The 144,179-nt window shown below is 46.8% G+C and overlaps 1 protein-coding gene and 1 long non-coding RNA gene across 2 annotated transcripts; one reads left to right on the top strand and one right to left on the bottom strand.

Annotated features, from left to right (window-relative positions):
• Positions 1–40,778: 40,778 nt before the first annotated feature.
• On the bottom strand, positions 40,779–89,367 carry IGBP1 (immunoglobulin binding protein 1). Its single transcript, XM_063937099.1, has 6 exons — positions 89,075–89,367; positions 69,514–69,819; positions 69,206–69,398; positions 41,691–41,773; positions 41,449–41,561; positions 40,779–41,214 (listed from the first exon to the last, which is right to left on the bottom strand). The coding sequence occupies exons 1-6, from the start codon at positions 89,362–89,364 to the stop codon at positions 41,078–41,080; spliced, it is 1,122 nt and encodes a 373-aa protein (XP_063793169.1). The 5' UTR covers positions 89,365–89,367; the 3' UTR covers positions 40,779–41,077.
• Positions 89,368–89,441: 74 nt separating this feature from the next.
• On the top strand, positions 89,442–99,917 carry LOC134947647 (uncharacterized). Its single transcript, XR_010182679.1, has 3 exons — positions 89,442–89,568; positions 89,855–89,936; positions 99,649–99,917. It is a non-coding gene; the product is annotated as an uncharacterized LOC134947647 (long non-coding RNA).
• The last annotated feature ends 44,262 nt before the right edge of the window (positions 99,918–144,179 follow it).

Here is a 144,179-nt window from a genome sequence, read left to right as displayed (position 1 = left end):
TCAAGAATTGCTTTTGTGTCATCTGCAACAGACAATAGAGTGTCGGCAGAAGCACTGTTGGCTCATAAATTGGGCAAAAGCATCTCTGGTCCCGTCACAAAGGATGACTCATTTGAGGGCAGTATTGGATTCGAGCCTGCAGAGAGTAACTTTACCTCTGAACAAAATATCCAAAGTTCAGTTAAGGATTCAGGAGCTGCTACACAGTCGAAAGGTATCCATTCACGCAGCAATACGTGTGATGGGATTGATGATGTCAACATTCAACATGGTAGAGTATGCTCAGTTCCATTCAAGGCCTCTGCAACATCAGATCCTTACCAAATGGAATGGTTTTCATCAGACAATAAAAACGCAGACTATGGTCCTTACTCTGGAAGTAAGGAGGTCATTAGCCTGGTGGCTACAGACATCCCATCTGGACAAAGGGAGACCCTTTTGGATATCAGATTGGGAATTTCTGAAACGGATGCCAGCCTTCAGGGATGGGGAGCAGTGTCAGGAAGGAATTGCTTCCAGGGGCAGTGGACCAAGGAAGAAAGTTGCCTGCCAATAAATATATTGGAACTGCGAGCCATATACATGGCACAAAATCAGGCGAAGGACATCCTTCAGGGAAAACCAGTTCAGATCCGCTCGTTCAATGCGACGGCAGTAGCGTACCTCAAGCATCAGGGAGGAACTCGCAGCCAGAAAGCAATGAAAGCGGTAAGTCACACGTTAAAGTGGGCAGAACTTCATCTTCCAGCCTTGTCTGCAGGGTTAGTTCCAGGAGTCCTAAACTGGGAAGCAGATTTTCTCAGTCGGCACACCATTCATGCAAACGAATGGGCTCTACACCCGGAAGTCTTCCAGATCCAGGTCGACAGATGGGGGTTGCCAGAGATAGATCTCATGGTGTCCCGTCAGAACAACAAGGTTCCCGTATACGGATCAAGAACAAAGGATCCCAAAGTGATCTTTGTGGTTGCCCTGTCGGTAAAATGGGTCTTTCATCTGGCATATGGGTTTCCTCCATTCGCCCTGTTACCCAGGGTGGTGAGAAAGGTAAAACAAGGAAAGGGTGCCGTGATACTAATAGCTCCAGCTTGGCCCAGAAGACATTGCTACACAGATCTGCAGAGAATGTCGATGGATGCTCCATTCCTACTCCCTCAATGTCCAGATCTACTGAATCAAGGGCCTTGTCATCACAGACATCTGGATCAACTGTCTTTGACGGCGTGGCTCTTGAAAACTCTATTCTGAAGTCAAGAGGATTCTCACAACAGGTAATTCAAACAATGCTCAGAGCAAGGAAACATTCCTCAGCTCGTATTTATCACCGAATATGGTAAGCCTATATTCAATGGTGCAGTGAACGGACATTTGTCCCTAGGTCTTTCAGAGTTTCCAGAATCCTAGCATTCCTTCAGGTAGGAACGGATAAAGGTCTAAGGGTGGCTCCCTTAAGAGTGCTAGTGTCAGCACTGACTGTATGGTTCCAAAAGAAAATTGCCAACCTACAGGATGTGCAAACTTTTTTCCAGGGAATGCTACGCATTCAACCTCTTTTTGTTCCTCCTATAGTGCCTTGGGACTTATGTTTAGTTCTAAAGCCCCTTCAACTTGCCCCATTTGAACCACTTAAGAGAGTGGATCTTAAATGGTTGACAGCTAAAGTTCTCTTTCTGCTGGCCATTGCTTCAGCTAGAAGAGTTTCAGATTTTAAGGCATTGTTATGTTGTCCTCCATTTCTGATTTTTCATCCAGATAGAGCAGTTCTCAGAACTAAATCTGGGTATCCTCCTAAGCTGGTGTCTAAATTCCACCTTAATAAAGAAATTGTAGTCCTGGCTTTCCAAGGGCCGGACCCTTCTGCGGGAGATGCATCCTTGGATGCAGAACATGCCTTAAGGATCTACTTAGATCATACCAGTGCTATCAGAAAGACAGATACTCACTTTGGGGGTCATTCCGAGTTGATCGCTCGCTAGCTAGTTTTAGCAGCCGTGCAAACGCTATGCCGCCGCCCACTGGGAAGTGTATTTTAGCTTAGCAGAAGTGCAAACGCATGTGCAGCCGAGCTCTGCAAAAACTCTTTGTGCAGTTTCTGAGTAGCTCTGAACCTACTCAGCTCTTGCGATCACTACAGCTTATTCGTGTCCAGATTTGACGTCATACACCCGCCCAGCAAACGCCCAGCCACGCCTGCGTTTTTTCAGACACGCCTGCCTTTTTGCAAACACTCCCTGAAAACGGTCAGTTGACACCCATAAACGCCCCCTTGCTGTCAATCTTCTTGCGGCCGTCAGTGTGACTGAAAACTTCGGTAGTACCTGTGCACAACCACAACGGGCTTTGTACCCGTACGCATTGTGGGGCATGCGCAGAAATGCCATTTTTTAGCCTGAACGCTGCGCTGCGAACAACAGCATCCAGCGATCAACTCAGAATGACACCCCTTGTTCTCTACGGATTTCACAAGAGAGGATGGCCTGCTGATAAGAAGACACTGGCGAGGTGGCTTCGGATTAACGATTTCAGAAGCATATTCTCAGGCTGATCTCCCTTTTCTGGATAATGTCTCTGCTCACTCTACTCGTAAGGTAGGTCCATCATGGGTAGCACAACCTGGTGCTTCAGCAGAACAGATATGTAAGACAGCCACATGGTCTTCCATTAACACATTCATTAGACATTATGCCGTTGATACCTTTGCTTCTCAGGACGCTGAATTCGGGCGAAGGATTCTCCTGTCCAAATAGGAGAATCCCCACCACTTAATTGCTTTGGGACATCCCAATGTATCCTGTGGACCCTGCAGGAGAAATATACGCTATGGTAAGAACTTACCATTGATAACGGTATTTCTCCTAAGTCCACAGGTTCCACAGGGATCCCACCCTGATGCACCTGATTTGAGGATCCTTTTGCTCACTAACCTCTTCCCTCTTGTACGGAAGGGTGTACATGTGTGTTCTTATCACCTGATTAGGGCTCTATGTGATGCTCCTGCCTTGAGCTTTGGAAAACAACTGATTTGCCTGAGCCAGGAGGTGGGGATATATGGTTGGGACTGTTGCATGCTGGGAGGCCGAAAAGCTTTGACCGATTGGTGCAAATACGCTATCACTTCATCATATCCCAATGTTATCCTGTGGACTTAGGAGAAATACCGTTATCAACGGTAAGTTCTTACCATAACGTATATATTTTATTTTAATATTCTAGTGCATGATTTACCCACCATAACCCTGTATATCCTTATCCATTAGGAATTTATCAAGCCATTCTTAAAAGCAATGAGTAAGTCCGTCATTACTACTCTCTCAGGCATGGAATTCCAACTACTTATTGTCCTTACTGTGAAGAAACCATTTCATCTCTGTGTGTGAAATCTCCTCTAACCTAAGTGGGTGTCTGTGTCCTTTGTGATGATCTTACTATAAACAATTCCCCCGCTAGCTCTGTGTATATTTGTAACTGTTTATCATGTCCCCTCCTTTTTTTCCAGTGTAAACATGCCAAGCCTAGCAAGTCTTTCCTCGTATTCAAGAGAATGGCTCTAGAATACTGGCTCTGCCAGTGTTTTACAGCGTTGGTGGTGAATGGTGGTGCGCACCTCCATTCACCACCAACGCTGTAAAACACTGGCAGAGCCAGCAGAGTGGACGAGGAGGATTAATACGTGGACACAGGTACACTGTGTATGAGATTCAGACTACACAGTTGTTTAAATTAAGAATTGGCCAAAGGAAACAGTTTTCTATACTGTATAATATAAATGACTTAACAGTGGAAATCCCCAAGGTGTATATTGCTACTTACTAGCTATAAATTCCCAAATCCGGGACACTAAATCAATAATTGGGAAACCATAAAGGGTGCCGGCACCTCATTGAGAGACTATTGTGATTTTTTATTTTTTGAGAGGAATATTCCTTTTATAGTATTTTCCAAGTTTATTGCGGATGGCCTATTAAGATTATGGGATCAGTTATAGGTATGATTTAGGTATATATGGTGTACATCATGTTTTTCTATATTTTATATTTGATTTTATCAGTGGAATAAAAATCTTTTATGAATTTACAATTTATGCTGCTTATTGTAAGTATTGATATCTAATCCACAGTTCTAAAATTCCCAGCCACACCACCATTTGTTCTATTGTATTGTCTTGTTTCATTGCAGGAGGCTTGTGCAAATACCTCCTTTTGGAGGCAGCGGCAGGGCATTTAGAAAAGTGGAATTACCACATATGGAAGTAGAATAAAGTTTTATTAGTAATATCATCAGCAGGTCAGCGCAAAACCTTATCTTTGTGTATTTTGGAGTATAACACACTCATCCCTTGCATGAATTCCCTGATTTATGCATGCTAATACCTTATTTGCTGCACTCCTACTTTGGTTACTACTGCTCAGTTTGTTATCTATGTGAACACCTAAATCTTTATTCAGTACAGAATCCCCTAGTTTTTCCCCTTTAGTATGTAGGTAGTATTTTTGTTCTTGCTACCAAAGTGAATTACCTTACATTTGTCTATATTGAACCTCATTCTCCATTTTGCCGCCCTTGTTTTCAGTTTAAATAAGTCGTTCTGAAGAGACTCAGCATCCCCCTCTGAATTTATGGGCCTAATTCAGACCTGATCGTAGCCCTGCAAAATTTTGCAGGGATACAATCAGGCACACTGACATGCGGGGGGACGCCCAGCACAGGGCTAGTCCGCACCGCATGTCAAGCCCGCCTCCCCCTGCAGAAGTACAGAAGCATCGCACAGTGGCGATGCTTTTGTACTTCAGCAGTAACTCCCAGCCAGCGTAGCTTTTGCGTGCTGGACGGGAGCTGCTTGTCGCTGACCGGGTTGCAGCCGCTGTGGCCCGCCCCCCCCCACGGTCCGGCCACGCCTACGTTGGTTGGACCGTGCCCACAAAATGGCAGCCACACGCCGCCATGCCACTCCTCCCGCCCAGCGACCGCCTCTGCCTGTCAATCAGGCAGAGACAAGCGCTAGGCAACGACAACCGTCGGCTGACAGCCATGCGCCGGCACACTTCTGACCTGATTGCTGCGATGAACGGCAGGTCAGAATGACCCCCTATGACATTACACAGTTTGGTGTCGTCTGCAAAAATTGACACTGGACCTACTACCTACACTAGACCTACTACCAGGTCATTTATGAAAATGGTGAATAATAGTGGTCCAAGTACAGACCCTTATGGCACACCACCTAGTACTTCAGTCCAATTTGTTCCATTTACCTCCACTCGCTGCTCCCTTTTATTCAACCAGTTTCTAACACAAGTGCATATTGTGCTCCCTAACCCAAGTTCTCTTAATTTGTAGATAAGTCTCATGTGAGGTACTGTATAGAAAGTTTTAGCAAAGTTTAAAAAGATTACGTCCATCTCTTTACCTGATCTAGGTTCGCAATAACTGTTTCATAAGATCCTTAAACTTCCTCAGAACCTGGAACTTCGAGTCAGGCTTCAGCCAGGCTTCTGTAAACACCTCCCAAAATATGAGAAGTCTGGGAATACAGAGACCAGTTTCTTCTTGTGCTTGAAAAAATAGGTTGAACTGGTCTCGGGAACAGCAGAATCCTGCAATTGCAAAGTCTAACTGCTTCAATTAGAAGAAACACTCCTGAACAGTGGGAAGCCCCCTCCTTAACAGAATTACCTTCCCAATCAGCGTCTATTTCCTCTTCCTCCTGAGAGGAGGCGGCAAGTTCATGGGACACTTTGCCTTGAAGACCCATTTTGCGGGGTCGAAACATGTGGGCTTGCTGTGGGAAAACAGAGGTGACCACTCTGGAGGACCTAGCTAACGACTACTAAAACATGCTGCTTGCCCAGGTGTAACATCTCACATGCTTCTAAGAACTGCCCGTAGACCGTTCTCACCTTTAGCTGGTAATTCTTGCAGTTGGAACACTTAAGGATTCCCACATTGTGGATGTCCATTTGTCGATATATTTTGTGCTATATATGTTTGTTTATTAAAACTGTGCTTCACTATATGCAAATTTCCTTCCTTTTTTTGGGATCAATACTTGAATTGAAACATAGAAGATATGGTGAACTGATATGTTGCCTTGTATTATAGGGCACTCACTCGTGTATTTTGTCACAAATTCTTTTGACATATGTAAGTACAAAGTGTAATAATCCTAGCACTGCTTATCTGTGCTTCTGCAGAGGTCAGCAGCGGTCCCCCAGTGAGTGATGCCGAGAGTACAGTGATGACTGCGTTCAGAACCCCCAAATAGTGTTGTGGTGGAGCCTAAATCAGCGCCAAACGCTGAAGCTTTAGCACAGCAGTCGAGCTCAGAGTGTTGGGGGCGTAATTTAACTAGAAGCACCAGCCAATTTGATGGACAGCTCTGCTGTTCACACCGCCCCCACACATCCTGCTCCATGTGTACCACCACTGCCGCTGACATGCCCATCCATCCTGTTGCTGGCTAAGTCTTATTGCTTTATGCAGACAACGACGCCCACCGGCACTGGAACCATAATTCGCACAGAGATAAAGAAACCCAGCCGCGGCTAAGGTAAGCATAAAAGTGTTCTTACCCCTATCCTCGGAGGAGGCAGAACCCCTGGGACCGCTCATGGAATGGTGACTCTGCAGAGGCAATGGAGAGTGGGGTTTCAGGCTCCAGCAAGTCTCTAACTGTCCCCACTCTGTTAGTGCTTACCACCTGTAAACAAGGGCTAAGCACCCAAATACAAAAGAAAAACAAACCAAAAAAACAAACAATGAACAGTGGCTGCACTGCCATGCAGTCATTTTTTTTTATCGGAGTGGCTGTGTGTGACGTCACACAGCCACCCCAAAAATAGTCCTCATCCGCCCCGCCCATGCCACACCAAAAATGCCTGCCGCTGTTAATCATATTGCGGTCGCATCCATCAGGGATGCGACCGCAAGGTGTGTATCCATGCAATCGCTCTGCATGCGCAGTTTGCCATCACCGCAAACAGCTGTGCGCTACACCAGGGTTGGGGTCTGAATGACCCCCTCAGTACAGTGCTAAAGCGTAATGTTAAGATATTGCTGGTCACTTTCATAGGAATGAATGTGGGTGGGTGGGCTGATAAACATATTATCAGCCAACCTGCAGAGAAAGCATATTTTCTTTCAAAGTAAGCTAGCTTTCTGAGCTTATAGGACCGGGTATGAGTATGTATAAATTTCTTCAATTGCAGAAACTAAAATTGTAGAGACGAGCAGATGTGATATTTTACACATAAATCAAAACAGTCATTAAACCCAGAAGGGAAGAGGGGCGTGGCCTGGACAAGCATGGGCTAAGACGCGTGTCTTAAGCTGGGTACACACTAGACAATATGTTGTCTGATTTGGCAGATCGGACAGACATATCTGACACATCATCTAGTATGTACTAGGGATGTGCACTTGAAATTTTTGGGGTTTTGTGTTTTGGTTTTGGGTTCGGTTCCGCGGCCGTGTTTTGGATTCGAACGCGTTTTGGCAAAACCTCACCAAATTTTTTTTGTCGGATTCGGGTGTTTTTTTTCAAAAAACCCTAAAAAACAGCTTAAATCATAGAATTTGGGGGTCATTTTGATCCCAAAGTATTATTAACCTCAAAAACCATAATTTCCACTCATTTTCAGTCTATTCTGAACACCTCACACCTCACAATATTATTTTTAGTCCTAAAATTTGCACCGAGGTCGCTGGATGACTAAGCTAAGCGACCCAAGTGGCCGACACAAACACCTGGCCCATCTAGGAGTGGCACTGCAGTGTCACGCAGGATGGCCCTTCCAAAAAACACTCCCCAAACAGCACATGACGCAAAGAAAAAAAGAGGCGCAATGAGGTAGCTGTGTGACTAAGCTCAACGACCCAAGTGGCCGACACAAACACCTGGCCCATCTAGGAGTGTCACTGCAGTGTCACGCAGGATGGCCCTTCCAAAAAACACTCCCCAAACAGCACATGACGCAAAGAAAAAAAGAGGCGCAATGAGGTAGCTGTGTGACTAAGCTCAACGACCCAAGTGGCCGACACAAACACCTGGCCCATCTAGGAGTGGCACTGCAGTGTCACGCAGGATGGCCCTTCCAAAAAACACCCCCCAAACAGCACATGACGCAAAGAAAAAAAGAGGCGCAATGAGGTAGCTGTGTGACTAAGCTCAACGACCCAAGTGGCCGACACAAACACCTGGCCCATCTAGGAGTGGCACTGCAGTGTCACGCAGGATGGCCCTTCCAAAAAACACTCCCCAAACAGCACATGACGCAAAGAAAAAAAGAGGCGCAATGAGGTAGCTGTGTGACTAAGCTCAGCAACCCAAGTGGCCGACACAAACACCTGGCCCATCTAGGAGTGGCACTGCAGTGTCACACAGGATGGCCCTTCCAAAAAACACTCCCCAAACAGCACATGACGCAAAGAAAAAAAGAGGCGCAATGAGGTAGCTGTGTGACTAAGCTCAACGACCCAAGTGGCCGACACAAACACCTGGCCCATCTAGGAGTGGCACTGCAGTGTCACGCAGGCTGGCCCTTCAAAAAGCTACTCCCCAAACAGCACATGACGCAAAGAAAAAAAGAGGCGCAATGAGGTAGCTGTGTGAGTAAGCTAAGCGACCCTAGTGGCCGACACAAACACCTGGCCCATCTAGGAGTGGCACTGCAGTGTCACGCAGGATGGCCCTTCAAAAAACACTCCCCAAACAGCACATGACGCAAAGAAGAAAAAAAAGAGGCGCAATGAGGTAGCTGTGTGAGTAAGCTAAGCGACCCTAGTGGCCGACACAAACACCTGGCCCATCTAGGAGTGGCACTGCAGTGTCACGTAGGATGGCCCTTCCAAAAAACACTCCCCAAACAGCACATGACGCAAAGAAAAAAAGAGGCGCAATGAGGTAGCTGTGTGACTAAGCTCAGCGACCCAAGTGGCCGACACAAACACCTGGCCCATCTAGGAGTGGCACTGCAGTGTCACGCAGGATGGCCCTTCCAAAAAACACTCCCCAAACAGCACATGATGCAAAGAAAAAAAGAGGCGCAATGAGGTAGCTGTGTGACTAAGCTCAACGACCCAAGTGGCCGACACAAACACCTGGCCCATCTAGGAGTGGCACTGCAGTGTCACGCAGGCTGGCCCTTCAAAAAACTACTCCCCAAACAGCACATGACGCAAAGAAAAAAAGAGGCGCAATGAGGTAGCTGTGTGAGTAAGCTAAGCAACCCTAGTGGCCGACACAAACACCTGGCCCATCTAGGAGTGGCACTGCAGTGTCACGCAGGATGGCCCTTTAAAAAACACTCCCCAAACAGCACATGACGCAAAGAAGAAAAAAAAGAGGCGCAATGAGGTAGCTGTGTGAGTAAGCTAAGCGACCCTAGTGGCCGACACAAACACCTGGCCCATCTAGGAGTGGCCCTTCAAAAAAATACTCCCCAAACAGCACATGACGCAAAGAAAAATTAAAGAAAAAAGAGGTGCAAGATGGAATTGTCCTTGGGCCCTCCCACCCACCCTTATGTTGTATAAACAGGACATGCACACTTTAACCAACCCATCATTTCAGTGACAGGGTCTGCCACACGACTGTGACTGAAATGACGGGTTGGTTTGGACCCCCACCAAAAAAGAAGCAATTAATCTCTCCTTGCACAAACTGGCTCTACAGAGGCAAGATGTCCACCTCATCATCATCCTCCGATATATCACCGTGTACATCCCCCTCCTCACAGATTATCAATTCGTCCCCACTGGAATCCACCATCTCAGCTCCCTGTGTACTTTGTGGAGGCAATTGCTGCTGGTCAATGTCTCCACGGAGGAATTGATTATAATTCATTTTAATGAACATCATCTTCTCCACATTTTCTGGAAGTAACCTCGTACGCCGATTGCTGACAAGGTGAGCGGCGGCACTAAACACTCTTTCGGAGTACACACTTGTGGGAGGGCAACTTAGGTAGAATAAAGCCAGTTTGTGCAAGGGCCTCCAAATTGCCTCTTTTTCCTGCCAGTATAAGTACGGACTGTCTGACGTGCCTACTTGGATGCGGTCACTCATATAATCCTCCACCATTCTTTCAATGGGGAGAGAATCATATGCAGTGCCAGTAGACGACATGTCCGTAATCGTTGGCAGGTCCTTCAGTCCGGACCAGATGTCAGCATCAGCAGTCGCTCCAGACTGCCCTGCATCACCGCCAGCGGGTGGGCTCGGAATTCTGAGCCTTTTCCTCGCACCCCCAGTTGCGGGAGAATGTGAAGGAGGAGATGTTGACAGGTCGCGTTCCGCTTGACTTGACAATTTTCTCACCAGCAGGTCTTTGAACCCCAGCAGACTTGTGTCTGCCGGAAAGAGAGATCCAAGGTAGGTTTTAAATCTAGGATCGAGCACGGTGGCCAAAATGTAGTGCTCTGATTTCAACAGATTGACCACCCGTGAATCCTTGTTAAGCGAATTAAGGGCTCCATCCACAAGTCCCACATGCCTAGCGGAATCGCTCTGTGTTAGCTCCTCCTTCAATGTCTCCAGCTTCTTCTGCAAAAGACTGATGAGGGGAATGACCTGACTCAGGCTGGCAGTGTCTGAACTGACTTCACGTGTGGCAAGTTCAAAAGGTTGCAGAACCTTGCACAACGTTGAAATCATTCTCCACTGCGCTTGAGACAGGTGCATTCCACCTCCTATATCGTGCTCAGTTGTATAGGCTTGAATGGCCTTTTGCTGCTCCTCCAACCTCTGAAGCATATAGAGGGTTGAATTCCACCTCGTTACCACTTCTTGCTTCAGATGATGGCAGGGCAGGTTCAGGCGTTTTTGGTGTTGCTCCAGTCTTCTGTACGTGGTGCCTGTACGCCGAAAGTGTCCCGCAATTCTTCTGGCCATCGACAGCATCTCTTGCACGCCCCTCTCGTTTTTTAAATAATTCTGCACCACCAAATTCAAGGTATGTGCAAAACATGGGACGTGCTGGAATTTGCCCAGATTTAATGCACACACAATATTGCTGGCGTTGTCCGATGCCACAAATCCACAGGAGAGTCCAATTGGGGTAAGCCATTCCGCGATGATCTTCCTCAGTTGCCGTAAGAGGTTTTCAGCTGTGTGCGTATTCTGGAAAGCGGTGATACAAAGCGTAGCCTGCCTAGGAAAGAGTTGGCGTTTGCGAGATGCTGCTACTGGTGCCGCCGCTGCTGTTCTTGCGGCGGGAGTCCATACATCTACCCAGTGGGCTGTCACAGTCATATAGTCCTGACCCTGCCCTGCTCCACTTGTCCACATGTCCGTGGTTAAGTGGACATTGGGTACAGCTGCATTTTTTAGGACACTGGTGACTCTTTTTCTGAGGTCTGTGTACATTTTCGGTATCGCCTGCCTAGAGAAATGGAACCTAGATGGTATTTGGTACCGGGGACACAGTACCTCCAACAAGTCTCTAGTTGCCTCTGCAGTAATGATGGATACCGGAACCACGTTTCTCACCACCCAGGATGCCAAGGCCTCAGTTATCCGCTTTGCAGCAGGATGACTGCTGTGATATTTCATCTTCCTCGCAAAGGACTGTTGGACAGTCAATTGCTTGGTGGAAGTAGTAAAAGTGGTCTTACGACTTCCCCTCTGGGATGACCATCGACTCCCAGCAGCAACAACAGCAGCGCCAGCAGCAGTAGGCGTTACACACAAGGATGCATCGGAGGAATCCCAGGCAGGAGAGGACTCGTCAGAATTGCCAGTGACATGGCCTGCAGGACTATTGGCATTCCTGGGGAAGGAGGAAATTGACACTGAGGGAGTTGGTGGGGTGGTTTGCGTGAGCTTGGTTACAAGAGGAAGGGATTTACTGGTCAGTGGACTGCTTTCGCTGTCGCCCAAAGTTTTTGAACTTGTCACTGACTTATTATGAATGCGCTGCAGGTGACGTATAAGGGAGGATGTTCCGAGGTGGTTAACGTCCTTACCCCTACTTATTACAGCTTGACAAAGGCAACACACGGCTTGACAATTGTTGTCCGCATTTCTGTTGAAATACGTCCACACCGAAGAGCTGATTTTTTTGGTATTTTCACCAGGCATGTCAATGGCCATATTCCTCCCACGGACAACAGGTGTCTCCCCGGGTGCCTGACTTAAACAAACCACCTCACCATCAGAATCCTCCTTGTCAATTTCCTCCCCAGCGCCAGCAACACCCATATCCTCCTCATCCTGGTGTACTTCAACACTGACATCTTCAATCTGACTATCAGGAACTGGACTGCGGGTGCTCCTTCCAGCACTTGCAGGGGGCGTGCAAATGGTGGAAGGCGCATGCTCTTCACGTCCAGTGTTGGGAAGGTCAGGCATCGCAACCGACACAATTGGACTCTCCTTGTGGATTTGGGATTTCGAAGAACGCACAGTTCTTTGCTGTGCTTTTGCCAGCTTGAGTCTTTTCATTTTTCTAGCGAGAGGCTGAGTGCTTCCATCCTCATGTGAAGCTGAACCACTAGCCATGAACATAGGCCAGGGCCTCAGCCGTTCCTTGCCACTCCGTGTGGTAAATGGCATATTGGCAAGTTTACGCTTCTCCGACGACAATTTTATTTTAGATTTTTGAGTCCTTTTTTTACTGATATTTGGTGTTTTGGATTTTACATGCTCTGTACTATGACATTGGGCATCGGCCTTGGCAGACGACGTTGATGGAATTTCATCGTCTCGGCCATGACTAGTGGTAGCAGCTTCAGCACGAGGTGGAAGTGGATCTTGATCTTTCCCTATTTTTGGAATCTCAACATTTTTGTTCTCCATATTTTAATAGGCACAACTAAAAGGCACCTCAGGTAAACAATGGAGATGGATGGATACTAGTATACTTATGGATGACGAGCGACTGCCGACACAGAGGTAGCTACAGCCGTGGACTACCGTACTGTGTCTGCTGCTAATATAGACTGGATGATAATGAGATAAAATTAAAATATATATATATATCACACTAGTACTGCAGCCGGACAGGTATATATTATGTAATGACGGACCTGCTGGACACTGTCTGTCAGCACTGCAGACTCCTAAAGTAAGCTACTAGTATCAAGAAGATAGAAAAAAAAAAAACCACGGGTAGGTGGTATACAATTATGGATGGACGAGCGACTGCCGACACAGAGGTAGCTACAGCCGTGGACTACCGTACTGTGTCTGCTGCTAATATAGACTGGATGATAATGAGATAAAATTAAAAAATATATATATATCACACTAGTACTGCAGCCGGACAGGTATATATTATGTAATGACGGACCTGCTGGACACTGTCTGTCAGCACTGCAGACTCCTAAAGTAAGCTACTAGTATCAAGAAGATAGAAAAAAAAAAAAAACACGGGTAGGTGGTATACAATTATGGATGGACGAGCGACTGCCGACACAGAGGTAGCTACAGCCGTGGACTACCGTACTGTGTCTGCTGCTAATATAGACTGGATGATAATGAGATAAAATTAAAATATATATATATATCACACTAGTACTGCAGCCGGACAGGTATATATTATGTAATGACGGACCTGCTGGACACTGTCTGTCAGCACTGCAGACTCCTAAAGTAAGCTACTAGTATCAAGAAGATAGAAAAAAAAAAAAACCACGGGTAGGTGGTATACAATTATGGATGGACGAGCGACTGCCGACACAGAGGTAGCTACAGCCGTGGACTACCGTACTGTGTCTGCTGCTAATATAGACTGGATGATAATGAGATAAAATTAAAATATATATATATATATATCACACTAGTACTGCAGCCGGACAGGTATATATTATGTAATGACGGACCTGCTGGACACTGTCTGTCAGCACTGCAGACTCCTAAAGTAAGCTACTAGTATCAAGAAGATAGAAAAAAAAAAAAACCACGGGTAGGTGGTATACAATTATGGATGGACGAGCGACTGCCGACACAGAGGTAGCTACAGCCGTGGACTACCATACTGTGTCTGCTGCTAATATAGACTGGATAATAATGAGATAAAATTAAAATATATATATATATATCACACTAGTACTGCAGCCGGACAGGTATATATTATGTAATGACGGACCTGCTGGACACTGTCTGCAGAATGCGTTTATAAAAACACCACACGACGAGTGTTTAACTTTTTCAGGCAGACAATCACAATATACTGGTGGTCAGCAGACAATCACAATATACTGGTGGTCAGTGGTCACTGGTCAGTCACACTGGCAGTGGCACTCTGGCAGCAAAAGTGTGCACTGTACTTAAAATATGTACTCCTGCTATAACTGCTCCCCAGTCTCCCCCACAATTAAGCTGTGTGAGCAGTGAGCACTCAGCACAGTCAGATAATGATATACAGTATTACATATGATGCAGCACACTGGGCTGAGCACAGATATGGTATGTGACTGTGTCACACTGTGTATCGGTTTTTTTCAGGCAGAGAACGGATTAATTAAACTGGTGGTGGTCACTGGTCACTGGTCACACTATCAGCAAGTAGTACTCCGTCCTAAGCAGACAATCACAATATACTGGTGGTCAGTGTGGGCACTGGTCAGTCACACTGGCAGTGTGGCACTCTGGCAGCAAAAGTGTGCACTGTACTTAAAATATATTATTTATGTACTCCTGCTCTAACTGCTCCCCAGTCTCCACCACAATTAAGCTGTGTGAGCAGTGAGCACTCAGCACAGTCAGATATACAGTATTACATATGATGATGCAGCACACTGAGGCTGAGCACAGATATGGTATGTGACTGTGTCACACTGTGTATCGTTTTTTTTTCAGGCAGAGAACGGATTAATTAAACTGGTGGTCAATGGTCACTGGTCACACTATCAGCAAGTAGTAGTACTCCAGTCCTAATATGCTCCCCAAAATTAGTAAATAGTGTCTCTAACTCTCTACTCTCTTCTCTATAAACGGAGAGGACGCCAGCCACGTCCTCTCCCTATCAATCTCAATGCACGTGTGAAAATGGCGGCGACGCGCGGCTCCTTATATAGAATCCGAGTCTCGCGATAGAATCCGAGCCTCGCGAGAATCCGACAGCGGGATGATGACGTTCGGGCGCGCTCGGGTTAACCGAGCAAGGCGGGAGGATCCGAGCCTGCTCGGCCCCGTGTAAAAAAAGCTGAAGTTCGGCGGGTTCGGATTCCGAGAAACCGAACCCGCTCATCACTAGTATGTACCAACTAGTTGCGGATGACACATGCTCCCACGGGTCGTCAGCATCATCCTGTTGGCCCTACATGCAGGACCGATGGGCGATGTTGTTAGGGAGGGCCATTCTGCAGGCTATTGCATGGCCCCCGCTGTGTGTGTAAGCACTTGCCAATGCAGACTCCCATTCTGGGTCCAGTCGTGTGTGATATTGCTGGGTACACACATCACATAGTGTGCACCAATCATTAGAGCTCTCCAGCTCTAATGCTATGACAGAGGTTCTAGCCTATGGCAGAAGTTCTCAAATGCAGTACTCTAAGCTTTTACGTTTACCCATGCTTGGCCATAGGTGACTTAATTAGCACATCAGTCAGTTTGATTTAACTATCTGTGCTGAGCCATGGGTATATCTATAACCTGGACCATTGGGGTACCTTAAGGACCGTGTTTGAGAACCTCTGCCCCATGGCCTATATTGGATTCCTTTTATCTCCTTTCTTTACCAGCATCCCTGGTGGTGTACTAGTCATTCTCTGGACTTTGATTCCAACTCCCTACTGCTCTGTGATGTTCTGGGAGCCTTCTCTACTTCTGGCCACTGGGCCGGATCCTGCCTGCTAATGCTCCCTAATGCCTGCTGTCTTCGGGTGGCTGCTCCTTCCTTGGGAGTCAGTGGTGCTGGTTTCCCACTGTGACCTCCTCCTTACCACCATCTTGGGGAATAGCAGTTATTGATAGTGTGACTCCTGCTGTTGTTAGAGACTGTTGCTGACTATACTGATCTGTTTGGAGCTTGCATACTTTTTTTATCTGGCACCCATTTATCCAGTTTCCCATTCAGTGCTGCCCGAGAAATGTTGCTATTGTTAGCCTGGTGACCTTTCCATTGGACTCCTGAGCTGTACTGTAGCTGTCCTGCTTTGCTTCCACACAAGATCTCAGCTGTGATGGAGAGCTGGTTGGCCAGTTTCAGAGCAGTCCTTTCATGCCTAGGCTACATCCTCTTGGTGGGTCTGAGCACCATTTATCTATGAGGATTGTGGCGTTTCTGACTGGCCAATGTCCTTGGGAGTCTCAATTGACAGTCCCTGTAATCCTAGTTGACGACTGTCTTCAGTCAAGCCTCCTTTGATCATTAGTTTGCTGCTGTACAATGTCACCCTCTCTGCTGAGAGTCCCCTTGTGGATATTTCCTTCTAAAACTCTGCATTATAAGTATCAGGAGGTCTTTACTGCTGTTATGTCTTGTGCATGTCTCGCAGCATGATTTACCTTGCAGGTCCCGGGGAAAGATGATCCTCCTTGACGGATTTCAGTGTACTTGTCCTTATTTTTCTCTGTTCTGTCTTGTTTTTGGTCCTTTTGAATGTTCTGTTTCAAAGTTGAATACTGTTAAATACTGTACATTTAATTTTCCTATTTGAGATTTGTTTTGGTTTTAAAGTCAGTTAGGCCACTTCATTTATTACTTTTGGGAGTCTTTTTGTTGCCCCATTGATCTTAGGACCAAGGGTACACGGGAGCAGTTGCCCTCATTTATCTGTTTGGTTTTCTGTGTAGTTGTCCATGCTTTATACATGATGGTTGATGTGTCTATTTTATTTTCATTTGACGCATGTTTATTTTAATACTGCTGGATAGTGGCAAGTTGATGGCAGAACAGACTGGTTTAGTGTTGTGTTGTATTCCCTATTCAGTATCTATATTTTCTACAGAGAACTTTACTACTACTTCTCTCTCCTGACTGGAGCTTCTTCTTGTACCTGTACTATTAACACTTGGCCCTGTTCTACTTCTTTTTGTTGTGCATGGGCCCAGATAGCAAATTTGGGTTCCTGTTTCACTGTAATTTTGCTAAATGGGCTGTGTGTGCCTGATGGCTTTATGTAAAGCAATAGCTATTATTTGCTAGATTTTTAATGTTTAAGGTGTAGAAAATATGGTCTACACGTTTTACTGACAACTGAGAGATATTGTTTCTCATATAAGCTGTCATATTTTCAGCTATTCTTCTGTCTTCATACATACCACATTTTTCATTTGCTACCTGCACATTTCCATCTCTGCCATGTTTCATGCATACTGTATATTTATGGGGGTATATTTCAAAACATATATAAACACAATTTAAAAAAAAAAAAAACTCTGAAGGGAAAAGTGGGTGCCTCCAGCTAGGGATCAATGAGGAGGGGTGTGGAGAGAGTATGCGTCCTGTTTTGTCAGTAGTGAATGCTCTGAAGCCAGGGCAAGAGACTTCTGAACAAAGGTGTACTCGATATCCACCCATTTCTCAATACCCAGAGTGACATGGCATGCAAGTTTCTCCGGCTGGGTCCACAGGTAATCCACAGGATATCAAAACACAAAATATCACCAGGTTCTCTTCAGGCGCTTGATTAAAGTCTCTGAGGATATTTCTGAGTATTCTTTATTCAACACCAGTTCTTGCCCTCAGAAAGAAATAAAGTGCACAATAGTGTAGTACTTTCAACTTTTAAACCCAAATATTCTATAAATGAGGTATAATCCGTACCAGATGGTAGTGTCTAAATAATAGACAATATGCGTAATATGAGAGAGAGGATATGGGTTATCCTTGAGTAGTCCTCAGTAATTCATCCGTCCATCACTCCATATGAAGGATTCTCATAAAAAAGGGGATAAGGGCAGATATAGTGTAATACTGCTTTCACGGATATATAAAACCAAATGAAATAATTGGACTCTCACCATAATATAGGTGTCACAAGGCAATGTACGTGGTACAAGAGGGAGGATATGAATTTTCCTCAACTGGTCCCCAATATTTCATCCACACATCACTCCATAGACAAGATTCTCATTAAAACAGAATAGGAACAAATATAGTGTAATACTGCTTTAATAAATATAAAAAAGCCAAATGGGATGGCTGGACTCTCACCATAAGATAGAAATCACAAGGCAGATAGAAAAATAAACCAGGCGTCCCCGGCCCCTCGCAAGTCCTCCTATGGGTCCTATCCAGACTCCCACTTGGTCACCAGCCAACGCGTTTCAATACTTTGAAGTATCTTTTTCAAGGCATGTATTGTTCCTATTCCAGAGGATATCCTATTTATACCCCCATACTGATGACATCATCTCCCATGAGCAAATACCTATTTCCAGACATGGATACACCTATCCTCTAAGCATCCTATACTTAACACTATTAGACATCCCATCCCCTTATCCTTTCCAGACATAGTGTGTTTCCCTCCTTGGCGGCAAATGTTCTGGTCTCACAAGATCTGTTTTTCAAGTTCCCGGTTTTTAAGTGACGTCACATCCGCCGGGTGACCCGCATGTGCATCCTACTGTTCTTTCTGATAGTGACGTACTTCCGTTTCCGTCACTTCCGGTCACGGCAGATTTCGCGTCTACGTCACTTCCGGTCCCAGCGGATTTTGCGTTCCACCATTAGTTCCGGGATTTTCTTTGCATTCTGCCGCTCACCGCATAATAAAACGTCCTTTGTTGTTAGGGTAATTATTTGAAAAGGCAATAGTCATTCATTCTTCCCCCAAAGATAAAATCCGGCACCATATGTAAATAAAAAATAAATAAATTAAATTAAATTTACAAAGTCATAATTCATAAGTTAATACAATGTTCTTATAAAAACCATTTCAATTCGAAATCTTTATTGATGCCATTAGGGATTAGAGTATTGTAATTGTATATTAGGGTCATCTCATTTTTAGCTAATTTGACCGCAATATCTCCACCTCGGGCATCAGGAAGGACTTTCTTTAATACATAAAAATTCTTAATATGTCTAATATCACTGTCATGAATTTCTTTAAAATGTTTCGAAAGTGCATGTGTGTCTATACCTTTCCTAATGTTTCCCAAATGTTCCCCCAGTCTTACTTTAAAAGCCCTACCCGTCCTACCTATATAAAATTTGCCACATGTGCATTCGATGGCATATACGACATTAAAAGAATGACACGTTAAAAATTGATTGATCTTGAACTTCTTTTTATTAATATCAACCTCAACCATTTTTTTGCCAAATGTGTTGGGTATTTGTCTGCATCCTACACAACTTCCACATCTAAAAAAACCTTTGGTTAAAATATTACCCTGTTTGGGGGAGGGTGGGCACAACTTTTTACTAATTTAGTCTTCAGATTGGGCGCTCTTTTGAAAATGCAGTTTGGGTTCTCAGGTAATTCCTTCCCTATAATCGGATCTTTTTTAAGTATCTTCCAATGTTTTTTTATAACCCTTTTAACCTGCTGATGTTGGGAACTATAATTGGTGATGAAAGACCACTTAAAAGCATCATTATTTTTATCATTACATCCTCTTTCTGCTTTTTTCAAAAGACCTTCCCTATCCGTAACTTCCACTTTTTTAAGGGATTCTAAAATGTCCTGATCACTATATCCACTATCCTTAAAATTAAGAGACATTTCATTCGCTTGGGATAAAAATACATCTTTGTCTGTGCAATTTCTTCTTAATCTCTTAAATTGACTAATGGGTATCGTATCCAGCCACCTTTTGTGGTGGCAACTTTCTATATCAATATATGTTCTAGAATCCGTTGGTTTAACATAATTTTTTGTCTTTATGACTCCTTGTTCAATATAAATGGTTAAATCTAAAAAATTTACCAGGGAATTACTTTTTTCAAAAGTCAATACGATATTCGAGTCATTATTATTTAAATATGTACAAAAATTATCCAACTCTTCTATGTTACCACCCCATATAAAAATGATGTCATCTATATATCTCCGCCATGTCACCAGGTTCGCCCCAAATGGGTTGTTGTTCCATACTTTCTCTTCTTCCCATGCACCCATAAAAATATTTGCGTAACTAGGGGCGAACCTGGTGCCCATGGCGGTACCCCGTTTTTGAATAAAAAAATCCCCTTTAAAAGTGAAATAATTATTATATAAGATGAACTCAATAACTTCTATTAAAAACTCTTGTAGTCCAGGATCTAAGGTTGAAAGTGTCAGTGCTCGTTTAGCTGCCTCAATGCCTTGACTATGTTCAATTATAGTGTACAGCGAACTGACGTCCGCTGTCACAATGACATAATCCTCTTTCCACATAATAGTATCTAAAAATTGGAGGGTTTCTAATGTGTCCCTCAAATGTGACCGATTTTTAATGACCAGGGGCTGCAGATGAAAATCAATGAACTGGGATAAATTAGCAGACAATGATTCTACCCCCGAGACGATCGGCCTCCCTGGAGGCTTCTCAGGGTTTTTGTGTACCTTAGGGAGAATGTACATCGTGGGAATCTTTGGATCCTCTACACATATAAAATCAGACTCTTTATCTGTAAGTATTCCCTTCTTCTTGTACGACTCCACAATACCTTTGAGACATAAGGTCATCTTCTTAGTAGGATCTCCTCTGGCCTTTCTGTAAGTATCCTTATCTTCTAAAAGTAAATGTACTATATTTTCATAATCGGGTTTATCAAATAAAACAATCCCTCCCCCCTTATCTGCTGGCTTGATTATTAAGTCCTCCTTGGCAGTTAGATTTCTCAATGCTTTCTTCTCCTTAAAAGTAAGGTTGTTTTTAATGTTCCCTGTTTCTAGTTTCTGTAGGTCCTCCAGGACCAGGGAACCAAAAGATTCTATAAAACACCCTTTTAGGTGTGATGGGAGGAAAGTAGATTTAGGTCTAAAGGGGGTGGTGTCCAATTGGTCTTGAACTGTTTGTTCCCCAGCCATCAAACTAAAATTTTTTTTCAAGGTGAGTTTCCTGAGGAATCTCTGTACGTCTACAAAGATATCAAATTGATTAATCCTTGTGGAGGGACAGAATTTTAGTCCTTTCTCCAACAGGGACCTTTCTTCCTCTAATAAAACATGTGTACTTAAATTAAAAATTCTAGTGCCCTTTTTCTCACTATTGGGTTTTGGATCCATCTGTTTCCGTTTTTTACACAATTTCCTCTTTCTTCTTTGTTTACACTTCGTACCCCCTCTTTTTCCTCTTTTCCTGTATCCTATCTCCACCTCAGATTCCTCCCACCTCTTTCTAAAAAAGGTGTATAAAGTTCCTCTCTACCTAATTCAGTATATCTATTCGAGGTCCTAATCGGGGTTCTTGGTCTATACTTTGAGTAATTGTCCCTCCCTTCATGTTCCCATCGTCTACGGTGATCCCAATCCCTATTATGTTGTGTAACATCCCTGGAATAATCTCGACTCCTTGATTCCCTTACGGGTTTATTCTTGGAGTCAATGTTATTCCAACGTGGACGCCTGCGTACAGTATTCCAAGTCTCTGATCTATCTTTATCCTGTGCTCCATCTTTTCTACTAGAAAAGTTATAATTTCCAGCTGGAGTTAAAATGGCCTCTCCACCTTTCTCTAACATTAATTTATCCCTCCGAAACTTCTTAATTTTTCGTTCCATGATAACCCGTTCTGCTCTCTCTATTCTATTACTAATGATTTCTTCCCGTTCCTTATACTCTGGTAAATTGTTGAAGGGTTGTAACGTAAGCTTGGATTCGTTAATTTCCACATCCAGGGTCAGTAGTTCTTTACGTCTTTCCTCAATAATTAAGGACATTAATTCTAATGAGCAGTTAGACAATATTGCCTCCCAGCGTTTATTAAAGGAATCCGTAACTGTCAGGAAGCTAACTTTCTTACTGATCTGCAGACCCTTTGGTATTATTTTGGATGCCAGATATCTTTCCAAAGTGGCTACCTCCCACCAAATACGATTTTCCTTTAATAAATTCTTTTCAAGTTTGGACATCGATTCTTCCAAACGTATATCCTGTGTGTTAACATCCTCGGGAGGATTGTTAAAAAGGGAATCTAACCTTTTAAGTCTATCTTCCCTTGATTTAAACATCGTTTAACTAAGCTGCAACCAAAGTGTCTCCAGTGGGTGAAAGACAAGATCTATTAACAAAAAAATGAAGACGTATGGTGCGCTAAAAGTCCTCAGAGACTTTAATCAAGCGCCTGAAGAGAACCTGGTGATATTTTGTGTTTTGATATTTGTTGTGGTGTGAGGTGACACCTTTTTCACTTGGTATTCATTGGGCAGCTTTTAGCGCACCATACGTCTTCATTTTTTTGTTAATAAATCCACAGGATAACATTGGGATATGCCGGAGCAACAGCGGAAATGGCACCAAATAGTCACAAGCTTTCTGGCCTCCCAGGATGCATCGGGCTCATCCATATAATCCCGCCCACCGACTTAGTCAAATCAGTTTTTTATTTGGTGCGGCAGGAGCCGTACCATGGTCATAGGGCTGCTGTTATGGCAGCCCTAAGCTTTATTATTTTCTTTTTATAGTCTTACTATGTTTTGAGTGATCTTAAACGCATGCTAGAAAGAGTCGCTCCAACAACTCTCCACCGGGTCGCAACAATGCTTACCTCCGGGTACTAGTGCTGTCTCGGCGGGCATCTGTGTCGGATGTTCTAGCAGGTCCAGCAGACGTTACCAGGCTGTGGCCGGAGCATGGGGAGAAGGTAAGGCATCGGTTCCACTTACTAGGGTAATTCGGACACAGCCGCACTGTATTGGTGGAGACTACAAACAGTGGTTGATGCGCCGCCACCCTTAGGTGCTCCAGCACTATGCTTTAGGGATCATAGGCGCCAGGACTAGGTTGAAGCCGCAATCCCTGGAGTTTATGTCAGCAGGGGGAGTCAGACGCTCTACTGGTCGCTTCTCCCCCCAGTTCATGACCAGTTTCCGTGCATCTCCCATCCATGTACTGATTGCCTCACTTCCGGCTCAGATGCTACCACGAGGGAACTCTGTCGCAGCTTAGGCTGCTGCGACCGTGTACACTGGAAGTTTACCGCCAGTACCGGGTTGCGGACAGGAGCGTCTGCATACACTAATCATTCACTGAGCGTCTGTGTCCTTTATCAGTTACCGGAGCGGCAGCGTACACTAGTAGCGTCTGGATCCACTCAGCGTCTTTCGAGCGTATTGATCGATCCTGGAAGTGGGGTGAGTCTCCCTGTATCCCACTCTGAGTAAGGGTTATACAGTACAAAAATTATATCTACTGTGTAGTATGAATAGTAAATTTTGGTACACAATGCATATGAGACTTGTACAGTACTGTTGTTTTCTGCATAATATGACTGAAAAACTTATTGAAATAGCGGTTTAAAAACAGAAACGGTAAATTGTACTCCTACATACGGGACAAGTATTTTTGTGGTAGATTATATACTCATATGACAATGGATAATATTTAACATGTGACTGACTGCTAGTGTGATTGCTGACTTTTATATGTTTGTTGGTATTGTTTCTGAACCTCAATTCGGGTGCTCAGGTTGTGGTCAGATTGATATCACTTCTATATTTATATAAGTGATCTCAGTCACAGAGAGTGTAGTATATTTTATAAACAGATTATTTACCATGTCTGTGAGCGGCAAAAGTGACGAGGATACTTTATCAGGGACTCCTACACCCTTAACATGTCTATCTTGTAAAGTAGGGGTGTTAGCACAGTATCTAACTTATGATGGGTTATGTGCAAACTGTTGTGCGTATCAGCAAAATAAAAGACAGGTTCTGGTTCAGCAAGCAGTAGATCCACCATGGGGTGTGTTTGCACAGACTTTATCTACAATAGTTGACAGATTAGCACCTGCAGTGCCACACCCGGGAGTAGAATACACCATTAAACCTTACATGCAGCTCCCTTCTTGTGGGTTAATTCCAGCAGCTTCAACAAGTAAGCAGGCTAGTGAAACCAGGGTAGATACATCTATGTTATAGACTACACAAGACGATACAACAGATGAGGATACAGTGTATTCAAATACCCCATATGACGACCAGTCGGAGAGTTTCAGCTCAGAGGATATAGCTCAGCTTATTGATGCCATGAAGGCTATTCTGTCTCTGGAAGAATCAGCCAAAGCAATAACAAATATAAAGCACCTGTGTTTAAACGTCCAAAAACAGTTAGGATTGAGTTTCCAGGGTCAGAAGATCTGACGGAAATTATGGAAGAACCTTGGGCTACACCCAATAAGAAATATAAGAATTCCAAAAAAGTGGGATTCTTACTATCCTTTTCCGGCTGAGGACTGTTGTACAAGAGAAGTTCCTCCTAAAGTAGATGCACACTTCGTGCGACTTGTGCGAAAATCTATTTTACCGTTGCCCGCTACCTCATTGAATGATGTCACAGATAAAAGAGTAGATGGTTTCTTGAAAAACATTTTTTCTCTGTCAGGGGCTGTTGTAAGGCCAGCTATGGCTTCGGCCTGGATGGCAAAAGCAATGGTAGAATGGGCGGAGGAACTAGAGAGTGGCCTCTCCGCACCTACCAGGGAGCAGGAGTCTCATATAGGCCATATAAAACAAGCTGCACAATATTTGGAAGAAGCAGCAATTGATATGGGTACGATTTCTTCTAAAGCATCAGACTTAACAGTAGCCACTCGTAGAGCAATTTGGCTACGTACATGGAAAGCGGATGCAGAATCCAAGAAAGCTCTGGAAACGTTGCCTTTCGCTGGTAATATTCTGTTTGGGAAAACAATTGAGATATTCTGGAATCGGAAGCAGAATCCAAAAAGGTCAGTTTTCCGGCTAGTTATAACCCTAAACCGAGGGGTTAAAAATTTTGGCCATTTCGATGGCAAGGTAAAGCAAAAGGAAAGGATGATTCTAACCAACCCCAGTAAAATAAATCAGCTAGGGGTAGGAAGCAATGGGCCAATAGACGGTCCGCTTCCAAGCCAGAACAGAAGCCATCAGTCTGAGGGTGCGGGCCTCCGCCTGGAGGATTCCAGGGTTGGGGGCAGACTCCTTCACTTTGCACACATATGGCAGCAGTCGACGACAGATGCTTGGGTGCAGAAGGTGGTATCTCTCGGTTATGGTTTCCCTTTCAAGAAGCAGCCTCCTCAAAGGATTTTTTGCACTAGCCCATCTCGTATAGAGTCGAAGGCCAGAGCTCTGCAAGAAGCAGTTCAGGAATTGCTTCAGTCTGGGGTAATTATCCCAGTACCCCTGACACAAAGGGGACGGGGGTTTTACTCCAACCTATTTTTGATTCAGAAGCCAAATGGATCATTCCGACCAATTCTCAATCTCAAGAGGTTAAACAAATACATTTGGGTTCCAAAGTTTCACATGGAGACGTTATGCTCCATAGTTTTGGCCATGGAACCAGGAGATTACATGGTATCTCTGGCAGTACAGGATGCTTACCTGCATGTGCCCATAGCACGGTCCCATCAGTGTTACCTCAGGTTTGCCATCCTCCAGCAACATTTTCAGTTCCAGGCTTTGCCCTTTGGGCTAGCGACAGCCCCCAGGGTATTTACCAAAATGATGGTGGTTATGGCAGATTATCTCCGCAAGCAGGGGATAAGAATTTTTCCATACCTTGATGATCTTTTAATCCTGGCTCAATCCCAGGAATTACTCTTGGGCCAACTCCAACAGACAATAGCTTGTCTACAAAGACACGGATGGCTCATAAACTGGGAAAAGTCGTCTCTGAGTCCATCACAACGGATGGTTCACTTGGGGGCCATATTGGATTCAAGTCTACAAAGAATAATCTTACCTGGGAAAAAGATATCCAAGGTGCAGGTAATGACTCAGGAATTGTTGCACAGTCAGACAGTATCAGTCCATGCAGCAATGCGAGTGCTGGGTCTGATGGTGTCAACATTCGACATGGTGGAATATGCACAATAACACTCCAGACCCCTACAGCACCTCATTCTAACCAGATGGAATGGAAAACATCAGACAATAAAAAGACAGATGATAAAGCTTCCAGTAAACGTAAAAAGGTCACTAGCCTGGTGGCTACAGACGGACCATCTAGACAAGGGGAGATCCTTTTGGATAGCAGATTGGCAAGTACTGACAACGGATGCCAGTCTTCAAGGCTGGAGAGCAGTGTTCGAAAATTTCTGGTTCAAGGGAAAATGGACCACAAGGGAAAGTTGCCTGTCAATAAATCTGTTGGAAATAAGAGCCTTATATATGGCTCTGGTTCAGGCAAAGGACATTCTGCAAGGAAGACCAGTCCAGATCCGTTCAGACAATGCAACAGCAGTAGCGTACCTCAACTATCAGGGAGGAACTCACAGCAAAAGATTGATGGAGGCAGTAACTCACATACTAAGATGGGCAGAACTCCCATCTTCCGGCATTGTCCGCAGTGTTTGTGCCAGGAGTGCTGAAATGGGAAGCGGACTTTCTCAGTCGACACACCATTCAGGAGACCGAATGGGCATTACACCCGGAAGTATTTCAGACTCTAGTAAACAGATGGGATCTGCCAGAGATAGATCTCATGGCGTCCCGTCTCAACAACAAAGTTCCGGCATACGGGTCAAGAACAAAGGATCCCGGGGTGATCCTTGTAGACGCGCTGTCAGTGAGATGGGAATTTCATCTGGCATATCTGTTTCCCCCAATCTCCCTGTTACCCAGGGTGGTGAGGAAAATAAAACAAGCAAAGGGAGCCATAATTCTAATAGCTCCAGCTTGGCCCAGAAGGCATTGGTACATAGATCTACTAAGGATGTCCGTGGAAGCTCCAATTCTGCTTCCTCAACGTCCAGATCTACTAATACAGGGGCCTTGTTATCACAGCCATCTGGAATGTCTGTCTTTTGGCTGTTGAAACCTCTATCCTAGAATCAAGAGGATTTTCACAACAGGTAATTCAAACCATACTTAGAGCAAGAAAGCCTTCTTCAGCTCGTATTTATCATCAAATATGGCAGGCCTATATTCATTGGTGTAGAGAAAGAGGTATGGATCCAAGATCTTTTAGAGTATCCAGGATTTTGGATTTCCTCCAAGCAGGAATGGATAAGGGTTTAAAGGTGGCTTCCTTGAGAGTTCAAGTATCAGCATTAACTGTATGGTTTCAGAAAAAGATTGCTAACCTATAGGATGTGCATACTTTTTTATTCAGGGAATGTTGCACATTCAACCACCGTTTGTTCCTCCTGCAGTACCCTGGGATTTAAATCTGGTTCTTAAAATCCTTCAGGGGGCTCCGTTTGAACCACTTGAGAGCAGATCTTAAATGGTTGACGGCTAAAGTTCTCTTTCTACTCAGATTTAGGAGTGCTGTCGTGTAAGTCTCCTTTTCTGATCTTTTATCCAGATAAAGCAGTTCTCAGAACTAGATCTGGTTATCTTCCGAAGGTGGTCTCAAAGTTTCACCTGAACGAAGAATCGGGAGGTATCGGGACTTTCTGCGGGAGAAACGTTGCTGGACGTAGTCCGTGCGTTAAGAATTTACGTAGATCATGCTAGTGCCATTAGACAGATTCTCTCTTCATTCTCTACGGATTTCACAAAAGAGGATGGCCTGCTACTAAACAGACGCTAGCAAGATGGCTTCGAATGACGATTTCAGAAGCATATTCTCGTGCTGATCTCCCTGCTCCGGCTAATGTCTCTGCACACTCTACACGTAAGGTAGGTCCTTCATGGGCAACACAACATGGTGCTTCAGCAGAACAGATATGTAAGGCAGCCACATGGTCTTCTATTAACACATTCATTAGACATTATGCCTTGGATACTTTTGCCTCTCATGACGTGGAATTCGGGCGAAAGGTTCTCCTGTCTAATCAGGAGCATCCCCACCACTAATAATGGCTTTGGGAATCCCAATGTTATCCTGTGGATAACCTGTGGACCCAGCTGGAGAAATATGCCGTTATGGTAAGAACTTACCATTGATAACGGAATTTCTCCTATGTCCACAGGTATCCCACCCTGATGCACCTGATTTGAGGATCTTTACAATCACTAAACCTCTTCCCTCTTGTATGGAAGGGTGTGCATGTGTGTTCTTATCACCTGAATAGGGTTCTACATGATGCTTCTGCCTAATTGCTGTGAAAACAACTGATTTGACTGAGTCGGTGGGCGGGATTATATGGACAAGCCCGATGCATCCTGGGAGGCAAGAAAGCTCGTGACTATTTGGTGCCATTTCCGCTGTCGCTCCAGCATATCCCAATGTTATCCTGTGGATACCTGTGGACATAGGATAAATTCCGTTATTAACGGTAAATTCTTACCATAACGGTATATATTTGGGTTAATTAACCACCTAAGTCTGAAGATTTTGAAAGGTAGCTGCAGCTAATTCTATTTTTCTTACTCTACCAGATAAAATTACTTAACAGAGTTTAGAATATGGAGAGGAATTACCTCGGGCAGATATAGTCAAAGTCTGAAAAAGATAAAGAAACCTAGGTAACACATTCATTTTCATTACATTAATGTAAAGAAATGTGAGAGTTCCAGGTGATAAGGTCTTGTTTAATGGAGACCAGAAGGGAAGAGTAGTTTGGACCCCCAAGTAGCAGAATGGGCGAAGGTCTCCACTTGAACTTAAGTTTCAAAGATTTTGAGCTGTTTATTTTATAGCTAGAAACAACCATAAGAGTCCAAAATTCTTAAATTTGTAGAGACTAAAAGGATGGTTAGAGACAGTAGTATGTGGTCAGCAAAAAGTAAGACCTTCTAGTGGGATGGACTTACCTGGATGCCCATTGACATCTGAGCAGACATGGGAATATATTTACTAAAGTACAGGTTTACAGAAGTGGAGATGTTGCCTACCAATCAATGGTAGAGTTAAAGCACATGTAAAGTAAAATAGAAAGATGCATATGTAAAACATATACAAGAGCGAGAGTTATTAACAGGGACACAGTGGTTATTCTGCTAAATGCACAGAACAATTCAAGTTTATATTGCTTACTACATACACAAGAAAATAGGATTTTGATACCTACCGGTAAATCCTTTTCTCCTAGTCCGTAGAGGATGCTGGGGTCCACTTCATGACTATGGGGCATTGACGGTTCTGCAGGAGCCATGGGCACTCTTAAGACTTTTCAATGGGTGTGAACGGGCTCCTCCCTCTATGCCCTCCTCCAGACCTCAGTTATAGGAACTGTGCCAAGGGAGATGGACATTTCGAGGACAGGATTTACTTTAATACTAGTGGTGAGATACATACCAGCTCACACCTCAACCATGCTGCACAACATGGCATTCAACATAACACACGTCAACAGGCATGAACCAATTACAGCAACATGCTGAAACTAATATAACACGTGTAATTCTAATGAACAAAAAAAACTGCAGGTAAAGTACGCACGGGGACGGGCACCAAGCATCCTCTACGGACTAGGAGAAAAGGATTTACCGGTAGGTATCAAAATCCTATTTTCTCATACATCCTAGAGGATGCTGGGGTCCACTTAATGACCATGGGGTTTATACCAAAGCTCCAGTACAGGCGGGAGAGTGCGGATGACCCTGCAGCACCGATTGACCGAACTTGAGGTCTTCATCAGCCAAGGTGTCAAACTTGTAGAACTTAGCAAATGTGTTTGACCCTGACCAAGTAGCTGCTTGGCAAAGTTGTAATGCCGAGACCCCCGGGCAGCCGCCCAGGATGAGCCCACCTTCCTAGTAGAATGGGCCTTTACCGACGTAGGTAACGGCAATCCAGCCGTAAAATGTGTATGCTGAATCGTACCTCTGATCCTGCGCGCAATAGTCTGCTTGGAAGCAGGACACCCAATCCTGTTGGGAGCATATAGGACAAACAGAGACTCTGTTTTCCGTATCCTAGCTGTTCTAGTGACATAAATATTCAAAGCTCTAACCACATCTAGAGACTTTAACTCAGTGAACGTGTCAGTAACTATTGGCACCACAATAGGTTGGTTTATGTGGAAAGATGAAACCACCTTTGGAAGAAAATGTTGGCGAGTTCTCAACTCTGCCCTATCCTCATGGAAGACCAGGTAAGGGCTCTTGTGAGACAAGGCCCCCAATTCAGACACCCGCCTTGCGGATGCCAATGCCAAAAGCATCACCACTTTCCAAGTGAGAAACTTCAACTATCTCTTGTAGAGGCTCAAACCAATCCGATTGAAGGAACTGCAACACCACATTAAGGTCCCATGGTGCCAATGGAGGCACAAATGGAGGCTGGATGCGCAGAACCCCTTTTACGAAGGTCTGAACCTCCGGAAGAGTGGCAAATTGTTTTTGGAAGAAAAATGACAAGGCCGAAATCTGGACCTTGATTGACCCCAATCGAAGGCCCGCCTCCACACCATGTTCTATTTTTGTCACATCTAATTTCTCCCTTTTTTGGGGGGGATTTTAATATTTTGCTCTATTATTAATAAAGGACATTTCTTAGTCCCATAAAAAACAATAATTTTCAGTATTAACCTAGGTAATGGGCATTTGAGCCTTTATTTGATACTACAGTGTGGATATACATCCTTGAGAATAAATACATTGAAATTTGTTAGTTGGGTTGAGTGCACCTTAAATTGTACCTGGTTTCTCCTTCCTTTCCCCTCTCTATGGGGATTTGATTCTATATCCCTGTTCAAACCAGTTGGTAGCACCTTGTGAGCCTTAATCCCCCTGTCTCACATATACGAGACCCCAAAACAAGAGTGAAATTGATATTATGGAAAGCACCCCAACATTGTAAATTAAATTATTCTATCTTGGTGTGGGTTACTCTTCTGTTTTGGTGGAAGCTTTATGCTTGACCAATATCGTAAAATTTTTTGATCAGCCTCCACACCAGCCTGCAGAAAATGGAGAAAACGTCCCATCTGCAACTCTTCCGTAGGAGCCTTCTTGGATTCACACCAAGACACATATTTTCTCCAAATACGGTGGTAATGTTTCGACGTTACTCCTTTCCTGGCCTGAATAAGTGTGGGAATGACTTCCAAAATACCCTTTCGGGCTAGGATCCGGCGCTCAACAGCCATGCCGTCAAACGTAGCCGTAAGTCTTGATACACGCACAGCCCCTGCTGCAGCAGGTCCTCGCGAAGAGGAAGAGGCCGAGGATCTTTCATGAGCAACTCCTGAAGATCTGGGTACCAAGCCCTCCTTGGCCAGTCTGGGGCAATGAAGATTGCTCGAACCCTTGTTGTTCTTATGATCCTGAGAACTTTTGGGATCAGCGGAAGTGGAGGAAAGACATACACTGACCGGAATACCCGCTGGGTCACTAGAGCATCCACTGCTATTGCTTGAGGGTCTCTCGACCTGGAACAATATTTCTGAAGCTTCTTGTTGAGACGAGATGCCATCATGTCTACTTGAGGAACTCCCCAAAGACTTGTCACCTCTGCGAAGACTTCTTGGTGGAGGCCCCACTCTCCTGGATGGAGATCGTGTCTGCTGAGGAAGTCTGCTTCCCAGTTGTCTACTCCCGGAATGAAAATTGCCGACAGAGCCTTTACATGTCTTTCTGCCCAGAGGAGGCTCTTCGTCACCTCTGCCATTGCCGCTCTGCTTTTCGTTCCGCCCTGCCTGTTTATGTACGCGACTGCTGTTACATTGTCCGACTGGATCTGCACGGGATGATCTTGAAGAAGATGTACCGCTTGTTGAAGGCCGTTGTAAATGGCTCTCAATTCCAGCACGTTTATGTGAAGGCAGGCTTCCTGACTTGACCATTTTCCTTGGAAGCTTTCCCCGAGGGACAACTCCCAAGCCTCGGAGACTTGCGTCCGTGGTTATCAGGACCCAGTCCTGAATCCCGAATCTGCGTCCCTCTAGTTGGTGCGTACTGTGTAGCCACCACAGGAGCGAAATCCTGGCTTTTGACAACAGGACTATCTTCCGGTGCATGTGTAGGTGGGATCCCGACCACTTGTCCAACAGGTCCCACTGGAATACTCTGGCATGGAACCTGCCAAACTGTATGGCCTCGTAGGTCACCACCATTTTCCCCAACCACCAAATGCACTGATGGATCAACACACTTGATGGTTTCAATATCTGTTTTACCTTTTCTGGATTTCTAGAGCCTTTTCCACCGGAAGAAATACTCTCTGAACTTCTGTGTCCAGAATCATCAAGAGAAAAGACAATCTTGTCGTCGGTTCCAACTGTGACTTTGGAAAATTTATGATCCAACCGTGTTGTTGGAGTATGGACAGGGAGAGTGTGATGTTCTGTAGCTACTGCTCCCTGGATCTCGCCTTTATCAGGAGATCGTCCAGATAAGGAATTATATTGACTCCTTTTTGACGAAGGAGGACCATCATCTCCGCCATCACCTTGGTGAATACCCTCGGCACCATGGATAGACCGAAAGGCAACGTCTGGAACTGGTAATGGCAATCTTGATCCGCGAATCTCAGATAAGCCTGGTGAAGAGGATAAATGGGAACATGCAGGTAAGCATCCTTTATGTCTACTGACACCATGTAATCCCCCTTCTCCAGACTGGAAATCACTGCCCTGACTGATTCCATCTTGAAGTTGAACCGTTTCAAGTAAAGATTCAGATTTTTTAAGTTTAGGATCGGTCTGACCGAGCCGTCCAGCTTCGGAACTACAAAGAGGCTTGAATAAAACCCCTCCCCTTGTTGTGGCAAAGGTACCAGGACTACGACCTGATCCCGACATAATTTTTGAATTGCCGCTGTTACTGCCTCTCGTTCTGGAAGAGAAGCTGGCAAGGTCGATTTAAAAAATCGGCATGGGGGAACGTCTTGAAACTTCAGCTTGTACCCCTGGGATACTATCTGCAAAACCCAGGGGTCCAGGCCTGACTGAATCCAACCTTGGCTGAACAGTTTGAGATGTGCCCCCACCCGAGCGGTCTCCCGCAGGGAGCCCCGCGTCATGCTGCAGATTTGGCAGAAGTAGGGGTTGACTTCTGCTCCTGGGATCCTGAAGCCGCTGTGGACTTCTTTTCCTTTCCCCTTCCCCTACCTGCAAAGAAGGGGGAACCTTTTGCCTTTTTGTATTTATTGGGCCGAAAGGACTACATGTGAGAGTGATGGGTCTTTTTTGCCGGTGCAGGAGCCACCGAGACTAACGCATCTAGTGCATCACCAAATAAGGCCTCACCTTTATATGGGAGAGCCTCCATATTCCGTTTGGAATCTGCATCCGCGTTCCACTGGTGAATCCACAATGCCCGCCGAGCCGATACTGCCATGGTAGCGGCTGTTGAACCCAAGAGTCCAATATCTTTCATCGCCTCTAGCATGTATGCGGCAGCATCTTTGATATTCCCTAACTTAAGGAGTATCTCATCTTTATCAATCGTGTCAATTTCCGATGACAGGCTTTCTGACCATTTTTCAATAGCGCAACTCACCCACGCGCAAGCAATTGTGGGCCTGAGTAGCGTACCATTGGCAACATAAATGGATTTCAATGTAGTCTCCATTTTGCGTTCTGCCGGCTCCTTTAGTGAAGCTGTACCAGGTGTAGGGAGAATTACCTTCTTTGTCAACCTGGACAGTGCACTGTCTAACACAGGGGGTGACTCCCATTTTTTCTGTCCTCCACAAGGAAAGGATAAACTATCTGAATCCTCTTGGGAATATGAAATTTCTTTTCGGGATTCACCCACAGCCCTTCAAAGAGAATATTCAGCTCGTGGGAAGGAGGGAAAGTGACCTTAGATTTCTTTTCTTTATAGAAATAGGCCTTCTCCTGAGGTACAGGAGTGACTTCCGTGACTTCCAGAACCTCCCTTATAGCCACAATCATATATTGTATATTTTTTGCCAATTTATGATCTATTTCCCTGGAGTCACTATCGTCGACACAAGAATCAGTGTCCGTGTCGGTATCAGTATTCACAATATTTGCAAACGGTCTCTTATGTGACCCAGAGGGGTTGCCTGCGGATGGAAGAACAGAACCCTGAAATATCACATCTTCCACAGATTTTCTCCAGCATTCTGCATGAGATTCAGACTTATCTAATCTCCTATTGATATGATGCATACTATCACGTATTTCTTTCACCCATGCAGGCTCATGGAGTGTCGGCAGCGGCACCACATTACAAGACTGTGTCCCTAAAATGGCTTCCTCCTGGGAAGAACTCCCTGCCTCAGACATGTCTTACACACGTGCACAACACACACACACACAGACACATTGGGACTTATAGGGGACAGACCACAGTAAAATCTGTGAGAGGGACACAGTTTAGGAGCAGCCAGTTCACAACCCCAGCGCCAGTATTTAATGCCTGTGAACACAAAATGCCCACTGACATGCAGCGCTGTTTTACACAGTAAACACACTTGTAAAGCACCAAATTCGCTTGTGCCCCCCCTGTTTTGTACCCTGATACTTGTAGTCAGAAGTGGAGGTGGACCAGCAATGTCTCTGCAGCATGAGAGAGAGGAAATGGCGCTGAGCAGTGTGCTGGCTGCCTGAGGAAGAAGCTCTGCCCCCGCAATGGCACATTTTTACCTCAGAGATTTTACAAAATGTATTTACACTGGTGTGCCTGGGCATCTTATGCCCCCTTCTAGCCAGTTTATTTAGGTATTTTGCTGCCCAGGGCCCCCCCCCCCCCCCCCCTTGCCCTGCACTCTGCAGTGCCTGTGTGTGTGGGCAGCAATGGCGCGCTGCGCTCCCGCCAGCCTCGCGGTACCTCAGCAGTCACTTTACTTGATTGAAGATCTAGCTTCTTACACTCACCTGTCTTCTGACTTCTGGCTCTGTGAGGGGGGTGACGGCGCGTGTGGGAGTGAGCATCTAGACACGGCTAGCGTTCAGTACCCTTCAGGAACTAATGGCGTCCTGTCAGCCAGAAGCAGAGCCATGAAACTCTTCAGGAAGTTGGTTCCTACTTCTGCCCCCTCAGTCCCACGAAGCAGGGAGACTGTTGCCAGCAGTTCTCCCTGAAAATAAAAAACCTAACATAAGTCTTTTCAGAGAAACTCAGTAGAGTTCCTCTGGAGTGCATCCAGTCTGCCTGGGCACATTTCTAAAACTGAGGTCTGGAGGAGGGGCATAGAGGGAGGAGCCAGTTCACACCCATTGAAAAGTCTTAAGAGTGCCCATGGCTCCTGCGGAACCGTCTATACATCATGGTCATGAAGTGGGCCCCAGCATCCTCTAGGACAGGGCTGGCCAAACCGGTCCTCGAGAACAGTTCATGTTTTCCAGGCCTCCTGAAGACCTGTAGAATTGTCAGTTGGGAATGAATGCAGCACATCTTAATTAGTAATGACTACACCTGTGCACCAGCTAGGTGATCTGGAAAATGTGTACTGTTGGTAGATCTCGAGGACTGGTTTGGCCAGCCCTGCTCTAGGACGTATGAGAAATGCTTCTATATCATATCTACTAATTTATATTTGTTCCTCAACAGATGATATAACGTACCCATATTAAATTTGTTCCAAGTGGCTGTTCTATGTCAGAGAATGATATCAGCCAAACTGTGTGCGTGTATCTATCTCTCAATAATTATACATTCACATGTACACACAGATATATGTAATGGCCCCCATACATCAGCCACAGATTGTCACAAATATCCCAATCCCCCATGACCGGATTCGAGAATTGGGAATAGTAAACATGTTTAAAAATCTCGATTTCCCGAATCCCAACCAAAAACAGGTGGGATTGGCAGATCTAGGATTTTTAAAAATAAGAGTTTTCCAGATTCCCCTGACGGATAGCCACCTTTTGGCAAATTTAGGAAATGGGGCTCTGATATACGAGGGCCTTCAGAAACATTTTATAATCCAACATTCCAAAATGTCTGAAGTGGCCGATATAAAACTGTACTTGTATGTAACCAATGTGTTTATATAGCACTCCTTCTCCAACAGAACTCAAGGCGCTTTACAGACAGCAAAAACAATGCACATACTGCCGCCTGTATGGCCTCCAAAACAATCACAATGTCCAGCACTAACATGTTCACACTCCAACGCATCAGTAGCAGGCATGTTAGTACAAGTGGTAGATAGGCTTTTTTTGGTGTGTGCGATCATCTTCCAAAAGTACTAACAGACCCTAGCTGTGATACATCTTGTTCAATTTGGGACTTGCATGTGTGTCCAAACTGGATATTGACTACGTGCCTAATTCAGTAAGGAACGCTTATGCAATCCTTACTGCATTTCCCCAATGGTCGGGAACTGCGCACGCGCAGGACCCATTCTGCACATGTGCAGAATGGGTCCTGAGATCGCTTTGCAGGGATGCGAACGCCTGTTTGATTGACAGACAGAGGTGTTCGCAGGGAGGGACGAGGGCTGCTGGTGTTTTTGGAAAATGGGGGTGTGTCACTCCAGTTTTACAGGAGTGGTGAGGTCAAGGACTACGTCATGTACACCGTTTCCTTGGCCCTGCAAGCCGCATTGTGATGGCAAGCCTAAGTGATGGGTGCACTATTCATCTCAGATGCGATTGCATTGCAAATGCAGGAAGGAGGTGGTATGCATCTACTCCTGCATTTGCATTGCAAAGGATTGCTTTTGCCCTATGTTAGGAAGTACTCAGCTAAAGTTACTAAGTAGAATAATAGCCAAGTTTGCAGCAAAGCAAGTACACAGGATAGTTAGATATGTGTTTGTTTCATCACTTGAATTAATTGCTTTGAGCCTGTTGGTCACTTTAACTCTACTCCATGTATTATGAATCTTGAGAACACGCAAGAGCCCATTATATGATTGCATGAAGGTGCATACATCTGGTGCTCTATAAAAGATGAACAGATTGAGCTTTGGTCTTCCTTAATTGTAATACTCCAGATTTGTGAATCCCACCCCACAGGGCTTTTACTAGCTGGGAAAAGAGGAGGATTTAGCCAAACATTTTACTCTTGGTTAGATGAGAAGGAAAGATTTATTTTTTAGACATTTATTCTTTAACTAGGTGATTCATCGTGCCCTACAGGCGCTCTTCACACCGTCGTAATGGGCTACGCCCCCTTAACCCTTGCGGCATGCAATATTTTTATTATATGGAGTATTACATCCAATCATAATTGTGTGAGTGGTTAAATATTGCACGGAAAAAGGGTGTGCAATGGTTAAGGGGTGGAAGGCCCTTGCAACGGCGTGAACAGTGCACGCAGGGCCTGGTGAATCACCTAGTAGGTGCTTTGGTTGGGGGAGTAGGGGGTGCGGGGAAGAGGCGGATGGGATCCTGGGGTGCCACGGAAGGGGCGGCTGCAGTGGTGCCGCAGGTGGGGGAGGGTGCGTAGGTGGCGGTCCGGAGCCGCTGCAGGTAGGGGAGGAGCAGTTGCGGGGGTTCCTCCGGGTGGGGGAGTGGCAGATGCAGTGGTGCAGCGGGAGGGGCGGGTGCTGCAGGTGGGGGAGGGGGTCCGGAGCTACCGCAGGTGGTGGAGGGGGCATGAGGGGGTGCCGCGGATGGGGACCGGAGGTACTGTGAGTTGGGGAGGGGCGGGTAATGCTTATCCTGCTTTTCCTCCTGTCAGCAGCTAAGCTGCTGTCCTCCCTTTGGCAGTGGCTCTCCCAGAGACTCACACAGCAGACAGTCACTATCGTTTGCGCCGGTGTCCCAATGCGCCGCATTACAGGGAAGAAGATGTACGCAATAAACTACAGCTCCCAGCAGCCCTAAGGGCCAGAATGCTTTGGTGCTAAGGGCTGCTAGGAGCTGTAGTTTATGTAGTGCGTCTACTTCCCTATAATGCGGCGCGTTGGGACACTGGTGCTAACAATAGTGACTGGCTGGCAGAACTGTGTGACTGGCTGAATCAATGTAAAAGGTGAGAGTGCTGTGCAGTGTCAGTGACACTGCACACAGGGCTGGTGCTAGCCGCTCAGCAAAGGGATGCAGTGCAGGGATGCACCAGGAAGGAGAGGCGTTCTCCCTGCTCTGCATCCCTGTGCTGAGCTGCTGCTGCTAGCCCTGCTGCTGCCGGCTGCTGGCACACATGCAGCGGCGCCGGAAGCACAAAACCTTTTCTCCCCCTCGGCGCCATCAGCATAAAACCTCCTCTCCCCTGTGTGACATTCAGTGGCCGGGAGGGAGCCAAAGTGAGCGGAGCTAGATGGGAGTAAGTGGCGGAGCTACACGGGACCATGCTGCAGCAGGAGGATGAGCTGCTACAGCTTAGGCCAGCCAGACTTCATTAGATAAGTGTCTGGAAAGAGAGCGAGTGTGTGTGTGTGTATATATACAGTGTCTGTGTATACTGTATATATGTGTGACTGTGTATGTGTGTAATGTACGTACAGTATGTATGTATGTGTGTGTTTGTGTATATATATGTGTCTGTTGTGTGTGTGTGTGTGTATGTATGTGTGACTGCTGCATAATGTGTGTAAGCGTCACTGGTACAGGGGGCGTTACGTGTGTAAGCGGCATTGGTACAGAGAGTGCTACGTGTCTAAGCGGCACTAGTACAGGGGGCGTTACGTGTGTAAGCGTCACTGGTACAGGGGGCGTTACACATCACTGGTACAGGGGGCGTTACGTGTGTAAGCATCACTGGTACAGGGGGCGTTAAGTGTGTAAGCGGCACTGGTACAGGGGGCGTTACGTGTGTAAGCGGCACTGGTACAGAGGGCGTTACGTGTCTAAGCGGCACTGGTACAGAGGGCGTTACGTGTGTAAGCGTCACTGCTACAGGGGGCGTTACGTGTGTAAGCGTCACTGGTACAGGGGGCGTTACACATCACTGGTACAGGGGGCGTTACGTGTGTAAGCATCACTGGTACAGGGGGCGTTAAGTGTGTAAGCGGCACTGGTACAGGGGGCGTTACGTGTGTAAGCGGCACTGGTACAGAGGGCGTTACGTGTCTAAGCGGCACTGGTACAGAGGGCGTTACGTGTGTAAGCGTCACTGCTACAGGGGGCATTACGTGTGTAAGCGTCACTGCTACAGGGGGTGTTACTTGTGTAAGCGTCACTGGTACAGGGGGGGCGTGACATGTGTAAGCGTCACTGGTTCAGGGGGCGTGACATGTGTAAGCGTCTCTGGTACAGGCGGCATTACATGTGTAAGCGTCTCTGGTACAGGGGGCATTACATGTGTAAGCGTCTCTGGTACAGGGGGCATTACATGTGTAAGCGTCTCTGGTACAGGGGGCATTACATGTGTAAGTGTCTCTACTACAGGGGGTATTATGTGCGCTCTGCGTTTGTAAAGTATGCAAGGGTGCAAATTTATAGTTTGCAGGGGGGCGCCGAACACTCTAGCAACGGCCCTGACTGCACAGCACTGTCACCTTTTACATTGATTCAGCGTCCATACATTACCCTCCGCGATATCACCCTCTCTACATTAACCATCTCGGGTCTTCCAGGCCGGCAGGCCAGGTGCTGTGTTGCGGAGTCAGGGCCTCTGGGGATCTGGGTGCGGCTGTGGTGGGGAGGCACTTCTGTGACATCACGTGGAGAGGAGGCTCCGGGCCTCAGAGACTATGCAACGCAGGGAGGCCTATGAAAACCTTCTGCTGCGCCGCTTTCATACACAGCTATGCCGGTGGCCGCAGCAGCTTTTGTTCCACCTGCGGCGCGGCTAGTGGGGATTGTTGATGCCGGAGGGGGCAGGTGGACTGGCAGCAAGACATTGGTGGTCATTCCGAGTTGATCGCTCGCTAGTAGTTTTTAGCAGCCGTGCAAACGCTATGCCACCGCCCACTGGGAGTGTATTTTAGCTTAGCAGAAGTGCGAAGGAAGGGATCGGAGAGCGGGTACAAAAAAATGTTGTGCAGTTTCAGAGTAGCTTCAGACCTACTCTGCACTTGCGATCACTTCGGACCATTCAGTTCCTGATTTGATGTCATGAACACGCCCTGCGTTCGGCCATCCACGCCTTAGTTTTTCCGAACACTCCCTGAAAATGGTCAGTTGACACCCAGAAACGCCCTCTTCCTCTCAATCACTCTGCGGCTGCCTGTGCGACTGAAAAGCATCGCTAGACCCTGTGTAAAACTACATAGTTCGTTGTAATAGTACGCCGCACGTGCGCATTGCGCTGCATACGCATAAGTGCCGAGTTTTTGCCTGGTCGCTGCACAGCTAACGAATGCAGCTAGCGATCAACTTGGAATGACCCCCATAGGACACTGCAGTAAAAGGATTCCCCCCCCCCCCCCCCCCCCCCCTATCTACAGCGCAGAGACTTGCTGCAGATGCAGTGGCATACCCTCCAGCTGCACCTTTTTGGCATGTACAGTCCCTTTTTTTGTATGGTCTGTCTCGTTTTTTGAATCTCCAAGCTTCCATTGAAAGTATAGGGAAAGGGCGTGGCCACGCCGGTGTACCCGTGGCCACGCCCCCTTTTCGAATGTGTATCAATGTTTATGTGTAAATTGTTGGAGGGTATGTTGCTGCAGATGCAGTGGGCCTAGTTTGGGGTGTGGGGCTGGAGCTGCAGCTCCATCAGTCCCATTGCTAATCCTGCTCTGTGAAAACACAGCAGCCAAAGGGCAGAGCCTCCCATTGGAAGTAACCTGTGTGGGAGGGCGTTTCTCGCCCAATCAGCTGTGGACTGGGTGTGATAGACCTGCTGCTAATCCAATGAGAGCTCCTAGCCACGCCCAGGGTTAGAGACCCAGGCACAGAATCACAGAGCTATAATATAGGAGATAAACAATTTTCCACTTTAAAATGATACAAAAAAAAAAAAAAGTTGCAATCTCCTGTTGCAAACTTTTTGTTTTTGGATATCTAACTTAGAATTTATTAATGAAAAGCGTGAGAGATTTGTACGCATGGGTCTGTTCAACAAGAGGAGGCTGCATACAGCAGAGTCTCTGTATGTAAAGTATATACTGCATTATGTGTAGACAACAGCAAAACTTTTCTTTTATTAACTAAAAACCCAATGAGAAAAACAAATTAAAAAAAATAAAGACCCAAAATAAATATAAAGAAGTTCAATTGGCATGAGATGTCAGGAGATGGGACTACTTTGAGGGCAAAAGGAAAAGGCACACACATTAGTAACTGATACAACCCAGTATGTGGCTATCCCTGGCACACTCCAATCTTATCTAAATGTAACATCCCAAAGGGAATACCCATCAATCTTGCAGAACTCCTCATAGGAGGTCAGTCAAAACCACTGCATGTATCTCAACCCATATTCTTGCGGTTGCCATAGCCACGTGGATGAGTATCCCTCCAGTCATCCCAGTTCCTAGCCTTCTGCAAAGTCTCTGGATCATCTTCCTCCTCTTTACGCTCCTTTTCAGCTGCTTCTTGATCCTCATCTACAGCAAAATAATGAAACTTCAAAGTCAAGATGTACCCAATAAGTTACCATCAACCACATTATCGCTGCCTCCACCTTCCTTATTGCAAAGCACAACTGTATGCAATGGCCACACAAAACTTTCCCAACATATTCAGAAATACATTAGTATAAATGGCAGACTAAAAGGTCACATAAATGATGGTCAGCAGAAACTGCTTGTGGATTTGCTTGTACAGTCTAAATTATATACCTGTTGTTTTATTGAAGACCCCTTGGTCTGGCAGGACTTGTTTACTCAGATGCTGCTCGTACCAGTCATCAACAGTCATGGTAGGTAGACTTGGATAGCCTGCTCCAAAGACCCTACGGGTAAAAGTGTTCTTCAGAAATGCACACCATGGGAAACATATGGAAATATTTGTGGGGACAAAATATAGATAATTGGCTAAGAGACTGTAATAAATAAAAAAAGAATTCACAGAAACCACATACTTGGCTTGGAGGGCATCACGAGTCAGGATAAAGGGCTTCATGGGTGGTCTTGTGGGACGTGGTCGTTGAGATATCTCCACTCCCTATAGAAAGAAAAAATATTAATTACTAAAGGCCCTTTTGGACACCAGCCCATGTCTTCTACCTTGTTGCCTCTTTAGGGCCTTTATGTTAAAGCTATTTTCTTCTATATGTTTTGTGATATGATTTACAACCTCTCTGTCCACAAAATGTTATCTGTTATTTAGAACCCCTTTTCCTCTTCTTTTTCAGTATCACCTATTCATTTAAAAAAAAAAAAACCTAACAAGAATACATTTCCAAGAAAAAGAACACCAATATTAAGAAAACTAATTCAAATAAGTCTGCACTTATCTGTTTGGAAAGCTCAAATTTATTTTGTAGCGGGAAACCAAAACAGTATAGTACAAAATACAGGTTTTGATACATTGCAATAAAAGCAGAGATTCAACCCCCAACTATAAACTAGGGCTTAAATCACTAGAAACGTTCAGGAAACAATGCTAGGTTTATATCAGGACAGATAAAGTCTCATCTGGACATCTCTTACATGTCTGGGTCCTGCAATTCCATGGGTACATACATGATCTTCAGAAACACAGATCTTGTATTACAGTTTACAAAAAATAAGAATTTACTTACCGATAATTCTATTTCTCGGAGTCCGTAGTGGATGCTGGGGTTCCTGAAAGGACCATGGGGAATAGCGGCTCCGCAGGAGACAGGGCACAAAAAGTAAAGCTTTAGGATCAGGTGGTGTGCACTGGCTCCTCCCCCTATGACCCTCCTCCAAGCCTCAGTTAGGTACTGTGCCCGGACGAGCGTACACAATAAGGAAGGATTTATGAATCCCGGGTAAGACTCATACCAGCCACACCAATCACACTGTACAACCTGTGATCTGAACCCAGTTAACAGTATGATAACAGCGGAGCCTCTGAAAAGATGGCTCACAACAATAATAACCCGATTTTTGTAACTATGTACAAGTAATGCAGATAATCCGCACTTGGGATGGGCGCCCAGCATCCACTACGGACTCCGAGAAATAGAATTATCGGTAAGTAAATTCTTATTTTCTCTATCGTCCTAGTGGATGCTGGGGTTCCTGAAAGGACCATGGGGATTATACCAAAGCTCCCAAACGGGCGGGAGAGTGCGGATGACTCTGCAGCACCGAATGAGAGAACTCCAGGTCCTCCTTAGCCAGGGTATCAAATTTGTAGGATTTTACAAACGTGTTTGCCCCTGACTAAATAGCCGCTCGGCAAAGTTGTAAAGCCGAGACCCCTCGGGCAGCCGCCCAAGATGAGCCCACCTTCCTTGTGGAATGGGCATTTACATATTTTGGCTGTGGCAGGCCTGCCACAGAATGTGCAAGCTGAATTGTATTACACATCCAACTAGCAAAAGTCTGCTTAAAAGCAAGAGCACCCAGTTTGTTGGGTGCATACAGGATAACAGCAAGTCAGTTTTCCTGACTCCAGCCGTCCTGGAACCTATATTTTCAGGGCCCTGACCACATCTAGCAACTTGGAGTCCTCCAAGTCCCTAGTAGGCGCAAGACACCACAATAAGCTGGTTCAGGTGAAACACTGACACCACCTTAGGGAGAGAACTGGGGACGAGTCCGCAGCTCTGCCCTGTCCGAATGGACAAACAGATATGGGCTTTTTTGAGAAAAAAACCACCAATTTGACACTCGCCTGGTCCAGGCCAGGTCCAAGAGCATGTTCACTTTTCATGTGAGATGCTTCAAATCCACAGATTTGACTGGTTTTAAACCAATGTGTTTTGAGGAATCCCAGAACTACGTTGAGATCCCACAGTGCCACTGGAGGCACAAAAGGGGGTTGTATATGCAATACTCCCTTGACAAACTTCTGGACTTCAGGAACTGAAGCCAATTCTTTCTGGAAGAAAAATCGACAGGGCCGAAATTTGAACCTTAATGGACCCCAATTTGAGGCCCATAGACACTCCTGTTTGCAAGAAATGCAGGAATCGACCGAGTTGAAATTTCTTCGTGGGGCCTTCCTGGCCTCACACCACGCAACATATTTTCGCCACATGTGGTGATAATGTTGTGCGGTCACCTCCTTTCTGGCTTTGACCAGGGTAGGAATGACCTCTTCCTGAATGCCTTTTCCCTTAGGATCCGGCGTTCCACCGCCATGCCGTCAAACGCAGCTGCGGTAAGTCTTGGAACAGACATGGTACTTGCTGAAACAAGTCCCTTCTTAGCGGCAGAGGCCATAAGTCCTCTGTGAGCATCTCTTGAAGTTCCGGGTACCAAGTCCTTCTTGGCCAATCCGGAGCCATGAGTATAGTTCTTACTCCTCTACGTCTTATAATTCTCAGTACCTTAGGTATGAAAAGCAGAGGATGGAACACATACACCGACTGGTACACCCACGGTGTTACCAGAACGTCCACAGCTATTGCCTGAGGGTCTCTTAACCTGGCGCAATACCTGTCCCGTTTTTTGTTCAGACGGGACGCCATCATGTCCACCTTTGGTAATTCCCAACGGTTTACAATTATGTGGAAAACTTCCCCATGAAGTTCCCACTCTGCCGGGTGGAGGTCGTGCCTACTGAGGAAGTCTGCTTCCCAGTTTCCATTCCCGGAATGAAACACTGCTGACAGTGCTATCACATGATTTTCCGCCCAGCGAAAAGTCCTTGCAGTTTTTGCCACTGCCCTCCTGCTTCTTGTGCCGCCCTGTCTATTTACGTGGGCGACTGCCGTGATGTTTTATCCCACTGGATCAATACCGGCTGACCTTGAAGCAGAGGTCTTGCTAAGCTTAGAGCATTATAAATTTACCCTTAGCTATATTTATGTGGAGAAAAATCTCCAGACTTGATCACACTCCCTGGAAATTTTTTCCTTGTGTGACTGCTCCCCAGCCTCTCGGGCTGGCCTCCGTGGTCACCAACATCCAAAACTGAATGCCGAATCTGCGGCCCTCTAGAAGATGAGCACTCTGTAACCACCACAGGAGAGACACCCTTGTCCTTGGATATAGGGTTATCCGCTGATGCATCTGAAGATGCGATCCGGACCATTTGTCCAGCAGATCCCACTGAAAAGTTCTTGCATGAAATCTGCCGACTGGAATTGCTTCGAAGGATGTCACCATTTTTTTTACCATGGCCCTTGTGCAATGATGCACTGATTTTAGGAGGTTCCTGACTAGCTCGGATAACTCCCTGGCTTTCTCTTCCGGGAGAAACACCTTTTTCTGGACTGTGTCCAGAATCATCCCTAAGCACAGGAGACTTGTTGTCGGGATCAGCTGCGATTTTGGAATATTTAGAATCCACCCCTGCTGTTGTAACAGTATCCGAGATAGTGCTACTCCGACCTCCAACTGTTCCCTGGACTTTGCCCTTATCAGGAGATCGTCCAAGTAAGGGATAATTAAGACGCCTTTTCTTCGAAGAAGAACCATCATTTCGGCCATTACCTTGGTAAAGACCCGGGGTGCCGTAGACAATCCAAACGGCAGCGTCTGAAACTGATAGTGACAGTTCTGTACCACGAACCTGAGGTACCCTTAGTGATAAGGGCAAATTTGGGACATGGAGGTAAGCATCCCTGATGTCTCGGGACACCAGATAGTCCCCTTCTTCCCGGTTCGTTATCACTGCTCTGAGTGACTCCATCTTGATTTGAACCTTTGTAAGTGTTCAAATTTTTTTAGATTTAGAATAGGTCTCACCTAGCCTTCTGGCTTCAGTACCACAATATAGTGTGGAATAATACCCCCTTTTCTTGTTGTAGGAGGGGTAATTTAATCATCACCTGCTGGGAATACAGCTCGTGAATTTTTTCCCATACTGCCTCCTTGTCGGAGGGAGACCTTGGTAAAGCAGACTTCAGGAGCCTGCGCAGGGGAAACGTCTCGACATTCCAAACTGTACCCCTGGGATACTACTTGTAGGATCCAGGGGTCCTGTACGGTCTCAGCGTCATGCTGAGAGCTTGTCAGAAGCGGTGGAACGCTTCTGTTCCTGGGAATGGGCTGCCTGCTGCAGTCTTCTTCCCTTTCCTAAATCCCTGGGCAGATATGACTCTTATAGGGACGAAAGGACTGAAGCTGAAAAGACGGTGTCTTTTTCTGCAGAGATGTGACTTAGGGTAAAAACGGTGGATTTTCCAGCAGTTGCCGTGGCCACCAGGTCCGATGGACCGACCCCAAATAACTCCTCTTCCTTTATACGGCAATACACCTTTGTGCCGTTTGGAATCTGCATCACCTGACCACTGTCGTGTCCATAAACATCTTCTGGCAGATATGGACATCGCACTTACTCTTGATGCCAGAGTGCAAATATCCCTCTGTGCATCTCGCATATATAGAAATACATCCTTTAAATGCTCTATAGTCAATAAAATACTGTCCCTGTCAAGGGTATCAATATTTTTAGTCAGGGAATCCGACCAAGCCACCCCAGCTCTGCACATCCAGGCTGAGGCGATCGCTGGTCGCAGTATAACACCAGTATGTGTGTATATACTTTTTATGATATTTTTCCAGCCTCCTGTCAGCTGGCTCCTTGAGGACGGCCCTATCTATAGACGGTACCGCCACTTGTTCTGATAAGCGTGTGAGCGCCTTATCCACCCTAAGGGGTGTTTCCCAACGCGCCCTAACTTCTGGCGGGAAAGGGTATACCGCCCATATTTTCTATCGGGGGGAACCCACGCATCATCACACACTTCATTTAATTTATCTGATTCAGGAAAAACTACGGTAGTTTTTTCACATCCCACATAATAACCTCTTTTGTGGTACTTGTAGTATCAGAAATATGTAACACCTCCTTCATTGCCCTTAACGTGTGGCCCTAATAAGGAATACGTTTGTTTATTCACCGTCGACACTGGATTCAGTGTCCCTGTCTGTGTCTGTGTCGACCGACTAAAGTAAACGGGCGTTTTAAAACCCCTGACGGTGTTTTTGAGACGTCTGGACCGGTACTAATTGTTTGTCGGCCGTCTCATGTCGTCAACCGACCTTGGCGCGTGTTGACATTATCACGTAATTCCCTAAATAAGCCATCCATTCCGGTGTCGACTCCATAGAGAGTGACATCACCATTACAGGCAATTGCTCCGCCTCCTCACCAACATCGTCCTCATACATGTCGACACACACGTACCGACACACAGCACACACACACACAGGGAATGCTCCGATAGAGGACAGGACCTACTAGCCCTTTGGAGAGACAGAGGGAGAGTTTGCCAGCACACACCAAAAACGCTATAATTATATAGGGACAACCTTATATAAGTGTTTTCCCTTATAGCATCTTTTTTATATATTTCTAACGCCAAATTAGTGCCCCCCCTCTCTGTTTTAACCCTGTTTCTGTAGTGCAGTGCAGGGGAGAGCCTGGGAGCCTTCCCTCCAGCCTTTCTGTGAGGGAAAATGGCGCTGTGTGCTGAGGAGATAGGCCCCGCCCCTTTTTCGGCGGCCTCGTCTCCCGCTCTTAACGGATTCTGGCAGGGGTTAAATATCTCCATATAGCCCCCGGAGGCTATATGTGAGGTATTTTTAGCCAAAAAAGGTTTTCATTTGCCTCCCAGGGCGCCCCCCTCCCAGCGCCCTGCACCCTCAGTGACTGCCGTGTGAAGTGTGCTGAGAGGAAAATGGCGCACAGCTGCAGTGCTGTGCGCTACCTTAAGAAGACTGAGGAGTCTTCTGCCGCCGATTCTGGACCTCTTCTCGTTTCAGCATCTGCAAGGGGGCCGGCGGCGAGGCTCCGGTGACCATCCAGGCTGTACCTGTGATCGTCCCTCTGGAGCTAATGTCCAGTAGCCAAGAAGCCAATCCATCCTGCACGCAGGTGAGTTCACTTCTTCTCCCCTAAGTCCCTCGTTGCAGTGATCCTGTTGCCAGCAGGACTCACTGTAAAATAAAAAACCTAAGCTAAACTTTTCTAAGCAGCTCTTTAGGAGAGCCACCTAGATTGCACCCTTCTCGGCCGGGCACAAAAATCTAACTGAGGCTTGGAGGAGGGTCATAGGGGGAGGAGCCAGTGCACACCACCTGATCCTAAAGCTTTACTTTTTGTGCCCTGTCTCCTGCGGAGCCGCTATTCCCCATGGTCCTTTCAGGAACCCCAGCATCCACTAGGACGATAGAGAAACACTATATTCAGGATGTAGTGGTCAAGGATTACATTCAGACAGGCATGATTGCTAATGAAACCACAGGTAAGTGCAATGATTTTGACAGGGAAGATCGGCTGGGTTATGGAGGATTATGATGTCTCACCAGACATAACTGGACTTTAACCGAAATACTAAAAAAATATAAAATATAAAAAAAAAAAGCACACAAACTACACTCGCAATGCCGCTACAATGCCATTCCCTGGTGTACATTCATGTGTATGAATGTGCAATGACTGAAGGAAGTCCCACTTGCAGCATCTATAGATGCCTGGTTGGTCTTTAGTCACAGCATCAAAAATTGCACCAGCCCTATGTTAGGTACAGATTTTCTGTCCAAGCATGGCCACCAATGTAAACGATTGAGCATCTATATACACAAACACTACAGCATCAACCCCCGCCCCAAGACATTTCTGATATCATGGGTCTTAAATCACAAACGCTCCTCTGTGCACACACAGGGCCAGTGCAAGGTTTCTCTTTACCCTAGGCAAAGCTTCAGCCCACTGCCTCCAACTACTACCAATACCCACTTCAAAGGCACTCATGGGAAAGTGCAGAGGAGGAGTCTTATAAGTTCCACAACCACCACTTGCACTGCGTACAAATAGGATTTTAATTACCTGCCGGTAAATCCTTTTCTCGTAGTCCGTAGAGGATGCTGGGGTCGATTTTAGTACCATGGGGTATAGACGGTTCCGCAGGAGCCTTCGGCACTTTAAGACTTTTCAACAGTGTGAACTGGCTCCTCCCTCTATGCCCCTCCCCCAGACCACAGTATAGGAACTGTCCCCGAGGAGACGGATATTCTCGAGAGAGGAATTACTATTGTCGCGAAATTCACACCAGCTCACACCATCCATAAACAACATGTCGGCTAACATTGCCTTTAACATAAGTCATGCCAACCAGCATGCATAATGCAACAGCAACAGCTGTTAACATCTGAACACGTGAAAAATGTGCAAAAAGATAAACGTAATCAGCAGGAAAAATGAGCACTGGGCGGGCGCCCAGCATCCTCTACGGACTACGAGAAAAGGATTTACCGGCAGGTAAATAAAATCCTATTTTCTCTTACGTCCTAGAGGATGCTGTGGTCCACTTTAGTACCATGGGGATGTACCAAAGCTCCCAGTACGGGCGGGAAAGTGCTAATGTTCCAGCAGAACTGACTGACCAAATCTTAGGTCGTCAGCAGCCAAGGTGTCAAACTTATAAAACTTAGCAAACGTGTTTGCACCTGACCAAGTAGCAGCTTGGCAGATTTGTAAAGCCGAGACACCCCGGGCAGCCGCCCAGGACGAACCCACTTTCCTTGTAGAGTGGGCTTTTACTTAAGTCGGTAACGGCAATCCTATGGGTACCCCATATCCAGCGCGCAATAGTCTGCTTAGAAGCAGGACCCCCAATCTTGTTGGGGTCATAGAGGACAAACAAAGATTCTGTTTTCCTTATCCTAGCCGTTCTTGCAACATAAATCCTCAACGCTCTGACGACATCCAAGGATTTTGAGATGGCTGAGGTGTCAGAAGCCACTGGCACCACCACAGGTTGGTTGATATGAAAAGAAGACACAACCTTCGGAAGAAAGTGCTGACGTGTTCTCAGTTCAGCCCTATCTTCATGAAATATTAAGTAAGGACTCTTGTGTGAGAGAGCTCCTAACTCAGACACCTGTCTGCCTGAGGCCAAGGCCAATAGCATGACCACTTTCCAAGTGAGAAACTTCAACATCTTTACGTCTTGTAGAGGCTCAAACCAGTCCGATTTAAGGAACTGCAACACCACATTAAGATCCCATGGTGCCGCAGGAGGCACAAAGGGAGGTTGGATGCGCAGAACCCCCTTCACAAACGTCTGGACATCAGGAAGGGTAGCCAACTGTTTCTGAAAGAAAATGGACAAGGCCGAAATTTGGACCTTGATAGACCCTAATCTCAAGCCAGCATCCACACCCGCCTGTATTAATAGGAGAAGACGTCCTAATTTAAACTCCACCGCAGGAGACTTCTTGGATTCACACCAAGATACATATTTTCTCCAAATATGATGGTAATGTTTGGACGTTACCCCTTTCCTGGCCAGAATAAGTGTGGGAATGACTTCATTGGGAATACCCTCACGGGCTAGGATCTGGCGCTCAACAGCCATGCCGTCAAACGCAGCCACGGTAAATCCTGATAAACTAATGGCCCCTGCTAAAGCAGGTCCTCGCGAAGAGGAAGAGGCCGAGGATCTTCCAGTAATAACTCTTGAAGATCTGGATACCAGGCCCTCCTTGGCCAGTCTGGAGCAATGAGAATTGCTCGAACTCTTGTACTTCTGATGATCTTGAGAACCTTTGGAACAAGTGGAAGTGGAGGGAACAGACACATCAACTGAAACACCCACTGGGTCACCAGTGCATCCACTGCTATTGCTTGTGGGTCTCTCGACCTGGAACAATATGTCGGAAGCTTCTTGTTGAGACGAGATGCCATCATGTCCACTTGAGGAATGCCCCAATGACTTGTTACCTCTGCAAAGACTTCTGGGTGGAGGCCCCATTCTCCCGGATGGAGATCGTGTCTGCTGAGGAAGTCTGCTTCCCAGTTGTCCACTCCCGGAATGAAATTTTGCATGTCTTTCTGCCCAGAGGAGTATCCCTGTCACCTCTGCCATTGCAGCCCTGCTTTTTGATCCGCCTTGACAGTTTATGTAAGCTACTGCCGTTACATTGTCTGACTGGATCCGTATGGGACGACTTTGAAGATGGTGTGCCGCTTGATGAAGGCTGTTGCACACAGCTCTCAACTCCAGAATGTTTATGTGAAGGCGAGTTTCTTGACTTGACCATCTTCCTTGGAAGCTTTCTCCTTGTGTGACTGCTCCCCATCCTCGGAGACTTGCATCCGTGGTCACCAGGATCCAGGCCTGAATCCCGAACCTGCGTCCCTCCAGGAGGCGAGAAATTTGTAGCCACCACAGGAGCGGAATTCTGGCTTTTGCTGACATTATTTATTATTTATTTATTAACAGTTTCTTATATAGCGCAGCATATTCCATTGCGCTTTACAATTAGAACAACAGTAATAGAACAAAACTGGGTAAAAACAGACAGACAGAGGTAGGAAGGCCCTGCTCGCAAGCTTACAATCTATAGACATGATTATCATTTGATGCATGTGGAGATGCGACCCTGACCACTTGTCCAGTAGGTCCCACTGGAAGACCCTGGCATGGAATCGGCCATATTGTAGCGCCTCGTAAGCCGCTACTATTTTCCCCAACAGGTGAATGCACTGATGAATTGATACTGTTCTTGGTCTCAAAAGTTGTTTGACCATGCTCTGGATCTCCTGAGCCTTTTCCACCGGTAGAAATATTCTCTGTATCTCGGTGTCCAGTATCATTCCCAAAAATGATAATCTCATTGTCAGTTCCAACTGGGATTTTGGAAAGTTGATGATCCAACCATGCTGTTGAAGCACCTTCAGGGATAATGCTATGTTCTGGAGTAGCTTGTCCCTGGATCTCGCTTTTATGAGGAGATCGTCCAAGTATGGAATTATGTTGATTCCTTGTTTGCGAAGGAGAACCATCATCTCCACCATCACCTAGGTGAATATTCTCGGAGCCGTGGAGAGCCCGAACGGTAATGTCTGGAATTGGTAGTGGCAATCCTCAGGTATGCTTGATGTGGCGGGTAAATGGGGACATGCAAGTAAGCATCCTTGATGTCCACTGACACCAGAAATTAATTTTCTTCCAAGCTGGAAATCACTGCTCTCAAGGATTCCACCTTGAATTTGAATCTTTTCAAATAAAGATTCAGAGATTTTAGGTTTAAAATCGGTCTCACCGAGCCATCCGGCTTCAGTACCACAAACAGGCTTGAATAAAAGCCTTGGTTCCTTTGTTCGGCAGGAACCAAGGCAATTACTTTGTCTTGACATAATTTGTGTATTGCGTTCAGGACATTTGTGCTGTCTTGAGCAGAAACTGGCAAGGCTGATTTGAAAAATCGGCATGGGGGAAGGTCTTGAAATTTCAAATTGTAACCTTGGGATAGTATCTGTAAAATCCAAGGACCGAAGTAGTTGCTGACTTCTGCTCCTGGGAGCCTGAGGGTGTTGTAGGTTTTCTACCTTTTCCTCTCCCCTTTCCTGTGAAAAAAGGGGTAGTATTAGCCATTTAGTACTTGTTGGGCCGAAAGGACTGCATAGTATGAGAATTATATACTTTTTTAGCCGGTGCAGCTGCCGACAGCAGAAAGCTGACTTGCCAGATGTAGTAGTTGATATCATGGCATCTAGTTTCTCTCCAAAGAGGGCCTCACCATTGTAAGGGAGCACCTCAATATTTCTTTTGGATTCTGCGTCAGCATTCCAATGTCGGATCCAGAGCACCCTGCGGGCTGAAATCGCCATAGCAGAGGCCCATGAGCCCAGTAAGCCTACATCCTTCATAGCCTCATTAAGTAATCTGCAGAGTCTTTGATATGACCTAGAATTTGCAGCATGTCATCTTTATCGACCGTGTCAATATTAACAATCAAGTTATCTGCCCACTTTTCAACTGTGTTACCTACCCACGCAGAAGCAATTGTGGGCCTGAGTAATGTACCCGTAGCAACATAGATGGACTTTAAAGTCGTCTCTAATTTGCGGTCAGCAAGTTCTTTTAATGAAGCTGACCCCGGGGCAAGTAAAATGATTTTCTTTGATAACCTAGAAACTGAGGTGTCTATCATTGGGGGTGACTCCCACTTACGCCTTTCCTCTTCAGGGAAAGGGTACGCTACCCGCAACCTTTTAGGGATAGCAAATTTATTTTCCGTGTTAGCCCAGGATTCCTTAAAAAAGGTATTTAAGTCCTTAGACGGAGGAAAAGTCACCACCTGTTTTTTATTTAATTTAAAATAATATTTTTCTTCAGGTGGAGGTGTTGTGTCAGGAAATTCCAACACCTCTTTTATAGTGACTATCATACATTGAATGCTCTTAGCCAGTTTGGGATCTACCCCCCTCAAATCCCCAGTGTCGACGTTAGTGTCGGAATCTGTGTCAGTGTCCCTTTGCATAATTTTGGGCCAGGGACCTTTTCTGGGAACTGGGGGGGGGGGGGGGGGTCCCGAGTGGATGTTGTAGGTGAATCACCAAATAAAGCATCTTCCACAGACTGTCTCCAATGCTTTGTCTGTTCTTCAGACTCAGAGAATTTTCTTGCTAGTTTAGCCATATTACTCTGCAGCTTTCTCACCCACACAGGCTCAGAACACTCTTGTGCCTCCAAAATGGGTTCCTCTGGGGAACTACTTACTCTAGACATGGTACACGCGTGTACAGTCACACCACTCACACACACGGGAGCTAATGGGGACAGACCAACACTAATGTCTGTCAGAGGGACCCAGAGGGAATTGCCAGTCCACACCACGCGCCCTATATGTATTACATACAATGAATATACATATATACCAAAACAGCGCTTTATATCCAATGTGAAGCCCTCAGACTTCAATAAATGATGTGCTCCCCTCCCCTTCTATAACACCCTGGTACTTGTATCAGCGATGTTGTGAGGAGAAGCAGCCTGTAGGATCAGCGCTCCGCGTCTGTGAGGAGAAAATGGCACCAAATGAGTGTTACAAGCAATTCTGAGGTGAAGCCCCGCCCCCTGTAATGGCACGGTTCAGCCACAATAATATTTATACTGGCGGGGTTAGTGTACAACAGCGGCTCACATGTATGTACATTTTGCCAGTGAGAGTAAGGATTTATCATGTCCCTCAAAGCGCGCCTCCCCCCGCACGCCCTGCACTCTGTGCTGAGAGACATGTTGCTGCGCAGCGTCCCGCAATGCGCTGGTACCTTTATGCCGCCATGATGACCGGAGGGCCCCTCTCTGCAGGTCTCCAGTTAATACTCACCAGCCTTCTGACTTCTGGCTCTGTTAGGGGGTGGCGGCTGTACTGTGGGAGTGAGCAGCAGCCAGGCAAGGGCTGTGTTTAGTACCCTTCAGGAGCTAATGGTGTCCTGTCAGCGGAAGCAGAGCCATTAAACTAACTGAGAGGTTGGTTCCTACTCCCCCCTAAGTCCCACGAAGCAGGGAAGCTGTTGTCAGCAGCTTCCCTGTAAAATAAAAAACCTAACAAAGTATTTTTCAGTCAAACTCAGTAGAGCTTCACTGATGTGCAGCCAGTCTCTCTGGCACATTTTCTAAACTGGGGGAGGGGTATAGAGGGAGAAGCCAGTTCACACTGTTGAAAAGTCTTAAAGTGCCGAAGGCTCCTGCGGAACCGTCTATACCCCATGGTACTAAAATGGACCCCAGCATCCTCTAGGACGAAAGTAGGATAAGAGACCCTCTAAAAGCGATGGGCAGACTCAGTGGGGTCCACCTATCCTGCGCCCCAACACCACCGGCGGAAATGGAGGGACCGGGTCAGTTATGGTCTTCTTAAATGGGAACACAGGTTGAGTATCCCTGTACTTAGATTTTGCGGGATCTCAGCTGTTTTCGGGGATAGCATGCAAATTTGCTTTAATAAATATGACCCGTTATTATTGGTTACTGATAAATATGCCCAATCACAGAATATTTTCTTCTTTCCCTTTTCCCCTTAGTAAAGCTGGTAGCTACTTACTAATTTTAAAGCTACAGTACATACATTTATTTTTTACGTTCTACAGCAGAGGCTGGCAGGCATTTCTGCTGGTATAGTTGTCTTGTGTAATTGTGCAAAGAGCTAGCCAACACGACAACCCAACCCATTCTGATTTACCACTGGCTGGCTGACTCTGTGTCACAGTACTGTACACCATGTTTGTTATTGTTATTCGTTATTCTACTCACATGCACTCAGGCAGGACAGACCTAGCCTGCCTGTTCATCATCTCCTCCAAAAGAAGGGGAGGAGAGAGCCGGCCAGTCAGGAGGCGGACGTCCATGCTTGTAAACAGCGCACGTCAGCACTGCCACCCAGGCAGATGCTGCCAGTGACCAGGGCAAACAGGTCAGGTGTGGGGTGACCGATAGCAATGGCTGATTAGATCTGCAGCCGCTTCCAGCGCAGTGTAACAGACTCAGAGGACTGCTCCCACCCTAAAGATTTCGACATCCTAGGCAGCTGCCTAGTGGTGGCAGAACCCTGTGTACACACTGCAAAGCATGCTCTGTAGGAGGTTTTAGGGCTTTTCGAGCAGTAGCAGAATTTCTGCATTACATGTGGCTCTGAATCAGGCTGTATATTTTTCTCCTAATACTTTCCCATAACTTTCTCCTTCTCCACTTCAACTAGTGAAAGTAGCCAGTTTCCTGTTTCTATGATAACAACTGAATGGTGCTTTCTATGACAAAAAGAGTGACATAAGTAAATAAATATGAATCAGTTCTCTGTTTCTATGATGTCAATTGATTGTTGTTTCTATAAAGGAACCAATAAATGAATATAAATAGAATAGCTTGGAAAAGAAAAAAAAGAAACCGCTGCGGAGTGAATACTACTTATTAGACTTGAAAATGGTTTCTGGCGGTTTTTGACATCAAATCCGCCACTTTCATCCCAAAGTATATTATTAAGGGGGAGTGTAAATTACTATGTCTGCATAACAAACAATGGATAGTTGGAGAGGTTTGAAAGAGGCCAGCAAAAGAGTAAATAAAATAAAATATCATCACTTTCGCCCCTTACAAAATGTGTTCAAGAGCACAGGCGTTCGGTCATTAGACTGCATCAATGATATGCAATTGTTTGCGAGCCCCTTTATGTACTTGTAGCCTGTAAAGGGCTAGCACAAGTTTCAATCTAGCATATAAAAGGTCCTCTGTTCTTTCAGATGGTGTTCTAAAGACTGCTTCACCAAGTTATTTTACTACATCCTCAGAATAACAATTAGTTATTTTACTATAGAAGACATATTGTACTGAACACTTGGCCTGTATGGGTGATGATAATATATAACCGGAGCCAACCAAATTCAATGCATCCAGGCAGCTCATTTTTAAGATTTCTTTATCTCCAAGCAGGCCACACAATTCAGTCTCCAGATTGTAAACTTTTAAAAATTGATGTTCTATTATAAAATATAATTATATATATATATATATATATATATATATATATATATATATATATATATATATATATATATATATATATAACGAGATTTATGGTAAGAACTTACAGTTGTTAAATCTCTTTCTGCGAGGTACACTGGGCTCTACAAGGATTAACATCGGGGTGTAGAGTGGGATCTTGATCCGAGGCACCAACAGGCTCAAAGCTTTGACTGTTCCCAAGATGCACAGCGCCCCCGCCTCCGTGCACAGGAGCTCAGTTTCGTTAACCAGCCCAATGCAGTAGCAGGTACTAGAGACGACAATTGCTCAAAGCTAATTACACCACACACTCCCCACAGGAGAGGGTGTCAGCGGCTAATTCCACACCAACCCAAAGAAGCCAAGTGTGCAAGGTACACTGGAGCCCAGTGTACCTCGCAGAAAGAGATTTAACAATGGTAAGTTCTTACCATAAATCTCGTTTTCAGCTGTAGGGTACACTGGGCTCCACAAGGATTAACATCGGGGATGTCCTAAGGCAGTTCCTTATGGCGGGTTCTTGTGCCCGCTACAGTGCGTCCCCTCCCATAAGGAACTGCTTTAGGACATCCCCATTGTCCAGACTTGTGGAGCCCGCAGCAGAAAATGAGTTTTATGGTAAGAACTTACCCTTGTTAAAACTCTTTCTGCAAGGTACACTGGGCTCCACAAGGTGCCCACCCTGACGCACTTAACTTCTTTGGGTTGACATGGCATTAGTCGCTGACACTTCTCTTGTCGTGAGAGTGTGGTGTATGTGGCTACTAACCGTTGTCGTCTCTTTTCCTGCTACTGCATTGGGCTGGTTAACTAAACTGAGCTCCTGTGCTGGGAGGCGGGGTGATATAGGAGGCGGCGCTATGCATCTTGGGAAGAAGGTCAAAGCTTTGAGCCTGTTGGTGCCTCGGATCAAGATCCCACTCTACACACCCATTGTCCAGACTTGTGGAGCCCAGTGTACCTCGCAGAAAGAGATTTAACAATGGTAAGTTCTTACCATAAATCTCGTTTTCAGCTGTAGGGTACACTGGGCTCCACAAGGATTAACATCGGGGATGTCCTAAGGCAGTTCCTTATGGGAGGGGACGCACTGTAGTGGGCACAAGAACCCGGCGAGGCGGAAGTATCGAAAGGCATAGAACCTTATGAACGTGTTCCCTGAGGACCACGTAGCCACCTTGCACAATTGTTCAAGGGTCGCACCACGGTGGGCCGCCCAAGAAGGTCCAACCGACCAAGTAGAATGGGCTTTGATGGTAGCAGGAGCTGGACGACCAGCCTGTGCATAAGCATGTGCAATCACCATTCTAATCCATCTGACCAGTGTCTGCTTGGAAGCAGGCCAGTCACGTTTGTGAAAACCAAACAGTACAAAAAGAGAATCAGATTTCCGAACGGAGGATGTTCTCTTCACACAGATACGGAGAGCCCGTACCACATCCAAAGACCACTTTTTGGAAGACAATTCAGGATAATTATAGGCCAGAACCACAATCTCCTGGTTAAGGTGGAAAGAAAACACCACCTTGGGTAAATAACCTGGCCGCGTTCTAAGAACTGCCCGGTCACGGTGAAAAATCAAATGGGGAGACTTACAAGATAAGGCACCCAAGTCCGAGACCCTTCTAGCTGAAGCAATAGCCAGCAAAAATAGCACCTTAAGGGAAAGCCACTTAAGGTCAGCAGATGCAAGAGGTTCAAACGGAGACTCTTACAAGGCCTACAAAACCACCGACAGATCCCAAGGGGCCACAGGTGGCACATAAGGAGGCTGAATCCGCAACACGTCCTGAGTGAAAGTATGAACATCAGGTAGGGCAGCAATCTCTCTCTGAAACCAAACCGACAAGGCAGAAATGTGAACCCTGAGGGAGGCCAGACGAAGGCCTAAGTCCAGGCCCTGTTGTAGGAAAGCCAACAGTTTGGCTGTACTAAACTTGAAAACGCCATGATTGTGAGACGCACACCAAGTAAAATAAGCATTCCAGACCCTATGGCAAATCCGAGCAGAAGCAGGCTTACGGGCCTTCAACATAGTTTGAACGACCGCTTCAGAAAAACCCTTGGCCCTTGTCAACGCACTGAACACCGCCCGCAGTTCCAGAATAATTATCGGGAGTAGGGACTCCTCCTCGGTCCACTGACCCTGAAGGGAGTGTTGTTCCAACACCGCACCCCAACCTCTCAGACTGGCATCCGTTGTCAGCAGGACCAAGTTGGATATCCAGAAGGGACGGCCCCTGCTCAATTGATGGTCCTGAAGCCACCAGCTCAGTGACAGGCGGACCTCCGGAGACAAGGAGATCATGTGAGATCTGAGACGGTGAGGCAGGTTGTCCCACTTGGTCAGAATTAACTTCTGCAGAGGGCAAGAATGGAATTGAGCATACTCCACCATGTCGAAAACAGACACCATGAGACGTAGCACTTGCATTGCCGAATGAATAGACACTTGTGGACGAGATAGGAAGTATCGAATCCTGTCCTGAAGTTTCAGGACCTTCTCCTGAGACAAGAACAACCGCTGGTTGTGAGTGTCCAATAAAGCTCCCAGGTGTACCATGCTCCGAGCAGGAACCAGTGATGATTTCTTCCAGTTGACAAGCCACCCGTGTGCTGTCATGACCTGGACAGTCATATCTAGATGGCAAAGGAGAATTTCTGGGGAATTTGCCAGGATCAACAAATCGTCTAGGTACGGTAGGATCCTGACCCCTTGACGGCGGAGTGTAGCCGTCATGACCGCCATCACTTTGGTGAAAACTCGGGGAGCCGTTGTCAAACCAAAGGGTAACGCCCGAAATTAGTAATGAAGGTTGCCCACTGCAAACATGAGGTACTGCTGATGAGACACTGCAATAGGAATATGCAGGTAGGCATCCTGTATGTCCAGGGAGACCATATAGTCCCCACGCTCCAAGGCCAGAACAATAGAGCACAGAGTTTCCATACGAAACTTGGAGACCCGCACATACTTGTTTAAGGACTTCAGATTGAGAATGGGCCGCGAGGACCCGTTCGGTTTCGGGACTAGAAACAGCGGTGAATAGTACCCCTTGCCTCTCTGAGCCAGAGGCACCTGTACTACCACTCCTGTGGTCAGGAGGGAATGTACCACCGAATGCAGAGTATTTGCTTTTGCCGGGTCCAGAGGAACATCTTCAGGCAAAATCAATGAGGGGGACGATTCTTGAAGGGTACGGCGTAAACTCGAGTGATGACTTCCCTTACCCAGGTATCCAAAGTGGTCTTCAACCATTCCTGGGAAAAACCTAGAAGTCGGCCCCCCACCCGGGATCCCCCAGAGGGAGGCTCGCCCCGTCATGTGGCAAGCTGGTCAGTTTTGGAAGCAGGCTGATGGGCAGCTCGGGCTCGCTTCGGTGTGGGCTTTGCAGGTCTGGAAGCACGAGCTTGCTTCGGGTACGCCTAACCTTTTGCTTTACCTGGAGGACGAAAGGGCAGAGGGAAAGTACTTTTAGCCTTCTGTGCGGAAGGAGCCGTACTAGGTAGGCAAGCTGTTTTAGCAGTAGCCGGATCAGCCATAATCTTATTGAGGTCTTCTCCAAAGAGAATGTCTCCCTTGAAAGGAAGCACCTCCAGGGTTTTCTTGGAATCCATATCCACCGACCAGGATCTCAACCAAAGGATACGTCTGGCCAAGACAGACGTAGTAGCAGCCTTGGCCGCCAGCACCCCGGCAGGAGAGACATTGTCGAGCATGCTCAGATGCGTTGGGAGGCAGCTCTGCCTCAAGCTCCTGAGCCCATGCCTCAACAGCTTCAGCAGCCCATGTTGCTGCAATGGTTGGCCTATGCACCGCCCCCGTTAGGGTGTAAATCACTTTCAAACAACCCTCCACACGTCTATCCATCGGTTCCTTCAGAAAGGTGACGGTAGTTACTGGCAGAGCAGAGGAAACTACCATGCGCGCCACATGAGAATCTACAGGCGGAGGAGGTTCACAATTTTTACATAGCTCCACAGAGAGAGGATAGCGAGCCAACAGTCTCTTATGCGGTGTGAATTTCGTTCCCGGGTTTTCCCAGGATTCCTGATGAATGTCAGCCAGGTGTTGAGAATGAGGTAAAACTTGTTTAACCACTTTCTTACGTTTAAATCTGTCTGGATTTTTAGAGACAGCCACAGGCTCAGGTTCATCAGAGACCTGAAGAATGAGCCTGATAGCCTCAATCAAATCAGGGACATCCACCACTGACTTCCCTTCCCCATCAGAAGCATCTGAGTCAGTGTCTGTGGAGTCAGTGTCTGTGGGGTCAGTATATGCACCATCCTCCTCAGAGGATGTGTCCGGAATAGCATTGGATTGTGATGAAGTAGCTGCCCGTTTAGAAGACGTGAACTCTCTGCTGCCATATTTTCCTCTAAAATGTTTGCAGCATCACCACCACGCAATGTGGGAGAAGCCCCAGCTGTGTTGCCTCGTGTAGCCAACATAATATAAGCACAATATCAGGCAACCTGGTACAATCTTTAGCAGCAATATACCTAGCAAGAACTCCCAGTGTAGTGTGATTTTTCTGTCAGCACAAACCGGGAGTCCAGGAGATATTATATATATATATATATATATATATCACAAGGAAAAATGCACAGCAAGTATATCCTGTGAAATACCTATATTGATTAGAAACCTGCCACACTTAGCCCCTTCAGGTTGCAGAATATAGGAGCAGCACGCTGAGTGAAATACCCGATATGGCAGCCACGTGCACCCACACATATATAGTCACAAGCGTACCATGCAGAAATTATACACCATAAAACTGCACTGGACAAGCAATGCAAAGTAATACTCAGTATGGCTATATATGTAAACAGTAGATATAACAAAACACAGTAGATACTGGATGTATATCACAGGGTGTTTGTACCACACAGCCCTGAATGTATGTACTCTTTCTTAACTAACACTGTCCCATGACAGGTAGAATACTTAAGTGTCCTGTAAAATGCACAGCACTGGCGAGCAGGCAGCTTTACAGAGGAGGATTTGCCCCAGCAGTCCCAGGAACAGGGCAGCTCCGTTGTGATGGCGGCTGACAGGAAGTGAGGGAGAGATATACAACTCCAGGGCGGGAACATTTACCCAAATGGTGACCTGGGGCTGGGGGAGGGGCTACAGGTCAGGCCATGTGCCCCCGCTTGCTTCCCCACCAGGCGCTGCGGGCTTGTTAAAAACTGGATTTTTATGAGAGAAAAACCCCCACCTGTGTCCCGGTGACTATAGGAGCAGCTGCCCTTTACAGTGTCCACGCCAGCGCGCGCGGCCCGCCTCCCACGGCCGTGCCGGATAGCGGTTAAAAGCGGGCCAAAGAGACCCCTTACCTCCCCTTTTACCGGCGGACACACGATCCCGGAGGTCAGCGGCGAGTGTGTGTGACTAACAGAAGGACACCGGAGCCTCCACTGTAGTTACCCGGCACCAGGGTGCGGCAGTATACAGCGCCGCTGGGGGAGTGATGGAGCTGCAGCAAAGGATGTCTTAGCTGACATACATAAAAGCTGCAGCCCTTTAAGTCTTCAAAATTTCTTCTTTTCTTCTGAAAAAGCTTTAATGTGGGCTGCAATGCAGCCCTCCTGTTGATTGCCTGCTTACTGCATGGCACCAACTTACAAACTGAGCTCCTGTGCACGGAGGCGGGTTATAGAGGAGGCGGTGCTGTGCATCTTGGGAACAGTCAAAGCTTCGAGCCTGTTGGTGCCTCGGATCAAGATCCTACTCTACACCCCAATGTTAATCCTTGTGGAGCCCAGTGTACCCCGCAGCAGAAATTATCGTGTGACAAGAAAGAACTAAATTGAAAGCGCTGTCCTCAATAAAGGATAGATAAAATTGTATTTATTTTGTATTGATAACTGTTAATATAAACACTTAAAAAGCTAAAACATAATATGTATATCTACAAAGCCTATTTTTTCAGTGATCCTTATCACAGGTACCTTGTGATTGCACTGGTAATGAATACTAGATTGCTGATTAGAACAATATAGCATGCAATAGGTGCTCTAATTAGCTCCACAGGGGTAAGTTTTTACCCCTGTATATGGACTTGAGCTTCTATAAAGCAGACATCACTTCTCCTAACGCCGGTGCCAACTTGTGCCGCCCTGCCATTACGGGACAAGTGCATAACATCCGATGCAGTTCTGATTCACTGGCCGGAGGATCTCTGCGCTCCAAGCTGTTTGCACGCTTGCATCCAACCCACACCAACGGGAGGAATACAGCGCTGATGTCAGTGATAGAGCCGTTGAGCGCTATGTGCGGCAGAGACGGAGCCCGGCGGGAGATGTGGTAGCTGCACAAACCGGTGAAATAAGCTATCTCTACAGTTCACCTGCAGTGGACATTCAAGTTACTGTGCAATCAGTTTATTTCATAAGAATCTCATCCATAATTATTTTATGCTTAGACGGGGACGCCTGTCAGAAGCTAATCAGCTGGAAAGCTTCCATAGGAGACTTGATTCTTTGTTACATATTCAGCCTGATTCTAAGGGGCCCTACTCACTGGCCGACCCGCCGCCGAGCTGCCCGACGGCGGATACGGCTGACGAGCGACCCGGCGGCGGGGGGGGGGGCAGTGACGGGGGGAGTGAAGTTTCTTCACTCCCCCCGTCACGCGGCTGCATTGAAGTGCAGGCAAATATGGACGAGATCGTCCATATTGGCCTGCATGCACAGCCGACGGGAGACCAGCGATGAACGAGCGCGGGGACGCGCATCGTTCATCGCTGGAGTCTCCACACTGAAAGATATGAACGAGTTCTCGTTCATTTATGAACGAGATCGTTCATATCTTTCAAAAAATCGGCCAGTGTGTAGGGCCTATAAGGCAGAGACACTTTGGACACATTGTATCACTACGCTGTCCCATCGGGAGGTGAAAAAGCATTTATCAACTGTATGCATTTCCTCTAGATATGTTTGGGCTGTGAAAATAAATGTTCCATATAAGTGTACTTAAGTATTTAGGAGGCTGAATAATATAATTTGCTACTAAGAATTGTTCACTGTGGAGCTAATTAGAGCACCTATTGCGTGCTATATTGTTCTAATCAGCAATCTAGTATTCATTACCAGTGCAATCACAAGGTACCTGTGAAAAGGATCACTGAAGAAATAGGCTTTGTAAATATACATGTTTTAGCTTTTTAAGTGTTTATATTAACAGTTATCAATACAAAATAAATACAATTTTATCTATCCTTTATTGTGGACAGCGCTTTCAATTTAGTTCTTTCTTGTCACAATAAATATATTGGGAAGCCACAACCCAATAACTTGAGAGCGGCAGTCCTTAATAAGGAGAGGAGTATTAATGAACTGATAAAGCATTTTAGCAATTTGAGTTGGGACAGCTGACACATTGAAGCTTAGCGCTTTTTTGGCTTGGAGTTTGGAAATTATAGTGTGTCTATGTAATTCTTGTCTGGTTAATGTCCAGGGGCTTACCTCTACCTCTGACGTATGTGTACTTTTTATCTGTTCACTGTAAACGAGTGACAAAGCAGAATAAGCACGCACCAGCCAATCATGTTGCTAGAGGAGTAACTTATAACATCACTCCACATTTCCCACAGTTTAAAGTGCCAAAAACGTCTGTGATAAAATAGTAGGATTTTAATACCTACCGGTAAATCCTTTTCTCCTGGTCCGTAGAGGATGCTGGGGACTCCAAAAGGACCATGGGGTATAGACGGGATCCGCAGGAGACATGGGCACACTATAAGACTTTGAATGGGTGTGAACTGGCTCCTCCCTCTATGCCCCTCCTCCAGACCTCAGTTATAGGAACTGTGCCCAGGGAGACGGACATTTTGAGGAAAAGGATTTTTGTTAAACTAAGGGTGAGATACATACCAGCTCACACAACACACAACGTACAACTGGATTACCAGGAATACCAGATAACAGTATGAATGAAAGACAGCAACAAGCCGAATATAACCGATACACAACCTTTGTGTAACCGAAAACAACAACTACCAATACAACTGCAAGTAACAGCCCGCACTGGGATGGGCGCCCAGCATCCTCTACGGACTAGGAGAAAAGGATTTACCGGTAGGTATTAAAATCCTATTTTCTCTTACGTCCTAGAGGATGCTGTGGACTCCAAAAAGACCATGGGGTCTATACCAAAGCTCCAGACCGGGCGGGAGAGTGCAGACGACTCTGCAGCACCGATTGAGCAAACATGAGGTCCTCATCAGCCAGGGTATCAAACTTGTAGAACTTAGCAAGAGTGTTTGAACCCGACCATGTAGCTGCTCGGCAAAGTTGAAGTGCCGAGACCCTTCGGGCAGCCGCCCAAAATGAGCCCACCTTCCTGGTAGAATGGGCCTTCACTGACTTCGGCAACGGGAATCCAGCCGTAGAATGAGCGTGCTGAATCGTATTACAAATCCAGCGTGCAATAGTCTGTTTGGAAGCAGGATTTCCAATCTTGTTGGAAGCATACAGGACAAACAGAGCCTCCGTTTTCCTAACAAGAGCCGTTCTGGCGACATAAATTTTCAAAGCTCTTACGACATCGAGAGATTTGGGCACCATCACGGCATCCGTAGCCACAGGCACCACAATAGGTTGATTTATGTGAAACGAAGAAACCACCTTCGGCAGAAAGTGTTGACGAGTCCTCAATTCCGCTCTATCCACATGGAAAATCAAATATGGGCTCCTGTGAGACAAAGCCGCCAATTCCGACACCCGTCTGGCGGACTCCAAGGCCAAAAGCATGATCACTTTCCAAGTGAGAAATTTCAACTCAACCTTTCGCAAAGGTTCAAACCAGTGAGACATAAGAAATTGTAACACCACGTCAAGATCCCACGGTGCCACGGGTGGCACAAACGGAGGATGGATATGCAGCACTCCCTTCACGAAAGTCTGAACTTCTGGAAGGGCGGCCAATTCTTTTAGAAAAAGAAAATAGATAAAGCCGAAATCTGCACTTTGATGGAACCCAATTTCAGGCCTGCGTCCACGCCTGCCTGGAAAAAATGGAGGAAACGACCCAGCTGAAACTCCTCCGCAGGAGCTTTCTTGGCTTCACACCACGACACACATTTTCTCCAAATACGGTGATAATGCTTCGCCGTGACCTCCTTTCTAACCTTAAGGAGAGTGGGGATGACTTCCCCAGGAATACCCTCCACGCCATCAAACGTAGCCGCGGTAAGTCTTGAAATACGCACGGCCCCTGCAGTAACAGGTCCTCTCCGAGAGGAAGCGGCCAAGGATCTCCTATGAGCAATTCCTGAAGATCTGGATACCAGGCCCTCTGTGGCCAATCTGGAACGACGAGTACTGCCGGAACCCTTGTTCGCCTTATGATCCTCAATACTTTTGGAATGAGAGGAAGTGGAGGGAACACATATACCGACTGAAACACCCACAGAGTTACCAGGGCGTCCACTGCATTGGCTTGGGGGTCCCTTGACCTGGTACAATACCTCGGAAGCTTCTTGTTGAGGCGAGACGCCATCATGTCTATTTGAGGAATTCCCCAGTTCTGCAAATACCTCTTGATGAAGAGCCCACTCTGCTGGATGGAGATAGTGTCTGCTGAGGAAGTCTGCTTCCCAGTTGTCCACGCCCGGAAGGAAGAATGCTGACAGAGCGCTGATGTGCTTTTCCGCCCAGCGAAGAACTCTTGTGGCCTCCGCCATCGCCGCTCTTTGTTCCGCCCTGGCGGTTTACGTACGCCACCGCTGTTACGTTGTCCGACTGAATCAGGACAGGTAGACCTCGAAGAAGGTGTTCCGCTTGCAGAAGGCCGTTGTAAATGGCTCTCAACTCCAGAACGTTTATGTGGAGACAAGTTCCCTGGAAACTTCTTCCTTGTGTGACTGCTCCCCAGCCTCGGAGACTTGCATCCGTGGTCAGCAGGACCCAATCCTGGATCCCGAACCTGCATCCCTCTAGAAGGTGAGAACTTTGCAGCCACCACAGGAGAGATATTCTGGTCCTGGAAGATAGACTTATTTTCCGGTACATGTGCAGGTGAGACCCGGACCATTTGTCCAGCAGGTTCCACTGAAACACCCGGGCATGAAACCTGCCAAACGGAATGGCTTCATAAGCCGCAACCATCTTCCCTAGCATTCGAGTGCATTGATGAATCGAGACTCTTGCCGGTTTCAGAATCTCCTTGACCATGCATTGGATTTCCAGAGCTTTTTCCACTGGAAGAAACACTCTCTGCAGTTCCGTGTCCAGGCAGCCGAGTTGTCGGAATCAACTGAGATTTTGGCAAATTGAGGATCCAACCATGATGTTGCAGAACCGTCAGGGAGAGTTCCACATTTCTTAGCAACTGCTCCTTTGATCTCGCCTTTATCAGGAGATCGTCCAAGTACGGGATAATTGTGACCCTCTGCTTGCGTAGGAGTACCATCATTTCCGCCATCACTTTGGTGAAGACCCTCTGGGCCGTGGAAAGCCCAAACGGCAACATCTGAAATTGGTAATGATAATCCTGCACCGCAAATCTCAGGATAGCTTGATGTGGAGGATATATCGGGACGTGTAAGTAGGCATCTTTTATGTCGACTGACGCCACAAAATCCCCCCCTTCTAGACTGGAGATCACTGCTCAAAGAGATTCCATCTTGAACTTGAAAGTTTTCAAATACAGATTGAGGGATTTTAGGTTCAGGATCGGTCTGACCGAGCCGTCCGGCTTTGACACGACAAAGAGGCTTGAATAAAACCCTTCTCCCCATTGGGATGGGGGTACCGGGACAATTAACACTCTGTTGACACAGCTTTTGTATCGCAGCACTCACTACTTCCCTTTCTGGGATAGAAACTGGCAAGGCTGATTTGAAAAATCGGTGGGGGGACACCTCCTGAAACTCCAGTTTGTACCCTTGGGACAATATGTCTAACACCCAAGGATCTAGGCCCGAGTGAAACCAGACCTGACTGAAGAGTCGGAGACGCGCCCCCACCGGCACGGACTCCAGTAGGGGAGCCCCAGCGTCATGCGGTGGACTTGGCAGAGGCCGGGGAGGACTTTTGGTCCTGGGAGCCTGACAAATCAGGCGACCGTTTTCCCCTTCCTCTACCTTTTGAGGCAAGAAAGGACGAGCCTTTCCCTTTTTTGTATCTATTAGGCCGAAAGGACTGCATCTGATAATGGGGTGCCTTTTTCTGTTGTGCTGGAACATAAGGAAGAAAAGACGACTTGCCCGCTGTAGCGGTAGACACCAGGTCAGCGAGGCCGTCACCAAACAAGACACTACCCTTATATGGGATAGCTTCCATAGCTTTCTTGGAGTCGGCATCAGCATTCCATTGATGAATCCACAGCGCTCTCCTGGCCGAGACTGCCATGGCATTGGCCCTTGATCCTAAGAGGCCAATATCCCTCGCCGCATCCTTTAGGCAAGCTGCAACGTCCCTGATATAACCTAGAGTCAAAAGAATGTTATACCTATCCAGGGTATCCATGTCAGATGCCAAATTATCAGCCCACTTAGCAATAGCACTACTCACCCATGCCGACGCCACGGCAGGTCTGAGGAGTGCACCCGTAGTGACATAAATGGCCTTTAATGTCGTTTCCTGCTTACGATCCGCAGGATCCTTGAGGGCAGCAGTGTCGGGAGACGGAAGCGCTACCTTCTTGGACAGCCGTGACAGAGCTTTGTCCACATTGGGAGATGACTCACACTTTTCCCTGTTGTCAGAGGGGAAAGGATATGCCATAAAAATTCTCTTGGGAATCTGCCACCTTTTATCAGGCGATTCCCAAGCCTTTTCACAAAGAGCATTCAGTTCATGAGAGGGGGGAAACGTCACCTCAGGCTTCTTTCCCTTATACAAACAAACCCTTGTATCAGGAACAGCAGGTAATTCAGAAATATGTAAAACATCTTTAATAGCCACAATCATGTACTGAATACTCTTAACCAATTTTGGATGTAAACTGGCCTCACTATAGTCGACACTGGAGTCAGAGTCCGTGTCGGTATCCGTATCAGCTATTTGGGTAAATGAACGCTTTTGTGACCCTGAGGGGACCTGTACCTGGGACAAGGCGTCAACCATGGATTTTCTCCACGTTTGTGTCTGAGAATCAGATTTATCCAGCCTTTTAGACAATAACGCCACATATGCATTCAATGTACTCAACATATTCACCCAATCAGCAGTCACTCCCAAATCCTTCTCTGCGCCCCCAGTAACTTCCTCCGGGGAGGAGCACTCAGCCTCAGACATGTTGACACACCGTACCGACACGCACACACTCACACTGGCTATAGAGGACAGACCCACAGGGAAGCCTGTTAGACAAACACAGAGGGAGTTTACCAGCTCACACCCCAGCGCCCATATAATACTGAGAAAGAATATATGATGTCTGCGCTGTTATAATAGCACCAAATTACTGTCCCCCCCGTTTTGCTCCCTGTACTTGATTAGGAGGGTGGAGGTCAGGGCCAGCGTCTCTGCAAGTCTGTGAAGAGAGAAAATGGTGCTGGAGAGCACCTATAATATAACTTTTTTAGCCAGTCTGACCCTCAGTAACATGCTGCCCAGGGCGCCCCCCCCTGCGCGTGCCATTGGAAGTATGTGTGGAAGCATGGCGCGCAGCGCGACCGCTGCGCTGTACCTCGTTACTGAAGTCATCTGCCGTCACTGAAATCTTCTGTTCTTCTATATATTCACACGGCTTCTTTCTTCTGGCTGCTGTGAGGGGGTTGACGGCGCGGCTCTGGGAACAAGCAGCTAGGCGGACCAAGTGATCGAACCCTCTGGAGCTAATGGTGTCCAGTAGCCTAAGAAGCAGAGCCTTTAACTCAAAAGAAGTAGGTCTGACTTCTCTCCCCTCACTCCCACGAAGCAGGGAGCCTGTAGCCAGCAGGTCTCCCTGAAAATAAAAAACCTAACTAAGTCTTTTCAGAGAAACTCAGGAGAGCTCCCCTAGTGAGCGTCCAGTCTCTCTGGGCACAGAATCTAACTGAGGTCTGGAGGAGGGACATAGAGGGAGGAGCCAGTTCACACCCATTCAAAGTCTTAGTGTGCCCATGTCTCCTGTGGATCCCGTCTATACCCCATGGTCCTTTTGGAGTCCCCAGCATCCTCTAGGACGTAAGAGAAAAAGGTAATTTTTCAGATTCCTTGCCGGGTGGTTTTAGCTTATATTGCCTTTTCTAAATATACTCTAACACACACACACTCACCTTCATCATTTCCCTTGCTTTCACCATTGGAAGCTCTTGGTCAATGCTCTCTATCTCCTCAAGTGCAGTGCAGACCCAGCGTTGCAGCTGAAGAAGGTAAAACTCTCTGACTTGCTCTTCATCTGCAGTGCCACTTCTCACCGACTCGTGTATGCTGGACAGTCTGTTCTCCAACTCCTTCCTCTGCTTATACCTTTGATTACGTAATACAGGTTACAACAAATTAGTAAAGTGCCAGTAATAAGAGTCTGCAAAGAATACATTTTTACAACGTATGGTGTTAATGACCACCAGGCAAACTCTCTTACCTCTCAATCTTAGCCTGCCTCTTCAGTGCCATGGCAGTCAGATTGGGTGGTGCTGTGGAACATGTTTGGTGTACGGATTCCTGTTCTCCTTGTGGGGCTCCCTCCTGTTCTGTGGGAAGGTTGAAACTGGAGACTTTGTATTCATGGCATCTCTTTAAGAAGTCCAGGAAATAGGATCGGGCAACCTCAAGGTGCTGTAATCTGTGACTCAGACCCACTTGCTTCAGTGTCAATGCGCCAAGTAGAGCTGGGAGCAGAAGATACCGAATATCTGATGAGGAAATCTCATCCAGATCCTCATTAGAACTGCAAAAAGATTTTTTTTTAAATGGAGTGTTTAATCAGGTTATGCAGCTAAAGTAAGCGGGTTGGATTAAACAAACTGCAGATCAGAAGGAAAAACTCCATATACTACGCCAAAATATTGATTAGGTAGAAACCGCTCCTGAAGAGACCGTAAATCCCATTCACACCGTAACATTAGAACACATGTATATGAAGTGCCTTGCTAAAGTATTAACCCCCCTTTGCATTTTTCATGTTTTGTTGCCTCACAACCTAGAATTAAAATGAACTATTTGAAGGTTTGCATCATTTCATTCACAGAACATGGCTACAACTTTGAAGATTTTTTTTTATTTATTGTTAAGTAAACAACAAATATGACTAAACAACAGAAAACTTCAGCATGCACCTCCTAAAGTCAGTACTTTGTAGAGCCACCTTTTTTGGCAATTACAGCTGCAAGTCGCTTGGGATAAGTCTCTATGAGCTTGCCACTGGGATTTTTGCCCATTCCTCAAGGCAAAACTGCTCCAGCTCCTTCATGTTGAATGGTATCTGCTTGTTAACAGTAATCTTCAAGTCTGACCACAGATTCTCAATTGGATTGAGATCTGGGCTTTGACTAGGACATTCCAACACATTTAAATGTTTACCCTTCAACCACTCAAGTGTTGCTTAAGCAGTATGCTTCAGGTCATTGTCCTGCTGGAAGGTGAACCTCCGTTCCAGCCTCAAATCACAGGCAGACTGAAACAGGTTTTGCTCAAGAATATCCCTGTATTTAGCACCATCCATCTTTTCCTCGACTCGAAACAAACATCCCCACAGCATGATGCTGCCACCACCATGTTTCACTGTGGGGATGGTGTTCTTGGGGTGATGGGATGTGTTGGGTTTGCGCCAGACATAGCGTTTTCCTTGCTGGCCGAAATAGACGTTATGGTAAGAACTTATCGTTGATAACGTGATTTCTCTTATGTCCACAGGTATCCACAGGATAACACTGGGATATGGTTGAGCGACAGCGGAAATGGCACCAACATGGTCATGAGCTTTCCTGCCTCCCAGGATGCATCGGGGCCTTCACCATATAGTCCCGCCCACTGACTCAGTCAAATCCGTTCTTTCCACAGCGATTTAGGCAAGAGCATCAGGTAGAGACCTGTTTAGGCGATAAGAACACACATGCACACCCTTCCATACAAGAAGGAAGAGGTTTAGTGATTTTCAAGATCCTCAAATCAGGTGCGTCAGGGTGGGATCCCTGTGGACATAAGACAAATCACGTTATCAACGGTAAGTTCTTACCATAATGTCTATTTCTCTGGCTGGGTCCACAGGATTATCCACAGGATAACATTGGGATTCCCAAAGCCAATTCTAGTGGTGGGGACGCTCCTGATTACACAGGAGGACCTTTCGCCCGAAGTCTGCATCATGAGAAGCAAAAGTATCCAAGGCATAATGTCTAATGAATGTGTTTATGGAAGACCATGTGGCTGCCTTACATATCTGTACTGCTGAAGCACCCAGGAAGGACCTACCTTACGTGTAGAGTGTGCAGAGACATTAGCCGGAGTAGGGAGATCTGCATGAGAATAAGCTTCTGATATTACCATTCGGAGCCATCTCGCCAGCGTCTGTTTACTAGCAGGACATCCTCTTCTATGAAATCCGTAGAGGATGAAGAGAGAATCTGTTTTCCTGATGGCACTAGTACGATCTATGTAGATTCTTAAAGCTCGGACTATGTCCAGCGACGCTTCTCCCGCAGATAGTCCCGATACCTGAAAAGCTGGGACTACAATCTCTTCATTCAGGTGAAACTTTGACACCACCTTTGAAAGATAACCAGATCTCATTCTGAGAACTGCTCTGTCTGGAAAAAAAAAACTTAGGAAAGGTGACTTAAATGATAACGCTCCCAAATCTGACACTCTTCTGGCTGACACCATTGCCAGTAGAAAAAGTACTTTAGCCGTTAACCATTTAAGATCTGCTCTCTTAAGTGGTTCAAATAGAGGACCCTGGAAGAATTTAAGAACTAAAATTCAAATCCCAAGGAGCTGCAGGAGTAACAAATGGAGTTTGAATATGTACAACTCCCTGAAAGAAAGTACGCACATCCTGTAATTCAGCAATCTTTCCCTGAAACCATACAGTTAATGCTGATACTTGAACTCTCAAGGAAGCCACCTTTAAACCCCTTATCCAATCCTGCTTGAAGAAAATCCAAAATCCTGGATACTTTAAAAGATCTTGGATTCAAACTTTTTTTACTACACCAATGAATATAGGCAAGCCTATATTCGATGATAAATATGAGCTGAAGAAGGTTTTCTTGCTCTAAGCATAGTTTGAATTACTTGTTTTGAAAATCCTCTAGCTTCTAGGATAGAGGTTTCAACAGCCACACCATCAAAGACAGACGATCCAGATGGCTGTGACAAGGACCTTGCATTAGCAGATCTGGACGTTGAGGGAGCAGTATTGGTGCTTCCATAGACATCCTTAGTAGATCTGTGTACCAATGCCTTCTGGGCCAAGCTGGAGCTATTAGAATTAGGACTCCCTTTGCTTGCTTTGTTACCCAGAGTAGTGAGGAAAATAGAGATATTGGAGGGAACAGATATGCCAGATGAAATTTCCATTTTACTGACAATGCCTCTACAAGGATCGTTCCGGGATCCTTTGTTCTTGATCCGTACATTGGAACTTTGTTGTTTAGACGAGATGTCATGAGATCTATATCTGGCAGACCCCATCTGTTCACTATAGTCTGAAACACTTCTGGGTGTAATGCCCATTCGGTTTCCTGAATGGTTTGTCGACTGAGAAAATCCGCTTCCCAGTTCAGTACACCTGGAAAAAACACTGCTGACAATGCTGGAAGATGGAGCTCTGCTCACCTTAGTATGGGAGTTAGTTCCTCCATCAATCTTTTGCTGTGAGTTCCTCCCTGATGATTGAGGTACGCTACCGCTGTTGCATTGTCTGAGCGGATCTGGACTGGTCTTCCTTGCAGACTGTCCTTTGCCTGAACTAGAGCCATATAAATGGCCCTTATTTCCAACAGATTTATTGGCAAGCGACTTTGTTTTATGGTCCATTTTCCCTGGAACCAAAGGCTTTCAAGCACCGCTCCCCAGTCCTGAAGACTGGCATCTGTTGTCAGGACTTGCCACTCCTTTATCCAAAAGGGTCTCCCCTTGTTTAAATGGTCCCTCTGTAGCCACCAAGCTAGAGACCTTCTTACGTTTACCGGAAACTTTATCTGTCTTTTTATTGTCTGATGATTTCCGTTCCATTTGGTCAGAATAAGGTGCTGGAGTGGTCTGGAGTGGAATTGTGCATATTCCACCATGTCGAAGGTTGACACCATCAGACCCAACAGTCGCATTGCTGCATGGACTGACATTGTCTGAGCGTGCAACGCCTCCCGAGTCATGACCTGCACCTTGGCTATCTTTTTCTCTGGTAAGAAAATTCTCTGTAGACCTGAATCCAATATGGCCCCCAAATGAACCATACGCTGTGACGGATTCAGAGACGACTTTTCCCAGTTTATGAGCCACCCGTGTCTTTGTAGACAAACTACTGTCTGTTGAAGATGGCTCAAAAGTAATTCCTGCGAATGTGCTAGGATTAAAAGGTCGTCGAGGTATGGAAATATTCTTATCCCCTGCTTGCGGAGATAAGCTGCTATAACCACCATACTGTTGCCCCGGGTGCTGTTGCTAGCCCGAAGGGCAAGGCTTGGAATTGAAAATGCTGCTGGAGGATGGCAAACCTGAGGTAACATTGATGAGACCGTGCTATGGGCACATGTAGGTAAGCATCCTGTATATCGAGAGATACCATGTAATCTCCCGGTTCCATAGCCAACACTATGGAGCGTAACGTTTCCATGTGGAACTTTGGAATCCAAATGTATTTGTTTAACATTTTGAGATTGAGAATTGGTCGGAATGACCCATTTGGTTTCTGAATCAAAAATAGATTGGAGTAAAAACCCTGTCCCCGTTGTGATGGGGGTACTGGGAAAATCACACCAGACTGAAGCAATTTCTGAACGGCTTCTGGCAGGGCGTTGGCCTTCGACTCTATACGAGACGGGCTGGTGCAAAAAAACCTTTGAGGAGGCTGCCTCCTGAATGGGAACCCATAAACGAGAGATACCACCTAATGCACCCAAGCATCTGTCATCGACTGTTGCCATATGTGTGCAAAATGAAGGAGTCGGCCCCCAACCCTGGAATCACCCGTCTCCTCAGGCTGATGGCTTCTGTTCAGGCTTGGAAGCTGGCTTTCTACTAGCCCATTGCTTCCTACCCCTGGCTGATCTATTGAACTGGGGTTGCTTAGACTCCTCTTTAGCTTTTGCTTTGCCAAACAATATATTACCCATGAAAGGCAATGTTTCCAGAACTTTCTTGGATTCTGCATCTGCTTTCCAAGTGCGTAGCCAAACTGCTCTACGAGCGGCTACTGTCAAGGCTGATGCTTTAGAAGCAATCGTACCCATATCAATTGCGGCTTCTTCCAAATATTGGGCAGCTTGTCTTATATGGCCTAAATGATACTCCTGCTCCCTATTAGGAGGGGAGAGGCCATTCTCTAGTTCCTCCCGCCATTCTCCCATTGCCTTTGCCATCCAGGCTGAAGCCATAGCAGGCCTTACCACTGCTCCTGAGAGAGAAAATATATTTTTTCAAGAAGCTATCTACCCTTCTGTCTGTGACATCATTTAGTGAGGTAGATGACAATGGCAAAGCAGATTTATGCACAAGTCGCAGTACATGTGCATCTACTGTAGGAGGAACTTCTCTTTTTGAACAATCCGCAGCTGGAAATGGATAATAAGAATCCCATTTTTTCTGAATCTTATATTTTTTACTGGGCGTCGCCCAGGGTTCTTCAATCATTTCCGTCAGATCCTCCGACGCTGGGAATCAACCATAAAAATTACTTACAAGTAAATAAGACAATTGTATTTCTATCTTTAACCAGTTTTTTCAGACCTAACATGCAGAAAACAACAGTAATATACAGGCCTCATATGCAATATGTACCAAAAAACGAGTTTTATGGTAAGAACTTACCCTTGTTAAAAAACTCTTTCTGAGAGGTACACTGGGCTCCACAAGTCTGGACAATGGGTGTGTAGAGTGGGATCTTGATCTGAGGCATCAACAGGCTCAAAGCTTTGACCTTCTTCCCAAGATGCATAGCGCCGCCTCCTATATCACCCCGCCTCCCAGCACAGGAGCTCAGTTTAGTTAACCAGCCCAATGCAGTAGCAGGAAAAGAGATGACAACGGTTAGTAGCCACATACTGACACTTCTCTTGTCGTGAGAGTGTGGTGTGACTAATGCCATGTCAACCCAAAGAAGCTAAGTGCGTCAGGGTGGGCGCCTTGTGGAGCCCAGTGTACCTCGCAGAAAGAGTTTTAACAAGGGTAAGTTCTTACCATAAAACTCGTTTTCTGCTGCGGGGTACACTGGGCTCCACAAGTCTGGACAATGGGGATGTCCTAAAGCAGTTCCTTATGGGAGGGGACGCACTGTAGCGGGCACAAGAACCCGGCGTCCAAAGGAAGCATCCTGGGAAGCGGCAGTATCGAAGGCATAGAACCTTATGAATGTGTTCACGGAGGATCACGTAGCCGCCTTGCACAATTGATCAAGGGTCGCACCACGCTGGGCCGCCCAAGAAGGTCCAACAGACCAAGTAGAATGGGCCGTAATGTGAACAGGAGCTGACAGACCAGCCTTCACATAAGCATGTGCAATCACCATTCTGATCCACCTGGCCAGGGTCTGCTTGTGAGCAGGCCAGCCACGTTTGTGAAATCCAAACAAAACAAAGAGAGAATCAGACTTTCGAATAGAAGCAGTTCTCTTCACATAGATACGGAGAGCCCGTACCACATCCAAAGACCGCTCTTTGGGAGACAAATCAGGAGAGACAAATCCGACACTCTTCTAGCAAAGGCAATAACCAACAGAAATACCACCTTAAGGGAAAGCCACTTAAGGTCAGCTGAACCAAGAGGTTCAAATGGAGACTCTTGTAACGCCTCCAAAACCACCGACAAGTCCCAAGGAGCCACAGGCGGGACATAGGGAGGTTGGATACGCAACACACCCTGAGTGAAAGTATGAACATCAGGTAAAGTCGTAATTTTTCTCTGAAACCACACCGACAAGGCAGAAATATGAACCTTGAGGGAGGTCAGACGCAGGCCTAAATCTAGGCCCTGCTGTAGAAAAGCCAAAAGTTTGGCTGTACTAAACTTGGAAGCGTCATAATGGTTAGATGCGCACCAAACAAAGTAGGAATGCCAGACCCGATGGTAAATCCGAGCAGAGGCCGGTTTCCGGGCTCGAAACATAGTTTTAATGACTTCTTCTGAAAAACCCTTAGCTCTTAAGACGGAAGCTTCAAGAGTCACGCCGTCAAAGACAGCCGGGCTAGGTCCTGGTAGACACAGGGGCCCTGAACGAGGAGGTCTGGGCGTTGTGGAAGTAGAAGTGGACGCTCTGACGATAGGCCTTGCAGGCCACGCCGGAGCTATGAGGAGCAGAATTCCTTTTTCTTGCTTGAACTTCCGAATTACCCTGGGCAGGAGTGACACCGGAGGGAACACGTACAGCAGCCGAAACCTCCACGGCACTGCCAGCGCAACCACGAATGCTGCTTGAGGATCCCTTATCCTTGCTCCGAAGACCGGAGCCTTGTGATTGTGTCGAGACGCCATCAGATCCACATCTGAAAGACCCCACTTTTCCTCGAGGAGTTGAAACATTTCTGGATGGAGGCCCCACTCGCCGGCATGCATGTCCTGACGACTGAGAAAGTCTGCTTCCCAATTCAGGACTCCCGGAATGAATATTGCCGATACTGCCGGTAGATGGCGTTCTGCCCAACGTAGAATCCGTGAGGCTTCCTTAATTGCCAAACTGCTTCGAGTGCCGGCTTGATGATTTATGTAAGCCACTGTGGTGGCGTTGTCCGACTGTACTTGAACAGGACGGTTCTGAATCAAATGCTGGGCTAGGTTTAACGCATTGAAGACCGCCCGCAATTCCAGAATGATGATCGAGAGGAGAGATTCCTCCTTGGTTCACCGACCCTGCAAGGAGTGCTGCTCCAACACCACGCCCCAACCTCTTAGACTGGCATGTGTCGTCAACAGGACCCAGTTGGATATCCAGAAGGGACAGCCTCTGCACAATTGTCGGTCCTGGAGCCACCAGAGCAGCGAAAGACGGACCTCCGGAGTCAAAGAGATCATTTGAGACCTGATCCGGTGAGGCAGGCCATCCCACTTGGCTAGAATTAGCATCTGGAGGTGGCGAGAATGGAATTGAGCATACTCCACCATGTCGAATGCGGATACCATGAGGCCCAGCACCTGCATTGACGAATGTTGCCAATAGCGAACCTCAGGTATTGTTGATGTGATACTGCTATAGGAATATGCAGGTAAGCATCCTGTATGTCCAGTGAGACCATGTAGTCCCCAGGTTCCAAGGCCAGAACTATAGAGCGAAGGGTTTTCATACGGAACTTGGAAACTTCACAAACTTGTTCAGTGCCTTGAGGTTGAGAATGGGCCGGGAGGACCCATTCGGTTTCGGGACTAGAAACAGCGGAGAATTGTAGCCCCGGCCCCTGTGAGCAAGAGGCACCTGTACTACGACTCCTGTATCCAGGAGGGTCTGTACCACCGAATGCAGAGTGTTTGCCTTTGTCTGGTCCGACGGGACGTCTGTCTCTTTTAGAGACGTGACGGTAGTGACAGGTAGAGCCGAGGAAACCACCATCCTAGCCACATGCGAGTCTACTGGAGGAGGCGTTTCCCAATTCTTAGACAGCTCTGGCGCGAGGGGATAGCGAGCCAGCATCTTCTTTTGAGGCACAAACTTCGTACCCAGGCTTTGCCAGGGTTCCTGACGTATATCCACTAGGTGGTCAGAGTGAGGTAAAACTTGTTTAATCACCTTCTGATGCTTGAACCTATCTGGTTTCTTAGGAGGAACATCCGTAATCTGCAGAATTAACTTAATAGCCTCCAAAAGATCAGGAACATCCACATGTGAACTACCCTCCCCATCAGCCGTATCGGAGTCAGAACCTGTGGGGTCAGTGTATGTGCGGTCGTCATCAAACGAGATGTCAGTGACAGCAGTGGATTGTGAGGAGACGAGCGCTCGCTTAGAGGACCTCTTGGACTTAGGCGTGCGTTGGTCAGACTTTTTAGTAGTCAGGGACTGGTTCAACTTCTTTAATTGAGCAGATAAATCGTCCGCCCACGGCGGGTTAGCTGCAGGGACCACATACGGTTGTACCGGCATTGGGGGTCCCATAGGGGGTGTTAGTTTATGAACTAGCGTATGCAGAAGCGTGGAAAAAGCGACCCACGGCGGGTCAGTATGTGCCTCCGTTGCCACAGTCCCACTGGGGGGCAAGGAGCCCCCAGAACCAGAGCTCACAGCTGCTATATTCTCCCCATATGTGCCTGTGGCTTCAGCAACACCAGCAGTGTGTTCCGCCCCAGAACCGTTACCCTCAGAAGCAGACATGATATAACTTGCAGTATGAGTTAACACAGTACAATTATTAGCAGCACTATATCCCTAAACCCAAACCCCTGCGCAGTGTAGTCAGCACCAGCAGAGATAAAGGAGAGATATGGCGACTAAATCCCAGAGAAAAATACGTAATACAGTCTATCTTTGTGAAAATCCTATATTAGATAACACCTGACGCACCAAGTCCCCTCAGGTTATAGAATATAGGGATAGCAAGTTGAGTGAAAGACACGAGATGGACACCACTCAGCTATCAATGCACACACAAAAATAGTAACAGTTTGTACAATGCAGAGGTTATTACAGACAATAATACTGCACTGGACTAGCTTACACAGCTATATAGTCAATAGATATAACACTACACAGTAAGAAACTGGATGTATATCACAGGGTAATTGTACTATAAACCCCTGACTAAATACACTTTTTCTTACTAACACTGACTAAAAAGGCAGGCAGAATACTTAAGTGTCATGTAAAGTCACAGCACTGACAACCAGGCGGCTTTACATAGGAGGATTTGCTCAAGCAGTCCCAGGAACAGTGAGCTGAGGTGTAATGGTGCCGCAGACACTGACAGGGAGTGAGGAAAAGACAGAGATGCAGCTCCAGGGCGGGAACACTTGCTAGAAATGGCGCCCTGGGCCTGGGGGAGGGGCTTCAGGTCTAAGCCTTATCCCCCTTGCTGGCAAAACCACCGGGTACTGTGGGCGATATTAAAATCGGTTTTAAGAGAAAACCTGACCTGCGCCCATGCCCTGGTGATCTAGTGGGATCGCCTGTATCCACAGTGTCCACCGCCAGCGTGCGCGGCCCGCCTCCCAATGACCGCGCCGGATCGCGATAAAGCCCGGGTGCCGCAAGCGGGACCCACTTACCACCTCCCGAAGTGCGGCCACGCGATCCTGGAGAGCCCCAGCCGTGTGTGTCTAACATGAAGAAAACCGGAGCCTCCGCTGTAGGTACCCGGCAACCAGGGCTCGGGAGTGTACAGCGTCGCTCGGGAGAGCTGGGGCTGCAGCAGAGAATGTCACAAAACATTTACCACCGCTGCTGCCCTTGAAGTCTTCACTTTTGACCTCATAAAAAGCTTTTCTCAGGGCTGCTTGGAGCAGCCCCTCTGTTAAGTGCCTGCTTACTGCAGCACCAACTGACAAACTGAGCTCCTGTGCTGGGAGGCGGGGTGATACAGGAGGCGGCGCTATGCATTTTGGGAAGAAGGTCAAAGCTTTGAGCCTGTTGGTGCCTAGGATCAAGATCCCACTCTACACCCCCATTGTCCAGACTTGTGGAGCGCAGTGTACCCCGCAGCAGAAATTAACAATTCATACTAACAAGTAGAGAGAATTTTTAGTACTGTATAACCCATTTCTCCATAGAGTGGGATACAGGGATACTCACCACACTTCAGACGCTACTAGTGTACACTGCCGCTCTTGATGACTGATGAGAGACACAGACGCTCTTTAATGGACACAGACGCTCATTGAACGATAAGTGTATGCAGACGCTCCTGTCTGCGACCGGGTCTAGGCGGAAAGTCTAGTGTACACCATCGCAGCGTCTAAGCTGCGACCAAGTACCCTCGTGGTAGCGTCTGAGCCGGAAGTGAGGTCATTAATTCATGGACGGGAGACGCACGGAAACAGGTCATGAACTTGGGGGAGGGGCGGCCAGGAGAGCGTCTAACTCCCCACGTTGACTTAAACTCTAAGGATCGCGGCCTCACCAAGTCCTGGCGCCTATGATCCCTAAAGCATAGCGCTGTTGCACTTAAGAGTGGCGGCGCATCAACCACTGTTTGTAGTCTCCTCAAATACAGTGAAGCTGTGTCCGGACCCCCTAGTAAGAGGAAACCGATTGACTTACCTTCTCCCCATGCTCCGGCCACAGCCTGGTTACATCTGCTGGACCTGCTAGAAACATCCGACACAGACGCCTGTCGAGACAGCACTATACCGCGAAGGTAAGCGTTGTTGCGACCCGGTGGAGAGTTGTTGGAGCGACTTTCTAGTATGCGTTTAAGACGCTGTTAAGAAAAGTCAAATCAGAGGAAAAAAAAAAAAAAAACATAGTAAGACTATAAAAATAAAATAATAAAAGCTTCAGGCTGCTGTTTAAATGCAGACCTGTGACCATGGTCCGGCTCCTGCCGCACCAAACAAAAAACTGATTTGACTGAGTCAGTGGGCGGGATTATATGGAGAAGCCCTGATGCATCCTGGGAGGCCTGAAAGCTTGTGACTGTTTGGTGCCATTTCCACTGTAGCTCCGGCATATCACAATGTTATCCTGTGGATAACATGTGGACCCAGCCAGAGAAATACAATTTCCAAACAGTTAGGGCCATGGTGTGAATTGAACCCATGACCCGAGTACTATGAGGCATTAATGCTAACCATTACACCGTCCGTGCTGCCCTTAAAATCACACCTGGCAGCTATCTATTCACTGACAGCCTACCGGCATTCAGCCAGACCAGCACTATGAAATGCCCTCCCGACTCCATGATCTGTCGGCGAGCACCCTGGGACCTGCCGGGACCTTGCGGCTGCTTTGGATGCCTACTGATAAGTCCGCTACTGCACGGTAGCCAGTTTACTAACTTAATTGTCAGACCTCGTAGGGGATGAGGGACCTGCTAATAGGGTATGGGTAATCTGCTACAGTGTGTGTGTGGGGAAGGGTGGTGGCACCTAATAAGTCCCCATACCTAATAATACCTATTATTACATCCCTAAATCAGTGTGACTGTATTGATTACATATGTGTGCCCCAATGATTGTAGCAGGCATCTCTCATACACAGTAGTAGGTTTTTTTTTTTCTGTGCACATCCTGGCTCATCTCTCTAAGCATCTGACGTCAAACACAGGCGTGTCATGACTCATGACTGGTCACACACACAGTACTGCAGAACTGGAGACACAGACATACAGTGGAGCCGACACCCAACAGCTGTCTAATTACTGAAAGCCTGCTGGGAGTATTCAGTCAGCTCAGCCTTTGGACAATTTCAGTGAAGCTCTTGGTCTGCCAGAAATGCCCTTTATACAGCCTTGTCAGCAGTACACCTAGGACCAACAGGGCCCCCGAGTCCTACAGGGCCCTAAGCAGCTGCTTTGGTTGCCTTGTGGTAAATCCTCCTCTTGCCAGTACAGTACAGTTTTTTATGGTCTGTACAACTTTATATGTAACACAACATTTTATTAGATAAACTTTGCACTCACAAACAAACAATCAAATCATAACATAACAGCATGTGTGCAAGGAGTATCTGTGTACTCATCAGATGGCGTTGTCCTTAGAAACTTTAAAGGAGTTCCATATAGCTCAGAAAAAGTTCCACCGGCAGTCCATGCAGATTCTCCCCCACGTTCAGCCAAGGTGTTGTCAGAAAACAGCCACACTGCTTGAAGCAGTTGTCTGCACTATTGCGCCCTTTTCCTTATGCCTATTTACATGTGAAACAAGACCATCTGGGTACATATATCAAAAATGGGATCCGACGAGTGATCATGGTGACCTTTACACATATATATGGTAACATAATGCTTGGAAATAAATTATATTTGTGAGTGCAACATTATAAAAATAGGATTTTAATACCTACCTGTAAATCCTTTTCTCTTATTCCGTAGAGGATGCTGGGGACTCAAAAAGGACCATGGGGTATAGACGGGATCCGCAGGAGACATGAGCACTTTAAGACTTTAAATGGGTGTGAACTGGCTCCTCCCTCTATGCCCATCCTCCAGACCTCAGTTATAGGAACTGTGCCCAGGGAGACGGACATTTCGAGGAAAAGGATTTTTGTTAACCAAGGGTGAGATACATACCAACTCACACCACAACACACCGTACAACATGGCATTTAACTAAAACCAGTTAACAGCATGAACCAAAAAATCAGCAACAGGCTGATCGAAACCAAAACACAACCTTTGTGTAACAAAAGCAATAACTATGAACAAGTACTGCAGATAAAGTCCGCACTGGGAAGGGCGCCCAGCATCCTCTATGGACTAAGAGAAAATAATTTACCGGTAGGTATTAAAATCCTATTTTCTCCTTCGTCCTAGAGGATGCTGGGGACTCCAAAAAGGACCATGGGGTTTATACCAAATCTGCAGACCAGGCGGGAGAGTGCGGATGACTCTGCAGCACCGATTGAGCAAACATGAGGTCCTCATCAGCCAGGGTATCAAACTTGTAAAATGTTGCAAAAGTGTTTGAACCCGACCAAGTAGCTGCTCAGCAAAGTTGTAGCGCCGAGACTCCCCGGGCAGCCGCCCAAGATGAGCCCACCTTCCTGGGAGAATGAGCCTTCACCGATTTCGGTAACGGCAATCCAGCCGTAGAATGAGCATGCTGAATCGCATTACAGATCCAGCGTGCAATAGTCTGCTTAGAAGCAGGAGCCCCAATCTTGTTGGAAGCGTACAGGACAAACAGAGCCTCCGTTTTCCTAATATGAGCCGTTCTGGCTACATAAATTTTCAAAGCTCTGACCACATCGAGAGACTTTGAATCAGCCAAGGCTTCCGTAGCCACAGGTACCACAATAGGTTGGTTCATGTGAAACGAAGAAACCACCTTTGGTAGAAATTGTTGACGAGTTCTCAACTCCGCTCTATCCTCGTGGAAAATCAAATAGGGGCGTTTGTGAGACAAAGCCGCCAATTCCGACACCAGCCTTGCGGACGCCAAAGCCAATAGCATGACCACTGTCCAAGTGAGAAATTTCAACTCAACCGTTTGCAAAGGTTCAAACCAATGTGACATAAGGAACTGTAACACCACGTTAAGGTCCCACGGTGCCACTGGGGGCAAAAATGGGAGGTTGGATGTGCAGCACGCCTTTCACAAAAGTCTGTACTTCTGGAAGCGAGGCCAATTCCCTTTGGAAAAAAATTGATAAGGTCGAAATCTGCACTTTAATGGAGCCTAACTTCAGGCCCGCATCCACACCTGCTTGTAAAAAGTGGAGAAACCGACCCAGCTGAAATTCTTCCGGAGGAGCCTTCTTGGATTCACACCAAGACACATATTTTCTCCAAATACGGTGGTAATGCTTCGCCGTTACCTCCTTCCTAGCTTTCAGTAGAGTGGGGATGACCTCACCGGGAATACCCTTCCGCGCTAGGATTTTGCGTTCAACCACCACGCCGTCAAACGCAACCGCAGTAAGTCTTGGAACACGCACGGCCCTTGCTGTAATAGATCCTCTCTTAGAGGAAGAGGCCAGGGATCTCCTATGAGTAATTCCTGAAGATCCGGATACCAGGCCCTCCGTGACAAATCTGGAACAACGAGTATCACCTGAACCCTTGTTCTTCTTATGATCCGTATCACCTTTGGGATGAGTGGAAGTGGAGGGAACCCATAGACCGACTGATACACCCACTGTGTCACAAGGGCGTCCACTGTTACTGCTTGAGGGTCCCTCGACCTGGAACAATACGTCTGAAGTTTCTTGTTGAGGTGAGACGCCATCATTTCTATTTGAGGAATTCCCCAACGACTTGTCACTTCTGCCAAGACCTCTTGATGAACACCCCACTCTCCTGGATGGAGATTGTGTCTGCTAAGGAAGTCTGCTTCCCAGTTGCCCATGCCTGGAATGAAGACCGCCGACAGAGCGCTTGCCTGTTTTTCCGCCCAGTGAAGAACTTTTGTGGCCTCCGCCATCGCCACTCTGCTCCTTGTTCCGCCCTTTGGAGCCACCACAGGAGAGAAATTCTGGCCCTGGGAGACAGGCTTATCTTCCGGTGCATGTGTAGGTGAGACCCGGACCACTTGTCCAAGAGGTCCCACTGAAAAACCCTGGCATGGAACCTGCCAAACGGGATGGCCTCGTAGGCCGCCACCATCTTCCCCAGCACCCGAGTGCCTTGATGAATCGACCCTCTTGCCGGTTTCAGAATCCCCTTGACCATGTTCTGTATTACCAGAGCTTTTTCCACCGGGAGAAAAATTCTCTGCAGTTCTGTGTCCAGAATCATGCCCAAGAATGACATTAGTGCTGTCGGAATCAACTGTGACTTCGGCAAATTTAGGAGACAACCATGTTGTTGCAGAACTGTCAGGGAGAGCGCAACGTTTTTTAGTAACTGCTCCTTTGATCTCGCCTTTATCAGGAGATCGTCCAAGTACGGGATAATTGTGACACCCTGCTTGCGCAGGAGCACCATCATTTCCGCCATTACTTTATGTCGACTGACACCCTAAAATCCCCCCCTTCCAGACTGGAAATCACTGCTCGGAGAGATTCCATCTTCAATTGGAATCTTTTCAAATATAGATTGAGGGATTTAAACCCTTCTCCCCGTTGTGACGGGGGTACCGTGACAATGACTTGCTGTTGACACAGCTTTTGTATTGCAGCGCACACTACTTCTCTTTCCAGAAGAGAAGCTGGAAGGGCGATCTGAAAAATCGGTGTGGGGGGGGGGGGGGGGGGGCAACGTCTTGAAACTCCAGTTTGTATCCTTGGGCCACAATTTCCAGCACCCAAGGATCCAGGCCTGAGTGAGCCCAGACCCGACTGAAGAGCTGAAGACGTGCCCCCACCGGTGCGGACTCCCGCAGCGGAGCCCCAGCGTCAAGCGGTGGACTTGGTAGAAGCCGGGGAGGACTTCTGCTCCTGGGAGCTTGCCACAGCCGGTGATCTTTTTCCCCTTCCCTTACCTCTAGCAGCAAGGAGGGAGGACCCTCGTCCTTTTTTGAATTTATTAGACCGAAAGGACTGCATCTGATACTGAGGCGTTTTCTTTTGCTGTGGAGGGACAAAAGGTAGAAAAGATGACTTACACGCGGTAGCTGTAGAAAACAGGTCCGCGAGGCCCTCACCAAACAAAACACCACCTTTATACGGCAGAGCCTCCATAGCCCTCTTAGAGTCAGCATCACCATTCCACTGATGAGTCCATAATGCTCTCCTAGCCGAGATTGCCATGGCATTGGCCCTTGATCCCAAGAGGCCAATATCTCTCGCAGCCTCCCTTAGATAGACTGCAGCGTCCCTGATATGACCCAGCGTAAAAAGAACGCTATCCCTATCCAGGGTGTCCAAGTCAGATAATAAGTTATCTGCCCACTTTTCAATTGCACTACTCACCCATGCCGATGCCACTGCAGGTCTGAGCAGTGTACCCGTAGTGACAAATAGATTTCAAGGTAGTTTCCTGCTTACGATCCACAGGATCCTTTAGGGCCGCCGTGTCAGGGGACGGGAGCGCCACCTTCTTGGACAGCCGTGCTAGAGCCTTGTCCACATTGGGGGTCGACTCACACTTTTTCCTAACCTCAGAGGGAGACAGGTATGCCATAATAATTCTCTTGGGAATCAGCAACTTTTTGTCAGGAATTTCCCAAGCCTTTTCAAAAAGAGTATTCAGTTCATGAGAGAGAGGAAACGTTACCAGAGGTTTCTTTCCTTTAAACATACAAACCCTTGTCTCAGGAACAGCAGGGTCTTCCGTGATATGTAACACTTCTTTTATTGCCACAATCATGTACTGAATGCTCTTAGCCAGTTTAGGATTCAACCTGGCATCACCATAGTCGACCCTGGAGTCCGAATCCGTGTCGGTATCTGTGTCTGCTATCTGGGTAAACGAACATTTCTGTGACCCTGAGGGGGGTCTGAGTTTGTGACAAAACATCTTCCATGGATTGTCTCCATACTTGGTTCTGAGACTCAGATTTGTCTAATCTCAACGAAGCCACACTTGCATTAAAGACACTCCACATATCTACCCAATAAGCAGTCGGCGGCGCCGACAGAGTCACTCCCACATTCTGTTCTGTCCCCACACCAGCCTCCTCCTGGGAAGAGCATTCAGCCTCAGACATGTCGACACACGCGTACTGACACCTACAATCACACTGGGCTATAGGGAACAGACCCACAGTAAGGCCCTTCAGAGAGACAGAGGGAGTTTGCCAGCTCTCACCCAGCGCATCACCCAGTCTGAAGGAATATACAATACCCCAGACCTTGCAGCGCTTTATCATTATATATATTATATATATATATATATATATATATATATATATATATATATATATATATATATATATATATATATATATATATATATATATATATATATATATATACATACATACATACATACATACACACACACAGAATTAAGGCGGCACTCAAAGACTTAGTAAAATGGTGAAGCAGGCATCCGAGCAGGGATGCTGTTTTTAATAGTGTTACGTTTCGGGGACGTATCCCCTTCCTCAGACAGTGATACAGTGCATCAAACAGGTATATATACAAGAAATAATTGGTTCTACTTACCCCCCTTCCCCCGCTCACAGCAGCGTGCATCGCGGTGCTCCAGACTTCCCCCGTCTGGCACTTCCGGTCTCTGCGTCACCACAGTCCAGGAAGTGACGTACATGGGCCGGTCGGTTGCCATGATGACGCGCCGTGAGCTGTCAAAACAAGATATATATAGTATGCAAAAAGTCCGGCACTCACTGTTACTTGGAATACTCTCCCCGTTGCCTTCCGTAGATGCAGCTCACACTGCTATGTAGAAAGAAGTAGAGACGGCGGCACTCAGGAAATAAAACACAACCACTTGTGTAGGCCACCGTTTCAAAGCTCGTGCTTTTTTTTTTTGCCCTGACGAAAAAGCACGAGCTTTGAAACGTTGGCCTACACAAGTGGCTGTGGTTGTGTTTTATTTCCTGAGTGCCGCCGTCTCTACTTCTTTATTATATATATATATATTCATTCAACACCAAATATGCTGTGCCCCCCCCCGCTTTTGCACCCTGGTACTTGTGACAGAAGTGAAGGGCCAGGACCAGCGTCTCTGCAGCTTGCTGTAAAGAAAAAAAGATGGCGCTGATAAGAGTTGGAAGGACGAAGCCCCGCCCCCTAAATGGCGCGCTTGTGTCACGCTTATTTTTATACTGGCGGGGGTCTGTATACAGTACCTGCGCACTATATACCTCTGTGCCAGATCTTAAAATAGGTTTTATTGCAGCCCATGGCGCCCCCCCCTGCGCCCTGCACCCTTGTAGTGCTGTTTGTGAGCGGGAGCAATGGCGCGCAGCGTGACCACTACGCGGTACCTCCGAGACTGATGTCTTCTGCCGCCTTCACTGAAGTCTTCTTTGCTTCGGTTACTCACCCGGCTTCTCTCTTCTGGCTCTGTGAGGGGGACGGCGGAGCGGCTCCGGGAACGAGCAGTTAGGCTATACCAAGTGATCAGACCCTCTGGAGCTAATGGTGTCCAGTAGCCTAAGAAGCAGAGCCTTTAACTCACAGAAGTAGGTCTGCTTCTCTCCCCTCAGTCCCACAAAGCAGGGAGCCTGTTGACAGCAGTGCTCCCTGAAAACAATAAACCGAACAGAAAGTATTTTCTAGAGAAACTCTGTAGAGCTCCCCTAGTGTGTGTCCAGTCTCTCTGGGCACAGAATCTACCTGAGGTCTGGAGGAGGGGAATAGAGGGAGGAGCCAGTTCACACCCATTTAAAGTCTTAAAGTGCCCATGTCTCCTGCGGATCCCGTCTATACCCCATGGTCCTTTTGTAGTCCCCAGCATCCTCTAGGACGAAGGAGAAACATAATTTTCCCCATATTAAGGTAGCCTGCGCTATCATGTTTTTTTTTCTTTTTTATATGAACATGTGGAAAATTGAAGATATTTGAAGTCAGTTGGGATTAATACAAGATACATAGAAGACTACTATTCTCCTCACTCTGGATACCATATATGTGGACTCTAAAGTAACGCTTATTATTTAACTTGTTTACGTTCATGAACACAGTTGTATGCACAATTATATATTTAATATTGCTACTGAAAATTTTATTTTGGAGATTTTTGGTGAACTCTCCATTTAATATACATGCAACATTATTCTACTGTTTCTGCGCTATAATTACAGAATTTTATTGTCAAAGGAAACATACTGGCCCAGATTTATCAAGCCTTGGAGAGTGATAAATTGCACGTTGATAAAGTACCAATCTGCTCCTGTCATTTTTCAAACACAACCTGTGACATGGCAGTTAGGAGCTGATTAACTGATACTTTATCACTGTGCATTTTAACACTTTCCAAGGCTTGATATTATCTCCAGGGTACACGGGACCAGATTTAAGTTACTATTGCACTTATTTATCAATGAGTGATACATTTTACTGTGAGTGACACATTTCACCAGCCAATCCTCTCCTAACTGCCAGTTACAGGCTGTGTTTGAAAAATGACAGTTAGGAGCAGATTGGCTGGTGAAATTTATCACTCACAGTGAAATGTATCGCTCATTGATAAATAAGGGCATATATAAGAGCCGCAAGCTGTGCCCTGAGCTCCTGGTTACATCATACTTGCCTACCTGACCCTCTCCATGAGGGAGAAAATGCTCTGTTCCTGGACTTTCCTGGTAATGTATGATTGCCATCACCTGTGGTGAGCTAGTAAATTGATAAGAAAGGTGTTTCACCATAGGTGATGGCAATCATACATTACCAGGAAAGTCCAGGAACAGAGCATTTTCTCCCTCATGGAGAGGGTCAGGTAGGCAAGTATGGGTTACATATATACTGCATATATGCACGATGTACATACACAGAAGCACTGAACATGCCAGGTATGACAAAGCATAGACACAGACCATCACTGCTCGTATGCCAATACCTGAACAGATCCAGCTGAGCGACCATCCGGGTGGCCTGCTCTAGCACCGCCAGGCCTTGCTTCACCTTGTCCTGCACTGCCCTCGCTGCAGCCGGCTCGCTGCTCCCTTCCACCTTCTCTAAGATCCGCCATCCCTTCTCCAATAACTCCGATAGTTTGGGGACCTCAGATTCCGATTCTGCTGCCATGTTTATCGACCATGTCTGACTCTGAACGTCCCAGCTTCCGTACTCCGGACGTGGGGTACGGGAACCACCATATTGTGTGTGGCAGATGATGTAACCACGCATTTAGCATAAGCCATGCCCCTTTTGCCAGAACCCAGGTAACAGTGCTGTTATTTTATTTAACTTGATTGTCGACAGAGGGAGCCCAAGTGAGTATTACACACGGACAGCACAGCAAACCAGGCATTCTGATAGCGTCTAGTTTCCCTTCGTGAAAAGGACTTTTCCCACAACCTCATCTCATCCCCTTGTTTCCTATGCAGACAAGTATGAACTCTTTATATGAATAGGGGAAGAAGGTAAAGGGAGTTTAAGTCTCTGTTTATTTAAAAAATATTTTTAGGCTTAATACATTAGGCTTGATACATTTCCCATCTGGGTGCACACTAATCAGCTATATTTAGCCCCAACATTTGCAAAGGAATACAGTTTTAGTGAATATAATTGCTATTAGATAAAGTGCTTTGGTGCCACTATATGTAAAGGTAATGAACGTTCTGTAATCAAAAATAACACAATAAATTGTATATATGATATATATTTCTCTGCTCAGGTTTAGAACATGAGACACCTTGGCTATCAGTTTCACTATCCGCATGGACATCTAATGGGAACAGTAACCTGCTCTAAGCATGGCAAGTGTTTTAATGTTTAAAGATGTTCTGAACTTGAGCCATCTTGCTCATATGAGAATAAAGCTATAGTCCCAGTGGTGTATCTGTAATGGATGCAGACTGTGTGGTGAGCATGAGCCCATGGGTCCAGGAGGGCACCCATAAGATACCTATTTATGTTGCAGACCCCATATAAGTCCTACTGGCAGTCCAATCTTTCCATGATTTATTTAGAAATGTGACTCCATCACAGCATACAGTATATAAACTGCATTTGTCTACAGCAAAGACCATATTAACCTTGACAAACAGCTCTTGGTAGCTTGAACGTATTCAACTCCATATGGACTCTGTATGGATCCTGCTGACCAGTTTGGGACCTGCACCCACTGGAGAACTTAGCTATCAAATAAATATATATATATATATATATATATTTTTTTTTTTTTATTCTATAGATGTGGATGAACACTATATGACGCTTAACGCAATACCAGACTGCCCTTGATTGTCTCATAGGCACTCATTCCGAGTTGATCGCTCGCTAGCTACTTTTTGCCGCCGTGCAAACGCATAGTCGCCGCCCACGGGGGAGTGTATTTTCACTTTGCAAGTGTGCGATCGCATGTGCAGCCGAGCGGGACGAAAAAGTTTTTTTGCAGATTTAGAGTAGGTCTGAACTTACTCAGCCCTTGCGATCACTTCAGCCTGGCCAGTCCCGGAATTGATGTCAGATGTCCACCCTGCAAACGCCTGAACACGCCTTCGTTTTCACTCCCATTCCCAGAAAATGGTCAGATGACACCCATAAACGCCCTCTTTCTGTCAATCTCCTTGCGGTCACCCCTGCGAATGGATTTGTCGCTAGAAACATTGCCCAGCAACGATGCTGTTTGTACCCGTACGACACACGTGTGCATTGCGGTGCATGCGCAGTAGTAACCTGATCGCGGCGCTGCGAAAATCATCAGCATGCGATAAACTCGGAATTCTAGTTCCACCCTAGAACCAATAAGCTAGAAAAAAGAAAATGCGGCAAAGGCATACCTCCCAACTTTTGTTCTACTAAGGGAGGGACAGCAACACGTGCCTTAGGCGTGCCCCCGAATTTGGAGGCATGGCCTCACAGTAAGGGAGAGTGTCCTCACGACATGCGCACAATCGCAAACCACGCCTCCCATTTTTGTCACTATGGGGGCATAGACAGAGCTCAGGGAGTAGCTGGCCATGTCCCCTTTCTCACTTTGTCGATGTGCGCATGCGCCCAGCATCTATTCACGGCTGCTCTGATCAGAGCAGCAAGTGACAGAGGGGTTATCCCAATTGCCCCCCCACCTGTGGGACACTGTGACAAGGTGTGGGACAGCGGGACAGACTGTGAAAAACGGGACTGTCCCGCCAAAATTGAGACAGTTGGGAGATTTGGCAAAGGTAAGTAATCGATATTTTAGTCATATGTGTGATTTTTTTTCTCCTTTTTCTTAAACTGAATTAGGCCCTTATTAAGGTTTGTTAGCAACAGAGGTGGATTTACACCTCATGGGGTTAGGGCAAGACACTGACTTTGGACCCCCCTTCGTCAAACAATACATAACATTACCGCCCCCCCAACACACACACTGCAGGTAGATCAGAAGAAGTGATGACCCACCCACGGGACCGCGCAATAGTCCGTACACATTAGACTATATGCACGATATGTCGGTCCGATCCTTTGGATCGGACATATTGTCTAGTGTCCATTGAGCTTTAGAGAAAAGTCAATGGCTTGTGTGCTACAATTTTAGCAACAAAACTGCATTGGTCTATCCAATTAGCTCCAATGTTGCTGCATAACAAATCTGCGATAAGTAGCCTTTTTACATGATTGCTGGCGCAAAAATACATTGCACCGCAGCTTTTCACAGATAATATGTATTCTCGCAGGATAAGGGTGTCAAAGTCGAAAATATTATACCCACATGCATCACGTACAAACACCACACAGAGTGGCCTCCGTGCGTGTGCTTGTTCTGCCGCGGGTGCGCATGCCCGCACTTGCGTACATTGGCTCACAAAGCCCTGCGTATAAGCGCGTGGTATGAGTAAATACGGTAGCATACGCATTCGCATGGAAAAGCCACAAAGACATATCTGATATTTAATCCACTTAGTGCATAATTTACACATAGCCTACACACACCACACCAGCGGTTTTACTTTAGAAATGGAACAATAGAGATATAGCACTTCACAGGATATGAGGGGACAGAATTAGGTTAGGAAATAGTGTTTGGTATCCAGATGTACAGTATTTCAAGGGCTACATTCCGATCTCAGTTTGCAGATAATAGCATGCTCCTGCGCAATTAATACCTCACTGTAATTACTGTACTCCTGATATTCGGCGGGAACCCAGTGGAGGACATCTGCAAGTACACCTGGACCAGGCATCGCCCACCTATTTAAACCGACCTATGACCCCTCACATACTGCAAATAACCAACCCTTTGACCTATGAAAGAAGAGCTTACAGTTTCCTTTGTATTATGTTTTGGACAAATGTATAAAAGCCAGGCCTCCTGGCCGGTCCCAGTCTAATTCTCTGAAGGTCAACTTGCTAGACTGACTGAGGACTGGATCCGGTTGGCGCAGGCGAACAAACGTATGTACTCTTTGTTGTAGCTTTTCTCTTGTATTATTGTATTTCTGTGTATCCCCTTTTAAGTAAATATTTGTTGCTGCGTTGGACCACAACATAACATATACAATTGGTGTCGCATTTAATTCCCGTTAGAGGTTAAAGTGTGTTCACCCACACGTGTAGCTGCATTGTGCTCACAGCATGTCGGCGTGCCTACGCAACGTGTACACAATTGCTAGAGGTTTATCGCATACACTTAGCGGCCGCAGCGGCCCGAACCCTTGTGAAATAAGGTATTGCTTTTTCCAAACGGCTTCGAGTGCCGCCTTGATGATTTATGTAAGCCACTGTGGTGGCGATGTCCGACTGTACTTGAACAGGACGGTTCTGAATTAAATCAGGACGGTTCTGAATTAAATGCTGGGCCAGATTCAACGCATTGAAGACCGCCCACAATTCCAGAATGTTGATCAGAAGGAGAGATTCCTCCTTGGTCCACTGACCCTGAAGGGAGTGTTGCTCCAGCACCGCTCCCCAACCTCTTAGACTGGCGTCTGTCGTCAGCAGGACCCAGTCGGATATCCAGAAGGGACGGCCCTTGCACAATCGTTGGTCCTGGAGCCACCAGTGCAGCGACACTCCGAAGTCAATGAGATCATGTGAGACCTGATCTGGTGAGGCAGGCCGTCCCACTTGGCTAGAATCAGCCTCTGGAGGGGGCGAGAATGGAATTGAGCAAACTCCACCATGTCGAATGCTGATACCATGAGGCCCAGCACCTGCATCGCCGAATGTATCGACACTTGCGGACGAGAAAGGAAGCAACAAATCCTGTCGTGAGGCTTCAGGACTTTCTCCTGAGACAAGAACAACCGCTGGTTGTGAGTGTCCAATAGCGCTCCCATGTGCACCATGCTCTGATCAGGGACCAGGGAGGATTTCTTCCAGTTGATGAGCCACCCGTGGGCTTGTAGAAACCGGACAGTCATATCCAGATGACGTAGTAGAAGTTCTGGGGAATTTGGCAGGATTAACAAGTCATCCAGATACGGCAGTATCCTGACCCCTTGACGGCGGAGTACCACCATCAGCACCGCCATAACTTTGGTGAAGACTCGCGGAGCCGTAGTTAAACCAAAAGGTAACGCCTGGTAATGGAGGTTGCCAATCGCAAACCTCAGGTATTGCTGATGTGACACTGCTATAGGAATATGCAGGTAAGCATCCTGTATGTCCAGGGAGACCATGTAGTCCCCAGGTTCCAAGGCCAGAACTATAGAGCCAAGGGTTTCCATACGGTTCTTGGAAACTTTCACAAATCTGTTCAATGCCTTGAGGTTGAGAATGGGCCGGGAGGACCCATTCGGTTTTGGGACCAGAAAGAGCGGAGAATAGTACCCCCGGCCCCTCTGAGCAAGAGGCACCTGTACTACAACTCCTGTATCCAGGAGGGTCTGTACCACCGAAAGTAGAGTGTTTGCCTTTGTCTGGTCCAATGGGACATCTGTCCAGCAAGATCGATGAGGGGGTCGGTTTTTGAAGGCTATGGCGTAACCTCGAGTGACGACTTCCCGTAACCAGGCATCTGAAGTGGTCTTCAACCATTCCTGGGTATAACCTAGAAGCTGGCCCCCCACCCTAGGATACCCCAGGGGGTGGCCTCCCCATCATGCGGCAGGCTTATCGGTCTTGGGAGCTGGCTGACGGGCAGTCCAGGTTCTTTTGGGCTTCGGCTTACCAGGTTTGGAAGTGCGGGCTTGCTTGTTGTACGCCTGACTTTTTGCTTTACCTGAAGGACGAAAGTGGCTAAAGGAAGTACCTTTAGCCTTCGACACAGAAGGAGCGGTACTTGGCAGACAGGCAGTTTTGGCAGTAGCCAAGTCAGCCACTATCTTATTTAAGTCCTCCCCAAACAGAATATCTCCCTTAAAAGGGAGTACATCCAGGGTTTTTCTAGAGTCCAGATCCACAGACCAGGATCTCAGCCACAATATCCGGCGAGCCAGGACGGATGTAGTAGAGGCCTTGGCTGCCAGGATGCCGGCATCAGAATCCGACTCTTTAATATAGTGAGAAGCATGGTCAGAAGAGATTTCAGCTTCTAACTCTAGGGCCCATGCTTCAACAGCCTCTGCAGCCCATGTCACTGCAATTATTTGGCCTTTGTGCAGCACCCGTGAGGGTGTAAATCGCTTTCAGACAACCCTCCACACGTTTATCCGTAGGCTCTTTCAGAGACGTGACGGTAGTGACAGGTAGAGCTGAGGAAACCACCATCCTAGCCACATGTGAGTCCACTGGAGGAGGCGTTTCCAAATTTTTAGACAGCTCTGGCGCAAGGGGATAGCAAGCCAGCATCTTCTTTTGAGCACAAACTTCTTATCCGGGTTTCCCCAGGGTTCCTGACGTATATCCACTAGGTGGTCAGAGTGAGGCAAAACATGTTTAACCACCTTCTGACGCTTGAACCTATCTGGTTTCTTAGGAGGGTCGGATGGCTCGGGATCATCCGTAATCTGTAAAATTAATTTAATAGCCTCCAAAAGATCAGGAACATCCACATGTGAACTACCCTCCCCATCAGCAGTATCTGTGTCAGAATCTGTGGGGTCAGTGTTAGCGCCATCTTCATCAGACGAGGTGTCAGTGACAGCAGTGGATTGTGAGGAGATAAGAGCTCGCTTAGAGGACCCCTTGGTCTTAGGTGAGCGAGAGTCAGACTTTTTATTAGTCAAGGACTGGTTCAACTTCTTCAATTGAGCAGATAAATTATCCGCCCACGGCGGGTTAGCTGTGGGGACCATATACGGTTGCACCGGCATAGGAGGTCCCATAGGGGGTGTTAGTTTAGTAACTAGCGTATGTAGAAACGTGGAGAAAGTAGCCCATGGTGGGTCATTGTGTACCCCCATTGCCACAGTCCCACTGAGGGGCAAGGAGCCCCCAGAACCAGAGCCCACAGCTGCTGTAATCTCCTCATAGTGATCTGTGGTGTCAGCAACACCGGCAGTGTGTTCAGCCCCAGAACCGTTACCTTCAGAAGCAGACATGATATAACTTGCAGTATCAGGTAACACAGTACAATTGGCAGCAGCACAATACCTCTTACTCAAACCCCTGCGCAGTGTAGTCAGCACAAGCAGAGATACAAGAGAAATATGGTGACTAAAATCACAGAGAAAAATACATATTAGAGTATATCTTGTGAAAATCCTATATAATTATAAAGCCTGACGCACCAAGCCCCCTCAGGTTATAGAATATAGGGATAGCAAGTTGAGTGAGAGACACGAAATGGAAACCACTCAGCAAGCTAATGCACACACGTATAGTCACAGTTATAAACAATGCAGAGGTTATTACTAACAATAATACTGCACTGGACCAGCTTATATAACTATGTAGTCAATAGATATAACACTGCACAGTAAGAATTGGATGTATATCACAGGGTACTTGTACCAGAGAACCCTGACTAAATGCACTCTTTCTTAACTAACACTGTCTAATTGACATGTAGAATACTTAAATGTAAAGTCACAGCGCTGACAACCAGGCGGCTTTACATAGGAGGATTTGCCCAAGCAGTCCCAGGAACAGTGTAGCTGAGAGAAATGGCACCCAAACACTGACAAGGAGTGAGGGAGAGACAGATATGAGGCTCCAGGGCGGGAACATTTGCTGGAAATGGTGCCCTGGGACTGGGGGAGGGGCTCCAGGTCTAAGCCTTATACCCCTGCTGGCAAAACCACCGGGTACTGTGGGCTACTAGTAAAACGGTTTTAAGGGAAAACCTGACCTGCACCCATGCCCTGGTGATCTAGTGGGATTGCCTGTACTGCCACAGTGTCCACCGCCAGCGTGTGCGGCCCGCCTCCCACTGACCGCGCCGGATTGCGATAAAGTACGGGTCCCACGACCGGGGCCCATTCACCACCTCCCGAAGCGCGGCCACGCGATCCCGGAGAGCCTCCGTCGTGTGTGCCTGACTTTAAAAGAAAACCGGAGCCTCCTGCTGTAGTTACCCGGCAACCAGGGCTCGGGAATTTACAGGGAGAGATGGAGCTGCAGCAGTGAATGTTACTAGACATGTACACACTGCTACAGCCCTTGAAGTCTTCACTTTTCTTCTCACAAAGCTCTTCTTAGGGCTGCCCAGAGCAGACCCTCTGTTATGTGCCTGCTATCTGCGGCACCAACTACAAAACTGAGCTCCTGTGCAGGAAGGCGGGGTTATAGAGGAGGCGGCGCTGTGCATTCTGGGAACAGTCAAAGCTTTGAGCCTGTTGGTGCCTCCGATCATGATACTACACTACACCCCTATGTCTTTCCTTGTGGAGCCCAGTGTACCCTGCAGCAGAAAAACGAATTGACCATAGTCAAATGGACCTTCAGTCAGATGCCTGTATTTTAGGAATCTGGGGGAAATAAAGGTCATAGACGGTACAGACTGGAATACACCTTAGTGAATTTTCCCGGGTACAGCGTACAGCATGCTGTGGTTGTAATTAGAATTATAGAGTTTTATAAAACCCAATTCTGAGACTACGTCACGCCTTTGAAGACGTGTTGGATTCAAATTTCATAGTCACACTGGGCCTAGAGGTGTAATATCAGGTCAATGCGTAGAGTGGACAGAGCAACCCCTTCTTCCATCTCCCTTCTAAAACCCATTCAATATATATACTGTACATATATAGAAATAAATCTCCCCGACAGACATTAAACTGATATGAACATATACATAGGTGTGCGCAGGGGGGTGTACTGTCCCCTCTGCGCTGCACCCTGTCAGGACTGCCTTACTGACCGGACACCTGGGTTAATCAAGGGTGCCACTGCCACCGGCTTTCAAACTCCTGGCTCCACCTCCATGTAAAAAAACAGCGTGATGTGACGTGATTACATCATCCTGCTCGCACACCCACCACATGCCCACCTCTCTCCTTCTATGCTATGCCAACGCCAGCCACTGATGAGGACCAGCATGCAGCCAGCATTCCTCTTAGGAAGACAAATTCAATACTGGCAGACGTCCGGCAGCAGCAGTGACACATCACTCGTTTTTCCAGCAGCAGCAGTACTAGTCTGCGACTATCAGAGTCAGTGAGTGACTGACTTGTAAGTAAGCTGCTGCAGCTTGCAGGGGAAAGAGAGGGGGAGCCAGACCAGTCTGCGGAGGAGCAGTATAATTGCAGTGAGTGCCATCATGGGTGTGTGTTTGGTACACACCACAACATCTGACAATGTATCTGCTTTATTAGGATTGCTACAAAGGTGGATATTTTATATGCATTGACCATCAATAGATGGTGCTAGACACGCCCAAAAGGCGATGCTAGACACACCCCTCCAACGGTGCACCCCCAATAAAATGTGCTGCGCACGCCAGTGAACATATACTGCCCTGATCCTAGCCAAAAGGCAGAAAGGCGATAAACACTGGTTATCACTAAACTACCAGGCCAGTAGAAAACACTGAAACACAAGGTCAAAACAAGGATCCATTTAAAAGTGCATACAGGAAGGGGAGAATATACAAACTCCACACAGTTAGGGCCAAAGTGTGAGTGCTGCGAGGAAGTAATGTCAACCATCACGCCCTCCGTGCTGCCCCACATATTTAAACCTGTTTTTAATCTTAGAGGGAAGCAATAATAACTGGTAATACTAGACAGAGCTATTGTTGATAAAGAACTGCATCTATATAGATAAATCTATACATACATACATACATCTATAAATATACAACATATTATACACACATGTATATACATCCTGTCAAAGTCAAAAATATTACATAAAGAGAACATACAAACTACACACATTTAAGTCGCTATACTTGCAAATACGCGCAGCGAGCACAGCAAAATATGGTAACACACGCATTTACACGGACATGCCACAGAGATGGATTCGACACTTATTTCATACAGTACATAATTATAATAATATCAAGCGCCAGACATCATGATGATTTAAAATTATCTAAATTAATTAATTTAATGAATGTGTATTATTTGAACGAAACCAGATACACCTGTCATATTTACTATTAAAACAACCAGCTTAATATGTAGATTAATTTGATACTTGTTATTAAGTTGTAGGACATTGCAGCGGATAATTATGATTGAATGTATAAAAGCTAAAATCACAATTATTTGATCAATAGAAGTTCCAAACAGGAAACTCATGCCAGCCCCTTTGGACGTCCCCAAGGGCTGAGCATGTTCAGCACATACAAAGAGAATAGTAACTCATCATGAACCCCTCCCCCAGAAACTAGTCACACAGGAAGGTAGTTCCTGTTTCTTTTGGTCTCAGAGTTAGTTGCTTTTTGGTCTCAGAGGGAGATGGAGGTCTTGCATGATTTTACAGAGGAGAGAGAGAGAGAGTCATATGAAGGGACAAACTTATATGAGAAAGATATGGTAATTGTATCGCTGGAATTTAACTGTAGCTATATGTAACTGTGTTTTAACTATGTTCTAACTGTTTACTGTGTGAGTTGTATTCATGTAACTATAGGTATACTGTACTTTGTAATATATATAGAATCCATATCCTTTTAACAACAAATATATACATCAATGAGCTTTGGAACTCAGATAATGTGTGGGTGTATTGTTTTCTCTTATGGGATACAGTGTTTTGCGATGTACAGTGCACTTTTATCGTATAAGGTAGTAAGAGGTGCAGGCATTTACAATATATATTAGAGCGGGCATTTTAAATATTTGTGAGAAATCAATTTGGCATTCTTAGATGGGGGCTGGTCCGCGATATCACGGTCTTAATGATGCACTGTACATTACAAATGTGGCTGTAATTGACCGGCTCCAATGGACGCATTGAGAAGCTGATGAAAATAACAATCACGTTAATGTATTTTTGTGGTATTAGTAAGATGCTGATATGAAATTCAAGGGACAGTGCGTTTCTCATAATATTTAAGATGCTAAAATGTATTTTGATTGTTGCAAAACCAGGTTCAAATAAGTCACATTGTGTTTGATTCAGATTGGATTGTTCATCTGTTTAAGTAGGTTTAAAAGTTTATTTAAAAGTTTCTGCATAGCTTTGATATAGTTTTTATTTTTAACTCAGGCCTGATGAAGGGACATTCCCGAAACGCGTAGCAGCAGGAGAGTGGAGTATCCATTGAATTATCAACAGGTGTAAGGCTGACCAGACGATTGGGACGTGGACGAGGGAACCCGGTTCCGGAGCCAGTTACCCTAAGGTTACATCTGATACGCTCACTGATCACTTTCATCTGGTAATCCTCCACCTTTATTACCCCACATTTGGGTGAAAAATAAGTGTTTTTAGGAATTTTATCTGCATTTTATGTGCACCTTTTTTTATGTATGAATCTGACAATTGATTGTATTAAATTTTGTCCCATTTAAAATATACTACACTATATGCATTTATTTATTTTCTTTCATATGTGGAATGGATTCAAGAAGTGTATGCATATAGGTGATATTAAGGGAAGTATCAACTTTTAATATTACACACAAGGGTCAATCAGATCTGTTCACCCATTTCCGCATTTAGCGCACCCTATTGCACTTACTTTATCTGTTCACTGTCTCATATTGGTACAAGGGATTACCACTGGTGCAAAGGGGTTGCTGCTTGTTGCTATTGGCGCCATTCGTGTTCTCTATAATTTCTTTACACTAAAATAACTTCAGATGCTTGCATGGTGTGTGATTTCTTTGTGACAAAGGAAGCCGCGTGGTCTGTCCTCCATTTTGGACTAACCACATGGCCTGTCCACCATTTTGTGTAATCCTCATGAATGTGGAAGGGGGAGGCCATTTTGGGAAGGTCATTTTTCTAGATGGATGATTTTTTTAGTCTGCTCAGAATAATCATCTTTCCTTGGTCACATGAAACACGATTTATGAGTTACCACTGCATTTATTTAACCCATGCCATAGTCAATTACAAATAGTTTCAATGGGGCCTAGTGAAAGTTAATAGTGAGATGAATACTTGATGTAAGAATTACACACAGATATAAACAAAGTTTTTTTTTTCTTTTACCTCTAGGATTCAGTTAACTCTGCTTGCTATAAGATAGTTATTGAAATGCAAATTAACCTGTGTAACTGCTTTTTCCTACCAGTGAAAAACCACCTTTACAGGCAGCCAAAAGCACATAGCATTGATATGCAAATTAGAAGCATTGAATGGGTAAATGAGTCCCATAGGAGACCAGTGAATGGTACATATATATCATATTATAATTATGTGTGTGTTTATATCAATGTATGTTCTGCAAGATGGCTACCCAATATGAGTCATATCATTTAAATTATTGATTATTGCTAGAGTCATTATAAATCTGTGTGAAACCGGAGATATTTGTTGCTATATAGGTAAATTTATAGGTAAATCTGAAATAACAGTATTTTAAGGAAGTAAGCGTAAAAGCACAAACACAGTCTGGCCTAGTTGTAAAGGTTTATACGGAACAAGTGTGCGTTTTGTTTAGTGGGCAATAGGTTTATTGCTCACATTTATAGAAGCTGCGTGATTTATTTTATTGCAGACGCAGGGTTTTGTACACGTGTCTCGGGCAAAGTAAAGGACTGCGCACGCAGCGTAAGAGACACGCACGGTAGCGTGTTTGCGCAAAGTGCGTAAGAATGTGGACGCTGAGTACAAATTATACAATAGTGTCATTTAGTTCAAAGGTGGGATAGTAGACATTTAATACAATAGCACATAACTATCAGATTTCAAAAGCAGGTTACTCTAAATTTAGTTTAAAAACTGTATTGCCTCTGGGGTAAAGCTGCCAACTTGAATGAATCCAAATTTTCTGTACAGAAAAATAAAGTGTATTTGAGTGAGCGAATGCAGGAGTGAGTGGATACTGAACCCAAGAACTGAAGTGGTCTAGGAGGTCTAAGCTAGGTGATCTAGGTTGACACACTGGGTTAGTAGAGGCCTGGTGGCGTAGGGTTCGCAACCTTGCGTTATTAACTAGGTGGTCTTAGTGGACTGAGTGGTATCCCATACAACTCTTAGTGGTCTGAAGTGGTCTAGGCTAGGTGGTCTACAGCAATCGTAGGGCATATAGATAACTAGTTTCTATAGGCTGTGCTATTGCATCACATGTCTGGTTGTTCTGCACAGCGCAACATGATGTTATTGTGTCATATGCGCTGTGGAAGAGCATACGCAGACGTGATTGTGTAGACAAAGGGGTTTTTCTTTGATAACTTCGGGAAATCTCCCTGGTGGGCTTCACTGGAAAGGGTGAAAGATAGTTATCTAATTTCTCTGTTTTTCACCCTACAAACAATTCCAGTTGAAAGATACCGAAAAGGAAATTTTCACTGCCTCTCTCAGGAAAATATTCCAAACAGAACTTCCACCGAAAGAAATTACGGTGTAAGGTCTGATGGGAGCCCTAAGTTGGGTACATTGCGATCCGCTACCAACAGTGTATCGTTGTACTGGCCAGCGTGGGCGAGAGCGAGTGGAAGGCGCTCGGGTATACTTCCACCGTCTACTTATATTGAGTATTTTGGTGTTTGTGGGAATTTTTTTAAAGTTATTAGAAAAGACCCACAAATATGGGAGCCAGTTGCTCAAGTAAGAGACGTTTAGACAGGGTTCAGGCAGAATTGTGGCCAAAAGGCTCAGCAAGGTTTATCATGTGTGAAAAATATGGTTCACACACAGAACTTTTATGCAATGAGTGGGTATGTATGACTAACAATAATAGGGAACCATTCCCTAAGTTGAGAAGCTTTGAACCAGAGGTATAGCAGAACTTAAGGATAAGAATATGTCTGATAAAATCCCAAAAACAAAGGGTCAGACATACAAATTGTTTAAACCTGTGGCAGCAAGAGGGGTTGGTGAGTTTGATCCTAAGGTATTGCAGGTGGTATGTTTAACCAAAGTCATATAAGACAAGAATGGAAATACAGTATAAGAACTGTTTGAACTTGTAGCAACAATAAATAAGTAGGAAGAAAAAAAAAAAAAAGAATGCATGTACACCGCCTTATGTAGATGTGGAAGCAGTTACGGCCTGCATACAAACTATAGAAAATAATAAAAATATGAAAAATATGACTGTAACCTATATATGTACTAATGAATGTTGAAGTTTTATTTAGGAGGAGAAGGTGACCTGATCGTTTTCAGCCATTTCTCATGCACCCAGAGGAGTATCCAACCGGTAAAAGAAGAGCAGTAGCCTGTGGGGGAAGTGGCTGAGACCAGTGGAACAGGTAAGTATGGTATCATTCGTGTACATATATAGTAAAAATAAATAAATAAAACTACAAAAAAATAATAATCAAGCAAGCAACGTCAGAAATGGAGAAAAAAACCTGTCCGCACATTAGTATTTGCCAGTGGGAAAGTGGACAGAGACAAGGTAACCCCAGGGTATTTCTTTCAGTTACCATATAAGAGGTATGCATTCCTAGTAATGTCCCTGGTAAAGATGAGCTTGGAAATGTTTGTTGAACCATGTACAGACCCTTAATACGGGATGAGAAGGATTGAATGAAATACTTCGCATGACCTAGAAGCTTGTTAGACTTTTTTTTTTTTGTCTCTTGCAGAAATAGAAAACTCTCCATCTGGATAAGACCACTGGTAAACACTAATTCGGCAAATGGGAGATGGCTGTCTCTGTGCAAATGGACGGGCTCAGTAAGGCATTGAGTGTCAGGGTGCAGACTCCTTTGCAAAATTGGAAAGGTCACAGTAGCTAATCTTAGATAGTGTGCTATTAAACATCACAAGAATAGTGTTAGGCGCAGAGAACAACAGGTGCAGAGGTTGAGGACGGTAAGTATACTGGCACATAAAGGAAAGACCCATCAGTCCAAACCCCAGATCCTTAATGGTCAATAATATGTTACATTTGTAGGAAGGAAGGGCATTTTGCCCGAGATTGTAGGAGTAGTAGGACACATAGTTAATATAGAACCCCTAGACAGAAAACACAAGCCACATTATTAAACACATAAACGGGACCAAGGGACATATAGTAAGGAATCATAAGCCATATAGAAAACACAGATTCGGTTAATGGGAAGAACAGAATAACACTAATACTAATGTTACATTTCGCTGTTCTAGATGCATGTCCATCACAGGTAGAGAAAAATTAACTCACAGATACCGGGTTCCCTATGAACTTAGGATGGACAGGACACTGGATTGATGGCTGGGATAGTCCCAGTAGAGATAAGACACACATAATTTTTTTTTTTAAGGAGTAGACCAAGTAGAGAATCACTTCCCCGTAGTGCCCAATCCAGTTGTCAAATTTTTATAAAATCTTCTCCACCTCTACAAACTCATCTGTCACCAACCTCTATTCTGTTTCTCTACAGTTTCCTCTTCATCTTTTGCGTTCATGCAGGGTGGTACAATACATGGACCCAAGTACAGTTCAAACTCCACATGCCTAGGTCCTTCAGAGTTCTGCCAAAACCCAGCATATCTCAACAGCACGATGACACCAGTATTACTGCAGTGTGCCTTGTCATGCACAAAGGGTGAATGGGAATACTGGTGAAGGGAAATTTTGTATAGACACTGATATGTCTGTTGCTGAATGGCAAACCTGACATTTTCTTTTTCATTTTCTTCTTCCTTCTCTCCTCTAGAGATGTTTCTTTTTTCTTTTTCAGTTATGCTCATGGTACTCTACATTGCAAACACACGATAGTTAAATTAAGATACAAAAATGTGTGTTCCCTGCAGGAAGAGGCAGTCTGGAGGACAAAAGGGTATGGCCAGGAGTCCTCAGGACTGTGGGCAGGTGGACAGGACACGGTACGCCAGTAGCCCCCAGAACATACTTTCCAAGTCTAACTGAGGTGGCACACGGTCTGACTCATCTAGGCAAAGAGGGTAGGTACAGGCTGATTAGAGCCTACTGGTGTGTGCCAGGATTCTATTCTCATGCAGGTAAGAGAGCAATGACCTGTCTTACTTGCTTGAGGAAGAATATTGGTAAAGCAATACCAACAGAGCCATCCCATACCCCTCCTGCAGACGGATCTTTTCAGGAAATACAAATCGACTTCGTACAGTCAACACCCTTTAGGAATTATTGTTATGTATTGGTGTGCACTGATGTTTTCGCAAACTGGGTAGAGGCATTTCCTGCCGCCACGGATGCTGCTGTGTTTACCGCAAAGAAAAATTGTGCAGAAATTTGTGTGTAGATAATGGTACCCCTAAAGGTTTACAAAGCTTGAAATTGTACTATTGTGATCATAGATACTGCCACTAGTATTATGTAGCTTCGGAACCACTCCCAGATCTTTACTCAACGAATCATGCTCTTCGAAAAAAAATAAGATTTTACTTACCGATAAATCTATTTCTCGTAGTCCGTAGTGGATGCTGGGGACTCCGTCAGGACCATGGGGATTAGCGGCTCCGCAGGAGACAGGGCACAAAAATAAAGCTTTAGGATCAGGTGGTGTGCACTGGCTCCTCCCCCTATGACCCTCCTCCAAGCCTCAGTTAGGATACTGTGCCCGGACGAGCGTACACAATAAGGAAGGATTTTGAATCCCGGGTAAGACTCAAACCAGCCACACCAATCACACCGTACAACTTGTGATCTGAACCCAGTTAACAGTATGACAAACGTAGGAGCCTCTGAACAGACGGCTCACAACAATAACAACCCGATTTTTTTGTAACAATAACTATGTACAAGTATTGCAGACAATCCGCACTTGGGATGGGCGCCCAGCATCCACTATGGACTACGAGAAATAGATTTATCGGTAAGTAAAATCTTATTTTCTCTGACGTCCTAGTGGATGCTGGGGACTCCGTCAGGACCATGGGGATTATACCAAAGCTCCCAAACGGGCGGGAGAGTGCGGATGACTCTGCAGCACCGAATGAGAGAACTCCAGGTCCTCTTTAGCCAGGGTATCAAATTTGTAGAATTTTACAAACGTGTTCTCCCCCGACCACGTAGCTGCTCGGCAGAGTTGTAATGCCGAGACCCCTCGGGCAGCCGCCCAGGATGAGCCCACCTTCCTTGTGGAATGGGCCTTGACAGATTTAGGCTGTGGCAGGCCTGCCACAGAATGTGCAAGTTGAATTGTGCTACAAATCCAACGAGCAATCGTCTGCTTAGAAGCAGGAGCACCCAGCTTGTTGGGTGCATACAGTATAAACAGCGAGTCAGATTTTCTGACCCCAGCCGTCCTTGAAATATATATTTTCAATGCCCTGACAACGTCCAGCAACTTGGAATCCTCCAAATCGCTAGTAGCCGCAGGCACCACAATAGGCTGGTTCAGGTGAAACGCTGACACCACCTTAGGCAGAAAATGAGGACGCGTCCGCAGTTCTGCCCTGTCCGAATGGAAAATCAGATATGGGCTTTTATACGATAAAGCCGCCAATTCTGACACTCTCCTGGCTGAAGCCAGGGCCAGTAGCATGGTTACTTTCCATGTAAGATATTTCAAATCCACCGATTTGAGTGGCTCAAACCAATGGGATTTGAGAAAATCCAAAACTACATTAAGGTCCCACGGAGCCACTGGGGGCACAACCGGGGGCTGTATATGTAGTACTCCTTTAACAAAAGTCTGAAGCCAATTCTTTCTGGAAGAAAATCGACAGGGCCGAAATTTGAACCTTAATGGACCCCAATTTGAGGCCCATAGACAATCCTGTTTGCAGGAAATGTAGGAATCGACCCAATTGAAATTCCTCCGTGGGGGCCTTCCTGGCCTCACACCATGCAACATATTTTCTCCAAATGCGGTGATAATGTTGTGCAGTCACCTCCTTCCTGGCTTTTACCAGTGTAGGAATGACCTCTTCCGGAATGCCTTTTTCCCTTAGAATTCGGCGTTCAACCGCCATGCCGTCAAACGCAGCCACGGTAAGTCTTGGAATAGACACGGTCCCTGCTGAAGCAGGTCCCGTCTTAGAGGTAGAGGCCACGGATCTTCCGTGAGCATCTCCTGAAGTTCCGGGTACCAAGTTCTTCTTGGCCAATCCGGAGCCACGAGTATCGTTCTTACTCCCCTTTGCCGTATAATTCTCAGTACTTTTGGTATGAGAGGCAGAGGAGGAAACACATACACTGACTGGAACACCCACGGTGTTACCAGAGCGTCCACAGCTATTGCCTGAGGGTCTCTTGACCTGGCGCAATACCTGTCCAGTTTTTTGTTGAGGCGAGACGCCATCATGTCCACCTTTGGTTTTTCCCAACGGTTCACAATCATGTGGAAAACTTCTGGATGAAGTCCCCACTCTCCCGGGTGTAGATCGTGTCTGCTGAGGAAGTCTGCTTCCCAGTTGTCCACTCCCGGAATGAACACTGCTGACAGTGCTATCACATGATCTTCCGCCCAGCGAAGAATCCTTGCAGCTTCTGCCATTGCTCTCCTGCTTCTTGTGCCGCCCTGTCTGTTTACGTGGGCGACTGCCGTGATGTTGTCCGACTGGATCAACACCGGCTGACCCTGAAGCAGGGGTTTTGCCAGGCTTAGAGCATTGTAAATCGCTCTTAGCTCCAGTATATTTATGTGAAGAGACATCTCCAGGCTTGACCATACTCCCTGGAAGTTTCTTCCCTGTGTGACCGCTCCCCAGCCTCTCAGACTGGCATCCGTGGTCACCAGGACCCAGTCCTGTATGCCGAATCTGCGGCCCTCTAACAGATGAGCACTCTGCAACCACCACAGAAGAGACACCCTTGTCCGTGGCGATAAGGTTATCCGCTGATGCATCTGCAGATGCGATCCGGACCATTTGTCCAGCAGATCCCACTGAAAAGTTCTTGCGTGGAATCTGCCGAATGGAATCGCTTCGTAAGAAGCCACCATCTTTCCCAGGACTCTTGTGCATTGATGCACAGACACTTTCCCTGGTTTTAGGAGGTTCCTGACAAGTTCGGATAACTCCCTGGCTTTCTCCTCTGGAAGAAACACCTTTTTCTGAACCGTGTCCAGAATCATTCCCAGGAACAGCAGACGTGTCGTCGGGGTCAATTGAGATTTTGTAAAATTCAGAATCCACCCGTGCTGTTGCAGCACTACTTGGGTTAGTGCTACTACGTTCCCCAGCTGTTCCCTGGACCTTGCCCTTATCAGGAGATCGTCCAAGTAAGGGATAATTAATACGCCTTTTCTTCGCAGAAGAAACATCATTTCGGCCATTACCTTGGTAAAGACCCGAGGTGCCGTGGACAATCCAAACGGCAGAGTCTGAAACTGATAATGACAGTTTTGCACCACGAACCTGAGGTACCCTTGATGTGAAGGGCAAATTGGGACATGCAGGTAAGCATCCTTGATGTCCAGGGACACCATAAAGTCCCCTTCTTCCAGATTCGCTATCACTGCTCTGAGTGACTCCATCTTGAACTTGAATTTTTGTATGTACAGGTTCAAAGATTTCAGATTTAGAATAGGTCTTACCGAGCCGTCCGGCTTCGGTACCACAAATAGTGTGGAATAATACCCCTTTCCCTGTTGTAGGAGGGGTACCTTGACTATCACCTGCTGAGAATACAGCTTGTGAATGGCTTCCAATACCGTCGCCCTGTCTGAGGGAGACGTTGGCAGAGCAGACTTTAGGAACCGGCGAGGGGGAGACTTCTCGAATTCCAACCTGTAACCCTGAGATACTATCTGCAGGATCCAGGGGTCCACCTGTGAGTGAGCCCACTGTGCGCTGAAATTCTTGAGTCGACCCCCCACCGCCCCTGAGTCCGCTTGTAAAGCCCCAACGTCATGCTGAGGGCTTTGCAGAAGCCGGGGGGGGCTTCTGCTCCTGGGAAGAAGCTGCTTGGTGCACTCTCTTACCCTTTCCTTTGCCTCGGGGCAAATATGACTGTCCTTTCGCCCGCTTGTTCCTATAGGAACGAAAGGACTGCGGCTGAAAAGACGGTGTCTTTTTCTGTTGGGAGGGGACCGGCTGTTGCCGTGGCCACCAAATCCGATAGACCGACCCCAAATAATTCCTCCCCCTTATACGGCAATACTTCCATATGCCGTTTGGAATCCGCATCACCTGACCATTGTCGCGTCCATAAACTTCTTCTGGCAGATATGGACATCGCACTTACTCTCGATGCCAGAGTGCAAATATCCCTCTGAGCATCTCGCATATAAAGAAAAGCATCCTTTAATTGCTCTAAAGTCAATAAAATACTGTCCCTATCTAGGGTATCAATATTTTCAGTCAGGGAATCCGACCAAACCACCCCAGCACTGCACATCCATGCAGAGGCAATGGCTGGTCGCAGTATAACACCAGTATGAGTGTATATACTTTTCAGGGTAGTTTCCAGCCTCCTATCCGCTGGATCCTTGAGGGCGGCCGTTTCAGGAGACGGTAACGCCACTTGTTTTGATAAGCGTGTGAGCGCCTTATCCACCCTAGGGGGTGTTTCCCAGCGCGCCCTAACCTCTGGCGGGAAAGGATATAATGCCAATAACTTCTTTGAAATTAGCAGTTTTCTATCGGGGTTAACCCACGCTTCATCACACACTTCATTCAATTCGTCTGATTCAGGAAAAACTACAGGTAGTTTTTTCAGACCCCACATAATACCCCTTTTTGTGGTACATGCAGTATCAGAGATATGCAAAGCCTCCTTCATTGCCGTGATCATATAACGTGTGGCCCTACTGGAAAATACGTTTGTTTCTTCACCGTCGACACTAGATTCGGTGTCCGTGTCTGGGTCTGTGTCGACCGACTGAGGTAAAGGGCGTTTTACAGCCCCTGACGGTGTCTGAGACGCCTGTACAGGTACTAACTGGTTTGCCGGCCGTCTCATGTCGTCAACTGATTTTTGTAATGTGCTGACATTATCACGTAATTCCATAAACAAAGCCATCCATTCCGGTGTCGACTCCCTAGGGGGTGACATCACCATTACCGGCAATTGCTCCGCCTCCACGCCAACATCGTCCTCATACATGTCGACACACATGTACCGACACACAGCAGACACACAGGGAATGCTCTTATCGAAGACAGGACCCCACTAGCCCTTTGGGGAGACAGAGGGAGAGTTTGCCAGCACACACCCAAGCGCTATAAATATATAGGAACAACCCTATAGAAGTGTTGTCTCCCTTATAGCAGCTTAATATATATCAAAAAACGCCAAAAAAGTGCCCCCCCCCTCTCTGTTTTACCCTGTTTCTGTAGTGCAGTGCAGGGGAGAGTCCTGGGAGCCTTCCTCGCAGCGGAGCTGAGCAGGAAAATGGCGCTGTGTGCTGAGGAGATAGGCCCCGCCCCCTATTTCGGCGGGCTCTTCTCCGGAGTTTGTGAGACCTGGCAGGGGTTAAATACATCCATATAGCCCCAGGGGGGCTATATGTGATGTATTTTTTAGCCAGAACAAGGTATTCTCATTGCTGCCCAGGGCGCCCCCTGCAGCGCCCTGCACCCTCCGTGACCGTTGGTGTGAAGTGTGTGACAACAATGGCGCACAGCTGCAGTGCTGTGCGCTACCTCATGAAGACTGAAAAGTCTTCTGCCGCCGGTTTCTGGACCTCTTCACTTTTCGGCATCTGCAAGGGGGTCGGCGGCGCGGCTCCGGGACCGGACTCCATGGCTGGGCCTGTGTTCGATCCCTCTGGAGCTAATGGTGTCCAGTAGCCTAAGAAGCCAATCCATCCTGCACGCAGGTGAGTTCACTTCTTCTCCCCTAAGTCCCTCGTTGCAGTGAGCCTGTTGCCAGCAGGACTCACTGTAAAATAAAAAACCTAAAAACTTTTTCTAAGCAGCTCTTTAGGAGAGCCACCTAGATTGCACCCTGCTCGGACGGGCACAAAAACCTAACTGAGGCTTGGAGGAGGGTCATAGGGGGAGGAGCCAGTGCACACCACCTGATCCTAAAGCTTTATTTTTGTGCCCTGTCTCCTGCGGAGCCGCTAATCCCCATGGTCCTGACGGAGTCCCCAGCATCCACTAGGACGTCAGAGAAAAAAAAATTTGGTATTTGTGGGGGGTTTTTTTGGTTGTTTTTGGAAGACAACCTCATGTCATGATTGATCCGCACAATGATCAGAAATACACCAATGAGGTGACAGTACAGTACCTTGTTGAGATGAGCCAGCATTTGAGAACTTGACAAAAGAACTTGAAACTGTTGATTGCTGGTATGCCAAATGCTAACTGTATTGATTATGAACCAAGAGACTGTGTGATTGCTCTTGCACTCAGGTTGCCTAATAGACAGGTGGGAAGGACCATACCAATATTTGTTGACAGCACTAAAGGTCGCCGAAAGAAAGACTTGGGTCCACTCGTCCCACTGCAAGAAGGTCGCTGATCCGGAGAGAACGCGTGACAAAGTAGTTTATTGCTTACATTCATCGAGTTTGTGAACTGTGTGTTTGAAGTGAACTGTGTGTTCCAAGTGAACTGTGTGTTCAAAGAGCAAGGTGGCGAGCAAAGTGAACTGTGTGTTCCAAGTGAACTGTGTTTTCAAAGAGCAAGGCAAAGAGATCGCAAAAGTATCACCAGAGACTCTGTTCCGTGAAGACTGAGAGGCGGCACTGTTGGATACTACCTGAGCGTACTAATGGACTGCAGAAAGACCAGTCATTGTAATTGATTTGTTATGAACAAGAGTTGTTTTGTTCTATTTCTCTTTTTCCCGCTGACAAACATTTTCTTTCAGGATATTCTATTTTTGCGAGATTTTTTTATGAGGAGTCGAGTGTGGGATTGGAACTGGTTCTGTAGGAAGGAGTGATCTCCTTATAGGATCCCAGGATTAGCCGATCAGTTTGTTAAAATCAGAGAAAAATCAAAGGTCTAGTAGTTATGGAGTTCAGAGGTAATCAGGAACAGTCAGACAATGGCTATTCACACATTGCAGATAAAGAGCTCATTAATATATGTGGAAGAAAGGTTTATGAGTGGCTTTCCCAGAACTCCGAAGGTTTATGTTATTTAGGAAGGACACTACTTATAACCCTTGTTCAATGATTAAACAGACCTAGCATACATTCCAGAAATGGAAACACAGAAAATGATAGGAATATGTAGATCATGAAAATTTTATATGTCACTGTCACGATTTGTTTGTGTCTTCTTCACCTACCCAGCAGAACCTCAATTGAATCCAAACATCAGTGTACAAAGATGTAGGTACATGTATGTGTGAATTGTTCGTTGCAAATCAGACATTATAGGCCAAAGCACTGTCCCAGCATACTCTATAGGTTGAATGTTGTCCCACACCCAACCAGTGGTCCTGTGACCGCCGAGTGCATATAGAGGATGTCTCGTCCTCCTCCCTGTCTTCCCCAAATATAGTCAAGTGTCTGATTTGCGAAATGCATACATACTTGTGTCTAGGTCACCGATTATGGTAGGAAATATTTTTCTTATGTTAATAATTGATGGCAGTTATTGTTTACTGCCAAAGAGTGGACTGTCAAAGTCAAAAATATTACATAAAGAGAACATACAAACTACACACATTTAAGTCGCTATACTTGCAAATACGCGCAGCGAGCACAGCAAAATATGGTAACACACGCATTTACACGGACATGCCACAGAGATGGATTCAACACTTATTTCATACAGTACATAATTATAATAATATCAAGCGCCAGACATCATGATGATTTAAAATTATCTAAATGAATTAATGTAATGAATGTGTATTATTTGAACGAAACCAGATACACCTGTCATATTTACTATTAAAACAACCACCTTAATGTGTAGATTAATTTGATTTTGTTATTAAGTATTAAGACATTGCAGCGGATAATTATGATTGAATGTATAAAAGCTAAAATCACAATTATTTGAACAATAGAAGTTCCAAACAGGAAACTCAGGCCAGCTCCTTTGGACGTCCCCAAGGGCTGAGCATGTTCAGCACATACAAAGAGAATAGTGACTCATCATGAACCCCTCCCCCAGAAACTAGTCACACAGGAAGGTAGTTCCTGTTTCTTTTGGTCTCAGAGTTAGTTGCTTTTTGGTCTCAGAGGGAGATGGAGGTCTTGCATGATTTTACAGAGGAGAGAGAGAGAGAGTCATATGGAGGGACAAACTCATATGAGAAAGATATGGTAATTGTATCGCTGGCATTTAACTGTAACTATATGTAACTGTGTTTTAACTATGTTCTAACTGTTTACTGTGTGAGTTGTATTCATGTAACTATAGGTATACTGTACTTTGTAATATATATAGAATCCATATCCTTTTAACAACAAATATATACATCAATGAGCTTTGGAACTCAGATAATGTGTGGGTGTATTGTTTTCTCTTATGGGATACAGTGTTTTGCGATGTACAGTGCACTTTTATCGTATAAGGTAGTAAGAGGTGCAGGCATTTACAATATATATTAGAGTGGGCATTTTAAATATTTGTGAGAAATCAATTTGCCATTCTTAATCCCTACAATATATCCGGATGCCAGCTTGTTTAACGCAGCCCCCCAGCACCGGCGCGAATGGCGCCATTGGCCAGTGTTCATCAAACATTTATTATCTTGTCCAGATCTGGGCAGGAAACCAGATCCCTGATGTTGACCAGATATGGGCAGGAACCTACTTAACATACCTCTAACCAAACAGATATATTTTTCCATAGACGTCAGATATAAATGTCTCAAGTGTATGTGCCGCCGAAGCACGCACACCCAGCCTGAGGTAGGGCTAGATTAGTGTTATAATGTTTCTACAGAGCTTAGCTCGGCCCCCACCCGCATGGCGCCTAAATTTAAAAAGGCTTTTGTGTAAAGGCGCGCAACGCTGTTTTAATGTGGGGTCGGCTAACAGCCACGTGTGCCACCCAGAGAGGCTGTTATGTGCTGGAATCAGCCGCTCCCTGTACCGGAGGTGGAGCCCCTGGGGGCGCATAGTGCGGGAGCGAATTATACCTGAATTATACCTTGCGCTCGTATGGGAGGCGGGAGGGCCTGGTGCGCGGCGTCAGTATCCTGACAGCTCCTTTACGAGCTGTCCCTGTTTGCTATGGTAGCGCCGTTCGGCTGTAATACATGCTGTGGATCTTACTAAGTGCTGTGCTGCCACAGTTCTCTGGGGGCAGCCGCTTGTAGCTATGAGGAGGAGAAACAGTAAATTTTCTCCTCTCTCATGCTTACATGTTTCTAGAGCGCACACCCTGTGTAAATCTCTGGACCAACGGGGATATGAACCCTTGTCCTTGGGCATACTAGTATCAGGGCCGATTCTACACCTTGTGGGACCCAGTGTGAAAGTTTCCACTGCCCCCCACGGCAAAACAGAGGCATGGCTTCATAGAGGAGGGTCGTGGTCACAGATATGCCCCCAGTAGCTGTGCCCCCAGATTTGCCCCAAGTAGTTGTGCCCCCCAGTAGATTTGCCCCCTGTAGCTGGCTATGCCCCCAGTAGTTGTGCCCCCAGTAGCTGTTCCCGTGTAGCAGTGCCCCCTGTAGTTGTTCCCCTAGTAGTTGTGCCCCCCTGTAGATTTGCCCCAGTAGTTGTGCCCCCAGCGTCTGTGCCCCCCAGTAGCTGTTTCCCCTGTAGCAGTGCCCCCTGTAGTTCCCCTAGTAGTTGTACCCCCTGTAGCTGTGCCCCTGTAGTGCCCCCTGTTGATTTTCCCCCAGTATGTGCCCCTTGTAGCAGTGCCCCGTTGCCTCCAGTAGTTGTGCCCCCTCCCTGTAGATGTGCCCCCTGTAGCCGCTTTGAAACCCTAAAAGAAAAATCACAATACTTACCAGCCTCGCTCCTGCTTCCGGACCGATACTTCTGCTGTCTCTTGTGCCCCCAGTAGCTGTTCCCCTGTAGTTGTGCCCCATATAGTAGTGCCTCCTGTAGATTTGCCCCAGCAGCTGTGCCCCCCAGTTAACTTGCCCTCAGTAGCTGTTTCCCCTAGTATTTGTGCCCCTTGTAGCAGTTCCTTAGTAGCTGTGCCCCCAGTTGATTTGCCCCCAGTAGCTGTTTCCCCTGTAGTTGTTCCCCTAGTAGTTGTACCCCCTGTAGCTGTGCCCCTGTAGTAGTGCCCCCAGTATGTGCCCCTTGTAGCAGTGCCTCCAGTAGTTGTGCCCCCTGTAGATGTGCCCCCTGTAGCCGCTTTGAAACCCTAAAAGAAAAATCACAATACTTACCAGCCTCGCTCCTGCTTCCGGACCGATACTTCTGCTGTCTCTTGTGCCCCCAGTAGCTGTTCCCCTGTAGTTGTTCCCCTAGTAGTTATGCCCCTGTAGTAGTGCCCCATATAGTAGGGCCCCCTGTAGATTTGCCCCAGTAGTTGTGCCCCCAGCAGCTGTGCCCCCCAGTTAACTTGCCCCCAGTAGCTGTTTCCCCTGTAGCAGTGCCCCCTGTAGTTGTTCCCCTAGTATTTGTGCCCCTTGTAGCAGTGCCCCAGTAGCTGTGCCCCCAGTTGATTTGCCCCCAGTAGCTGTTTCCCCTGTAGCAGTGCCCCTGTAGTTGTTCCCTCTGTAGCTGTGCCCCTGTAGTAGTGCCCCCAGTAGCTGTGCCCCCAGTTGATTTGCCACCAGTATGTGCTACTTGTAGCAGTGCCTCCAGTAGTTGTGCCCCCTGTAGCCGCTTTGAAACCCTAAAAGAAAAATCACAATACTTGCCAGCCTCGCTCCTGCTTCCGGACCGATACTTCTGCTGTCTCTTGTGCCCCCAGTAGCTGTTCCCCTGTAGCAGTGCCCCCTGTAGTTGTTCCCCTAGTAGTTGTGCCCCTGTAGTAGTGCCCCCTGTAGCTGTGCCCCCCTGTAGATTTGCCCCAGTAGTTGTGCCCCCAGCAGCTGTGCCCCCCAGTTAACTTGACCCCAGTAGCTGTTTCCCCTGTAGCAGTGCCCCCTGTAGTTGTTCCCCTAGTATTTGTGCCCCTTGTAGCAGTGCCCCTGTAGTAGTACCCCAGTAGCTGTGCCCCCCTGTAGATTTGCCCCCAGTAGCTGTTTCCCCTGTAGTTGTTCCCCCTGTAGCTGTGCCCCTGTAGTAGTGCCCCCAGTTGATTTGCCCCCAGTATGTGCCCCTTGTAGCAGTGCCTCCAGTAGTTGTGCCCACTGTAGATGTGCCCCCTGTAGCCACTTTGAAACCCTAAAAGAAAAATCACAATACTTACCAGCCTCGCTCCTACTTCCGGACCGATACTTCTGCTGTCTCTGGGCACCGGCTCCTCTCTATGGGAGAGACGTCATGACGTTTCTCCCATAGCAGGGCCATGACGTTTCTCCCATAGCAGGGCCGCACTGACACTAGAGGTCAATAATAGTCAGCGATACCGGCTGCAGTGGGCGCACACAATGCTCGCTGCAGCTGGGAGCAGGGAGGGAGGATAATAGTAGCGGCTGTTGCCACGGCGGCGCCCTCAGGGTAGCGGCGCCACCGGGCAAAAAGCCTGCTTGCCCGTGGCAAGAGCCGCTACTGACTAGTATAGTGCACTTGCATATAAGTGTATTGAGCCACAGGAGCTCTATTTATCATACGTCCTAAAGGATGGTGGGATCCACTTCATGACCATGGGGTATAGATGGGTCCACAGGAGCCATGGGCACTCTTAAGACTTTTCAATGGGTGTGAACTGGTTCCTCCCTCTATGCCCCTCCTCCAGACCTCAGTTTTATAAATGTGCCCAGACAGACTGGATGCACTCTAGGGTAGCTCTACTGAGCTTCTATGAAAAGACTTATGTTAGGTTTTTTGTTTTCAGGGAGAACTGCTGGCAACAGTCTCCCTGCTTCGTGGGACTGAGGGGGCAGAAGTAGGAACCAACTTCCTGAAGAGTTTCATGGCTCTGCTTCTGGCTGACAGGACACCATTAGCTCCTGAAGGATACTGAACGCTAGCCGTGTCTAGATGCTCACTAGCACAGCACCCCGTCACCCTCCTCACAAAGCCAGAAGTCAGAAGACAGGTCAGTAGAAGAAAACAGATCTTCTATCAAGAAAAGTGACTGCTGAGGTACAGCGTGGCTGGCGGGAGTGCATCGCTCCATTGCTGCCCACACACACAGCCACTGCAGGGCACGGGGGGGGGGGGGGGGCCTGCAGTGGCTGTGTGTGTGGGGGGGGGCCCTGGGCAGCAAAAACACCTCTATAAACTGGCAAGAAGGGGGCATAAGATGTCCAGGAACAGCCCTACCCCTACCAGTAAAAATATTATGAAAAGTTTCTGAGGTAAAAAGGGCGGAGCTTCTTCCTCAGGCAGCCAGCACACTGCTCAGTGCTATTTTCTCTCTCTTCATGCTGCAGAGACATCGCCGGTCCTCCTTTACTTCTGACTACAAGTATCAGGGTGCAAAACGGGGGGGGCACAAGTGAATTTGGTGCTTTACAAGTGTGTTTTACTGTGTAAAAAGCGCTGCATGTCAGTGGGCATTCTGTGTTCACAGGCATTAGATACTGGCGCTGGGGTTGTGAACTGGCTGCTCCTACACTGTGTCCCTCTGACAGATGATTTTACTGTGGGTCTGTCCCCTATAAGTCCCAGTGTGTCTGTGTGTGTGTTGTACACGTGTGTAAGACATGTCAGAGGCAGGGAGTTCCTCCCCGGAGGAAACCATATTAGGGACACAGAAGTGTAATTTGGTGGCGCTGCCGGCACACCAAGAGCCTGCATGGGTGAAAGAAATACGTGATAGTATGCATCATATCAGTAGGAGATTAGATAAGTCTGAATCTCATTCTGAGTGCTGGAGAAAATCTGTGGAGGATGTGATTTTTCAGGGCTCTGTTCTTCCATCCGCAGACGACCCCTCTGTGTCACATAAGAGACCATTTGCGAATATTGTGAATACTGATACCGACACGGACACTGATTCTTGTGTCGACGATAGTGACTTCAGAGAAATAGAATGCCTGTATGTCCGGCAAAATGGGAAGCATTGGCCCAATGCATGAGCTTCTTCCTTAACACCGGCTTCACAAAACTTTTCCCTGGTGGAGGTGTAGAGTCCATCCCTACCGTGGAGAATGCCAACGGATTAATAATAGGATGCTTGTCTGAAGACTCTGACTCATTTTCTTGCTCCCAAGAGCGGGAAAGGGCATCGGCCTTGCGATTCTGAGAGCCCGGACAAAACTGGAGTTTAAAGTCGAACCTGGAAAAGAATAGTGCCCATCTGGCCTGACGAGGGTTAAGACATTGTGCGACTTTCAGGTATAAAAGATTCTTGTGGTCGGTAAGTATAGTGATTGAATGAGAAGCTCCCTCCAACAGATATCTCCACTCCTCTAGAGCGAGCTTGATGGCTAGCAACTCCTGGTCGCCAATGGCATAGTTGCGCTCAGCTGGGGAGAACTTCCAGGAGAAGAAACTGCAAGGATGTAGATGGCCATCTTTAGCCCTCTGGGATAACACCGCTCCTACTCCAACGGAGGAGGCGTCCACCTCTAAGATGAAAGGAGAGTCGATGTCGGGCTGTTTCAGAACTGGTGCAGAGATGAAACGTTGCTTTAGAAGATGAAAAGCTTGTGTAGCTTCTTCAGACCACTTGGACGGGTTAGCACCCTTCTTGGTTAATGCAGTGATAGGCGCCACAATGGTGGAAAAGTCTTGTATAAACTTTCTGTAATAATTGGCGAACCCTAAGAACCTCTGGACCCCTTTGAGGGTTAAGGGTATCGGCCAATTCTGGATTGCTTGTAGTTTCTCAGGATCCATCTCTAGTCCGGAACCGGACACAATGTAACCTAGAAACGGAATGGATTTAACTTCAAAAACACATTTCACCAATTTGCAATAGAGATGATTGACACGGAGACGGGACAGAACCTCCTTTACCCAGAAACGATGTTCCTCTAGATTATTGGCAAAGATGAGGATATCGTCTAGATATACCACGACATGGCGGTATAAGATGTCTCTGAAGATCTCATTCACGAAATGCTGGAAGACAGCTGGAGCGTTGCTCAATCCGAAGGGCATGACGAGGTACTCATAATGTCCATCACGGGTGTTAAAGGCGGTCTTCCACTCGTCACCCTCACGGATCCGGATGAGATTGTAGGCACCCCTCAAATCCAACTTAGTAAAGATGGTTGCTCCGCTGACTCTATCGAAGAGCTCTGTAATCAAGGGTAAAGGATATCGATTCTTGATGGTAATGTCATTCAGACCTCTGCAGTCGATGCATGGTCGCAGACCACTGTCTTTCTTCTTAACGAAGAAGCCTGTGCCGGCTGGAGAAGAAGGTCGGATAAAACCTTTCGCCAGGTTCTCCTTGATGTACTCCTCCATGGAGTGCGTCTCAGGCAGAGACAACGGGTAAGTTCGGCCTCGAGGTGGAACCATCCCTGGAATGAGATCAATTGGGCAGTCCCATTCTCTATGAGGAGGAAGGATATCAGCAGAAGCTTTACTGAACACGTCCGTGTAGTCTTGATATGGAGGAGGTGGAACATCAGACGACCTGGGGAAAGAGAACAAACAGGAAGCACTTTGGACAAACAAGTCTCAGCACAGGAGGGACCCCATGCTAGTATTTGCGTAGTCGTCCAGTCAATCGACGGATTGTGGAGACGGAGCCATGGAAGGCCCAAAACCACTGGATGTGTGGCTCTTGGAATCACTAGGAAGGAAATAAATTCTGCATGAAGAACTCCCACTCCCAGACGAACTGGTAGAGTCCTTAGAGAAATAACTGCGTCAAATATCTTGCTGCCATCCACGGCAGTTAAGGAGATGGACGAGGGAAGTCTCTCGGTGGGTAGGGACCACCGTTTAACATAAGCTTCGGTTATGAAATTCCCAGCTGCTCCGGAATCAAGGAGGGCAATGACGTTCCTGTAATGTTGAGCAATTTGGAGCGAGACTGGGAGATTACAATCATGAGGAGATGGAGAGGAGATCATTACTCCTAGCCGGCCCTCTCCTTGGCGAGCTAGGATTTGGAGTTTCCCGGACGTTTGGGACAGGCATTGATAGTGTGAGACGGAGCTGCACAGTAGAGACAGAGAGACTCAGAGAGACGTCTTCGGCACTCAGCGGGAGATGGACGGGTACGACCAATTTGCATGGGCTCATCCTTGGATGGAGATGGTTGACGAGGAGGAGGAGCAGAAGATTTAGGAGTAGATGATCTTCCTCGCTGGGTTGCTCTCTCTCTGACCCGTAGATCAACCTTCGTGCAAAGAGAAATTAGCTCATCCAACTTAGAGGGCAAGTCTCTGGTAGCTAACTCATCCTTGATGCGTTCTGATAAGCCATGCCAGAATGCAGCATACAGGGCCTCATCGTTCCATGCCAGTTCGGATGCCAGGATTTTGAACTGTATAAGATACTGTCCCACAGTACGTGTTCCCTGGCGTAAACGGAGAATCTCAGATGAAGCAGAGGTTACCCGGCCTGGCTCGTCGAAGATGCGCCTGAATGTAGCTACAAAGTTAGTATAGGAGGACAGCAGGGGGTCAGACTTCTCCCATAAAGGTGATGCCCAGTCAAGGGCTGAGCCACTGAGAAGGGAAATGATATAGGCAATCTTGGTATGGTCACTGAAGAAATTGCCAGGTTGAAGCTCAAAGTGGATTTCACATTGGTTGAGAAATCCCCTGCAGAACCTTGGAGATCCGTCAAATTTTGCTGGCGTTGGAAGATGAAGACGTGGACTGGAAATGGGTAAGGTGGGTGGGGTTACAGCTGGTGTCACTGTAGTGGACGCACCGGACGTGCCAGGTCCACGGAGGGTCGTTTGAATCCCATCCAGCCGCGTAGAGAGATCCTGGAGACAGCGGATGATATGGCCTTGTGCAGCCTCCTGATGTTCGAGTCTGGCTGCCAGTTCTTGCATCGGCCTGGCCGCTTGATCCTGATCTCCGGCTGGATTCATATGGTCAGTGCTTACTGTCACAACTGAGGGTTTTGGCTGACAGGAGAAAGCCTCAGTTGTAGGGGCTGAGAGGAACTTAAACCGGGGAGGTTTAATCAGACCCCTGGACATGTAAGTGTTTAAAGGAAACCCGAAGGTGTGACCATGACAACCAGGTAAAAGTCAAAATAAAAGTTTATTAACAGACTCCGTGTAAACAGACAGCATTCATGGTTAATAATGGCAATGATAAATAATATGATTCCTGGAGCACTCTGACCATGAAATGGTATCACAGGGCACTGGTAGGTTAAGAACAGCTGTTAAGGTCCTTAGATGGAATAACCTTACCAGGCCTGGCTGTAGTAGTGAAGATAACCGAGGAACATGCCAGTAGATGGAACAGATGAAGCTGGTAACTTGAATAAGCTGTTGTATTTGCTGGATAGAACCAGCCAGGTGGTAAGACACGGAGTGGATGCTGAATGGGATCAGCCAGATAATAAAGTCACTGAGTGAATGCTGGGTGGAACCAGCCAGGTGATGAAACACGGAGTGGATATAGTAAGATGCTAGGGAGCGTGGAAACAGAGGAGTTGAAGGATGGTTACCGGTGGTAGTGGATATTGCTGGAAGCAGATGAAATAGCTGGAAACTGGATCAGCCACGGAGGACTGCAGAGTCAGGCTGCACCGCAGGATGGTAGGCAAGTGCGGGTCTCTTTAGTGGATGCTGGAGACAGGAGCTGGAACCTGGAGAAACAACCACAGGAGAGAGACTGGAACAAGGTATGACAAACAAAGCACTGACGACTTCCTGGCCCAGGCACAGGATACTTATACCTGCAGCAAGACAGGTATTGGCTGGGCAATTATGCAGATTTCCAGAGGCAGTGGATTGGAGGAACTGAAGCATGTGATTGGATCCGACATGGCTGCGCCCATGTTAGAACTTGGAGGGAAAACTGGTTTGGGAATCCATGTGGAAACATAACTGCAATGGCGGCGCCGGCCGCAGAGGACAGGAGACGCCAGACTGACAAATGTATGCTGAGACTTGTGGATGACAGCGGAGGCCGCGGCAGGCATGGAACACCATACTGACAACCTGCACTTATAACACAGGAGCGGAGGACGGGAGACGCCATGCAGGATTCAAACATGGCGCCGCTGTGACAACATCTCAGCGTGATAGGAGGGATATGCAGTATGTGGACACAGATGAGATCTGGCCTTGGAACGCTGAGCCAGCCTCAGGAGACATCTGAAAGGCAAGTAATGGCGTCCAGATACCCGGACCGTGACAGCCAGCTTATCTTCCAGAAAGAGAAGCAGTAACAGCGGCAATCCAAAAATTATGTCAGGATCAGGTCATAGTTCTGGTACCTTTGTCACAACAAGGGGAGGGGTTTTATTCAAGCCTTTTTGTAGTTCCGAAGCCGGACGGCTCGGTCAGACCGATCCTAAACCTGAAAAATCTGAATCTCTACTTGAAACGATTCAAGTCCAAAATGAAATCACTGAGGGCAGTGATTTCCAGTCTGAAGGAGGGGGACTACATGGTGTCTGTAGACATAAAAGATGCTTACCTGCATGTTCCCATTTATCCTCCTCACCAGGCTTATCTGAGATTTGCGGTTCAGGATTGCCATTACCAATTCCAGACGTTACCTTTCGGTCTCTCCACGGAGCAGTTGTTACAAAACATCACACTCTCCCTGTCAATACTCCAACAACACGGTTGGATCATAAATTATCCAAAGTCACAGTTGGAACCGACGACAAGATTGTCTTTTCTCGGGATGATTCTGGACACAGAAGTTCAGAGAGTAATTCTTCCGCTGGAAAGGGCTCTGGAAATCCAGAAAATAGTAAAACAGATATTGAAACCATTGAGTGTGTCGAATCCATCAGTGCATTCGGTTGTTGGGGAAGATGGTGGTGGCCTACGAGGCCATACAGTTTGGCAGGTTCCATGCCAGGGTATTCCAGTGGGACCTGTTGGACAAGTGTTCGGGATCCCACCTACACATGCACCGGAAGATAATCCTGTTGTCAAAATCCAGGATTTCGCTCCTGTGGTGGCTACACAGTTCTCACCTACTAGAGGGACGCAGGTTCGGGATTCAGGACTGGGTCCTGGTAACCACGGATGCAAGTCTCCGAGGCTGGGGAGCTGTCACTCAGGGGGAAAGCTTCCAAGGAAAATGGTCAAGTCAGGAAACCTGCCTTCACATAAACGTGCTGGAATTGAGAGCCATTTACAACGGCCTTCAACAAGCGGTACATCTTCTTCAAGATCATTCCGTGCAGATCCAGTCAGACAATATAACAGCAGTCGCGTACATAAACAGGCAGGGCGGAACGAAAAGCAGAGCGGCAATGGCAGAGGTGACGAAGATCCTCCTCTGGGCAGAAAGACATGTAAAGGCTCTGTCGGCAGTTTTCATTCCGGGAGTAGACAACTGGGAAGCAGACTTCCTCAGCAGACACGATCTCCATTCAGGAGAGTGGGGCCTCCACCAAGAAGTCTTTGCAGAGGTGACAAGTCTTTGGGGAGTTCCTCAAGTAGACATGATGGCATCTTGTCTCAACAAGAAGCTTCAGAAATATTGTTCCAGGTCGAGAGACCCTCAAGCAATAGTAGTGGCTGCGCTAGTGGCCCAGTGGGTGTTCGGGTCAGTGTATGTCTTCCCTCCACTTCCACTGATCCCAAAGATGCTCAGGATCATAAGGAGAACAAGAGTTCGAGCAATCTTCATTGCCCCAGACTGGCCAAGGTGGGCTTGGTACCCAGATCTTCAGGAGTTGGTCATAGAAGATCCTTGGCCTCTTCCTCTTCACGAGGACCTGCTGCAGCAGGGGCCGTGAGTGTATCAAGACTTACCGCGGCTACGTTTGACGGCATGGCTGTTGAGCGCCGATTCCTAGCCCGTAAGGGTATTCCCAAGGAAGTCATCCCCACCCTTATTCAGGCCAGGAAAGGAGTAACGTCGAAACATTACCACCGTATTTGGAGAAAATATGTGTCTTGGTGTGAATCCAAGAAGGCTCCTAAGGAAGAGTTTCAGTTGGGACGTTTTCTCCATTTTCCGCAGGCTGGTGTGGAGGCTGGCCTCCGATTGGGGTCAATCAAGGTCCAGATTTCGGCCTTGTCAGTGTTCTTCCAAAAACAATTGGCCTCTCTTCCAGAGGTTCAGAACTTCGTGAAAGGGGTTCTGCACATCCAGCCTCCATTTGTGCCTTCAGTGGCACCATGGGACCTTAATGTGGTGTTGCAGTTTCTTCAATCGGATTGGTTTGAGCCTCTACAAGAGATAGAGTTGAAGTTTCTCACTTGGAAAGTGGTGATGCTTTTGGCATTGGCATCCGCATGGCGGGTGTCTTAGTTGGGGGCCTTGTCTCACAAGAGCCCTTACCTGATCTTCCATGAAGATAGGGCAGATTTGAGAACTCATCAACATTTTCTTCCAAAGGTGGTTTCAGCTTTCCACATAAACCAACCTACTGTGGTGCCAGTAGTTACTGACACGTTCACTGAGTCAAAGGGGTATATTTACTAACATTCGTAATTTTCGGAAAAAGGTCAAAGTTCAATCACGAATGACATCGAAAGTGTAAAACTGCAACTTTTTGAATTTATTACGACTAATTTACTAAGCTGTCGTATTCGGATTTTTCTTTTGTTCCGATGTCGATGTCATTCGTGTTTTTTTTTTTTACGGCAGTGATTAGCAAAACACTGCCGACTTTTTAAAAATGAATCTCGGCCGGATCTGTGTGATCCGTGCTGAGGTTCATTTTTTTTATTTATTTTAAACTAAACACTGTAAAATCTCTAAAAAAAATGCGTGGGGTCCCCCCTCCTAAGCATAACCAGCCTCGGGCTCTTTGAGCCGATCCTGGTTGCAGAAATATGGGAAAAAAATTGACAGGGGTTCCCCCATATTTAAGCAACCAGCATCGGGCTCTGCGCCTGGTCCTGGTTCCAAAAATACGTGTAACACCCCTTTACCTGGGCTTTCTGGGTAATGGTGTGTATTTAAACTCTTCCCGCTTTGCAATGCTTCTCACCTTGTACTTCTCTTGGTATTAGTGCCTCCACCCGAATCTTGACGTGACGTGCTCTTCTGGGAAGTGTTAAATTTTGGAAACACCAGAGGGAGACTCGGGAAACCCTCTGCCCACCACGTGCTTAGACCGACCCCACTACAGGAATATATCACACGGATATGTTGCAAAAGCCACTCTGGCACATTTATTAAAGGGTCTGGAATAGCAATTGCTTTTATGCATTTATATACAAGGGACTATAGTAGATCAATAAAAGAGGACATATACTAAAGGCATAGGAACATGTTGGTCAGTAATGCACACACATATCTAAAGGGTGTATAATGCAGTAATAAGAAAAATGAACATAATACATGAATCTGCTTTCTCCTGTCTGTCTGTTCCTTCCTGAACTTCCCTTTTGTATGCAGATAAAACCCTGGCCTTTGCAATCACTGAATGGGTAATGACAACTTAAAACAGCAGTATAACAAGGAATTTCACACATACCACATACAGCATTAGACAATACATCCCCCACTATAGTGCACTGTTATTTCAGAGTTCCTTATCTTCTGCATGCTATAGCTTGACTGAAAAGGTACTTTAACAGGTTCCAATTGGCACTTTCAGCAATGCTGGTACTTGTAGTTCCACAAACTGATTCTTGGTGAAATCACACACTTTGTTAGCTACTATTTATCAGTCTTTACCAAGAAACATAACACTGTAAACCGTTACTTATCTCACATTCCTCCAAAGTGTGTCCCTCTGCAAACTGTCCTCTCCAGGGGTCGAAAAGGAAGGTTTGAAATGCATTATCCTCTGTAGGCCACTTAACTTCATCAGACTAGGGTTCTCCCTCTCCGTAGGGCTCTTTCTGTACAGTCACGTGGACTTCTTCCCCAGTATTCTCCAGTCATTGTCAGCTGCATCTTGCTATATTCCAGACATGGTTCCTTCTCCCTCCTTGGCCATCTCCTCCTCCACTCCTCTGGACAAAAGCATTCCATTCTCCACTCCCCCCTCCCCATGCCCTGTTTCTCCACCCCCCGACAGCCTCTGCGTGTCTCTCTGTATATCCTCTGAAACCCAAGGCTGTCTGGGAGATGTAGTCTCTAAACACAAAATGGCCGGTGTCCAATTTCACATTTGCTGCCTGTCATAAGCGCTGGGCGCTACATACTCCCCCTGTGGGACTGGCAATCCGCTGACAAAGTGATGAGCCTGTTCCACACCCTGAAAAGGAATATGTGTTAAACCATTCTGTCTGTTTACACATCCACACATACCCTGACAAGCTCCTACGATGACAGGGGTGGGCCCCAAATAAGGCCAAGGGTAGACCCAGTGAGGGTGAACCACCCTGGGCACTTCAGTGGCCCTTCCTAACTCATCATAAGTAAATATCATAGGGGCCCTAGTGGTGCGTCTGGGTCGGCTAATAGCTGGAAGGGCTCCCTCATCTCCCTCTGACACCCTTTCTGGTTGTTCAGCCTCTCCCCCAACATCTCTCTCTTCTGGTTGGTCCTGAGCCTGTCCCTCAGGTTCTCTAACTTCCACCGTTACTTCAGGTACGACCTCCTCCAACCTGCACACCTGTTCTCCTCTTGGCTCTCCTGTAGCTCTCTCAGTAGACCTGTGGGGTCTAGTGACCTCATGACTTTGAATGACAGTCTCATTTTCCGTAGTGGGAGAATCATACCCCCATTCATCCTCACTGCAATCTGTCTCTTTATAATCTCTAGTTTCCTCTCTCCTGGTAGACCTCAGTCTTCCTGGCTTCCTCCAGGGCACCCTCTCGGTGGTCTCAACAGCATGCTCGGTCTTGAACCTCACATCTCTCCCAATCGGTAATAGGTGTTGACGGTGATAAGTCTTTATGGGCCCTGTTTGTCCTTCAGGCCTTACACGGTAAACAGGTGCCCCAGACATTTTGGCCACCACTTCATAGGGTTCTTCTCTCCATCGATTTGCCAATTTATGCTTTCCTGGTATTCCCAGGTAGCGGAGCAGTACTCTGTCTCCTATCCCCAGCACATTCTCTTTCACACGACTGTCATATCGAGTCTTGTTTCTCAAACCAGACTTAGTAGAAGCTTCTTGAGCCAACTTGTGAGCATGTCTCAGTTCTTCTCGCAGTCTCTGCACATACTGTAAATGTGTCTCCCCCGAGTGGGAAACCTCCATTATTCCGAAACAAATGTCTACAGGCAGTCGGGCTTCTCTTCCAAACATAAGGAGGTATGGTGAGTATCCAGTTGACTCATTTTTTGTGCAGTTATATGCATGTACTAACTGACTGATGTGCCTACTCCAGTGTGCCTTCCTGGCAGTGCCCAAAGTGCCCATCATGTTGAGAAGGGTTCGATTGAATCTCTCTGGCTGCGGGTCCCCTTGTGGATGGAATGGTGTCGTCCTCGACTTCTGTATCCCGCACAATTCGCAGATCTCTTTTATCAGCCGACTCTCAAAATCTCTTCCTTGATCAGAATGTATCCGGGCTGGAAGTCCATAATGCACAAAGAATTTCTCCCATAGAATCTTGGCAACAGTTGTGGCTTTTTGATCTTTGGCTGGGTAGGCCTGGGCGTACCGAGTGAAATGATCTGTCACGACGAGAATATGTGCTGTGTTGCTTTCATCTGGCTCTACAGAAAGGAAATCAATACACACCAGCTCTAGTGGCCCATCACTCGAAATGTTTTTCAATGGTGCCGCTCTTTCGGGCAGTGTTTTACGCAGAATGCAAGTCCCACAATTTCTGCAATATTTTTCAATATCAGTCTCCATCCTTGGCCAATAGAACCGATCGGCAATCAACCCGCTTGTTTTCTCAACACCTAAGTGCCCATGTTGGTCATGTAGGGCATTCAGTATAGAATCACGATGTTTATTTGGCAGAACCAACTGTCTTCTTACTCTACCATCTCGGTGGGTAGATTCCCTATAAAGGAGGCCTCCTCTGACCATCAGAAATTCTCTTTGCCTGTGCAGTAAGATGGCTTCTTCTGTTTTAAGGGCCTTTGGCCCCAACCTCTCATTGTTCTTTATCATCCAATAGACCGCTCCTAGGGACAGATCTTCTAGTTGATCACTTTTCAGCTGTTTCCTACTGATCCTCTGCAGATCACCCAGTTCAAACTGACTCAGCCAGCAATAATGTTTGGGCAGTGCCGCTTCTGAAAGTCCCAATGCAGTGACACATTCTCTCACAGGTGGCACCACCACTCTTCCTTCATGGCACATACCTCTTACTTCTGGAGCAGGCACTTCAACCCACTCTTCTTCAGGTGATTCCGCATGTCTTCCAGCCAACCTGGACAAAGCATCAGCATCAATGTTTCCTTTGCCAGGTCGGTACTTCAGCGTGAAGTCATACACAGCCAAAGCTGCCAGCCATCGATGTCCTGTGGCATCCAACTTTGCTGTAGTCTGGATGTATGTCAACGGATTGTTGTCAGTATGGACTTCAAATGTAGCACCATACAAATAATCATGCAGACGGTCGACAATGGCCCATTTTAATGCCAAGAATTCCAGCTTGTGCACAGGGTAATTCTTTTCGCTGGGTGATAGGCCTCGGCTAACATAGTGCACAGGCCTCATCTGGCCTTCTTGTTCTTGGTAAAGTACTCCTCCGAGTCCATCAAATGATGCATCTACATGAAGAATGTATGGAAGGTCAGGGTTTGCATAGGCGAGCACTGGAGACTGGGTAAGACCCTCCTTCAATCTCTTGAATGCAGTTTCACACTCTTCTGTCCATCTTTCCCCAAATAGGTCATTAACACGGAGAAAGTGTTTATTTCCTTGCTGGGTCATCCACCCCTTCACTGGTGGGTACCCTTTGGTTAATTCTGTCAAAGGCTTGGCTAGTTTCGAATATCCTGGAACAAATCTTCTGTAGTACCCACAGAACCCCAGAAAAGACCTCAGTTCCTTTAGTTTTGTGGGCCGTGGCCACTCTTCCACAGCTTCTACTTTGGCTGGGTCAGTGGAGATCCCTTCTCTGCTGACAATGTGCCCAACATACTTGACTTGCTTCTGGCATAGTCGACACTTTTCTAAAGATAGCTTTAGCCCTTTACTCTTCAATCGGTCAAGTACTTTGAGCAATCTCTCGTTATGTTCTTGTAGAGTCCTCCCAAAAACAATCAAGTCATCCAGATACACGATTACCTCACGGAAATTCATGTCCCCCACGGTCTCATCCATGCACCTCTGAAAGGTGGCTGGGGCACCTTTTACCCCCTGTGGCATTCTCTTGAACTGAAAGAACCCTTCAGGGCATATGAAAGCTGTCTTCTCAGCATCTCCCGGACTCATTAGAATCTGGTAGTACCCACTCCTGAGGTCTAGCACAGAGAACCATTTGCTTCCTTGCAGACAGTCAAGTGCCTCATCAACTTTAGGCACTGTGTACTGGTCTGGCACTGTTCGCTTGTTAAGAGTTCGGTAGTCCACACACATCCGGATATCACCATTCTTCTTACGAGCCACCACTATTGGAGAGGCATAGGGACTCTCTGATTTTTCAATGACATCATTCTCCAGTAGACCTTTCAGATGACTTCTTACATCATACAAATCCGCAGGGGCCAATCTTCGTGACCTTTCTCGAAAGGGTTTTTCATCAGTAAGACGAATCTTATGTTGGACCCCTCTAGCCAGCCCTAGGTCCCAATCTCCTTGGGAGAAAACATCTCTCCTCTCTAACATTTCTTTGATCAGTCTGTCTAGATCGGCTTTCATGGCATCTGTACCTTCAAAGCATGGTTGGAAACTGTCTGCAACCAACACACTCTTTTTCTGAGCTTCTTCTGCCTCCTTTTTTCGATAGGCCGCCAGGCATACAGGATGAATGGTGAGCGTCTGGTAATATTCCTTTCCACCCTCCTCTCTGCACCATTGGGCTAGTGTATTGAACAAATGGGCATTGGTTCCTATGATAGCTTGCACATCTCTATCCTCTTCTTCTGGATCGGGACACACAAGGGCGACTACTTGCACTTCTTTTTCAATCCCAGCCACTTCTCTTGGGAACTTGAGGTCCACTGTGATGTATCCGAGATATGGATAGCTCTGTTCACTGAGGCCCCAGATGGTCAGCCCAGACAATGGATGTACCTTGACATCAGACAGATTCTCACGAAACCACTTCTCGAACACAATGGACACCTGGGAACCACTATCCAGTAGAGCCGTACACCTCTGTCCATTCAATAAGGCAGTCACGTGAGGCGCTGGACCGACTAGGCCAGGTGGCAATATATTCCAGGTAGCAGGTGAGTTCCCCACAGCATTGATACTAACTTTCTTTAGGGGGCCAGGGTGGGGTCTTCTGGTCCCCCTTTCTCGTTTCCCGAAGGCTGTTCAGGTGGTGGGGATTGCTTATATGATGACCTCTGATTCCATCTGGCTGGACACTGTCTAGCTATATGTCCAGGCCGACCGCACTCAAAACATCTTCTGGGGTCACCTCGACTCTCTAGTTGTATTGGAGATGATGGATGCGAAGGCCTTGGGGCCTCCCTAGCTGTCTGAAGGGCTAACAGACGGTCTATCTGTTCCTTCTGCACTTGAAGGATCTTCAGTAACTCCACCTCTTTTGCACTGGTTTCCTGCTTCAGGCTAACAGTCTTTATCTTTTGGCCACACCATCTCTAGCTTCGATTATAGCTTCCTCTTGTTTGACTTCATCGATTAGCTGGTTGAAAGAAGGAGCTGGGTTTCTAGTAGAGTCTCCCCGGAGCTTCAATGCAACTGGGTCTAAAGACAGTGCTCCTCTTAGTAACTGTTGCAGGCGACTCCCATCTACTTCACTGAGGGTCATTCCCCCTTTTTCCACAATGCGGTAAATTAGCTTGTCCAGGCGGTATAGATATTTGGACAATCTCTCCCCCGGCTCTTGACAGGTGTTTCTTAACTTGTAAAGGAGGTCAGTGGCATCTTCTGATGTTCCAAACTCTCTTTCCAGAGCCGCTAGATAGTTCCGTGCAGTAGCATTAGGGTCACTCCGACGAGTGGCCTGCACAATCTCCATTGCTGGACCACGTAAACCCTCCACTATCCGTTGTCTCTTTGCAGTCTCAGGACAGTGCCACTCTTCCATGTACTGGATTGCAGTGTCTTTCCACACCTCATAGGCATCTTCTCCAGTTGGAACAGGTTGGACACCTGAGAAAGGTCTCAATCTCCTATATCCACCATCATACTGGTTTCTTCCCAGTTGCTCCACGAGTTTATTCATAGCGACCAAAAATAATCGACTCTGCATGTCAGAGGCTCCATCTAGGCCCAGAGGTGAATCATCTTGTCTTCGAATGTCAGGGGACTGTACAATGGGGCTCCTTGCCCTCTCTTCAGTAGGACTTGATTCTTGGGCAACTCTCATCCCCTCACTTGGCTTAAGAGGCAACACTACACTCCAACGTTTGCTTCCCTCATATGAAAAAACAGCAGGGATCAATCCTCTCTCCAACACAGCATCGCTCTCTAGCAGCACAGCATCATCCCTCCTGCCCAGTACATTTGGCCTCTGCATCCCTGTCCGATCTGCAATCATCTTGGTAACCTCCTCATCTGGAACTTCCTGCAGTTCACCGCACAAAACAAAACAGCATTCTGAATCTTTGGATAGTTGTTCACACCAACCATATACTTCTTCTGGCTTCAAACTAGCCATGGCGCCCGCCTGGTAAGCAAATTCTGAGTTAGCTGTACGAATCTCAGCAGTGCACTCCACTGTAACACCCCTTTACCTGGGCTTTCTGGGTAATGGTGTGTATTTAAACTCTTCCCGCTTTGCAATGCTTCTCACCTTGTACTTCTCTTGGTATTAGTGCCTCCACCCGAATCTTGACGTGACGTGCTCTTCTGGGAAGTGTTAAATTTTGGAAACACCAGAGGGAGACTCGGGAAACCCTCTGCCCACCACGTGCTTAGACCGACCCCACTACAGGAATATATCACACGGATATGTTGCAAAAGCCACTCTGGCACATTTATTAAAGGGTCTGGAATAGCAATTGCTTTTATGCATTTATATACAAGGGACTATAGTAGATCAATAAAAGAGGACATATACTAAAGGCATAGGAACATGTTGGTCAGTAATGCACACACATATCTAAAGGGTGTATAATGCAGTAATAAGAAAAATGAACATAATACATGAATCTGCTTTCTCCTGTCTGTCTGTTCCTTCCTGAACTTCCCTTTTGTATGCAGATAAAACCCTGGCCTTTGCAATCACTGAATGGGTAATGACAACTTAAAACAGCAGTATAACAAGGAATTTCACACATACCACATACAGCATTAGACAATACATCCCCCACTATAGTGCACTGTTATTTCAGAGTTCCTTATCTTCTGCATGCTATAGCTTGACTGAAAAGGTACTTTAACAGGTTCCAATTGGCACTTTCAGCAATGCTGGTACTTGTAGTTCCACAAACTGATTCTTGGTGAAATCACACACTTTGTTAGCTACTATTTATCAGTCTTTACCAAGAAACATAACACTGTAAACCGTTACTTATCTCACATTCCTCCAAAGTGTGTCCCTCTGCAAACTGTCCTCTCCAGGGGTCGAAAAGGAAGGTTTGAAATGCATTATCCTCTGTAGGCCACTTAACTTCATCAGACTAGGGTTCTCCCTCTCCGTAGGGCTCTTTCTGTACAGTCACGTGGACTTCTTCCCCAGTATTCTCCAGTCATTGTCAGCTGCATCTTGCTATATTCCAGACATGGTTCCTTCTCCCTCCTTGGCCATCTCCTCCTCCACTCCTCTGGACAAAAGCATTCCATTCTCCACTCCCCCCTCCCCATGCCCTGTTTCTCCACCCCCCGACAGCCTCTGCGTGTCTCTCTGTATATCCTCTGAAACCCAAGGCTGTCTGGGAGATGTAGTCTCTAAACACAAAATGGCCGGTGTCCAATTTCACATTTGCTGCCTGTCATAAGCGCTGGGCGCTACATACGGGGGACAAAAAGAGTAGGGGTCCCCCGTATTTTTAAAACCAGCACCGGGCTCCACTAGCTGGACAGATAATGCCACAGCCGGGGGTCACTTTTATATAGTGCCCTGCGGCCGTGGCATCAAATATCCAACTAGTCACCCCTGGCCGGGGTACCCTGGGGGAGTGGGGACCCCTTCAATCAAGGGGTCCCCCCCCCAGCCACCCAAGGGCCAGGGGTGAAGCCCGAGGCTGTCCCCCCCATCCAATGGGCTGCGGATGGGGGGCTGATAGCCTTTGTTGCAAATGTAAAGATATTGTTTTTAGTAGCAGTACTACAAGTCCCAGCAAGCCTCCCCCACATGCTGGTACTTGGAGAACCACAAGTACCAGCATGCGGCGGAAAAACGGGCCCGCTGGTACCTGTAGTACTATTACTAAAAAAATACCCAAAAAAACACAAGACACACACACCTTGAAAGTAAAGTTTTATTACATACATCCACACAAACATACATACATACATACTTACCTATGGCCCCACGCAGGTCGGTCCTCTTCTCCAGTAGAATCCAAGGGGTACCTGTTGAATAAATTATACTCACCAGCTCCAGGGTACCAGGCTCCTCGTAGAATCCCTTTGTAATCCACGTACTTGAATAAATAAAAAAAACGGACACCCGAGCCACGCACTGAAAGGGGACCCATGTTTTCACATGGGTCCCCTTTCCCCGAATGCCAGAAACCCACTCTGACTTCTGTCTAAGTGGGTTTCTTCAGCCAATCAGGGAGCGCCACGTTGTAGCACTCTCCTGATCGGCTGTGTGCTCCTGTACTGACTGACAGGCGGCACACGGCAGTGTTACAATGTAGCGCCTATGCGCTCCATTGTAACCAATGGTGGGAACTTTCTGCTCAGCGGTGAGGTCACTTTCGGTCAACCGCAGGGCAGAAACCTAGACACTAGTCAGACCTAGACACTGTCGATCTTCAGACCGGATCCCCTCCCAGGCATGTTTCTAAAACTGGTCTGGGGAGGGTTTAAAGTGTCGGCTTGCCTGATCACCCCATCTATACCCCATAGTACTGAACTCCAGCGTCTCCTATGGATGATAGAGAAATAGGTAATATTGTGGCAAATGAACCTAGCAAGTATAATTGTTCTTTATAATTAGCTGGAGTTGATACATTCATTCATAGACCTATCATTATTTAATCAGGATTTCCAAATATTTTCCAAATTTATGGTAACCTTGTAACACAGTGGTTCCCAAACTCGTCCTCAAGGTTATACATGTTTAAGCACTGGCGACTTAATTAGTAACTCAGTCAGTTTGATAACACCATCTATTCACAAGCCTGGATGTGTTGGGTATGGGATCCCGGTGGTCAAAATACGAACGTCAGGATCCCGACTGCCAGAATGCCAGTAGGTGGGCGACGCAACAAAGCCCCTTGTGGGCTCGCTGCACTCGCCATGCTGCAGGTTCGGTGGGATCGTCACAGGTTCTATGGGTGTCGTGGACACCCAGGAGTGGGAATAGCTGTGGCGGTGCTGCCAGCATTCTGGCGGTCGGGATCCCAGCGCTGATATTCTGACCACCGGCATCCCGACCACATCCCGCCTAGATATCCTTACAATCTGGACTTGTCCAATACTGGGGAATTCCGACTCCCGACTGACCAGTTTGTCCGACATTGGATAAGCGTGTACCCTCCGCAAAGCGACCCGTTCCCTAGATCCTGGTCATCTGTTTGGTCTCCTGGTTTAAAAACATGCTTACAAACTAGGAGTCCCAACCACAAGCAGCCAATTGACTGCAGGCTTCTGAGACCAAAGCTGGCGACTGATATCCGGTCCCGGTAGCTCCGCACACTGTCAGCGTGGTGGCGGTGCCGGATCCAGAGGGATCCCGGCACCGTCCACTGATGCTGCAAGATCACAGCAGATGAGGTGGTGGGCCTGAATCCTAGAGACATTAGTACAGAGTTTGACAGAGGGCGTACTGTGGCGGCATTTCCAGTTTTAAAATACAGCCTCGTCATGTGTGCTGGATAACAATAACCAGTGAGTCGCAGCTGGTGTCAGTCCGATGGCAGGAGAGGAGCAAGGAATAGCTCCTGGAGACTGAAGATGCCATGGCTGGTTGTTGCTCGGGATAAAAACCCCATTTTAAAATGGGGTCCCCACTTTCTGAGGAATTCATGGGCTGACCAGTATTGGGGGGCTAATGTGATGGCAGGAGGACCCCACTCTGAGTGTCCCCCTGCTATAGCATTATGCCCCTGGCTGGTTAAGCTTGGTGCTGGTTGTTTGAAAATAGGAGGATCCCCATGCTGTTTTCCCCCTAATTTCCATTGCCAAATCAGCCTGAGGGGTCCAGGGCTGGTTATTGGTTTTTTTTGGGGAGACTACACTTTTTTTTTTTTATATGGGAAACATTCACATAAGTTAATTCTCCACCTCCCCCCTTCACAATTGTTATTAATTAAACTCCTCTCTTTCCCACCACATTATCATTAATAAATCCCCCTTCTCCTTCACAGAATTTTTTTTCCACCAGATTGTTTCATCAGACAAACTGGACAAGTGTGTAGGCATGGATTGGATGTAGAATCTGTGTGTAGTAGGATTGTATAAACAGTCTATGATCTGGAGTCTAATCTGCCGAGGATTCGAAAAGTGTGTACCCAGGTGTAGGGCGCCATGAGGACTAAGTTTAGGTAACCTTGTAATGGATCTGTCACGATCCGGGTATCTGGACGCCATTTCTTACCCATCAGATGCCTCCTAAGGCTGGCTCAGCGCTCCAGGACCGGATCCCATCTGTTATCCTGATGTGTACATTCCTGTATCCTCTCCTGTCACTCTGGGACGCTGTCACAGTAAACGCCATATTACACCTGGCATGGCGTCTCCCGCGGCCTCCGCCGCCGTCCCTGAACTTCTGCATGCAGAGTGTCTGAGTGGCGATTACGTCAGCCGCGGCCTCCGCTGTGTCCGCGTGGTTGGATGTGCATCTGTCAGCCTGGCGCCTCCTGTCTCCGGTGGCCGGCGCCGCCATTACTGTTTTCATTACCACATGGATTACAAACCAAACTTCCCTCCAAGTGTCTGCATGGGCGCAGCCATCTTGGATTCTGTCAGCTGATCATTTCCACCAATCTGTTCTCAGTATTGATAATCTGCATAATTGCCTAGCCAATCCCTTCCTTGCTGCAGGTATAAATACACTGTGCCTGAGCAAGGAAGGCGTCAGTGCTTTGGTTGTCAAACCTAGTTCCTGTTTGTCTCTCTCCTGTGATTGTCTTCCAGGTTCCAGCTCCTGTCTCAAGACTTCCACCATAGAGACCCGCACCAGCATTCCACCTGCGGTGTAGCCTGACTCTCCAATCCATTGTGGATTCATCTGTTTCCAGCTACAACATTACCTGCTTCCAGCTCAGCTTCCAGCAGAGTACAGCTTCCCTTAAAGGGCCGGTGTCCTTTCTACACTTTACCACTCTCCACCGGTATTATTATTTCTCCGCTCTCAAGTTCTACATTTCAGTTCATATTTCATCGCTCCCAAGTTCATTTATTATTTAACTGGTTCCAGCCAGTATCCACTCAGTGCTAACAACAGTCTGGTTCCAGCCAGTATCCACAGCAGCTGTTTTATCTTCAGCAACCCAGCTTTTCCTGGAACACCAGCTGGCACAATCCTGGGTTATCTCCATTGCTACAGTCGGGCCTGGTAAGGACTTTCCATCTAGAAGATCATAAGAACTATCTCACACTACCAGTGCCATGTGGCTCCTGCCATCCTGTAGTACCCAGGAACTGTATTTATTCTTTGCTGACTTTTACGTTTTCTTTTACTGCTGCTGTGTTGCGGAGTTGTCATAATAAACATCATTGACTTTTATCCAAGTTGTCGTGGTCACGCCTTCGGGCAGTTATTATTCATGTTACTTACATGTCCAGGGGTCTGATACAACCTCCCAGGTTCCGGTACATCTCAGCCCCTACAACTGAGGCTGCCTCCCGTCAGCTCAGGCCCTCAGTTGTGACAGGATCCTTGAGACTTATATGCTTATTGCTTAAGTAGATTGAGTGCCAAAAGCACTGAAATTAACATGGTTGTTGTCAAAAGGCCTAATTCAGATCTGATCGCAGCAGCAAATTTGTTAGCAGATGGGCAAAACCATGGCCCTCATTCCGAGTTGTTCGCTCGCAAGCTGCTTTTAGCAGCATTGCACACGCTAAGCCGCCTACTGGGAGTGAATCTTAGCTTAGCAGAATGTTTAACAAGGGCACGCTGTCTGCCGTTATGTGAAAAAAGTGTACGCTGTCTGCCGCTATGTGTAACAAGGGCACACTGTCTGCCGTTATTTGTAAAAAGTGTACGCTGTCTGCCGCTATGTTTAACAAGGGCACGCTGTCTGCCGTTATTTGTAAAAAGTGTACGCTGTCTGCCGCTATGTGTAAAAAGGGCACGCTGTCTGCTGCTATGTGTAACAAGGGCACGCTGTCTGCCGCTATGTGTAACAAGGGCACCCTGTCTGCCGCTATGTGTAACAAGGGCACACTGTCTGCCGCTATGTGTAAAAAGGGCACGCTGTCTGCCGTTATGTGTAAAAAAGGGGGACGCTGTCTGCCGTAATGTGTAAAAAGGGGACGCTGTCTGCTGTAATGTGTAAAAAGGGGACGCTGTCTGCTGTAATGTGTAAAAAGAGGAATCTGTCCGCCGTAAGGTGTAAAAGGGTCTCTACCTGGTGTAATGGTGCTACTGTGCGGCGTAATTTGAATAATGGAGACTGCTGTGCACCGTTTTATGAATTGGTATTATTTTGTGGCCACACCCCTTCCTCACGAAGCAACGCCACTATGTATTTTTGTGCTGCCCCTGTTTTGCATGCAGGGGTGGGGCTCCAATGCCGTTTCTTGCACACAGTGCTAAAATGTCTAGTTACGGCACTGTTGCTAGGTATCCACTTCCCTGAGCAGGTCCCCCTCACCAGATCCTCTCCAGAGGCGAGGGGGTGGACTTGGATGGGATGGGGGGTGGGGCCCAAGCCATTTTGTCGCACATGGGCCCACCGCTCGCTAGTTCCGCCACTGATGCTAGGTACACACTATGCCAGCAAACAACATATGACAGTGCATTGGTGGGTGTGTACAGAAGACATGTCTGTGAAGGACTTCATTCACAGACATAACAAGTCTTCCTTGTAGCACAACCAATGCCAATATATCACTATATCTGGCGCTCTGTTCGACCTGCTGGCCAACTCATATGCCTGCCCAGGAACCGCTGACGATTACGTCACTACCAGTTCCTGTGGCCAGACATTTCTGGCAGAGTATTGCTAAGTGTGTATGCACAATATTGTTTACAACCTGGCTTGCAGTGCAGTGCGAATGGGTAAGCCGGCTTGATGCGACCCAGCACACGTTCACTTAGTAGGAAGAGTTGGCACTTGGCGATTATCTCATCTCCAAGCACCACCTCGGGACACATCGTGGTGATGTTACCAACCCACCAATAAGCCGGGTCAGGGTGCCAGTCTGAAAGGGGTCTCAGCCCCAAAGGACCTGTGTACAAATCATGGTAGTGAGTCGACACAGCGATCTGAAAGGGTTATCAGTCACTCTCAGACACTTGCATAGTTTTTTGCATGTGACTTATAGACATTTAACAGCAACTAAGGTTAAAAGTTCTTAAAATAAAGAAACAAATAATAAGAATTTACTTACCGATAATTCTATTTCTCGTAGTCCGTAGTGGATGCTGGGGACTCCGTAAGGACCATGGGGAATAGCGGCTCCGCAGGAGACTGGGCACATCTAAAGAAAGCTTTAGGACTATCTGGTGTGCACTGGCTCCTCCCCCTATGACCCTCCTCCAAGCCTCAGTTAGGATACTGTGCCCGGACGCGCGTACACAATAAGGAAGGATTTTGAATCCCGGGTAAGACTCATACCAGCCACACCAATCACACCGTACAACTTGTGATCTGAACCCAGTTAACAGCATGATAACAGAGGAGCCTCTAGAAAAGATGGCTCACTACAGCAATAACCCGATTTTTTGGTAACAATAACTATGTACCAGTATTGCAGACAATCCGCACTTGGGATGGGCGCCCAGCATCCACTACGGACTACGAGAAATAGAATTATCGGTAAGTAAATTCTTATTTTCTCTAACGTCCTAAGTGGATGCTGGGGACTCCGTAAGGGCAATGGGGATTATACCAAAGCTCCCAAACGGGCGGGAGAGTGCGGATGACTCTGCAGCACCAAATGAGAGAACTCCAGGTCCTCCTCAGCCAGGATATCAATTTTGTAGAATTTTACAAACGTATTTGCTCCTGACCAAGTAGCTGCTCGGCAAAGTTGTAAAGCCGAGACCCCTCGGGCAGCCGCCCAAGATGAGCCCACCTTCCTTGTGGAGTGGGCATTTACAGATTTTTGGCTGTGGCAGGCCTGCCACAGAATGTGCAAGCTGAATTGTACTACAAATCCAACGAGCAATAGTCTGCTTAGAAGCAGGAGCACCCAGCTTGTTGGGTGCATACAGGATAAACAGCGAGTCAGATTTCCTGACTCCAGCCGTCCTGGAAACATATATTTTCAGGGCCCTGACTTGGAGTCCTCCAAGTCCCTAGTAGCCGCAGGCACCACAAATAGGTTGGTTCAGGTGAAACGCTGAAACCACCTTAGGGAGAAACTGAGGACGAGTCCTCAATTCCGCCCTGTCCGAATGGAAAATCAGATAAGGGCTTTTTCAGGATAAAGCCGCCAATTCTGACACGCGCCTGGCCCAGGCCAGGGCCAACAGCATGACCACTTTCCATGTGAGATATTTTAACTCCACAGATTTAAGTGGTTCAAACCAATGTGACTTTTGGAACCCAAAACTACATTGAGATCCCAAAGTGCCACTGGAGGCACAAAAGGAGGCTGTATATGCAGTACCCCTTTTACAAACGTCTGAACTTCAGGGACTGAAGCTAGTTCTTTTTGGAAGAAAATTGACAGGGCCGAAATTTGAACCTTAATGGACCCCAATTTCAGGCCCATAGACACTCCTGTTTGCAGGAAATGTAGGAATCGACCCAGTTGAATTTCCTCCGTCGGGCCTTACTGGCCTCGCACCACGCAACATATTTTCGCCAATTGCGGTGATAATGTTTTTGCGGTTACATCCTTCCTGGCTTTGATCAGGATAGGGATGACTTCATCCGGAATGCCTTTTTTCCTTCAGGATCCGGCGTTCAACCGCCATGCCTTCAAACGCAGCCGCGGTAAGTCTTGGAACAGACAGGGTCCTTGCTGGAGCAGGTCCCTTCTTAGAGGTAGAGGCCACGGATCCTCCGTGAGCATCTCTTGAAGTTCCGGTTACCAAGTCCTTCTTGGCCAATCCGGAGCCACGAATATAGTGCTTACTCCTCTCCATATTATCAATCTCAGTACCTTGGGTATGAGAGGCAGAGGAGGGAACACATACCCTGACTGGTACACCCACGGTGTTACCAGAGCATCTACAGCTATTGCCTGAGGGTCCCTGGACCTGGCGCAATACCTGTCGAGTTTTTCCCAACGGTTTATAATCATGTGGAAGACTTCTGGGTGAAGTCCCCACTCTCCCGGGTGGAGGTCGTGCTGAGGAAGTCTGCTTCCCAGTTGTCCACTCCCGGAATGAATACTGCTGACAGTGCTATCACATGATTTTCCACCCAGCGAAGAATCCTTGCAGCTTCTGCCATTGCCCTCCTGCTTCTTGTGCCACCCTGTCTGTTTACGTGGGTGACTGCCGTGATGTTGTCCGACTGGATCAACACCGGCTGACCTTGAAGCAGAGGTCTTGCTAAGCTTAGAGCATTGTAAATGTCCCTTAGCTTCAGGATATTTATGTGAAGTGATGTCTCCAGGCTTGACCATAAGCCCTGGATATTCCTTCCCTGTGTGACTGCTCCCCAGCCTCGCAGGCTGGCATCCGTGGTCACCAGGACCCAGTCCTGAATGCCGAATCTGCGGCCCTCTAGAAGATGAGCACTCTGCAACCACCACAGGAGGGACACCCTTGTCCTTGGTGACAGGGTTATCCGCTGATGCATCTGAAGATGCGACCCGGACCATTTGTCCAGCAGGTCCCACTGGAAAGTTCTTGCGTGGAATCTGCCGAATGGGATTGCTTCGTAGGAAGCCACCATTTTACCCAGAACCCTTGTGCATTGATGCACTGAGACTTGGCTCGGTTTTAGGAGGTTCCTGACTAGCTCGGATAACTCCCTGGCTTTCTCCTCCGGGAGAAACACCTTTTTCTGGACTGTGTCCAGGATCATCCCTAGGAACAGAAGACAAGTCGTCAGAACCAGCTGCGATTTTGGAATATTGAGAATCCAATCGTGCTGCCGCAACACTACCTGAGATAGTGCTACACCGACCTCCAACTGTTCCCTGGATCTTACCCTTGTCAGGGAATTGTCCAAGTAAGGGATAACTAAAATTCCCTTCCTTCGAAGGAATATCATCATTTCGGCCATTACCTTGGTAAAGACCCGGGGTGCCGTGGACCATCCATACGGCAGCGTCTGAACTGATAGTGACAGTTCTGTACCATAAACCTGAGGTACCCTTGGTGAGAAGGGTAAATTTTGACATGAAGGTAAGCATCCTTGATGTCCCGAGACATCATGTAGTCCCCTTCTTCCAGGTTCGCAATCACTGCTCTGAGTGACTCAATCTTGAATTTGAACCTCTGTATGTAAGTGTTCAAAGATTTTAGATTTAGAATCGGTCTCACCGAGCCGTCCGGCTTCGGTACCACAACAGTGTGGAATAATACCCCGTTCCCTGTTGCAGGAGGGGTATCTTGATTATCACCTGCTGGGAATACAGCTTGTGAATGGCTTCCAAAACTGTCTCCCTGTCAGAAGGAGACATCGGTAAAGCCGACTTTAGGAAACGGCGAGGGGGAGGCGTCTCGAATTCTAATTTGTCCCCCTGAGATATCACCTGAAGGATCCAGGGGTCTACTTGCGAGTGAGCCCACTGCGCGCTGAAATTCATTGAGACGGGCCCCCCACCGTGCCTGATTCTGCTTGTAAAGCCCCAGCGTATACTGAGGGCTTGGCAGAGGCGGGAGAGGGTTTCGGTTCCTGGGAACTGGCTGATTTCTGCAGCCTTTTTCCTCTCCCTCTGTCACGGGCAGAAATGAGGAACCTTTTGCCCGCTTGTCCACGAAAAGACTGCGCCTGATAATACGGCGTCTTCTCATGTTGAGAGGCGACCTGGGGTACAAACGTGGATTTCCCAGCTGTTGCCGTGGCCACCAGGTCTGAAAGACCGACCCCAAATAACTCCTCCCCTTAATAAGGCAATACTTCCAAATGCCGTTTGGAATACGCATCACCTGACCACTGACGTGTCCATAACCCTCTACTGGTAGAAATGGACAACGCACTTAGACTTGACGCCAGTCGGCAAATATTCCGCTGTGCAACACGCATATATAGAAATGCATCTTTTAAATGCTCTATAGGCAAAAATATACTGTCCCTATCTAGGGTATCAATATTTTCAGTCAGGGAATCCGACCACGCCAACCCAGCACTGCACATCCAGGCTGAGGCGATTGCTGGTCGCAGTATAACACCAGTATGTGTGTAAATACATTTTAGGATACCCTCCTGCTTTCTAACAGCAGGATCCTTAAGGGCGGCCATCTCAGGAGAGGGTAGAGCCCTTACAAGCGTGTGAGCGCTTTATCCACCCTAGGGGGTGTTTCCCAACGCACCCTAACCTCTGGCGGGAAAGGATATAATGCCAATAACATTTTAGAAATTATCAGTTGTTATCGGGGGAAACCCACGCATCATCACACACCTCATTTAATTTCTCAGATTCAGGAAAACTACAGGTAGTTTTTCCTCACCGAACATAATACCCCTTTTTGGTGGTACTCGTATTATCAGAAATGTGTAAAACATTTTTCATTGCCTCAATCATGTAACGTGTGGCCCTACTGGAAGTCACATTTGTCTCTTCACCGTCGACACTGGAGTCAGTATCCGTGTCGGCGTCTATATCTGCCATCTGAGGTAACGGGCGCTTTAGAGCCCCTGACGGCCTATGAGACGTCTGGACAGGCACAAGCTGAGTAGCCGGCTGTCTCATGTCAACCACTGTCTTTTATACAGAGCTGACACTGTCACGTAATTTCTTCCAACAGTTCATCCACTCAGGTGTCGACCCCCTAGGGGGTGACATCACTATTACAGGCAATCTGCTCCGTCTCCACATCATTTTTCTCCTCATACATGTCGACACAAAAGTACCGACATACAGCACACACACAGGGAATGCTCTGATAGAGGACAGGACCCCACTAGCCCTTTGGGGAGACAGAGGGAGAGTTTGCCAGCACACACCAGAGCGCTATATATATACAGGGATAACCTTATATAAGTGTTTTTCCCCTTATAGCTGCTGTATAGTTAATACTGCGCCTAATTAGTGCCCCCCTCTCTTTTTTAACCCTTTCTGTAGTGTAGTGACTGCAGGGGAGAGCCAGGGAGCTTCCCTCCAACGGAGCTGTGAGGGAAAATGGCGCCAGTGTGCTGAGGAGATAGGCTCCGCCCCCTTATCGGCGGCCTTATCTCCCGTTTTTCTATGTATTCTGGCAGGGGTTAAATGCATCCATATAGCCCAGGAGCTATATGTGATGCATTTTTTTGCCATCCAAGGTGTTTTTATTGCGTCTCAGGGCGCCCCCCCCTAGCGCCCTGCACCCTCAGTGACCGGAATGTGAAGTGTGCTGAGAGCAATGGCGCACAGCTGCAGTGCTGTGCGCTACCTTGTTGAAGACAGGACGTCTTCTGCCGCCGATTTTCCGGACCTCGTTTGCCTTCTGGCTCTGTAAGGGGGCCGGCGGCGCGGCTCTGGGACCCATCCAAGCTGGGCCTGTGATCGTCCCTCTGGAGCTAATGTCCAGTAGCCTAAGAAGCCCAATCCACTCTGCACGCAGGTGAGTTCGCTTCTTCTCCCCTTAGTCCCTCGATGCAGTGAGCCTGTTGCCAGCAGGTCTCACTGAAAATAAAAAACCTAAACTAAAACTTTCACTAAGAAGCTCAGGAGAGCCCCTAGTGTGCACCCTTCTCGTTCGGGCACAAAGATCTAACTGAGGCTTGGAGGAGGGCCATAGGGGGAGGAGCCAGTGCACACCAGATAGTCCTAAAGCTTTCTTTAGATGTGCCCAGTCTCCTGCGGAGCCGCTGTTCCCCATGGTCCTTACGGAGTCCCCAGCATCCACTTAGGACGTTAGAGAAAATAGTAATCAATTTAGCTGCAGATAAAGTGACTGAATATCATGGTCCCATTAGATTAGGTCATTTAAGTATTAACATGTTAGTCCCACTTTTTTTCCATACAGTTTGGACTATGTATAATGGTCCCAAAGCATTTTTTAGTATTACCATTTCATTACTTGTATTTTTCAGAGGCCCTAGGCAAGGATTGTTCTTTTCTTCCTCCTTTTTAACATAGCATTGGATTCTCTTCTAGGACATCTTGATACGATGATTGTTTGGAAGCAGATTTAGGTTTAAATGTATTGACTCATTCATCTTAATTCTCTGGTGAAAATATTCCATATGTGATTAATTAAATTGCTGAAGTATTAAAAAAAATGTGGGAACATTTTATTATATCTTCCATAGGTAAATGTCATTTTATTAAAAAAAAAAAAAAACTGTTTTCAGTGTCTACTTTATCCAGTGCAAATGTTGCCAGTCTTGAGTAAACAATATTATTACTTTATTAAAATGCAACACTGTTTAATAT

Source organism: Pseudophryne corroboree, chromosome 8, assembly GCF_028390025.1.
Source record: "Pseudophryne corroboree isolate aPseCor3 chromosome 8, aPseCor3.hap2, whole genome shotgun sequence".
In the NCBI taxonomy this organism is placed as follows: Eukaryota; Metazoa; Chordata; class Amphibia; order Anura; family Myobatrachidae; genus Pseudophryne; species Pseudophryne corroboree.
This window is presented reverse-complemented; position numbering and strand designations above follow the sequence as displayed.

Bases quoted from the DNA above. Each gene is read 5' to 3' on its own strand.
- IGBP1 (XM_063937099.1), bottom strand. From the start codon at position 89,364: ATGCGTGGTTACATCATCTGCCACACACAATATGGTGGTTCCCGTACC. The intron at 69,820-89,074 runs GTATTGGCATAC...ATCTTTTTGCAG, and splicing joins GCTCAGCTGGATCTGTTCAG to TTCTAATGAGGATCTGGATG. The intron at 69,399-69,513 runs GTAAGAGAGTTT...ACGTAATCAAAG, and splicing joins AGGCAGGCTAAGATTGAGAG to GTATAAGCAGAGGAAGGAGT.